Genomic DNA, 140211 nt, shown 5'->3' on the forward strand with positions numbered 1-140211 from the left:
GCTGCCGAGTCCCACGCCAGCCATGCCACCAAGGCATTTGCAGTGGACACCCCAGCCCTTCCCACCCCTTTGGCAAAGCCCCACGGGGCCAATGGGTGAGATCCCGGGCTGGGCCCCCGGGCGTCCTGAACACACGGTCACCTCTACCCGGAATGTGAGTCCCACTCCCAGGTGGAAAGCTGGGGCAGGGACGCCTGGGGGCTCAGGTCGTGGCCACACCCTCCCTGTGAGTTTGGATGTGCTGGCATCTGCGCCAGGCGGGGGGCAGAACCAGGACGGTCCCTACTTTGGGGGCACAGAAACACAGCTCGGAGGTGATGAAGCTGTTTATTGAAGCACTTGGACAGACCCGTGTCCTCATTAGGAGCAAAGGCATGGAGGCCTGGGGCCCCAGGGAGAGCCTGGAGAAGCAAGGGGCCCGGGGTCCAGGCAGCTGTGGGGTGGGCCCAGGTACCCCCACCCGCCCCCAGGGACTCTCCACCCCCCACCACGGGGCCCTGGCTTCACGGTGGAGACGGGCACGCGCTGCCCTGTGCAGAACGGGGTGGGGGCTCCGCTGCGCAGCCTGGCAGGGGTCTCAGGAGGAGGCTGAAGGCGCCTGGGAGTGGGCCGGGCGCCCCTCACACGATGGCCTGGTGCGGCAGCCCATACAGGACCGTGTTGAGGGTGATGGGGAGCCGCTCGGAGCCCTGCAGCTGCGGCCGGAGTGCCGCCGGCCGGTCCTTCCAGGCGTGCAGGGACTCGTCTGGGGAGAGCGGATGGGCGCGCGATGCAGGCTCATGGGGACATACACCTGGGGCCAGCCCGACGGAGGGGATGGTGCCAGGCCCTGCCTTCCAGCACCGCCCAGGTGTGGACGCCGCGGGCCACAGGCCACCCTCACCCGCTCGCCCGTGCGATTGCTCCCTCACTCACACACTCTCACACACTTGCTCCTACACGCTCACTCACACACCCACTCACACACTTGCTCATACACATACTCCCATACTTGCTCACTCACACACACATTCACTTATGCACACACACACTTGGCTCACTCATGCACTCACTCGCTCATTCAACAAGCATTTATTGTTTGGCCACGACCTCCCTGGCACTGTGGACCATGGGATTTTAAACTTTAGGCTCTTCTGCACTCTGTATTTGAAGACCTCATGAGCTAGGCTAACTCTTTCTTAGTTACAGCAGATTCTCGCGTCAGCGTGCTGCACTCGGGTTTTTCACACCAGAATCCACGTGGGCGCTGTCGCTACACGTGGACATTAGGGTTTCATTTGCACTAGAGGAGTGGGTGGGCTTCCTCCCCAAGAGCGCCCCGGGGGGCTTTTCAGGGTGTGAGGACCTGAGCCTTTTGAAGATAAAGATGTTCTAGTCATTTGCGTGTTTCTCCCTAAAAATACTGGATGCCAGATTTCGCACGGGCTATGGGCTGTCAGAGGCTGATGGTCCCCAGAAACAGGAAGAGTGAGAGTCCCCCAACCCCAGACCCGAGGGGCTGGAGGAGGAGAGGCCATTGCTAGTTACCGTGGTGGGCAGCTTCACTGGCTCCCACCTCCTGAAGCAGGCGGGTTGTTCTCCCGATCGGCCTGCCAACCGCCAACAGATCTAGAGAAGAAATCAGCCCTGAGATGGGCCATCCACCCCCCGCAGGCCCCAGGAGGCCGCATGGCTGCAGGACTGCACAGCAGGGCCGGAACCACTCACTTTCCCACAGGACCCGGGCCCGCATCGCGTTGTCCTGCAGGACCGTAGGCCACTGGCTCGCCACGATGCTCCCGACCCCCACCAGGCTCAGGAGGATGGCGGTCTCGACTGGCTCCTCCAAGGACAGCTGGAGTTCACTGCAGGGGACCAAGATGGTGGGCCGGCACGAGGGGCCCGGCCAGAGCCTCCCCGTCCACAGCCCAAAGAGTACCAAGTGTGGGACCCAGTAGATGGACTCACCATCCTTAAGCTTCTTGAAAAATCAAGATTCCACCCGCCCACCCACCGCCAGCCTCCCTACGCGAACAATTAAGTGCCATTTAGCAAGAAAAATCATTTCGGGGTACCGGCACACTCTGGATGGCTCCCTGCGTGGGGGGAGCTGAGAGGGGAAGCACCCCCCGCAGAGGTGGTCTGCAGCCCCGCTTCCCACAGCCCCTGAAACCCTGGGGGGGTGTGATGGGTGATGTGGGGTGCTGGAGCCAGGTGTCCTCCCCACTGCCCCCTGTCTCCCGTCCCAAGCCCAGCTGCCTGAGGCTCCGGCCAGGCCTGTGGTCTGGGGGCAGGTCACAGCGGCCCGGCTGCCGTGGGGGGCAGGGCCAGTGCCCCAGATGATCATCCACCGCTCACACGCCCCCTGGGTCTCCCATCAGCTTCCAGAGGGGACCCCTGGCACCTCCTGCTCTCCGAGGACTCTGCGTGGCGCCGCACACTCTCATAGGACTGGGCCAAGTCCAGCAGCACCATCATCTGGCACTCTGTGGTCACAGGTGGGACTCATCGGTGGGGTGCCCAGGGCAGGGGGCGGGAGGCGGGGGGAAACCCTGTGGGCAGGTGTCACCCAGGGTACAGGCAGCTGTGGAAACGCAGCCCCCTCTGCCCGAGGCTCGGACTTTGGTCCATTTTCTGGGCCACATGGGCAAGCTGGTCGTTCGCCCTAGGGGCTCCACACCTTCACAGTCTCCTTAGGCGGCCAGGCCGGGCAAGGAGTGAGGGGCAGGAAGTCCACCCGGGGGGCCTACTGCATCTCCCGACCTGCAGGAGGGGTCTCAGCTCCCAGCTGCCCCCACGAGGCGGTGGCCTCCTGTGCCCATTGAAACAGGGCCCGTGTTGGAGCACTTGAGTGTGGGTGTGAGAAAGCCCCATGGACGGAGGCCAACCCCCGCGCAACCTGACTGTGGGCCGGCCTCAGGGGCCATCCCCAGGGGAGCAGACAGCACAGGCTTGGCTGGGGGTGGGGGCAGAGTACCGGGGCACCTGGGTGGGGCGGGGTGATGAGGTGCCACTGGACAGCAAGGAGGAAATGGGAAAAGGGGCCAGAGCCTGCAGTTCAAGCAGAAGAGCTGGGAGCGGGGAGAGTCGTGACCAGAACCTTCCAGAAATGCTGGCCCAGGCCTCCTGGACTCTGCATGCTCAGTCCTAAAGGGTGAACTGCCCCAACTCCAGAGTCTTGGCTCTCAGAGAAATGGAGGAGGGGGACGGAGGGCAGGAGGGGCCTCAGCCCCACCCCCAGGCCCTGCTGTGCGGTCCTAAAGCCCCCAGCCCTTCGTCAGAGGACGGGAGACACCTGGTAAGACACAGGGGGCCTGCTCCGTCCCTGTGCGAATTCGACCTGTGGCCCGTGCCGGTGGGCTTAGCGGGAGAGGCGGGCCTCGGAGGTCTCACCTTCCAAGTTCATGGCGGCCAGCCTTTCCACTAATATGTGCGATAGGAAGTTCTCCATCCCGTAGAAGAAGAAGCCTGTGCAGCTGCCCAGAAGCTGCTCCCACTCGGCCTGGCTGCCAAGGCAAGAAGAGGGAGAGCGGGGTTGGGGAGGCGACGGGGCTCGGGCCGCCACCGTGAGCAGCCTGTGCCGCGGTCCGCTCCAGCCCTCCCCCGGGCGGTTACTCTGAGAAGCAGCAGAGGGACCTTCCTGCATCCCGGGAGCCCAGGTCCCTGAGGGCGTCGGCTGGGACGAGCCCGGCCCGCAGCTGGCCCAACTCTCGCAGGCCCCGCCCAGACCCCGCCACGGCCCCGCCCCGCTCAGGCCCCGCGCTCCACGGCCCCGCCCCAAGCCCCGCCCCGCCCAGGCCCCGCTCTCCACGGCCCCACCACAAGCCCCGCCCCGCCACAAGCCCCGCCCCGCCCAGGCCCCGCCCCGCCCAGGCCCCGCTCTCCACGGCCCCGCCACAAGCCCCGCCCCGCCCAGGCCCCGCCCCGCCCAGGCCCCGCTCTCCACGGCCCCGCCACAAGCCCCGCTCCGTCCCAGGCCCCGCCCTCCCAGGCTTCTCCCTCCAGGGCCCCGCCCCCGACACGCCCCTCGGCGAGGCGCTGCCTGGAGGCCCTTGAAGCCGAGCGGGTGGGCGCGCACCCGCCGGGCGCTGGGGCTCTAGGCGCCTCCGGGCAGTGAGGAAGGGACTGAAGAAACAAGGGGTCAGCGCGGGAGGGGAAGGGGTCTCCCGTGGGCGCAGCCCAGAGGCCAACCTGGGAAACTGCTTATTGCCCAGGTGTCCCGTCCATTTCGCAGTGAACGTGTCTCGGAATCTTTCCAAAATTTCCCGGGTCACGGAGACAGGAGTCAGCATTTCTGCAACCAGAATGGGATGGTGACAAAACGGGCGTCGAGGGTGCGGACACGGGGGGCCCTTGGTGTGGCGGGCGCCCGGGGCCTGGCTCCTCATGGGCAAGGGGGCCCGGGGAGTGGAGGGGTGGCGCTCCTTCCCTCCTCTGTGAAGATATGAAAACCAGCTCAGCCAAAGAGCCAAGGAATTGTCCCAGAGCCGCGGGCGCAGCCCTCTGCCATAGGCCCACACCCGGGGGCGGCACCTTGCCAATTCAGGGGTCCCTGCCAAATGCTGTTGACCTGCCCTGGCTGCAGACGAGAGTGAGGGCGGGTCCCGGAGCACACGGCCACCGCCCCCCTTCCCCGGGGCAGTGCAGCAAGAGCTGACCCAGGGCCACATGGAGGCAGGGCAGAGGCTGAGGTCAGCACCCAGGCCTGGATGTTCCCAGTGCTGTGGGTGGTCCCTGGCAGGGAGCGCTCACCTGGGCCTTGGGCCTCCTCGTAGGGGTCCACGACAACTGGGCCTTGGTTAAGGAGAACTAGGCCGCAGGATCCGTGTCTGGGGCGGGCGGGTGAAGCATCAAAGGATACACTTGAAGCTGTCCGAGTCGACGAGGACGCAGTGGGAGGGGACGATCCGGGGTATGCTGCCCTGTGAAGACAGGCAGGAGTCCCTGAGGGTGCAGCCTGCAGGCAGAGCTGACCCGCTCCATCCAGGGGCCGGGCCTTGGGCCCCCCAGGCCCGGGGCTCGGTGGGGCCTGGGCCACCTACCTTCCCAGCCTTCCGTGTTGTGCCTCTCTTCTTATGATCTTTGCCTCTGCTCTCCTTCTTCATGCTCCCCTCTGTTGAGACAGTAACGGGAAGTGGGGTCACGGAGCTAGACAGAGGCACAAGGACTGACTGCACCAGACGCCACTGCATCGTTCACTTGAAAGTGGTTAATTTTATATCACGTGACTCTCACCTCAGTGTAGAAACAAGTAGTGAGAAGAGCTGGTTTTAATTTTGGTAAATCCAAAATGGCAGTAATTTCTCCAGTGGAAAGGCTCCCAGGGCTGGGAAAGACCTGGGCCAGGAGGTCTCAAGAAGGAACAGTTGCCAGAGGCGCCAGGCCCGCACGCCTGACCATTCACACACCACGCTGGGCCCTGCCAGCGTGCCTGCCGCCTGGGGCACTCACCGCGGGCGGGGCACTGCTTGCTGGCTGCTCTGCCTCCTGAGAATGCACACCGTCTGCTCCCTGCCCGTCCCTCTTCTGGTGGAGGCCTCCAGCTGAGCGCAGACGGAAGTGCTGACGTGGGGGCTCTCAGCCGAGCCCCGACTTATGGGGCACACGGGAGGCAGCCTGCTCTAGATTCAGACCAATGCCTCCATCAAGATGAGGCGTTCACTCCGCTCCTGGCTTGCTAAGAATTTCTGTTGTGAATACCTGCATCATCTGAGATGTTTACAGGTTCATTTTCCCTTTACTCTCTTCACCTGTGACGTCTGTAGGTTTTAAGGTCACATGGGGTGATGAAATGTTGTATTTTTCTTTCCTATTCCTGAGCAGCTCGGGTGTCAGGTTCGCCACTGACCAGCAGAAGATAGCCTTTTTCCTTCTACCTGGGAGATATGTACAGACTGACAAGAATGGTTTCTTGGAATTTTGGTAGAATTCAACAGAAAAAGATGGTAAAACTGGTATTTTTGTGGGGGAATATAAATCTGTTGATCGTTCTTTCTTGGCTATAAGGCTGTCGGGGTTTTCTTTCCTTCTTGAGTCTCGAGTTCTTTCTCCCTAGGATGTTGTCCAAAATTTGCATAAATTTTTGAATATATTGCACAAAGTTGTTCACAATATTCTATTATCTTCAATCTCTGATGCTCTTTAGAACTTGTGTCTCTTTTATTTCTAATATTGTATATTTGTGCCTTTATTTTTTCTGGGTCATTCTCACAAGAATGTGTCTATTTTATGAGGTTTTTTTTATTTTCTCAAACAACCAATGTTTATCTTTGCTTCTAATTTTGTTGGTGTCTGTTCATGTATTTTTTGTAGGCTTCCCTTTGCTTTCTTCATTTTTTCTTTTGTTTTTTGTTTTTTGCTGTTCTTCTCTAACTTCCCGAATTAGATGCTCAGCATAAAGCCTCCAGCCCTTCTCCTAACATAAAGGTAAAAGATCCTTCTCGATTCTGCTATAATCCAGTCTTTTTGACATTTCTATGGTCACTTCTTCTGAGTCCCATGAGCTATTTAGAAGTCACTGTTATAAAATTTCTAAAAGTATGGGGATTTAAAAAAAATCCATCTTTTGGGAGTTGATATCTGACCCAGTCACACATGGCCTCAGCCTGTTTCTCTAATTTCTAGACACAAGGTCCACGTGTCCGCGAAGCTGAGTTTAACTGTGTTGCTCAAAGCCTGTCTGTGCTCTTTCTGCTCATCCAACTTGCAGTGGTGGATGCGGGCTGGATTCTCCCATCTCGAGCGTGGGCCCCACAGTCTTGCCCCAGGTTCTTGCTACTTGTGCTTCCCACGTGTGGGGCTCTTTGGTCACTGAGTGGTGGCCCTGCCCTGCGGGGGCCCGAGGCTACAAAGGTGGCTCCGCTGCACAGTGAGAAGGTGGCCCTTTCAGTGGCACCCGGCACTGCTCTTGTCTGTTGCTCTGCTTTCCTGCTGCCGTGGCTCGTCTCTGGTCAGGAGTCTCTCGCTCAGACAGCACCTGACTGGCATGCTCTGGCTCACTCTGCCCTTAGTGGCAGGTGGGGCCCACGCACCTTTTTGGCTCACGATCCACGGACGAGTCCCGGCACCTCGCCCCGCGTTCCGTGTGTGGGTCTCCGTCACTGGCCGCTCGTAACTTGACTGAGGTCTTGGGTCACCTGTTCTCTTACTCATTTCCCCTCTTTACTGGTTTGGAATTTATACACCAGTTGTCTTCTTTTCTGGTTAGCCTTAAAGGTTTGCCCTGAATAATTAACATTCAAAGAGCACTCCTGCAGCCTGAGGGCTCCAGGGTCTGGGGTTCCTCACTCTGGGGTGTGCAGAATCCTTCTTTCTATCCCCACTCGGCACTGCTTCGGAAGACAGCTCACACTCACGCGGTGTGCTCGCTACTTTACGGTGAGAGTTTGCACGAGTGTTGCCGCTGCTGCAACACAGGACCACAATGCAGGGGCTTCAACAACAGCTCCAGAGGCCAGAGCCCAAAAGGGGTCCCGCTGGGTTAAAACCGAGGTGTGGGCAGGGCCGGGTCCCCCTCAAGGCTCCAAGCGCAGTCGGTGACCCTGCCTTTTCCAGTCCCTCCATGCCCGCCCCCCGCCTGTTTTCAGGACCCTCGTGATGGCACGGGGCCACCCAGACAATCGGGACAATGTCCCCATCTCAGGGTCTGTCACTAATCACACCCCGAAGGCCCTTTTGTCTTGTCGGGCCGCATCCTCTTGGGGCCTGGGGATCAGGAGAGGGACATCTCTGGGACGTTGTCCTGCGTCACCGCCGGATGCCCGTAGGATGATCTGCTCTTCCAGACAACGCTGGCAATGCAGAGCAGAGCAGACAGGAAGGCCCTCCAATAATGGTGTGCAGACAGCTGGGGCCTCACGCAGAAAAAAGAAAACTAAACCTCACCTCACACTGTACACAAAAACCAGTGTCAGATGGAAGGTAGGCAAAAGAACGAAAGGTGAACGAAGGAGACAGAGGGCGTCACAGAGTATCTTCATGGTCTTCAGGTAAGAAAATAAATGTCTTATTTTAAGACCTCATAAGCATGAGGTGTTACGAGAAGATGGATACACTGGGCTATATTCAAATACTTTGTTCACAGAGAGGTACCAGGCACAGGAGTGAAGAGACCAGCTTGAGGGAGATCGGCAGTTTAGACAAGTGATCGGAAAATGTATGCAGACCTAACGAGCAAAACCTGGAAAACCCAAGGCAAACACTGGCGAAAAACTAGAACAGATTCTCACAAAGGCATCAAACAGCCCATAAAATGTGAAAGGGGCGGGACTCCCAGGAGCAGGGGTGCAAGTGGGCGGGGCTTGTTCCAGGCTCTGCCCGCCCACCCCACTCCTGCTCTTGCTCCGAGTGGGCCAGGAACCCGCACTCTCTTCCGTCCTTAATTTCTGGCCCATTAGTGTCCTTTGATTTGAGCTGATTGCCTTAAAGAAGCACGTTTGGGGCCAGGCCCTGCATCTCCATTCAGGGAGGGGACCCTCTCCTTTTGATCTGGGTGTTTTGACCTTGCACGGAGACTGATTATTGGTGTGTTCGGGTGCAAACACACCATCTTGCTGTTTTGTTTCTCTTTGTCCTGTCTGCTTTGCTCCATGTCCCCTCTTCCTGGCCTCTTCTGACCAGTCCTGCTGCTTCATGAGTCTATTTCATCTTCTCCATCGTTTACTAGCTGTGCGTTTCTGCCTCTGTGTGCAGTTGCTGCGCTGGTCGCTGGTCACTGGTCGGTCAGCACACGACCCTCACCCCCAGCCTTTGCTGCCCGACACGTTCCATTTATATAATGCTGTAAACCCCATCACACATTGCTATTAATTTTTAATGTCAACATCTCTTAAAGAGATTTTAAATTAAGAAAAAGTTTTAACGCCCACCCACCCCTTTCCAGCTTCTGGTGTTTATTCCTTTGTGTAGATGTGGACTCCCACCCTTTTTTCCCTGCCTGGAGAACATGCTCAGCTATTCTTGTGGGGTAAGCAGGCCTGGTGGGAATAATTCAGCTCATCTGTTTCTGAAAAAGAATTTTGCCACTGTTCTTGAGAGTTATTTTTGAAAATATCTACATTGATAGATATTTCTGTAATAATTTAGAGACGTCCTTCACTACTTGTGTCGTTTCAGTTGAGAAGCCTGCTGTGCCTCTTGTATTTGCTTCTTAATACACAAGGTATCTTTTCTCTTTCAGTTCAGTTCAGTCGCTTAGTCAGGTCTGACTCTTTGCGACCCCATGGACCGCAGCATGCCAGGCCTCCCTGTCCATCACCAGCTCCCAGAGTTTACTCAAACTCATGTCCATTGAGCTGGTGATGCCATCCAAACATCTCATCTTCTGTCATCCCCTTTTCCTCCCGCCTTCAATCTTTCCCAGCATCAGGGTCTTTTCCAATGAGTCAGCTCTTTGCATCAGGTGGCCAAAGTATTGGAGTTTCAGCTTCAGCATCAGTCCTTCCAATGAATATTCAGGACTGATTTCTTTTAGGATGGACTGGTTGGATCTCCTTGCAGTCCAAGGGATTCTCAAGAGTCTTCTCTAACACCACAGTTCAAAAGCATAAATTCTTCAGTGCTCAGCTTTCTTTATAGTCCCAACTCTCACATCCATACATGACTACTGGAAAAACCATAGCCTTGACTAAACAGACCTTTGTTGGCAAAGTAATGTCTCTGCTTTTCAATATGCTATCTAAGTTGGTCATAACTTTTCTTCCAAGGAGTAAGCGTCTTTTAATTTCATGGCTGCAGTCACCATCTGCAGTGATTTTGGAGCCCAGAAAAATAAAGTCTGTCACTGTTTCCCCATCTATTTGCCGTGAAGTGATGGGACCGGATGCCATGATCTTCGTTTTCTGAATGTTGAACTTTAAGCCAACTTTCTCACTCTCCTCTTTCACTCTCATCAAGAGGCTCTTTAGTTCTTTTTCACTTTCTGCCATAAGGGTGGTGTCATCTGCATATCTGAGGTTATTGATTTTCTCCTGGCAATCTTGATTCCAGCTTGTGCTTCATCCAGTCCAGCACTTCGCATGATGTACTCTGCATATAAGTTAAATAAGCAGGGTGACAATACACAGCCTTAACGTACTCCTTTTCCTATTTGGAACCAGTCTGGTGTCCCATGTCCAGTTGCTTCCTAACCTGCATACAGATTTCTCAAGAGGCAGGTCAGGTGGTCTGGTATTCCCATCTCTTTAACAATTTTCCAGAGTTTGTTGTGATCCACACAGTCAAAGGCTTTAGCATAGTCAATAAAGGAACTCTCTTGGTTTTTCAATGATCCAACAGATGTTGGCAATTTAATCTCTGGTTCCTCTGCCTTTTCTAAATCCAGCTTGAACATCTGGAAGTTCACATACTGTTGAAGGCTGGCTTGGAGAATTTTGAGCATTACTTTGCTAACATGTGAGATGAGTGCAGTTGTGCGGTAGTTTGAGCATTCTTTGGCATTGCCTTTCTTAGGGACTGGAATGAAAACTGACCTCTTCTAGTCCTGGGGCCACTGCTGAGTTTTCCAAATTTGCTGGCATATTGAGTGCAGCCCTTTCACAGCCTCATCTTTTAGGATTTGAAAGAGCTCAACTGGAATTCCATCACCTCCACTAGCTTTGTTCGTAGTGATGCTTCCTAAGGCCCACTTGACTTCGCATTCCAGGATGTGAAGGTCTGCCTCTAGGTGAGTGACCACACCATCACGATTATCTGGGTCGTGAAGATCTTTTTTGTATAGTTCTTCTGTGTATTCTTGCCACCTCTTCTTGGCTCTTTTCCCCTTGGCTGCTTGCAAAATACTCTACCACTGGTTTTAATCACTCACTACAATGGTCCCTTTGTAGCTTTCTTTGTTTCTTGTGTTTGAGATTCTCTGAACTTGGGTCTGCAAGACTGCAGTTTTCATGAAATCTGGGGGGAAAGCTGGTGATTATGCACTCACATAATCCCCAGAGCAAGCTCCTCTGCAGGCACATCCAGTTGCTGTACCTTGCCCGGCAGCTCACTGCTGCTCTGTTCTCCACAGTGTTTTCATCGTGTTTTTTCCCCAGTTTGCTTTTTCAATCTCTTCAAGCTCACTAGGCTTCCCTCCTGCCATGCCAGGCTGCAGTAACGCTGCCCAGGGCATGTCTCTCCTCATCAGAAGCTCAGTTCGGGTCCATTTCACGTCTTGCCCGTCTCTGCTCACCGCACTCCCCCTCCCACCACCTCCCGACACGCGGGCCGCAGGTCAGGGCCTGCCTAACGGTCTGCTGGCTGACTGCCACCTGTGTCATGTCTGCTTCTGCTTTTGACGGACTTTTCTTTAGGGGTCTTTGAAAGCAGGTACTTTTTGATTGGATGTCAGACATTTCAAATTTTACCTTGTTGGGTCCTGGATTTTTTTTAATTTGAAATTAAATTTAATTTTTACTTTTAAAAAAATTTTTGAAACCTTATTTTGAGATGCAGTTAAGCTACCTGGAAACAGTTTGATGCCTTGAGGCATATTTCAGCTCTGGCGGCAGGACTGAAGCCGGTTCCCCTGGCAGAGGCTTGGCCCCTGTACCTGAAGCCGGTTCCCCTGGCAGAGGCTTGGCCCCTGTGCCTGATGCCGAGAGCCATGAGCTCTTGTGTTTCCACACACACCTGGCTAACTGGCTTGCAGCTGGGGATGGAGGGGACCCTCTGCGTGTCTCTCCTCCCAGGATCGCATGTGTCCCCAGCCCCACTCTGCTCACCTTGGGGAGACCACTGGGCTCTGCCTGAGCCCCCCTCACCTGTGCAGCCTGAGACTCTTTCCAGGCGGAAAGCTGGGGCTCACCTGCCTGTTTCCCCCCTTGGGGGTTGCTAGGCCCACTGCCTGGTTGCCAGTATCTGAAAACTGGTGCTTCATGTATTTTCCTCTGGGTGTTCGTTGTTTCAGCTGGAAGGGCATATCTGGTCTCTTTCACTTTATCTTGGGTGAAAATAAAAGTCCAATCTCTTTGTTTTTAATGTTATGTGACATTTATCACAGTGAAACATACCTGGAAACCACAGGGCACGAATGGGCAGCCTGGAGAGTGTTCACACGCCCTGCACGCTCATGGAGCACAGTATGACCACACCCGGCTCCCCCTGCGCCCAGGCCAAGCCAGGCCTCCCGGTCGTCTCCCTTGCTGCCTCTCACCATCTAACTGATGACCAACTATATCGTTAGCTGGTGAACACCAGTCCCCTCCTTAGAGACAGAACTTTGTGAGGCCAGGAGGGAAGTTAGGGTCCTGCCTGGGGTACATTGGCAGCTGTCAGAGCACTGGCTCATGGACGTGCTCCCTAAACACTTCCAAATGCGCCAGGGTCTCGAAAAGCATGGCAACTTAGATAACTGCCTTTTCACAAGAGTTACACTCTCTTATCGTGAAAAGCCGTCTACGCATTTCAGGTGTCCGCCGGGCTCTCACCTGGCTCCTCTCTGCGGAGGCGATTGCACAGCATCTGGAGAGAAAACTCCCGTGACAGCGAGGAGACCAGCCCGTCGTCGAACACGGAGAGCCCTTCCAGCGGCAGCTCCAGCAGATCCCTGTCTGCGATCAGGATGACATCATCTGCGACCTCGGGTTGCACTGTGGCAGGGGGGACGCAGCTGCTACCGCCCACTGGAGGCACAGACCCCTGCCCCTCACACCCCCACCCCCACCCCCACCCCGCGAGGGACTTAGGGAGGAGGCTGAACTGGGCACAGTCAGGACCTGGACACAGCCCGGGTGGGGGGACAGCATGTCCTCTGTGGTGCCAAGGGCTGCCCACGCTCCGTGGGCACTCCTGAAGCAGGTGCTGGAGCCTCGGCTCCTCCCACCAGGGAGCCCCTTCAGGGACAGGCAGTTGCACTAGCCCCCCTCCCCGAGGACTGTCCGGAGGGGACCGTGGCCACTGGGGCAGCTCCGTTAGAGGAAGGGCAGTGCTGCTCCCGGGACCCCGCAGCCACTCCAGCCGTCGGCCCCCGAGGGTGACGGTGGCATCGCCATGGTCTCTGCCCCTTGGCCTGCCCAGGCGGGGCTCCTGAGGGCGGGGTGGGCAGCGGGGGGTTGCACGTGGCCCACCAGGGCACCGATCAGCGCCGTCCGGAGTGGTTTCTGCCGGCCTCCGTCCCACAGGCCAGGCCCCAGGCCCCGCTCACCCTGGGACAGGGACGCTTTCCTCTCCTTGTCTTTGCCCTTGGTTTTTCCAGAATCTGCAACGACCATGGGGATCGGTGCTCTGAAAGCAAAGGCACAGATTCAGGTTGAAAAAACCCATGAGCACCACTGAGAAGGGGCAGTGAGTCCTCGGGCGGCACATCTCCAGGGCAGCATCAGGGCATGAGGCTCCCCAGGCTCCCTGCTGGGGGCCTGTCTCCCGAGACCAGGGCATGGACATGAGCACATTGGAATCAGGACACTCTGACCTGCTGGCCAATCAGGGAGTCCATGCGCTGACCCCTCCAGCTTCCTTCCCCCCAAACCCAGATCCACGGGGCCGGGCCCTTTGCCAGGCTCTCCCCTCCCACCACACTCAGACTAGAGGACAGCGGGGCTCCGCGTGGCAGTGACGTCCCCCAGAAAAGGTCTGGGGTGGGGCCAGACTTCCCCCCCGACAGCAGGTGGGCAGAGCCCAGCTTCTGTCTCCGAGGGCCTGTGCTCTCTCCAGGTCAGTCCGCCGCCCAATTCCGCACAGAAAGAAGCCCGGGGCTGCGGCCTCAGAGTCCCCAAGAGGACACGGCTCTGCCTGCCCCCACGCCCACAGCCAGCCGCTCAGCTAGCCGCGGGGCTCAGGGGCGGAGGCTGAGCTGGCTTTCGCACGGAGCCCCCTGCCCGCCCACCCTCGCCCTGGGCGTCACACTGCTTGGGACCTGTGCACACCTGTGGGGACAGAGGGACGCCGTGCCCCTCCACCCCCAGGGTTCCAGCAGTCTGGCTGGAACTCGGTGCCTGAGCCCCTTGGGAGGCAGCCCTGGGCAGTACCTGGGCTCCGGGGGGCAGCTGAGCAGTGGGAACAACGGCTGCAGGTACTGCTCCATGGACTTCAAGACCGCCTCGAACCTCGGCAGCGCACGGTCCTCCCCCATCGGGTGCACGCCTTCCGACTCCTCCTCAACCCAAACAACCGCGGAGGTCAGAAGGTGTCAGAGGGGACCCCGCCCCAGGCGGCCAGAGGGAAGGGGCCAGACCCTGTAGGCGACCCCCAGGAAAGGCCCGCTCAGAGCCAGGGCACCCCAGCCCGCAGCACTGCTCTGGTCCCCGCCCTACCCATGGGCTCAGGTCTCACCAGGCCAGTGCTCAGGGCCATGTCCCCACTGTAGGCCTCGGCCTGGGCCTGGTCCCGGAACTGCTGGACCCTGGCCAGCAGGCGGGAGAAGTCGGCGGGGCTCACGGCCACCCGAGCCACCTTGCAGGAGCCTGCGGAGACAGAGGCACGTCCCACACTGGGCCTCGCAGACTGCCCTTCAGGCCGAGAGCACTGCGGATGGAGCCCTGTGCACCACCAGACTTGATGGGGGGTGGCAAGCTAAAGGCAAAGCTTTGGGACCTTCCCCAGGAGTCAGCGCCAGAACCCCGCTGAAGGGGGGATGGCCAGAGAGGTTGGGAAGGAAGGCGGACAGAAACTTGGCCTCTGCAGTGTGCCAAAACTGCTCTGCAGACACAGTGAGGGGCCAGCAGGGAACGGGGGGTCGGTCCCCCAGCAGGGGACAGGTGGGTGGTATCACTCCTGTTGACGTTCAGGAGCGGGGATAGGCCCTCGGGGCACCAGGAAGTAGCCAGGGGGTCCTGGGACAGAGCAAATGGCTCTCTATCTGTGCTTGTAAATGAATGGGCAGGTGGAATGAAGTGCTGAGGCTGAGGAAGGAGCTGGAGAGGGAATGTTGGGGGGGTATCCCCAGTGGGAGGCACACGGGCCAGGCTCGGCTGCTTCCACCTGATGCCCCCTCCCTACCTAGGAAAGATGCCTGGATGGGGGCTGGCAACCCGGGGAGGGGGGCGGTGGAGAAGTCTCGGGTCTCTGTGTGTCCCGCCCTCCCAGGGACGCCCCACTCCACAGAGGACGGCGCTGTGGCACGACTCACGCCCTGTCTGCAGTGTTCTGCCCTTGGCGGCAGGGATGGAGTTGGGTTTGTCGTAGGAGGCGCCGTACAGATGGGTCCTGTTGGCGGGACGGGTGGGGTCCCAGAGGAGCCCAGAAGAGGCGGACTCTGTGCCACCCCCCGGACATGAGGCCCTTCCTTGAACCTCAGACAAGTCAGGACACGGGGTCACACAGCACCCCACCCCCCGCCCTGCTACCCAAGGCCGGCAGACCAGGAGTTCTGCTGCACTTCAACCGTGCCCTTTAGGCCAGGGCTGTGTGCTGGCAGGACGCGGCACTGTGCCCGGCCCCCCGCCGTCATACCCGTCAGCCTGGGCACCCTGGCAGAGGGACGGTCCACCCACCCCATCCCAACGGGCGGCCCACCCTGGCCGGTGCCGTGTCCACAGCGACCGCCGGAGCAGGAGGCAGGGTCTTGGGGAGCAGCTGGGGGACAGGGGAGAAGGCCTCACCCGTCCCTGCTGTGGTGCAGAAAGACGATCCGCATCGTGGGGGGAATGTCATTCAAGAGGTTAAAGTGCTGTTCGGTGACCCAGAGGTTTTGCCAAGCCTGCGGGTGACACTCGGGGTCAGTCCGGGCCGGCGGCCGCCGCCAGGGGGCAGCAGAGGCACGCGGACCTCGCCGCGGGCACCGCCGGGAAGACACGGACCCAGCGCCGCGGAGGGTCCGGCGGCCCCGCCCCTCCGCTCCCCGCGGCGCCTCCCCCAACCCCCAGCAGACACAGGCCCGGAGGCCCGCAGTCTCCCAGCCGGTAGGTGGTGCGGTTCAGCCCCTCTCCTGCGGGTCTGCAGCAGGAGCCACAGGCAGCCCGCAGACCGCCCCCACAGAGGAGCCGCTCACACCCTCTCCCCACTTGCTGATGAAATGAGCTTCAGGTTTGCAGCGACTGACCAGTGTGCACACTCAGGTCCACGGCAAGGGGCGCGGGGAACGCCTGTTCCAGCGGAGCAGACGGATCGAAGCAGGGGGAGACCGTGCGCCCCAGTCTGGGGGATGGGTTACAGGGGCCAGACCGCCTCCGCTCCAGCGGCCACGCCCAGCGTCCGGGGCCCCTCCAGGCTGGCACCCGTGGCAGCTGACCCTGGTGCCCTTTTCGCCTGCAGTGTCCCACGGGGGAGCCACAGCCTCTCATCCGCCTGTGGCCAGTGGGCACTAATACTGCTGTGACGTCTGTCCTTGGGGACCACAGCCCGCAGGGAGAGTTGCTGAGTTGAACTCACTTCCCAAGGGGCTACGTGCGGACGGACCCTACCCCCACCCCCACCGGGGCCCCCTCCTCTTCAGCCCTGGGTGTTTTCCGCCCCTCTGGTGGACGTCCAGTAGCACTTGGGCAGGGTTTTAAGTTTTGCGTTTCTCTGATGACCAGTGAGACGCTTTAAAAGTTTACTGGGCATCGCTTTAAAAGTTTACTGGCCGTTTGGGTATCTTCTGTGACAGTTCAGCCTTGTGAATTTCCTCTATCGGAAGCTCAGTCTTTCTCTTCCCGAGAGCGGGCCACGTCTTTTCTCCACACAGGATTCCAGCTGCCGGTCACTCCGGGAGCGTGCTGGGCCTCTGAGCTCCGCCTTTGACTCCTGGGCTGTGGTTCTGATGAACAGAGGTTCTTCACGTCCGTGCAGTGCAGCGTGTAGAAAGTACCTCCTTCCTGGTGATGAGGAGGCTCGTCTCCGAAAGCGTCATCCTCGAGCTCCGCTGTGTCACCTTCTCAGGGGGCTGCACCGTCCCCTCCCGGCCCGAGTGTCGCCCTCGACGTGCGTCAGGCGTGTGCAGCGGGCCTGTTCCTGGCCTTTCTCTGTGGTCTCTTCCGCTGCTTCAAGCAGGTCCTGCTATTTTGTTTCGGAAGCTGGCACTTCCTTACATTCCCCAGACTCGGCTGCCTCTCTGCTTAGTCAGTTCTTTTTGAATTTGCCTTAGAGACGTTTGTGGTTTTGGGGGTAGAGACCATATGTCTTTTATTAGATTTTCCTTAGGTGTTTGATTGGCTTTGATGTCACTGAAAACGGTTATTCAGACACTGTCGCTGCTTGTAACTGGCGTGCGGAGACGCAGTCACGGCACAGCCGTCAGTCGTGGCCTCCCGCCGTCTGCATGTTGCGTCTCAGAGCTGCTGACTTTCGAGGCCCACGATCACGCTGACTGTGAGTACAGTTTTACTTCTCCCTTTTCAATGCTTCTGCCCTTTATTCCTTTTTCTAGTCTAACTGTTCCATTGAATAGAAGTGTGATAGCTTTCTTGTGTCATTTCAACTCTAGGAGAAAAGTTTTCAGAATTTTTCTGAAAATTAATGTATAGTATGATCTTTGCTGTGGAGTTTTAAAGATATTCTTTATCAAGTTAAGGAAATTATCTTCTCAGTAACATGGAAACATAGATTACCATATGTAAGCCAGAGAGCCAGTGGGAACTGCTGCGTGACTCAGCCAACTCACACCCGGCTTGGGTCAACACCCAGAGGGGTGGGTGGGGAGGGAGGGGGCGGGGCAGGGGTAAACCCCTGGCCGATTCATGTTGGTGTTTGGTAGAAACCAGCACAACGCCGTAAGGCAATCACCCTTCAATTAAAAATAAATAAAATGATCTCCTATCTTGATTTTTTGAAATCACGGGCTGGTGTTGAATTTTGACAGTTTTTCTGCATCTATCATCTTGATAGATTTTATGGGCCTTATGACTGTCTCCTTTTCCTCCTGTTAATACGGTGGACTATACTGAACGAGTTAAAATACTGGACTGCATGGTGCACAGCATCTGATCCTCCTGCGTTATCCCTTCACAGTCGCTGGGCCTTCGGGCTGATGCTTTGTGTCCACGGCGGTAGGAGATTTTCCCCGCATGTGAGGGCCTCGCTGGGCCTTCAGTACGGAGGCTCGTGGGGCCTGATGCTTTGTGTCCACGGCGGTAGGAGATTTTCCCCGCATGTGAGGGCCTCGCTGGGCCTTCAGTACGGAGGCTCGTGGGGCCTGATGCTTTGTGTCCACGGCGGTAGGAGATTTTCCCCGCATGTGAGGGCCTCGCTGGGCCTTCAGCACGGAGGCTCGTGGGGCCTGATGCTTTGTGTCCACGGCGGTAGGAGATTTTCCCCGCATGTGAGGGCCTCGCTGGGCCTTCAGTACAGAGGCTCGTGGGGCCTCTCTGGAGAGTCAGGGGGTGTCCCTCTTGCTCCTGATCCCTGAAGGATCATTTCTTCCTTCAGTGTTTGGGGGAATTTGTTGGTGAAGCCAACTGGGTCTGGGACTGTCTTTGTGATGGTGTTAAGGCTTCACTTCTTGAAGAGAGATTAAGTTATTCAGATTTTCTATTGTCAGCTTTGGTAGGTTATATTTTTTGAGGAATTTGTCCATTTCATTCAAATTGTCAAATTTACTAGAGTAAGGTTATAAAAACAGTCTTATTAGTTTTTCGATGTCTGAAGGATCTCATGATGTCATATCACCTATCCTGAAATTTCTGTCTTTTCTTCGTCAGGTCCTCCTAAGTGTCTATCAGTTTTACTATTGGCAGTCTGCCCCGGGAACCCATTCTTGCTGTTACTGATCCCCTCTGCCGGAGGCGTGATTTAATTTCATGGTTTCTGTTGTTCTGTCTCTCAGTTGTTTTCCTTTTTTCTTAAATGTTTTTATTCTAGCTTCTTGAAATCAAAGTTTAAATCAGTTTTTTAAGGCTTTCTTTTTGTACTCGAGGGTGTATTTTTCCCTAAACCCTGTTTTAGACAAGGCTCCTAGGTTTTCATATATAGTATTTTCATTCTTTAAGTCAATTTAAAGTATTTTGTAAATTCCATTGTCATTTCTTCTCTGACCGATTGATGATGATAGACATACTGTTTAATTTCAAGGAAATTGCGTTTATTTTTACGTGTATCTTTTAGTTATTGATTTATGTTTTAATTTCCTTGTGGTTAGAAAACAAACCCTGAGTGATTCAGCACTTGGCGTCTGCTGAGGCATCCAGCGGCCAGGGACGGTCCGCTTGGTAGAGGTTCCGCACACACCTGGGGGGGCAGGTGCACCTGCTCCTTCCTGGTTCCTCGTTCCATGAACGTTGGGCCACGTCTGTGCAGGCCTCCTGCACTCGGGGACCTTCCCGCACACTTCTGCAGGTTGCTGCCGATTCATCTTCTCTTTCTACCAGCAACTGCCAGGATGGGTCCAGCCTCCCCACGGAGCCGAGGATCTGTCTGCGGCTCCGTCTGAGTCGGTTCTGTTCACACATTTGAAGCTGTGCCACTGGTGCTCACGGGCTGGGGACGTGGATCCCCGCTGACTGGCCGCCGGGGCGTCCTCTCCAGTACCGTGTCTCAGCAGAAGACTGCCGGGCTTTCAACTGATGAGTTTTCCCAGGGTTTACAGACTGCCTCTCACCTCCTCCAGGCTGGCCCTGCCCTGCAGGAGGGGGGGTTCCTGTCCCTGGGTCACGGCAGGGCTCTTGGCCTGGAGACATTTCTGGGGTGTCACGCGGGAAGGCACTGGAGGCCAGGGCTGCCGTAACACCCCCGGCACACACAGGACGGCCGTGCGCAGAGAGCCATCCCATCCCTGCTGGTCAGAAGGAGAAAGGCAGCCTGGATCGAGGGGTGCGAAGTCTGCCCACACCAGCGGCCATGGAAGCCCCACAGAGGAGGAGGGTGGGCTTGACCAGAGTGTTCTGGCCTGTTCTCTGTATTCAATTTCATCAAGTTTAATTTCTTTAAGTCTCCAATTCATACTTGCTAGTCCAAATAAAAAGGAGGTTCTATTAGCTACCATGCTCTGCAAATTTCTTCCAAAATTAAATTCTAAGACTTGGCTGAATATAAAACATTTCCTCAAACACAGCATGAACTGAAATGGACCCCCCTAGAGCCCCATCCTCCCGATGGTCCTTCACGACCATCGCAGGCCTGGGTGTCTGTACTGTGAGTTTGCAGAGTCCAGCCAATGCTGCAGGTGAGCTGCTCTCCCCACTGGGCCCATGAGAAGCTGCAGCTCAGAGATGGGGAGTGGCTCTCCCAGAACCATACAGCAAGCGGGAGGCAGGGCTGGGATCTGCACCTGGTCCGAGGGCATCTGCAGAGCTGCGGGGCGGGGTAGGCTCAAGGGTGGCCTCGGCTGGTTTACCTTGGATATGGCGGCCAGTCTCTGCTCCACGCTGGCACACAGGTTGGTGGATGTCCTCTCCTGGCGTCTCAGCCTGTCCTGGAGCTGCAGCAGCGCAGCCAGCTGTGAGCTGCTGGTGTTGGCCGTGGCGGCGAGCAGGACATCGCGCATCCTCTCGGAGGCCGAGCAGCTCTGAAACAGACCACTGAGGCTGCCATGGGGGTCCGGGCAATGTCCGTGGCAGGTGGGCACCCAGGCGCTCCTCCAGGTGGCTGGCACAGCCTAGAGGCCGGGCGAGGCGGCCTTCACCGCTGAGCCCGCGGGCCTACCGGCTCAGGACGCAGGGAGGAGAGCGCTCTGCTCTCCCGAACCCCAGAAACACAAGCCTGGGGGCTTCCGCTGCTCGTGCGCCCACAGGAACTGCGATGGGGGGCCGGGTCCCCTTCTCCAGGTACCTGGGGTGCCTCCTCCAATGAGCACCGTCCTTAAAGCGGAGCCCAGTCGCATCCTGGTGGGTGGGGCCGCCAGCAGAGGGAGCACCGGGGTCTTGGGGGGCCTCCCTCTCCCCAGTGGCCAAGGGGGACCTTGCAGAAGGGGCCCAGAGCAGAGCACACCTGAGACAGCGCAAGGAACTGGCAGGCGGTCGCGGGCTCCAGGATGCCCATGCACTCCACCATCTCCAGGCTGGCGGCCGCGGCGATGTCCAGGAGGTTGCTGCCCAGGGCCCCTTGCAGGCACTGCAGCAGCACCTCGGACGCCTGGGCCAGGTACTGCTGGGCCAGCACCACCCTCCTCTGCGGGGGGAGCTCAGACTCAGGCGGGCTCTGCGGGCCGGGCGGCCTGGGGCTGGGAGGCCTGGGGCTGGGCAGGGGCTGGCGTACCCTCTGATCCCAGCCCTTCCTCTGCTCCTCTGGGGTGGCCCTGAAGGACAGCAGTTCACTGTAGGGCCCTTCATGTTCCAGGTCCTCCTGGTTGACCTCCAGACCCCTGAGGCTGCTCAGCTCAGCGGCTCCCTGCAGAGGACACCCCTCCAGTCAGTGCCTGGGGCAGTGTGGATACGCATCTCGGCAGGACTCCTGGGTGAGGGGCGTGGCAGGCCAGCTGCAGCCCATCCTTTGCTGATTTAGGTGACCGGTGGGGGCTGGCAGAGAAGCTGGCACCTAGCAGGTGCCACAGGGAGGAGCCTTGGCATGCCCGTGGGGTGGCCTTCTGTGCTGTGCCCCTTCAGGCTCCGCAAATCCCCTCCCTCGAGCACCAGGCCTGGGGGAGCTGGGTGCCCATCTGCCCCAGGGGCCCAGGGGCCAAGGCTCCTCTTGTCTCCTCTGCAGGACAAGGTACCCTGAAGGGGTCCTCGGGAGGCCAGAGGGACCTGCTTGGGGGGCAGCGGGCCCAGGAGACTCAGGTTGGGGGAGCCCTGGGTCTGCGGGGATAAGACAGAGGCGGGTAGCCCCTCTGAGTGGGCGTGTGGTGAGCGCAGCTTCCTTGACGGATGCCCGCTCACGAGGCGCCACATGTCTGGTCCGTATCTACCTGACTCAGAACTACCTTTTCAGGTGCTCAGTGCATACCGGTTGAATGCAGGGCCACAATGCCACCAATTCCCCCAAACGTGAGTCACGTCTCAGGACCTGGAGACCCGGACAGCTGCCACTGAGCCGACCCCAGGGCTGTGCACCGGGCCAGGTCCCTAGGGCTGGCCCGGCTGCACCTGGGCAGGTGCCTTCTGGCATCTACAGAGGCGTTTAGGATGACGACCAGGAGCTCCCATGGTGGCAGCTGTCACCAGAATCCCTTCCTAGGGGCAGGGGCTTCCTCAGGGGCACCAGGCCTGCAGGGCAACCTGGCAGGGGTGAGTACTGGAGAGAAGAGGGCAGTCCTGGGTGCATTGGCGCGGCTGTCGGGAGGAGGGCTTCCCTGGACCGTGTGGGTGGGTGGGGGCGGGGAGTGAGGGGTAGCAGCAAGAGTGGGCAGGACCGATCCCTGGGTAGGGCAGGGGCCCGGTCCTCAGGCACAGAGCTGCTGGGGTGGGGGAGGCGCCAGGAACCACCGCCCGGGGACACCCCCATTTGGAGCGGGGGTGGGATGCTCCACATAGGACAGCCTGTCCTGCTTGCCCCTTCTCCCCCTCGCATTCTTCCTCCGGGGGTCAGGCCTTTGGCCTGCCTTTTCCTCCCTCCACAGCCCACACCATGCTTCTTGACCCCAGAGAATTCAAGGCCTGTTTTCTACCCCAGTTATTACAAAGATCCAGTGAGCTCTGAATATATTTTTGTTTTTTGGGCCTAAGCGGTCAGTCTGGGAGCCAGCAGAACGCACCCAGAGGCTCTCCTCCCAGGAGCAGGCGGGCAGCAGGAGGTCCCAGTTCTCAGCCAGCAGGCGCAGCGCCTTCCCGGCCAGGCCCAGGAGCCGCGGGTGAGGCTCCTCGCACTCCGTGCTCAGCGACTGCAGGCTCCCCAGCTGCGCCAGCACCACGTGCGCCAGGCAGTGCTTCAGGTTGAACCACTTCTTCAGGGACACAAACCACCTCAGTCAACAAGGGCCACCACTGCTGCCCACCCAGGCCCCACCCTCCAACAGCCCTGCCATGTGGCGAGGGTCTCCAAGGCTCAGGTGCTGGGAGGTTCTAGAGTCTGCTGAGGAGCCTCAGTTTGGGGCAGGCTGACAAGAATGGGAGTGGGTGATGGGCAGGGAGGCCTGGTGTGCTGCAGTCCATAGAGTCGCAGAGAGCTGAATGTGACTGAGCTACTGAACTGAACTGAACTGACAAGGACATGAGTTTGTACTGAGTCCCATTTAGGACTATTTGGTTCATTTAGTTATGTCAAATTATTTGGGTCCACACTTAATGAAATCTCAAACAGTCTAAGAACAGAACACATTTTCCTCAGAATCGTTCTGCAGATGTAACTCATCTTTTTAACAGATGGCAGCTCACCTTTATGGACGGCTTCCTGTGGCGACACAGCGGTCAGAGCACCCGCCTTGGGAAGGGGCACCTCCCCCAGGCAGACCCTGATCTCATTAGCCAATCAGACGGGCCTTTTTGGGCTGCTGGGAGCTACCGGGGCAGAGAACCCCTCTGCTCAGAGATCTCGGGGGACGTTTATGAACCCCGACCTTCTGGGTTCCCAATGGCTGGTCAGGCACACGGTGGGGGGGCCCCCAGCGCGTGTCCGGGGACGTTACCAGGCCGACAGCGGTGTAGTCACTGGGGCTCTGCAGGAAGTCGGACAGCAGCTTGTCCGTGGAGCTCTGCTCCAGCTGCCGCTGCCGGGCGTCCTCCCAGGTGAGCTGCAGCGTGTCCAGACAGCCCTCCACGAGGCTGAGCCTGAGGTGCCGCAGTCTTCGCATCAAAGGGCTGCTGACATTCTGTAACTGAGGGGTGCGACCATCAGGGCGGGAGCCACCGCCGGACCAGCTCGCCCGCCAGGCCCCGCCCGCCGCCAGGCCCCGCCCGCCGCCAGGCCCCGCCCGCCGCCAGGCCCCGCCCGCCGCCAGGCCCCGCCCGCCGCCAGGCCCCGCCCGCCGCCAGGCCCCGCCCGCCGCCAGGCCCCGCCCGCCGCCAGGCCCCGCCCGCCTCTCCCTCCAGGGCGAGCCCAGCTCACCGCCACGCCCCGCGTCCGCCCACCGCCACGCCCACCAGGCCCCGCCCGCCGCCAGGCCCCGCCCGCCTCTCCCTCCGCTTCTCCTTCCTAGGCGAGCCTCTCTTCCGGCTCGGTCAGTCAGTGGCTCTTCCTGATTTTACGTAATGGAACCGCAGAGCACGTGCTCTCTGCAGGCTGTGTCCATCCTGGGAGTTGTTCCGTCGCTCAGCCATGTCAGACTCTCTGCGACCCCACGGACTGCAGCGCGGGGCGCGGTGAGTCCCTTCACACGGATGAGCTGCACTCTGCCGAGGCCATCTGCCCGCTTGCTCCCACACCCCCAGTTTGGGGCTGTGGCAAACAGCGCTGAAGTGAGCGTTCGCACACGCGTGTGTGGGGCACACGCCCCGGAGCGGGGTGGCTGGGCCACACGGGGGCGTGCCTTCACTCTTCACGAAACCGCCAAACCGTTCCCAAGTGGTCGCTCATGCTGTCCCCACCGGCAGCCTAGGGGGTTGTCCCAGTGTCTCACGTCCTGATAACATTTGGTGTAGTTGCTCCTTCAAGTTGTGGCCGTGTTAACAGTTGTGTGGCGGTTTTTCCCTGACTCACTAATAAACTTGCCGTCTTTTGTGATTATTTACCATCCACGTATTTTCTTTGAAGAAAGGTCTGTTCACATGTTTGGCCAGTTATTATTGGGTTGCTTATGTCTATTTTGAAAGTTCTTTACATTAATATAGTCTAGATACAAGACCTTTGTCAGATAAATGATTTGTAAATATTTTCTCCCAGTTGGCAACTTGTCTTTGCATTTTCTTACTGGTGTCTTTTGAAGAGCTGAGTCCAATTTATAAAATTTGTTTTGATGGATTATGATTTTGGTCTCATGGGTAAGAAAGACTTTGGTCTCATCTGCTAAACTTTAAGGCTGCAGAGACGTTTTCCTATGTTTTCTTCTAAAAGTGTCACAGTTTCAGCTCTTACATGTAGCCCTGTGACCAGTCTTGAGCTGGTTTTTACACGTGGTGTGAGGTATGAACGGAAGGGTAATTCTGGGGGATGGACGTCCAGTTGCTCCCGCAGCTTTGTTTTAAAGGTGAGCCCTTCTTACTGAACCCTCTTTGCGCCTTTGCTGAAAGTCAGTTTTCTTTCTGTATGCATGTGTCTATTTTTACATTCTCTATTATGTTCCACTGATGTGTAAGTTTACATTAAAGCCACACTATCTCGATTCCCATAGCTTTACGGTTTAGTTCAGCTGCTCAGACGTGTCTGACTCTTTGCGACCCCATGAATCGCAGCACGCCAGGCCTCCCTGTCCATCACCAACTCCCGGAGTTCACTCAGACTCACGTCCATCGAGTCGGTGATGCCATCCAGCCATCTCCTCCTCTGTCGTCCCCTTCTCCTCTTGCCCCCAATCCCTCCCAGCATCAGGGTCTTTTCCAATGAGTGAACTCTTCGCATGAGGTAGCCAAAGTACTGGAGTTTCAGCTTCAGCATCAGTCCTTCCAACGAATATTCAGAGTTGGTTTCCTTTAGGATGGACTGGTTGGATCTCCTTGCAGTCAAGGGACTCTCAGGAGTCTTCTCCAACACCACAGTTCAAAAGCATCAGTTCTTCGGCGCTCAGCCTTCTTCACAGTCCAACTCTCACATCCATACATAACCACAGGAAAAACCATAGCCTTGACTAGACGGACCTTTGTTAGCAAAGTAATGTCTCTGCTTTTGAATATGCTATCTAGGTTGGACATAACTTTCCTTCCAAGGAGTAAGCGTCTTTTAATTTCATGGCTGCAGTCACCATCTGCAGTGATTTTGGAGCCCAAAAAAGTAAAGTCTGACACTGTTTCCACTGTTTCCCCATCTATTTGCCATGAAGTGATGGGACCAGATGCCATGATCTTAGTTTTCTGAATGTTGAGCTTTAAGCCAACTCTTTCACCTTCCTCTTTCACTTTCATCAAGAGGTTCTTTAGTTCTTCTTCGCTTTGTGCCATAGGGTGGTGTCATCTGCATATGTGAAGTTATTGATATTTCTCCTGACAATCTTGATTCCAGCTTGTGCTTCATCCAGCCCAGCGTTTCTCATGATGTACTACTCTGCATATAAGTTAAATAAGCAGGGTGACAATATACAGCCTTGACAGTACTCCTTTCGCTATTTGGAACCAGTCTGGTATCCCATGTCCAGTTCTAACTGTTGCTTCCTGACCTGCATACAGGTTTCTCAAGAGCCAGATCAGGTGGTCTGTTATTCCCATCTCTTTCCGAATTTTCCATAGTTTGTTGTGATCCACATGGTCAAAGGCTTTGGCAGAGTCAATAAAGCAGAAGTAAACGTTTTTTCTGGAACTCTCTTGCTTTTTTAATGATGTTGGCAATTTGATCTCTGGTTCCTCTGCTTTTTCTAAATCCAGATTGAACATCTGGAAGTTCACGGTTCATGTATTGTTGAAACCTGGCTTGGAGAATTTTGAGCATTACTTTACTAGCGTGTGAGATGAGTGCAATTGTATGGTAGTTTGAGCATTCTTTGGTATTGCCTTTCTCTGGGATTGGAATGAAAACTGACCTTTTCCAGTCCTGTGGCCACTGCTGAGTTTTACAAATTTGCTGGCATATTGAGTGCAGCCCTTTCACAGCATCATCTTTTAGGATTTGAAATAGTTCAACTGGAATTCCATCACCTCCACTAGTTTTGTTTGTAGTGATGCTTCCTAAGGCCCACTAGACTTCACCTTCCAGCATGTCTGGCTCTAGGTGAGTGATCACACCATCGTGGTTATCTGGGTCATGAAGATCTTCTTTTGTACAGTTCTTCTGTGTATTCTTGCCACCTCTTCTTAATATCTTCTGCTTCTGTTAGGTCCATACCATTTCTGTCCTTTATTGTGCCCATGTTGGCATGAAATGTTCCCTTGGTATCTCTAATTTTCTTGAAAAGATCTCTAGTCTTTCCCATTCTACTGTTTTCCTCTATTTCTTTGCATTGATCACTGAGGAAGTCTTTCTTATCTCTCTCTATTCTTTGGAACTCTGCATTCAGATTAGTATATCTTTCCTTTTCTTCTTTGCCTTTCACTTCTCTTCTTTTGACAACTATTTTAACGTCTCCTCAGACAACCATTTTGCCTTTTTGCATTTCTTTTTCTTGGGGATGGTCTTGATCCCTGCCTCCTGTACAATGTCATGAACCTCCTCCGTCCATAGTTCTTCAGGCCCTCTATCAAGTCTAATCCCTTGAGTCTACTTGTCACTTGCACTGTATAATCGTAAGGGGTTTGATTTAGGTCATACCTGAATGGTCTAGTGGTTTTCCCTACTTTCTTCAACTTAACTCTGAATTTGGCAATAAGGAGCTCATGATCTGAGCCACAGTCAGCTCCCGGTCTTGTTTTTGCTGACTGTATAGAGCTTCACCATCTTTGGCTGCAAAGAATATAATCAATCTGATTTTGGTGTCGACCATCTGGTGATGTCCATGTGTAGAATCTTCTCTTGTGTTGTTGGAAGAGGTTGTTTGCTATGACCAGTGCATTTTCTTGGCAAAACTCTATTAGCCTTTGCCCTGCTTCATTCTGTACTCCAAGGCCAAATTTGCCTGTTACTCCAGATATTTCTTGCTTCCTACTTTACATTCCAATCCCCTATAATGAAAAGGACAACTTTTGGGGGTGTTAGTTCTAGAAGGTCTTGTAGGTCTTCATAGAACTGTTCAACTTCAGCTTCTTCAGCATTTCTGGTCGGGGCATAGACTTGGATTACTGTGATACTTGAATGGTTTGCCTTGGAAACGAATAGAGATTATTCTGTCATCTTTGAGATTCCATCCAAGTACTGCATTTCGGACACTTTTGTTGACTGTGAGGGCTATTCCATTTCTTCTAAGGGATTCTTGCCCACAGTAGTAGATATTATGGTCATCTGAGTTAAATTATTCACCCATAGCTTTACAGTAAGTCTTAAAATCAGGTAATGTTAGGCCTCCAACTTTGTTCTTTTTCAAAGTTGTGTTGGCTTTTGTTAGGCCTTTTAAATTCCACATAGATTTAAAAGTCACTTTGTCAATTTCTATTTTAAAAAACCCTGCAGAATCTTGATTAGTATTGTAGATAATTTAGGGGGAGAATTGACATCTTAATAACATCAAGTCTCCTGAGCCATGAACTTAATATACCTTTCCATTTATTTAGGTATTGTTTAATTTTTCTAGCAATGTTTTGTGGTTCTCAGGGTATGAGTTTTCACTTTCTGGGTCAAATTTCATATGAAAGTGAAAGTGAAGTCGCTCAGTCGTGTCCGACTCTTAGCGACCCCATGGACTGCAGCCTACCAGGCTCCTCCGTCCATGGGGTTTTCCAGGCAAGAGTACTGGAGTGGGGTGCCATCGCCTTCTCTGAATAACATAGATTAGGAGAACAATCGTATGACAATTTCATATGTATGCGGTTATATTTAATATACATTGATCGTTATTGGCGTATGGAGATGTACAATTAGTGTTTGTGTACTGTTCTTGCATCGTGCAACCTTATTAAGCTCACTCCTTAGCACTAGCAGCTGTACTTTTCTGTAGATTGCACAAGGTTTTCTACACAGACAACCACATTATCTGTGAACGAAGACAGTTTTGCATGTCCGTTTCTAATCTGAATGCTTTAGTTTCTTTGTCTTGCCTTGTTGAACTGGCTAGAACTCTAATAGCATTCTGGATCGAACTGGTGGAGGACACATTGCTATCTTAGTCCTCATCTTAAGGAAAAAGCATTCAGTCTGCCAACATGTGATGCCCTCAGTCAGACTAAGGAAGATCACTTCCGTTAACAGTTTGCTAAGAGGAATGGATGCTGGATCTTGTTACATGCTTTCTTCTTCTAACTGTTTTCTTTCTGGTTGCGCTGGGTCTTCTGTCGCTGCACACAGGCTTCCTCTAGTTGCGGCGAGCTGGGCTTGCTGCCTAGTTCTGTGGGCTTCTCTTACCGCAGAGGCTCTAGGCGCGCGAACATCGCAGCACGTGGGCCAGGAGCTGCGGCACGCGGGTTTAGCTGCTCCACGGCGGGTGGAGTCTTCCTAGACCAGGGATCAACCCCCTATCCCCTGCGTTGGTGGGTGGATTCTCATCTACTATACCACTAGGGAAGTCCAATAATGTTTAATTTTTAAAAATATCTGGTGAACCAAATTGATTGACTTTTGAATGTTACACAAGTCCTGGGATCAACCTGGAATATTATCCTTTTTACACACCGTTGGACTTAATTTCCCATATTTTGTTTAGATTTTTTACACCTATGATCATGAAGAACTGTCTATAGGGTTTTTCTTAGTATCTTTATCTTGTTTTGGTATCACACTGACACCAGCCCTACAGAAGAATTGGGATGTATTCCCTCCTTTCCAGTTTTCCCAAACAATCTATACAGAACTGGCATTGTTTTTTCCCTTAAATGCTTGCTGGTATTCTCTAGTAAATTCATATGGGTCTGACAGTTTCTTCATGGAAAAACTTTTAACTACAAATTCAATTTATTTAATAAATTGAGGGCTACTCACATTATCTATCTCTTTATGACTGAGCTGTGGTCGTTTGTGTCTTCCAAGGGATTTTCCATTTCATCTCCATTGTCAAACATACGGCGTAAAGTTGTTCATGATATTCCCTTATTATATTTTCAACATGTGGAGTCTACAGTGATGTTATATCTCTTATTTCTGATATTGGTAATTTATATTCTTTCTCTCTTTTTAATCAGTCTGACTAGAAGTTTGTCAATTTATTGATCTCCTTAAAGAAACAGCATTTGGCTTTGTTGGCTTTCCCAGTTTTCAGTTCTCTATCTCATTGGTTTCCACTGTGGTCTTCAATTTCTTTTCTTCTACTTATTTTGAGTTTGATTTGCTCTTTCTACTTTCATGTTGAGGTAAGTGATTTAGGGTTTTTTTCTCTTCTCACACAAGTATTTGGTGCTACAAAAGCTCCCCTAAGTGTTGCATTAGAGATCTCTTACACATTTTGATATGTGCCACCCCCCACCACACACATACTGTAGTTCAAAATAGTTTCCCTTCTGATTTTTTCTCTGGCCCACAGTTATTCTGGTGTATTCTATTTACTTTCCAAATATTTGGTCATCTCTCCCGTAGCTTTCTGGGATTTTTTTTTTTTAATCACAACACTTTTTTTTAACTGGGATTTTTTAAAATTGAGGTAAAATTCACATAATGTCCTTACGTCATGAAGGGACAGTAAGCTCTGGACACTGAGAAACAGGTCCACCGCTCCAGCCACAGCTCTCTGGGCCAGGTCATATGCTTCCAAGTACCGTGCAGTTCTCTGCTCTTCGTATTTCTCACTTTGGGCACACAACCTTTATCAGAAGAAGAGTGGCCTTTAGAACAAAACCGTCAAAGTGTCACATGGTCAGCACTAGACGTGTAGCATGCAATTTTCATGTAATTATGATGTATATTTCATTAGTACTCTAAATCTCATAATTAGGTGTTTTACCTGGAAGGATCCTCTCAGTCTATCTGGAAGAGAGATGGAGGACCGCGCATGCAGTCTGGAGCTGGTGTGCAGGCGCTGCGGCAGCGCTGCCGTGCGGGGGCCGGGCGGGCCCCTCCCTTCCCTGCCCGTGTCTGAGTGTCCCCAAGCCCTGCAAGGACCCCAGCGGCTTCGGCGACCACAGCTGCTAGCTGGGGGCTCCCAGGTGGCGCGTGGCTTTTCCCTCATAAAGGCTACTTGTAACGCCCGGCCTTTGGTTTGCTGGCTGTGTTTTGAACCCCTGCATGGACCCCTCGGTGGGGTGGCCCTGGGTAGGCGGGGGGTTGGGGATGGGCAGATGATGGGAGCGGTCAGGGGAGGTGACGGCACTGCTGGGGGTGGGCAGCTCCTGGCCTCTGAGGTGACACCTGTGCGGTTGAGTGTGAAAAGGTGTGCATGTCCACGCCTGAGCGAGGTGTGGAGCGACGCTCGCGTGCCCTGGGCTGGGCGGGAGGCTGCATCTGCCCGCTTCCCCGGGGCAGGGAGCACAGGGGTTCCCCCACCTCTTCATGCGGGCCCGCTCCAGCTGAATGTCCATGCACCTCTCCTCATGGCCGATGCTGGCAAACTTCTCCTCGACCTCCAGCAAGCGGTTCTCTATTTCCAGCATCAGAAACAAGCTCTCCAGGGGGTCTCTGTCCAGCTGCTCCCGGACAGCTCTGATCTGGAGGTGCACACACCTGCGAGGGCGGGGGCGGGGCATCGCTGCGACTGACGGGCAGGGCCGCCAGCCACCCACCACCAGCTTGGCTCTGGGAAACCGGAGGGGCACCTTCGTGACAGCACACTTCTCTCCACACCACAAGCCATGCCCTTTGGTGACAATGCCACAAAGTTAGAAACTAACCTCTCCCCACCCCAGGCACTCTACATCCCTCTGAAAATTCAAAATCCCTCTCTTAAAGAACTCTGGGGAAGAACAGAAAACCAGGTGGAAATGCAGCCTGTTCACAGGTCAAACCTGCAGCTGGGGGTCCAGGTGCATCTGCTGGGGCGGGACCGGGGCGCCCCCAGAGGTGGGGACAGAACAGCCATGAGGAGCCCTCTCCCAGCACAGGAAGAGGTCAACAGAGAGCAAGGGAGTAAAGAAAACCCCAATCAGGCGAAAGCTGCGACTCTCTGGTCGTGAAGCAGAAGCTGCTCTGTGAAGGCAGGACCTGCAAGTCTGACTTGACGGACAGACCTCGGCCGGCTCTGCACGTTCCCAGAAAGAGGCCCATGCAGCTGGAGCTGAGGCCATGGGAGGCTGCTTTCCAGAAGACCAGTGACCAACCAGGACGACGGCCCAGGGACAGACTGCTCGTCTGAGCGTGGACGTTCCTGCCTGGAGGCTGTCCTGCGGCCTCCTACCCCTTGGGCGTCTGCAGAGAGCTTGATGCTGTGTCCATGGGCCAGACGCTCGGGCCAAAAACTGGAGGGGAGAGCGGCAGGCAGACCGACAGACCCCGGGAGGAGGCTGACCACCTGGGGCGCCCCACACCAACTGTAGGGAGCGGAGTGGCCGGACCTTCCCCAGTCTTAGAGGCTTCCTGGACATCGAGCCACCTCTGAGGAGCTGAGAGTCCAGGGACAAACAAGCCACCAGCCCGCCTGGTCCCAAGAGAGAGGCTGGCTGCCAAGGAAGGGGTGCAGGAGGCAGCTGCGGACACAGGGCCTTGTCCTGAGAGTCTCTGAACTTCACAGGCTCGAAATATGACTTAGAGTTAATAGTGGAAAGAAGTACACCACAACTTCCATGGTGATTAACATTCTTCCTCACAGAAAGTTACCTGGCCTCCAGGTCTGTGGTCATGAATTCCAATACGGGCATTCGGTTTGGTCTTTCCTTCTTGAGCACGTTGAAGGTGTCTATGAGTTTCTGGAAGAGCTTGCAGACCTGGGGCAGGCCCGGCAGAGTCACCGTGGCCCTGCCACCCTCCACCCGCAGACCCCCGCCCCGCACACAGCAGCCCCTCACCAGCGTCTCTCTCCTCTCGCCCTCTGCAGACAGGAGCGTGTCCGCCAGGGTCAGGGTGGACTGGTACCAGAACTCCTCACTCCCTCCCAGGCGCTGGGCCTGCTCCACCATCCGCCGAGCCTGCCCGTGCTTCTTCTCCTTGTTGGCGAGCTGTGCCAGCAAGTGCAGGCATCTGGACTGTGCGAGAGGATCGCCTAGCTCCTGCAAAGGAGGTGCGTGTGGACGAAGGATGGGGTGGGGAAGTGGGCGAGAGAGACAGACAGAGACACATACAGAGACGGAGGCAGAGAGGCAAAGAGAGAGAGAGAGAGGCAGGAAATCGAGGTGGGAGAGAGACAGAGCCAGGGAGACGCAGAGACGGAGCGAAGGCACCATCCGGGTGCCTGCCCAGGGAGGAGCCTGCAGGACAAGGGCCCCAGCGCTGAGCTCAATGCCTGTGCGTGTTAAGACATGCTCCGCAGAGTCCAAGCAGCCCCTCCAGCAGCAGGAGGGCCGGGCGGCCGCCGGGTGGAGGTGTGGACAGTGCCTGGAGCACCCTTTCATGGGTCTGAGGGAGGCTGACTGGGAAGGTCCCGGATGCTCAGGCGCAGGCCAGGAGACGGGGTCGCGGTGCCCGGGGCCCGTGGGTGCCGGCTTGCAGCCCCGCCTCCTCGACCTCCTGCACCCCCTCCAGGTCCCCCCGCGTCCCCAGGGCCCGTCCTGGCTGCTCCCCTCCACCAGTTGCATGGCCGTCTCAGTCCCTCCCCCTGCCACACTGTCCCCCTGGCCTGAGACAGAGAGCTACAGATGTTTCTCTCTCGAGGGTTCTGTTCCAAAGCAAGGGCCAACTCGAACAGTTCTGCAACCTTGGCTCCCCCTCCCAGGGAACAATCCTGAATGCCGCACGGAGATGGAGCCGCCCGTCGGGGGCCCCGGGAGTCGCTGACGCTGCAGCCCAGCTGCCCCCTCGGGGAGGGAGGGACACATGGGGTGGCTCTGCTCTGTGCTGCGCCTTCCCAGGGCACCATCCTCATGGGGACGGAGCCCAGGAAGAGGGTCTCAGTCCGCCTGGGGAGAGGAGGCAGGAGCCGAGGCATCCAGGAGCCGACACAGGAGGTCCCTCCCGGGGGAGCGGCCGAGCTGCCTCAGGAAAGCCAGCGGACAGCAGGGGCCTGGGAGGCTGAGCCGAAGGCTGAGCGTCCACACTGCAGTGAGCCTTTCCGAGGGGACCTGGCGAAACCCAGGCTTCCAGGAGACCTCCGAGCGCCACAGACGCCTGCAGGGCCCACACAGAGGAGCAAGACAGAGCTCCGAAGCAGGCTGGGGCCCGGGACACCATCTGCCTCTGAGAGCAAACCGAAGCCCTCAGCCTCTCGAGGGCCCCATCGTCACACGCACCGTGAGGGGCCTGCTCAGAAAAACACGCGGCCCCGCAGCCCAGGAGAAAGAGAGCCCGCAGCACAAACCCGCCGCAGTTACAGGAAACGGGCCGTAATGAAGCCAGAGGAGCAGACAGAGCACGTGGACAGACCTCCACAGTCAGATGGAGGCTCCAGAACAGTCTTCAGCACAGAAGGTCCCTGCCTCCATCCTAGCAGGGGCCTGGGGGCTGCTTCTGGGGGAGGAGCCCCCACAGGTGCGGTGGGCCCGGCAGGTGTGGCCTCACCTGGAAGGCCAGGTACGCCTCTGACAGCAGCAGCCGCGCAGGCTGGTACAGGTCCATCGCCAGCAGGACTTCGGCCTTGAGGGTCCACAGCAGCGGGAAGGATGTTCCGTCCAGGCCCCTGCCAGTCTCTTCGTTTACCTTCAGGATCTGTAAGATGCTCAGGCCCAGAGGGGCCGCGTGGGTGCAGGGTGGGCACCGTTGGCGTGGCTGACCCCGGCCCCGCGCGCCCGAGCCCAGTCCCTGCTCTGGGGCCCGTGGCCAGGCTGTCCTCTCGGGACGCCTGTCCCTGCTCCTGGCCAGGCCACTGAGTAGCGCCAGGTGCAGGGGACTCTGCACACCCTGGGGTCCCGGCACTGCCCACCACAAAGGGAGCCCCAGGGACGGCACTGCCACGGTGACCAGTGCCCTTGGAGCACACGTGGGACGGTCACTTCCTTTCCAGGCAAGCCCACCGCGCGCAGGGAGGGCAGGGGGCGCTCAGACCTCCCAGCTGCTCTGCGCCTGCTGCGAGGGACCGCCCTTCCCTACCCGTTAATGTGGGAGCTCCCACCCCTCACCGGCCACCCCCAGCCTGTCCTCTCTGAACCACAGCTCAGACCCTGCCGTCTTCCCTGAGGGCCGGAGGGGCAGGGACACGCCCCGCCAGTCCCTGGATTTCCCAGGAGCCGGCACAAGGATCAGGAGGTCTCAGCCACTAGGATAGGTCCAAGCAGAGTGGCTGGAGCTGGGCCAGGGGCCAAGCAGCTTCTGCAGAGCGAGGCTACCTTATCCTTTGCTACGAGGGGCTTCGTCTCTGCCTGCGGGGCCGAAGTGGGGGGCTCATTCAGTGTTGGCAGATTTTCTTCTAATAGAGGTTCCTTATTCTTCTCCTTTTTCAAGGCAATTTCTTTTCTGCAGCTAATATAAGTAAAACGAGCGTCATTATGCCAAAGAAGAAACGCAACAGCCAGAGCACCTGAGAATGTTCAACTTCATTAGTAACCAAAGAAATACAAAATAAAAAGCCACAACAAGCAACTATCCACTCATGTGTTTACAAAGTTCTTTTTAAATTCCCCTCGTTTAGCAGCACAGACGACTCCCAGTTTTCCACATGTAGCCCATTCTCTCTCCGACACTGTAGGCTCATGAACCAGCTACTAATTTGACATCCCAACCTGGGTGTTTAACACGAATCTCAGGCTTTCTCCAGCCAGAACTCCAGCCCATCCACAAGGCAGGCCCTCCTTCCTTGCTGGGCACCAACCGTAGAGTCCCGCCAGCTCCTGCCTCCTGGGGGCCCTACCTTCCCCGTGTGCCCGGGACACCACCTCCCTCAGCTCTGCCCCACCCAGACCTGTGCACCTGCCCCTCGTCTACCGCACACAGCCCTGTACATGGACATGGGATGCAGGAGGGCCACTGAGTAATGACCTGCCCCTGGGCCCAGGATGCCCCCAACATCCTGCGGTGGGAGAGGGGTCCCCGGGCCCCAGGAGATGCAGCTGAGAGCAGGGCCGGCATTGAGCCCAGGCAGAGGGCGGGGGGGTCAGTGCTGCAGCAGGGGGGTCTGTGCCACATGGGGGGCCCGGGAGGAGGGCACCACAGCAGGGGTCCATGCCACAGTGGGGGGCACACACAGGGGGTGTCAGAGCAGGGGGCCCTGCCGCAGTGGAGAGGGGGTCCGCACAGCCGCAGCGTCTCACCTGGCCTGCTCCACGTCACAGATGTAGGCCTGCCCCACCACCTCCTCGTGGTACGTGGCTGCCTCCCTCAACCTCAAGTCGGAACAAGCCAAGGCAAGTCTGGGGGTGAGAGGAGCGTCAGCCCTGAGTCAGGCTGCCCTGGGCTCAGGAGGCTTGACACAGATTGGCAAACGGAAAAAGAACAGATAATTTGAGGATGTTTTCAATAATCTTTAAAGCTAAGCCAAGTTACTAGAGGAAAATAACAGATGCCGTCATCAGATTTCTCAACACATTTATAGTCTCGGGGTCTCAGGGTCACCTCCAGAGATGGAGACAAGGCCTGGTGGGGCTCTGACCCCATCACAACTGCAAGCCAACGAGCTCTGCTCTGACTTTTGTGCGAAACACTCTTATTTTGAAATGATTTGAAGCTTCCAGAAAAGTTACACAAACACTACAAAGAATTACTGAACACCCTTCATTGTCCAGGTTCTCTATCTACATATACAATAATATAAAAGTTATACTAATATATATACAAATTACTTTATATATAAATTTTATATATAGCTTAGGAGTGTGTGTAAATATATAAAATTGTGTGTAATTATATAAAATTTATATATATATGTAATTTTTTTCCTGACCTATTTGAGAGTGGACACAATGCTCCTTTATTCTGCTTCTCCTACTTCAGCGTGTATTTCCTTGAAATAATGATACTCTCTTAAAAACCAGGTAGAAACTTTAAAATTAAAAATGTTTTTATGTTTAAGTATTTCGATGTATTCCGCTTTACAAATCTTAGAGACTTTATTATTTATATAAATAGTCAACCACAGAATTAATGTTTTAAGATCTGATTTGTCTCTAGTTGCTTTGGGCAAATGTCCGCTTTAGCCATGTAAACGTCTCCCAGCTTCCCTGAAATACAGCAGGAGCACCCACCGCAGGTGGTAGAGATCCTTGAGGCTCTTGCTTTCAACCACGGAGGCTGCGATGAGCACCCCCAGCTGCAGGACCGGGACTGCGAGCTCGTGAAGGAACATCTTCTGCAGGGCCTGCACCAGGTGGTCCAGATAGTACAGACTGTACGTCTGCGTCAAAACAGCAACACGCGAGGTCAAAGGCTGCGGAGGATTAGGTCCCGGCTCACAGGGCCTCCCCTAGGAACTCTGTCCTTCGCGGGGCCACGCACACGGGCTGTTGGACTCCTGCCTGTTGAGGGAGCCACTGACTTGTTCTCTGCCGCCTCTGCTTCGTCGTTAGCTTTCATCTCCTCGTGTGCAATTTCCTAGACTTTTTAGCACAAGCACAGTTGAAGATCCTCACGAGAATAATCTACCTGCTTTCAGTCAAATTAGAGGCTTTGTTTTCTTTATGTACCCACCAACTGCTTTAAAACTTCTTATAACGTTGGACTAGGTTTGATAAAGCAATTATTCTTCAGTGGAAAATTAAAAAATATGGATGAACGATTTAAAAAATCCATTTAAAGCACTGAGGAGCGAACAACTCGGAAAAAATGCCAGGGCCACGACACGCAAGAAGGAGGGTGTCAGATGTGTGAACCCAGCGTGTCGGGGCTGTGACCCGGGGCGTCGGCTGACGCCGAGGCGGCGGAGAGCCTGCGCAGCACCTCTGACTTTCCTCTGTTGGGTGGAGTTGAGGGCCCACTGAAGCCTTAAGGGCAATGAAGTAAAACAGCCCTGTCACATTCAAGCCCAGTGGTGTTTGGGTGGCCTGGGAAGCACGTGGTTTTTTGAGGGGCCAATAATTGATATTCCTGATGAGGCCGCTCAAGAAAGGGGGTGGAGGGAGACAGAAATATTTATAGACTTAACAGACACTAGAAAGATAATAACAGGATATTAAGAACAACATTATACCAGTAAATCTTATATTTTATATTCACTGGAAGCCTCCTAGAAAAATACAACCCACCAAAATTACTACAAAAGAGAAATTTAAAAATCGAAAGTGTTCTGTAACTATTAAATAAAGTGGATCCATAATTTAATATCTTCACAAATAGGTCTAGGCCCGGAAGTCTTCACCAGGGAATTCTTCCAAACAATTAAGGAAGAAATAATAGCTAATTTTATACAAATTCTTCTCAAGAAGAGCTTAAAAAAGGAACACTTTGGAACTGACTGAAAGATCAGTGTGATGCTGTAAGAAAATATGACACGTGCATCTGGTCTTGCTCCTGGTTCCAGCACTGAGCACCCAGAACCCTCTCACCCCACCCGAGTTCACACCCACGAGGGGACTCCTGGCCGTCCCTGTAGACCTTCAGGAGGCAGGCTGGCGGCCAGAGGAACCAACCACACGGCAGGACAGTGAGACCCTCGGCCTGTCCCCCGATACCTGGGGAGGGGAGTGGCTGGAGGTCAAGTTAGGAAACAACGGCCCACGAGAGGACTGGTCGTGCCCTGTCCTGGAACCTACGTGATTCCCCTACGGGATGGGCTTGGAGAGCTTCTGGGCTGGTGAGCACGTCCACCTGCCAGGAGGGAGGGGCATGCTGGCCCCCAGCTCCTTGGGGACAGACACACTCCCGAGTTTGGGACCCTCCAGACCTGCCCTGCAGACCTCCTCATCAGGTTGTTTGTATCCATTACAACATTCTTTATAGCAGACCAGCGTATCTGCTAAGTAAAGTTTACCCAAGTCTGGGGGCCGGCGTAGCAAATATCAAACTTGGGGAGGAGCCCGGGACCCCAAATGGTGGCCACACTGGAGAGACATGTGGTGGCCTGGGGACCCGATGCTCATGACAGGGGTCTGCTGGGGCAGGCCTCGAGGGAGCCCTGATCCTTGGGGGCCACACTGACCCGGTGGTTAAGTGTCAGAGCCGAGTTCAGTGAGGTGGTCCCCTAGCTGGTGTCCCCGGGGGCGCTGGGCACTGGCTGCTGTGTGGAAACCCATGTGCCTCGGGTCAGAAGCATTGGGAGCAGAAAACAGTTTGGAGTCAGTGTAACTTCTCACCCCATCCTGACAAGCATGTGGTGTGAAAGGAAAACTGAACACCAACTTTTCTCATCAACATGGAGACAAACACCCCAAACAAAACATTAGCCTGTTGAACCTGATGATAAATGAAATGAGTAATACATCTCAACCAAGTTGAAGGAATGAAAGAGAAAAAAATTATCATTTGAATAGATGGAGAAAAATATTTGATAAGAATCTATAGCTGTTTGTGGGGCTTCCCTTGTGGCTCAGCTGGTGAAGAATCCGCCTGCAATGCAGGAGACCTGGATTAGATCCCTGGGTTGGGAAGATCCCCTGGAGAAGGGAAAGGCTACCCACTCCAGTATTCTGGCCTGCCTGGAGAATTCCATGGACTGTATAGACCATGGAGTCGCAAAGAATCGGACACAACTGAATGACTTTCACTTTCATAGCTGTTTAAGCTTAAAACTCTTAGCAAATAGAAATAAAGGAACTCGCTTAACCAGTGAAGAACATCTATGAACCTCCAACAGCATCAGTCACACGGAGTCTTGCTAAGACCAGGAGGCCTCGCCACCTGTGGTATTGAGCTGGAGGCAAGCAGGCAGGTAAGATGAGGCGAGGGAACAGTGTCACAATGCCAAATTAGGGAAGACACTTGCAAATGAAATGCAGGTTTTGCATACACACATAAAATCCAAAGAACCTATGGACAAATTACCAAAATTATCTGGGAGATGAGACAGACACAGAGGAGAAGCCGCGTGCGCACAGAGGCAGAGCGGGGGGCCTCAGGGCACACACTTGGGAGCCCAGCTGCTGGCGGAGGCAGGGAGGACCCTCCCGGGCGCCAGGGGGCAGTGCGGCCTGCAGAGCCCTTGACGGCAGCCCAAGTTTTGAACCCGTGCCTCCGGAGCTGTGGGGAAGACCCTTCCGCTGCTCGGAGCACTCAGCAGCACCAGACGCCCTGGTGTGCAGCTGGACCACAGGCGCAGGGGTGTGGTCTGCGCGGGGAGCATGCAGCACAGGTGCCCGCGGAGGGGCCTGGGGCCCGACACCCTCTGGGCCCACAGAAAGCCCAGCAAGCAGGATGCGGGGACGCGGGCCTGGGGGAGAGGCGCTGAGTCCACTCACCGGCTTCTGCATAGTTGACGAGTTGATGGTAAAGTCGCTCTGATCCTGTCTGAATACAGATATGACTTCTTCAGGGCAGGCATAGGAAGCCCACTCTTCTAGGCTTGAGGGCAAGTCTTCGAGGCATTTGCCAGGAGCAGGGCTCTGGAACTGCAAAGCAAGAAGCCAGGCTCTGCTTTGGGAGGTGGAGCTGGAGGCAGACATCCAGGGGGCCCCGTGGGAATAGAGGTCGTGAGCCCTGGGCAGGCAGCCCCTCTGGGGATGGGTGTGGTGGGGCTCCCTGGAGACACCCAAGCCACAGATGACAGCTGACACCACTTCCCACAGCCACTCGGAGCCTTGTGCCCTGGACATGACCCCCACCCACACATCCCAGCTCAGCAGGGCTGCGGGAAGGAGGCGGGGTGTCTCCTGAAGCCCCAGTCCGGCAGGATGGCCAGGGTTGGGGCAGTCCCTCCAGCTGATGAAGTGACATGCACAGGCCCCTAAGGGACGCAGAGAAAGTGCTGCCCTGCCCTGTACGGCCAGGGCTCCGGGAAAGCAGCTGATCACCAGGGCGAAGCCAGACCCTCCCGTGTCAGCCTCCTGACACCTGGGGCAGGGGCACTGAGGCCGCCCCACCTCCCAGGGCAGGAAAGCGGACAGAGGAACCAGGGCTCCTCGGCCTTCGAGGCCCAGCCTCTGGCACAAGGACCTGCAGGGGCGGCTGGGGTGCAGCCTGCCCGCCCGGAGGGTACGGTCACCTGCTTCGGGTCCCTCCCCTTGTCTTTGTCCTTCTCCTTGTCTCTGATCTTCTCCTTGTCTCTGTCTCTGCTTTTCTCCTTCTCTTTTTTAGGCAACAGCAAGTGTGAGCTTGCTACCGCTGAAATTCTACTTTCTGAAGTGGATTTTCCTGCTGTTGAGAAAGAAACCTGTGAAAAGAAATCCAAATTTGCAATGCTAATGTCCGACTGCAGCAGTGAAATGAAAAGACGCTTGCTCCTCGGAAGAAAAGCTATGACCAACCTAGACAGCGTATTAAAAAGCAGAGACATTACTTTGCTGACAAAGGTCCGTCTAGTCAAAACTATGGTTTTTCCAGTACTCATGTATGGATGTGAGAGTTGGACCGTAAAGAAAGCTGAGCACCGAAGAACTGATGCTTTTGAACTGTGGTGTTCAAGAAGACTCTTGAGAGTCCCTTGGACTGCAAGGAGATCCAATCAGTCCATCCTAAAGGAAGTCAGTCCTGAATATTCATTGGAAGGACTGATGCGAAAGCTGAAGCGTCAACACTTTGGCCACCTGATGCAAAGAACTGACTCCTTGGAAAAGACTCTGAAGTTGAGAAAGATTGAAGGCAGGAGAAGGGGATGACACAGGATGAGATGGTTGGATGGCATCACCGACTCGACGGACTGAGTTTGAGCAAGCTCCAGGAGGTGGTGAAGGGCAGTCTGTGGGGCAGCAAAGAGTCGGGCATGACTGAACGACAACAGTGACAGGGCTGGGTTTCCCTCCCCCCATGCAGATCTGAGGGCGGGTTGAGGACCCTACGGCTGGGCGTGGCCGGGCCGTGAGCACTCAGGGGACTTCCTCCAGGACTCGGCCTGCAGATACGCGTGGCTGACCCTTCAGAAGGGTTTGTCAGTTCCTAAAATAAATTAACGTCTTCAATGAAGAACACACTCGAGTGACTTTTAATGGTTCTCCTAAAAGAGCTGCAGGGGGTGGGGGTAGGGGCATCTTGCAGACAAGGATGGCCTTCCTCATCCTTCCCGCTGCCAAACGCCGATGGCCCTGCTGTCCCCATCACATGGCTGGGGGCGGGGGGCGAACTTGCCCCAAGAAGAGAGGCCTGTCCTGCTAACGCTGTCCTGCTGGGGGTCACAGCCCAGGGAGGTTCCTGAGAAGACAAGGCCACCAGGAGCTGCCCTGGGGACCCTGTAGACAGGCGGTAGAAAGGCGGCTATGTGAAGGGGCGCAGAGAAGGCTCTGGAAGCCCAGGGGCAGTGCGGTGGGAAGGAAGGTGTTGAGGGTGGTTAGGCAAAGGCGCTGGCCTGAGTCTTGCAGAGGAGGAAGCCCCCTCAAGTCTCCAGAGCCGGGGGCAGGGGGCGCTGGGTAGGAGAGGAGGGACATGGTCCCAGGAGAGACCAGGACCCCAGGGAGCATGGCAGGGGCCTCACCTGCCAGATGCGGTGCAGGAAGGCATAGGCCATGAGGCAGTAGTCCTGGTGGCCAGCGCCGCTTGGGGTCACCACCAGGGCCAGCAGCGTGTAGGCACGGGCCAGCGTCTCCAGCTGCCGCACGCTCTGCAGCTCCTGCAGGGAGGGGGGCCCCGGGTCCCCCGGGCCCTCCAGGGCCCCCAGAGTGGACGCCGGCTTGTCTGAAAGACAGGGCACTGCTGGCGTCCCCACTGACTGGCCCAGGGCCCGCTGGCCCCCAGCCCAGGGCTGGTTCTCTTCTGGAGGGGGCAGCGCCCCCCTCCCAGGGCTCAAGGTCAGCCTCAGGGACAGGCCTCCCAGGGCTCCCCTGGCCTGCCTGCAGGGACACTGGCCACATCCCAGGCTGGGGTAGGGGTCTGGGCTCTGGTGTGTACTTGGAGCCCCCCGCCCACCATGGTTCCCTCTAGCTGGCTGAGCTGGGCATGCAGACACACCCAGAAGGGGCTGGACACCAAGCGTACGAGCCCTTGAGCCTCTAGCTCCTGCAGACAGGAGGCGGCCCCTCTCCCACCCTGAACTCTGCAGGCCTAGGAAGCGGCCGCCTTGGGGCTGGGAATGCTGGCCAGCGGCCCTGGGGCCCTCTGCTGCCCGGAGCACCATCCTCCTGGGGGCGGGTTCCGCCCTCTGGTGACGGCGCTCACGCTGGCCCCCGAGTGGGCACCCAGAGCAGCTGCTGAGCGGCCACACCACACCCCCCACCACCTCCCTGAAGCAAGTTCTGCTCAGTCCGTCAGCCGCCAACCTCCCTCACAGCACTGGGCTGGGCGTGCCGGCTGCACGGGCCCTAGTGGACGCAAGGATGGGCACCCAGCGAGCGTGGCGGGGTCCTAACCTGGGCAAGCCCACAAGGAGCGTGCCTGGCAGGGGGATGTGGGGACGGCGGTGCCCAGGAGCCCCCAGTGGCGGGTGGCCCACCGCCAGCCAGAGGCACCCCTCACCTGTATCCTCCGCACCCACGGCCCCCACGCCGGCCGGCTCGGGGACGCCCCCCACGGGCCGCATCCTCAGCAGGATGTCGATCGCCCACTTGAGGTGGAAAATCACGTCTTCCAGAGGGAACTGCTTGTAGTACAGCCGCTCGCTGAACTCCATGATGTAGTCCACCTTCTGCCACTCACTCTCTGGCTTCTTCAGGATCCAACAGAAAAGGCTGGAACACGTGGCAGCCACGCAGCAGCCATGCGGCCGCCGCAGAACCCACCACGGGCATCATGTTCCTCCACTGTGAGAGTAGAGGGTGCCCACCAGGCTCGGCCAGACCGCCATGGGAGATGGGCAGCAGGGTAAAAGCCTGGCAATTGTCCCCGGCCTCCGCGCCCTGTGGACGCCCCACGGCCCGCCCGCCAGGCCCTCTGCAGGCCCCCGTGCCCCTTCCACCCACCCCTGGGGCAATGAAGGCCTCAGGGGCTCCCTGCCGGCCTTCTGACCTCGGCACGGGGGCTCCTCCAGCGCGTGGCCCACAGGGTGCGGAGGGCAGGGGAGGTACTGGGCCCAAGGCCTGCAGCTCAGACCCGACACTGGTGATCACTCACCGCTGCAGGATGGCAGGCGCTGCCCCCCGCCCCTACCCTGAGGAGCCTGCCCGCCCTTCACCTGCTGGGCCTCAGACTGGGCCCCACACCCTGCGCCTAGGAGGACGCGTGGCCGGAGGGGCAGGAGTCTGAGGGCAGGGGCAGGCGGCCAGGTGGAGGGGACGCAAGGGCAGGATGGACCTGCCTAGGACGCTGCCGGACACCACCGTGGGGGGTGCTGAATGGGGCATGGATGGACCCTGAGCAGGTCCCCCCTCATTATATGTGGGCAGACGGCACTAGAGGGCGGCCTGGAAGCCAGGTGACACATGACCATCAGCACAGAGAAGGGCTCAGATGGGGCCTCAGAATGGCCATGGTGGCCACTGGTGGCTTTGACAGGAGCTGTTCAAGACAGGTGATGGGGATAAGTGGCATGGAAGAGAGAATGGTCATCGTTTCAACAGTGGAGCTGGGAAGACTGGGAGCCACAGACCAACGAACAGAGCAGGACCTCACGTCACACCAGATACAAGACTCAACTCCAGATGGAGCAAGGACTTAAACATGAGAGCTGCAATCATGACTCCCTTGGAAGGAAACGTAGAAATCTTCATGGCTGTGGATTACACTTCGGTTTCTCAGGTACAAAGCTTAAAGCACAAGCTCCAGCAGCAGAAAAAATACATTAATTGGACTTCATCAAGATGATAAACTTCTGTGCTACAAATGACATCATCAAGAAAATGAGAAAGTAGCTGAAAAGACAAGCTACAGAATGACAGAAAATACTTACAAATCATGTATCTGATGAGGGACTTGTATCCAAAACACACAAAGAATATCTACAACCCAACGATAACTAAATGCTGGGCTGGATGAAGCTCAAGCTGGAATCAAGATTGCCGGGAGAAATATCAATAACCTCAGATATGCAGGTGATACCATCCTTATGACAGAAAGTGAAGAAGAACTAAAGAGCCTCTTGATGAAAGTGAAAGAGGAGAGTGAAAAAGCTGACTTAAAACTCAACATTCAAAAAACTAAAAAAACAGATCATGGCATCCAGTCCCATCACTTTGTGGCAAATAGATGAGGAAACAGTGGAAACAGTGGCTGACTTTATTTTGGGGGGCAGATGGTGATTGCAGCCATGAAATTAAAAGAAGCTTACTCCTTGGAAGCAAAGTTATGGCCAACCTAGACAGCATATTAAAAAGCAGAGACATTACTTTGTCAACAAAGGTCCATCTAGTCAAGGCTATGGTTTTTCCAGTAGTCATGTATGGATGTGAGAGTTGGACTATAAAGAAAGCTGAGCACTGAACAATTGATGCTTTTGAACTGTGGTGTTGGAGAAGACTCTTGAGAGTCCCCTGGAGTGCAAGGAGATCCAACCAGTCCATCCTAAAGGAGATCAGTCCTGAATATTCATTGGAAGGACTGATGTTGAAGCTGAAACTCCAATACTTTGGCCACCTGATGCAAAGAGCTGACTCATTGGAAAAGACCCTGATGCTGGGAAAGATTGAAGGCAGGAGGAGAAGGGGACAACAGAGGATGAGATGGTTGGATGGCATCACCTAGTTGATGGACATGAGTTTGAGTAAACTCTGGGAGTTGGTGACAGACAAGGAGGCCTGGTGTGCTGTGAGTCGCAAAGAGTCCAACATGACTGAGTGACTGAACTGAACTGAACTGAATAATAAGTGGACAGACGACCAAATTAAAAAATCTGCAAAGGATCTGACATTTCTCCAAAGACATGCAGATGGCCAACGAGGGCATGAGAGGATGCTTGCTATTAGTGACTAGGGAAATGCAAGTCATACCAGTATTCAAGTAGTTAGACAGTCATCACGTGGCCTGGCAGTTCACTCCCAGGTATGTGCCCAAGAGAATAACTGCACACGCATCTGTGCAAACTCCTGCACACGTATGTCACAGAGCTAGTAAGTGGAAGCAACACACAGGCTGGGGACACAACGTCCACCCACAGGACGGAAGGCTGTCCAGCCGCTGGGAGTGAAGCCCTGATGCGGGCCTCCACAGACAAGGCCCCAGGAGGGCGGCCAGATCCAGAAGACCTGCCTGCCTGCTCCCATCCTTGTGACTCCGGCTCCCTGGGGCTGGTGGGGAGGTGGGGAAGGACAGGATGCCAACCGACCTGGGGGTTGGGGGTGCCAAAGTGTTCTGAAACGGACTGAGACGGGGGCTGCACAGCCCTGCAAATTTACGAAAAGCTTGGCCAGTGGCCCCCCAACCTGGCCTTGGGAGCCCTGGCCTGGCTTCAGGAGCGAGGTGCAGGGACGCCCATGGCCACTTGTCGGGGAGCCAGGCCTCTGCTTGACCACAGGAGCCTGTGCTTGGACCCTTTCCTGGGGGACACCCCAACCTGACAGAGCTCAAATCGAGGGGCCTGCCCCCCCCAGATCTCCAAGTGCATCGAGGGGAACCTGTGTCTTAGCTTCTGGGGGTGCGGGCTGTCCCCAAGGACCCCCAAACTCTGCAGAGCCCTGTGTCCTCCCTGACCCACTGGCCACCGCCGCCCCCCCCCCCACCACAGCCTCTCAAGGACCACGTCCCTTGGGCAGGAGGACGGCGTCTCAGGCCTGGCTCTGCCCCCTGCCCCACTCTCCTCCCAAGGCACCGGGCGCCTCCCCAGCCCGAGCGCGGGCCCCCAGCAGCGCCCCGCCAACCTGCAGGGCCTGGATGGCGTTGTGGTAGCAGGCCAGCTCGCCGTGCACGCTCTTGGAGTTGAGGGCCAGGCGCTGCCACATGAGGGCCAGGTACTCCTCGCTCTGGTCCCTGAACTTCTGGATCTCCATCAGGAAGCTCTGGCCGAGCTTGGCCTTCACGATGACCATGTGTTTGAAGATCAGGCTGAAGAAACGTCAGGGAGAAATTAATGCCTGAACGATAAAAGCCGCAAACATATAGAATGCACCTGAATGGGTGTGTTTGTCCATGTTCCCACTTACAAAGAGAAAACAAAACAAAAGCTGAGTGTCTTGGAGATGGTGTGTTGCGCTGTGTCTTGTTAATTTATCATTTGTGTGTGTTGAGTGTTAAATCCCTTCTCTTCTTGTGCTGAGTCCTTAGAAGGGAAATAAAACCACCAGAGGAAAGGGGAGAGTGAAGGCTGTGGGGGAGGCACCCTGGAGGCTGGGGGGGAACCCTGGGGGCTGTGGGGTGGGCACCCTGGTGAGGGCTGTGGGGTGGGCACTCTGGGGGCCTGGGGGGCTGGGGGGCACCCTGGGAGGCTGGGGGGCACCCTTGGGGGCCTGGGGGGCACCCTTGGGGGGCTGTGGGGTGGGCACTCTGGGGGCCTGGGGGGCACCCTTGGGAGGCTGGGGGGCACTCTGGGGGCCTGGGGGGCACCATTGGGGGCTGGGGCACACCCTGGGGGGCTGGGGGGCACCCTGGGGGGCTGGGCACTCACAGGCGGTGCGCCGTCCGTGGCAGCACCTGCATGGCCTCGTCCAGCACCTTGAGGCCCCCCTCCCAGTCATCCTGGTCGGCGTGGGTATGGAAGAGCAGCCCGTAGAGCGCGGCCCGAAGTGTTAGGTCATCCTCAGTCCCTGCAGCGGGAGAGGGGGCTCAGGGGGGCCTGGGAACACCAGGGCGTCGGGTGAGGGTCCTGGGAGTGGGGTGTGAGCAGCTTGAGGCGACCCCACCCAGGCGTCTGCAGGACCAGGAGCCCCAGGAAGCACCGGGGACATGGCCGCCAAGGCCACCTGCCTCAGAGCTGGGCAGCGGGCAGGACCACGTGTGCATCCAGCCACCACACACTTGCGGTCTGCGAGCCTCAGACACGCACAGGGCTGCCCTGCAGGGTCAGCCTCGGGGCAAATGCCTCAGTCCTTTTGGGGGCGATGGCTCAGGGGTCCCCGCTGTCCCTAACCCCCCACAGCCTCATCTCCTCCAGGTGCCCCGCTGCCCCCGCTCCCCAGGCTTCCCCAGCCTTGCAGGCCCAGGGTGGAGGCCGAATCCGGATCTCATGCTCCACTCACGCCACACAGCATGGCGCTCGCTGCCTGGGCCTCAGCCCCAGCCAGCCAGTCAGCCAGTCAGTGAGTTCAGTCAGCCAGCCAGCCAGCCAGCCAGCCATCCAGTCAGTCAGTGAGTTCAGCCAGTCAGTCAGCCAGCCAGTCAGTCAGTGAGTCAGTCAGTGAGTCAGTCAGCCAGTCAGTCAGTCAGTCAGTGAGTTCAGTCAGTCAGTCAGCCAGTCAGCCAGCCAGCCAGTCAGTCAGCCAGCCAGTCAGTGAGTTCAGTCCCTTGGTCATGTCCAACTCTTTGCGACCCCATGAATCCCAGCACGCCAGGCCTCCCTGTCCATCACCAACTCCCGGAGCTTCTTCAAACTCAAGTCCATCGAGTTGGTGATGCCATCCAGCCATCTCATCCTCTTCTCCTCCTGCCCCCAATCCCTCCCAGCATCAGAGTGTTTTCCAATGTCAGCTCTTCGCATCAGGTGGCCAAAGTACTGGAGTTTCAGCTTCAACATCAGTCCTTCCGATGAACACCCAGGACTGGTCTCCTTTAGGATGGACTGGTTGGATCTCCTTACAGTCCAAGGGACTCTCAAGAGTCTTCTCCAACACCACAGTTCAAAAGCATCAATTTTTCTGCGCTCAGCTTTCTTTATAGTCCAACTCTCACATCCATACATGACCACTGGAAAAACCATAGTTTTGACTAGAAGGACCTTTGTTGGCAAAGTAATGTCTCTGCTTTTTAATATGCTGTCTAGGTTGGTCATAGCTTTTCTTCCAAAGAGCAAGCGTCTTTTAATTTCATGATTACAGTCACCATCTGCAGTGATTTTGGAGCCCCCCAAAATTAAGTCTGTCAGTGTTTCCATTGTTTCCCCATCTATTTGCTGTGAACTGATAGGACCGGATGCCATGATCTTTGTTTTCTGAATGTTGAGTTTTCAGCCAACTTTTTCACTCTCCTCTTTCACTTTCATCAAGAGGCTCTTTGGTTCTTCTTTGCTTTCTGCCATAAGGGCGGTGTCATCTGCATATGTGAGGTTACTGATATTTGTCCTGGCACTCTTGATTCCAGCTTGTGCTTCCTCCAGCCCAGCGTTTCTCATGACGTACTGTGCAAAGAAGGTGACAGTATACAGCCTTGACGTACTTGACGTACTCCTCTCCCAACTTTGTGCCAGTCTGCTACTCCATGTCCGGTTCTAACTGTCGCTTCCTGACCTGCACACAGGCTTCTCAGGAGGCGGGTCAGGGGGTCTGGTGTCCCATCTCTTTAAGAAGCATCCACGGTTTGTTGTGATCCACACAGTCAAAGGCTTTGGTGTGGTCAATAAAGCAATAAAGTGGCCTCAGCCCCACTGTCCCTCGAAGCAGAGGCCCCTCAGCTGGTCCCAGATGCTCAGGCTGTCCTCTTTTACATCAGTGAGCATGGAGCTCTCTTTCCTGTGTTTGAATCACTATAGTGAAGGGGTGAACGTGCCCAGGATCCTGCCGGCACGTCATCCGGCTACCAGCTAAGAGGAGCAGCAACTCCCACCCCCCAGGCCCCAGGGGCTGCCTGAGCTCCCCTTCCCCTCTCCCCCTCCTGTCACTGCTGGGACGGAATTCACAGGGGCAGGTGGATTTAGGTCACGACCAGATAAACTGGCCAACAGCTGACACGCAGGAACCGTGTGGGTTCTCCCCAGACCTCAGCCAGTGCAACATGGAGCCACACGCCCGGGCCGAGAGGGCGCCTCGCAGTCAGGGCTGTTTGTTACTGCAGCTCGGCGTCTCCTAACCTGACTGGTGCAACTGCTCAGGCATCACAGAAGTGTACCATTTAGGGGCCAAACTGGTGCAAATACCTTTCCAGTGTTCACTTTTTAATCTCCTGCATTTCTCATTATTCTCTCGTCATTTAAATTCTCATGTATCTGAAAGTGTGCCTTTTTGACCACTCTAAACTTCAGGAAGTAATCTTTCCTCAAAACACTGCTTTGCTCAGTTCTAGTTTCTCATTTTCCCTATAATTTGAATGTTTACAGCTGCTAACACTGTAGCCATCTGATGTATATTTCAGCACGTGGAGTAAAGTGTAGCCGGGGCGCCGGGTGCGCCAGGGGGTACAGGTTCCCCCGCAGCCCAGCTCCTCGCAGGTCCTGAGCGTCTGGGCTGCCGTCTTCATCTCCCCCGGCCGCACCAGCAAACAGCCTGAATGGCTGGGTCTAGAGCTCAGCTTAATAATTACACACAGTCACATTCTTGTTCACTATTTTAAATCAGAGTTTCTCTCTCACAGGCTCCGCAGTGCCTGAGGGAGCGGCTGCTGCTCGAATCCACGTGTTCAGCCTTCCCAGTGTACACCTCGGCCCCTACGCTAACAAGGATGGGCTACTCTATTTTTTAGCAGATAGTCATCTTATCTTAGAAGTAAATTATAAAGTATTTACTGTCTTAAGATCACTTTTTCCCGCAGAAATGTACCTCCACGTTTCTATGGCTATAGAAGTGTGAGGTACCTGCCAGAACAACCCAGAGAGTAGACCCCAGGGCTTGGTTTCCTCGTGAGCACAGCGAGGGTCCCTGGTTGTTCGCAAAGGGCCCGCTCCGTGCCCACCCTGTGTTCCGCGCTGAACGGGCACTACCTGTGCTTATGGCCATGACTGTACCAGCTCTACAGAGACTCTAAAAGCACAGGCACTTCCCAGCCTACAAACCTGGGAGGAAATTCCCTTCCGTCATCCCTCCACTTTGGAAGTCGGCCGTGGGCCACTGGTGCAGAAGCAGTGTCCCCCCTTTCTCCTGAAGTAAAAACAGAGTAACAACACAGACGTCAAAGCTGCAATTATTTCATCAGTTTGCTTTTCATTTGGCTCCATATCGAATTATGGAAATCACAGCTAAATTTCTGAAATACCAAGTCCCAAGAAGTGGAATCACATTTTGTTCCAGTTCAAGGTTCAGTGACTTAGAACCAATGCCTGTGTGTGACTTAGAACACACAGGCACACACACATATGCACAGACCAGCCCCTCAACATAGCTTATGGCTTTTAATGACACAAAGCATCCGAGGCAGCTTTCCAGCTTTAAATCAACGGGATCAAGAGCACATTAGGAAAACTTACGGGACACGACAAAAGCAGGGCTCAGGGGAAGACCACTGCTGCAAATGCCAGCGTTGAGAAAGAAGACGGACCTCACCAACAATCTAACTTTACACCTTAAGGAATGTGGGGGAAAAAAGCTAAATCCAAAGTTGGGGGTGGTTACTAAATATAGAGCACAGAAAATAACAGGAAAAAAATGCAAGATCAACAAAATGGACAGACCTTTAGCTAGACTGACAAAGAGAGAAGACACAGGTTACTAAAAGCAGAAACGAGAGTGGAAACGACAGCACCAGCCCTGCAGTGACAGAAGGAACTGCCGCATCCACAGACTATCAGTCAATTAGCAACTCTATTCCAACAAACTAGATAACACAAAAGAAACAGAGAAATCCCTCCAAACACTCAAATCGCCTAAGCTGACTCAAGAAGAAATAAAAAATTTCAACAAACTTCTAACAGTAAAGTCTGAATCAGTAATCAGAAACCTCCCAATAAAGAAAATTGACAAGATGGCTTCATGGGTGAATTCTACCAAACATTTAAAAAAAGAACCACACAGATCCTTCTCAATTCTTCAAAAAACTGAAGAGGAAGGAATAGCTCTTAACGCATTCTATGAGGCCAGCATTACTTTGACAGGGGGTCCCGGTAAAGACATCACAAGAAGAGAAAATGATACATGAATATCCTTTATGCATATAGAGGCAGGAATTCTCAACAAAATACGCTGCCGAACTCAAATTGAATCCAAAAATATGGTAAAACATTATTCACCATGACCAAGTGAGCTCTATCCCAGGAACACAGGGTAGTCCCACATAAAGAATGCATTAATACAAGGAATAAAGGAGAAAACCACACGGTCATCTCAACTGATGGAGAAAAGGCCGTTGACAAAATCCGAAATAATTTCATCACATCTCCCAGAAAACTAGGAGTGGGGGGAAACCCCTCAACGCAATAAAGCTATGAGAAGCTCACAGCTGTGCGGCGCTGAGTGCGGGCCACTGAGCCGCTCCCTGGGCCACGACCGCCCTGCCACATGATGACGGGGCAGCGGGGAGGCTGCGCCCCAGGGGCCCCAGACGCCTTCCGTCCCCCGGGGGGCCTCCCTGGGCCAGGGTGGGCTGTGCCCCCGGCCTGCCTCCTCTCCGCTCTCATACTGGAGCTTTCCGTGAGGGGGCGGGAGGCCGTGCAGCCCCCTGCCTGCCCCGCTGCGGCCTCGGCGATGTCACGCCCCCGCCCCAGGCGGCCGCCGGGTTCCTCGCCCTCCTGGCTCCGCGGCGCCTGCCTCTCCCCAGGAGGCGGCAGGACGAGCGGCGCCCCAGCACCTGCTTCCTGGCCTCCGTCTTGTTGATGATGCTGATGATCCTCTGGGTGGCGCTCTTGCACTTCTTCCGGCTGCCGGCGGAGGACAGCAGCGGGAGCCAGGTGTTCCAGTAGTGCCGGGCGGCCAGCATCACCAGGGCGCTGCTCCCTGCGACGCCTGCAAACCTGCGGGGAAGGCCTGGCCTAGACCGGCGCTGGCGGTGGGAGCCCAGGTCAGCTCCGCAGGGCCTGGACGGGATCCTCCGCAGCCTTGCTGTGACCGCTCACCACCCTCCGCTCCCGGTTTCTTGGGCCCATCCCAGCTCAGCCGTTCATGCCGCCTGGGATCCTGGGGGTGGACTGGGGATCGCTGCACGGGGCAGGAGATGACCCTGGCCACAGGGCCCCCGGGGAGGGGAGGGCCTCGGGGACAGTCCCACGGAACACCACGCGCCGTGGTCCCCAGCATCTCCACCCACGGCAAGTGGCCCTCGAGAGCCGAGGCGCACCTGGCGCTTTCGATGAAGGCCTTGGCGGCTGCCAGGCGCAGCTGCTTCCGCCCCTTGAGGTTCTCCATGATGCTCCTGCCCTGGATGCAGGCCACCGAGCTCAGCATCTCCGCCAGCAGCTGAACTTCCACCCTGGAGACAGACAAGCGCCTCGCTCACAGGAGGCTCCCGGGAAGGTGCTGCAGAAGGGGAGAGCCCCAGGAGCCGCCTGGTGGGGGAGGGTGCTGGGGGCATCCAGAGTAAGCCCGTGAACGTCCCGGAACCAGAACTAACCGCTGAGTCCAGCCAACCCGCAGAGTCATGAGACAGAATCATAAACTGATGTCTGAATGGCTACTTTGTAGGGTGTCTTGCCCGGCAATGTGAGTGGAAGGAGGCCCCGCCCCAGGCGAGGTCCGGCCCTGCGGGAGCAAGGGGGCCCTGTCCCCAGGCCGCAGAGCAGGCCTTGTTCAGCGGCCTTGGCTCTGCGCTGAGAACTGAGAGCCTACAGTTCACACTCCGCAACATCAGGTGCCACGAGCCCTCTCCTCTCAGCGGCTCGTGCACTCACAAGACATGCATTCCTGCAGCTTGGCCTGGGGGCACCAGACTCACTCCAGGAGAAAAGCACTGGTTCCTGGGGAGACCCACCTCCCCATGGCCGGGACACCCTGAAGCCAGGGACCTGAATGCAGGAGCCGCCAGCTACTCGGCCACCCTGTCCATCAGGAGTCCAGGGGAGAAGGAGGCTGCTCCTCAGCCTGCAAGGATCAGGGTCTGCAGGGCCCGGTCAAGTCCACTCTAGGGATGAATGGCAAGCTGGCTCCATCCCCCGGGAGGTGGGGGAGAGCCCACCCGAGTGGGCCTTGGCATCCTGGAGACCTGAAGACCAGGACAGGGTCCTTGGGGAGAGTCTGTCAAGGACAGCTGGGTGATCTGCTGAGTGTTCTTTTCTTCTGTCCGCCACTGGAGAAGAATGTTGACATCTACAGCTGTAATTGTCATGTGTCTAATTATTTGATTTCTGAAGCTCTGCCGTTATATACACACTTAGGATTTTACATTTTCTTGCTGATTGAACCTTGTCTCTGATCACACTTCCTACAGCCCCACCAGTGCTCCTTACACCCGAGGCCGGCAGAGTCCACCTTCTGCCCCCTTAAACTGTTCCTCTATGTCTCTGTATTTGGAGCGTCTCTCTTGAAAACGGCTTCCAGATGGGTCTTGCTTTTTGCGTCCACTGGGGTAACCTCTGCCTTGTACCTGAGTGTTGGTCTGTTGACTTTAATACCTTCTTTGACGTGCTCAGGTTCAACCTTCCACTTCACTGCTTTCCTTTTGTCTCGTATGTTCTGTGTCTTTCCACCCCCTTTTGGGTTAATCGAATATTTGTTAGTATCCGACTTTATCTTCTCCACTGGGTTTTCCATTATAAGCTTTTCTTTTCTTGTGTTTGTAGTACTTGCTCTAGTGATCACAGCACACCCTTCACGAATCACAGTCTGGTTAACTGATGTCACGTCCCTGCACCGATGACAGGAGACCACCACACGCGTGTGTCTCTCAAGCCCACTCTCTGTGTAGGCACCGTCACACACTTTACTTCCACATTTGTCAACAATCTCATAGCACAACATATATTTGTTTTAAAACAGCATGTGCCTTTTAAGGGCTTCCCAGGCGGTGCTAGTAGTAAAGAACCTGCCTGCTAATGCAGGAGACGTAAGAGATGCGCGGTTGATCCCTGGGTCAGGAAGGTCCCCTGGAGAAGGGAATGGCAACCCACTCCAGTCTTCTTGCCTGGAGAATCCCCATGGGCAGAGGAGCCTGGTGGGCTACAGTCCACGGGGTCGCAACGAGTCAGACATGACTGAAGCGACTTAGCACAGCACACAGTTGAGTGTCTTTTAAGGAACTGAAGAGGGGAACAACCGTGCACCCTCAGCCGCTCATCCACCCCTCAGGCGTTTGTCGCTGCTTCCCGAGCGGAGTCTCCATCAGGGACCACCCTCCTTCGTGCAGGACAACCTCCTTAGCACACTGTGTTCCGCGCTGGCTCTTCTGGGGATGGAGTCCCTCAGTTTTAATGAATCTAAAATGTCTTGATTTTGCCTTCATTCACTGAAGACTATTGTTGGTGTACACAGAGTTCTAGATTAACCAGGCTTTTGCTTTTTACCACTTAAAATGGGCTACATTGCTCCCGATGAGAACTCGGACCTCATCCCTGTGTGCCATGTGTCTATTTCCCTTCCACCTTCCTTTCTGGGTTTTCTGTCACCTTTGGGTGTGTAGTCCAGCGATTTGACTACAATAAATACAGGTGCGGTTTCCTTTATATGTTTATCCTGCGTGGGGTTCACTGAAAATCCTGGATCTCCATGTTGATATCTTTAATTCAATTTGAGACAATTTCCACCTTGCCCTCTGACCTTCCAAGACCCCACCTGCACTGGTGCGGCTGCAGCCCCCTCCCCCGAAGGCGCTGCTCCTGTTTTTCAGCCTTTCTTCCTGTACTTCGGTTTCCATGTCTGCTGACCAGTGTCCAGGCCCTCCCAGTGATGTGTCCATGCTAGAGATCATACTTGTCACTTCTAGAGTTTTCCCTAGTTCTTTATTGTAGTTCCCATTTCTTTGTTGAAATTCCCCACCTATACACTAATTTGTTTATTAAAATCCTTTCTTGTATTTATAATCACTGTTTTAAGTCCACCGTCTGCTGACTCCACCACCTGAGTCACGTCTGAGCCTGCTGACCGCCTTTCCTCCTGGGCCACACACGTTTTCATGTTTCCATGTGTCTAGCGGCTTTTGCTGCCATGCTGGGCACTAGGGGTGGGGGGCTGTGTTGTTCAGAGCGTGGCTGAGATAGCCTTCTTTAAAGGGAGATTGGGTTTCACCCTGGCAGCCGGCAGCCAGTGAATTTCCTTGTGGCTCATCCTTATCCGACTGAGCTCTGGGTCAGGCTTCAGGGTATGTCTCGCAGAGCCCTTACAGCCCTGCCCCTAAGGCCTGCTCTTCCTAACAGGGGAGGTTCAGTGGGCACTCCCTGACTCCTGGGTCGGCCCAGGAACTCCCTCATCTCTGTCACTGGCTTCTGCCAGGCATGCATTGCGCCTTCTCCCCCAGGAGCCTCCTCCCGCCCCGCGTCCTGTGGGGTCCAGCCGCCCCGGCAGCCCCCGGCTTTGATCTCCAGCCCCCTCGCTGTTTCTTCTGTCCGGGCTCCTCCACCTCCCTACCCCAGGCAGAGGCTGCACGTGCAGTTCATGTCTGATGGACTCTTCCTGCAGGAAGTGCTGCCCTGGGCCATCTGCTGGCCAGTGTCTGGAAACAGATGTTTCATGTATTTTCTCAAGTTTTACAATTTTAATAGCAGAAGCATATGAGATCCATTATGTGTCATGGCTAGAACTGGCAGAAAAAGTGACTTAAATTCATATAAAGACCCAACAGTGATGATGATTATGTTAAATAAAGACGCTAACAAAGTAGAAAGGTAAGCTATGTTGGTTTACTTTAGGGGTCCATGTGAAGTTTGTATGTTACATTAATAGGATAAACATGAAACTGATTCGGGTGATTACACACTTGCCCTGGAGGAGGGCATGGCAACGCACCCCAGTATTCTCGCCTCGAGAATCCCATGCACAAAGGAGCCTGGCGGGCTGCTGTCCACGGGTCGCAAGAGCACAACCGTGTGAGCCCCACTGTGTGCCATGTGTCCATGTGAGAACACTGGCTGACTAGTGACTGCACTACTTTTCACCAAGATCTGAAAACTATTTGCACTACTGTTGTGAAATGCCATCATAAAAATTACTCTGTGACCAATTCCACAGTTTATATAACTTGCAAAATAGAAAAAAACAGCATAAAATTTTGAAATGTGTATGTGTGTGTGTGTGTGAGTGTATATATATACACACACATTTTTTTTAAGGTGAATCATTTGCAGCACATGCCACAGGGCTGAAGTTGATTGAGGATCTTGCTGACTAGGGCCAGGGCCAAGGCCAGGGCCTTGAGCGGCCAGTAGGGTCATGTGAAGTGTGGCACCCCCTTCCAGCAGGGCCATGTGAAGTGTGGCACCCCCTTTAGAGACCGCTGGTCTCTGCCTCTTCAGCCTCCCAGCGCCCAGCTCCAGGCCTGCACGCAGCCGGTGCTCACTGTGGGTGAGGGAACGGTCTAGTCCACGGTCAAGCCCCAGGAGGGGTGGCCCCACTGAGTGCAGTGACACAGGCCACCACGAGAGGGCAGCAGTAGTCTACAAATGAGTTCTCACAGGTCTTTAGTGAAAACCAAACTTTCAGTCTCATATAACCTGCCCTTTATTGCCATATGTAAACATTTATATTTATAGCCTAGTTTATTACGCTAGGAGTTGCTGTTTTAAAATGAAACTCAATTTAAGAATCTCTGATGAAACAAAGATGGATGGGCGCCCTGCCACCGTGGGCCTTGAGAAGCCCTGCCGTGCCTGCAACAAGCACTGACGTCAGCCTCATCAGTCGCTGAAGACAATGCAGCACTGACTCTCCTCGTAGCTTTTTCTTTCTTTTAAAATCAGCTTCTGAATTTTTATCACGTGGCACCTACTACGTGGTTAAGAACTTTCCACCCAGCACCCAGTCTGCTTCCCAGCCAGAGCTGACCCCACTCTTCAGCTCTCCAAAGCGGGAGGTTTATGAATTTTACACATAAGCGACAGAAGTCTCACCGTGGAGAACACAGAGTATGGCCTCCTCAGACCGTCCTCTGCCCTTTTCCCGACTTACTAACACACTGGCCCTGGCGTTGCTTTGATTTCCCCTTTATTATCTCTGTACCTCGGAGTGACCCGCAGACCTCCAGGACGTCCCGCTTCCAGCTCCCCGACGCGGCCTCACCCCGTCCTCTCCCCACTGCTGAAGTATGTTAGCTGTGCTTTCCCTGTGTTTTTGTGCTGTTAAAACTGGTAGCCCTTACATTTTATTGGGTAGCCATGGATAAATCTTGTCAAAATGCTAGTCCTAACACAGAAGTATCAATAAACACCATGATGATGTCAATGTGTTTCACTGAAGAGTCAAGCAGTATATTACTTTCCTGTTTCCTGGCGTTTCCAATTGCCTTTTCTCCCTTCTTGCTCCTCTGGTCCTGCCCCTACATCCTGGCAGAGGTGGCCCTCAGCCAGCAGCACAGCTCGGCAACTTTTCTGGATTGAATCTCTTATCTGCAGCCCCCGACATCTCTTCCTTTCTTGGTTTACTCCCTCATTTTTCCAGAGTGTTTTCTCAAGTAACTTTCTAGAAACAGATGTATGGCAAATACGTTTTCTGTTTGAAAGTAACTTTCTTTACCCGGATGCCTGAAAGTTTGGGTGAGTTAGAATTACATGTAGAAATCTACTTCCACTTAGACCACTCTATTTTCTTTTAGCTTCAACTGATGGTTCCTGAGAAGACGGTTGCATTTCTATTTCCTACTTCTTTGCAGATAAGCTTCCTTCTAAAAGCTATAGGATATCCTTCTTATGACCTGACTATCCTGTGATGCATTTGGACGTATCTCTTCAACCTTCTCACTGGCCATAGTGTTGGAGAGTCAGTCGTGAGAGTCAGCCCCCTGCTCAGGGAGCTCTCCTGCGCCACTCTTTCCTTAATTCCTCTTAGGAACTTCTTCCTCCCTCTTCCTGTAATCCCGACAGCTGGGTGCTGGGTCTCCAGTACAGTCCCCACACATCCTCCGGCTTTTTTGACACGTTTTCCATCTGTCCTTCTTTATATATTTTCTGAGAGATTTCCTCACACTTCATCCTCTAGTTCTTCACTGACTTTACTTTCACTTTCAGAAATTACCTTTCTAATTCTCAAGAGCTCTTTAATCCGTTTCCTTCTTATTCCTTCTCCATAATAAGTAAGTGTTAGTCATTCAGTCGTGCCTGACTCTTTGCGACCCCATGGACTGCAGCACACCAGGCTCTTCTGTTCGTGAGATTTTCCAGGCAAGGATACTGGAGTGAGTTGCCATTTCCCTCTCCAGGGGATCTTCCCAACCCAGGGACTGAACCTGGGTCTCCTGCACTGCAGGCAGAATCTTTACCAACTGAGCTACAAGGGATGTCCTTTTCCATAATACCATATTTTAATCTTTAAATGTTACATCTTCTCAAGATATTGGAAACTATTTACTTTTTTAATGTTCATTCAGATCATCAGATGATCTGTGGAATGAATCAGAGGCCTCAGCCACAGTTGAGTTGGGCCAGGCCTGTGGGGGAGGTCCCATGCCCCCATGCACCTCAGTTACCCCAGACAGGAAGGCGCCACCACCACACGCCCAAGATAGGAAGGCACCCCCACGACACACTGGGGATAGGAGGGTGCCCCGCCCACACGCCCCAGACAGGAGGGCGCCCCGCCCACACGCCCCAGACAGGTGCCTCTACTTACTGTCCAGATGGAGGCAGAGAAAGTGCCTCCGCCCCTCCCACTCTGTGACAGCCCAGCCAGTAGAGACGGTCACAGCCAGCCAAAAGGAAGCCTTCTGCGCTTCAGACCCCCAGCTCCTCCAATGACTCCGGTCACTGCAGGCCCTCCCGACACCCCTTTTCCATATAAACGCAAGCGCCCCTCCTTGTTTTCTGGATTTTCTGTCATCCATCAAAGTTTGCATTTACCGAAGTGCAATTCTTCTGCTGTTCCCTGAATGAACCTGCCTTTCCTGGGATATAGCTGGCCATTATATTATTATGGCACTCTCATCCTAAGCAATTTTCCTTATTTCTTCCTGTTGGTGTTCTCTTTAAAGCTGAAACCTTTTAAAACTCTGAGAAACCTCAGTTCACGCGTGATGAATGCGGCTTATTTGCTGATGGGTACAGCTTTACAGTGGTCAGGGGACGCCAGTGTCTGGGGGGAACCCCAGCAAGACTTCCGAGAACTCCAAGTCCCTGCCTGGTGTCAGGCGTCCCGCCGGGCAACCAGGTACTCTGTGTTACCCCCGCGCCTTCTCTGTCTCCCCACGCTGGGCACCTGGGCTGGCCGCCCCCTCATCTTCCCTGAACCCATGGCCCCATCTGATACACCTCACCCTGCAGTGAGGCCAGGGTGCGGCGTCTGGAAATCTTTCACAAGCAGAGACTTGGATCCGGGCCTGCGCCGCCAGCCTAGCCCTGCCGCCACAGTGGGTGGCTTCCTGACTGGGGGTCCAGGACCCCCTCTTTTAGGAAATAAACTCAGGGGATAACTTGAAGAGAAGAGCCTCAAGGAAAACAGTCTTTACAGCAGAAATACTCACGATAGCAAAGAAGGAAGACTTGAGTGCCCTGACTACCTGTGAGCTGAAGGGAGCCTGGGGCACAGGGCCACAGACGGGGCTTTGAGGAAGCGTCCGGACGGCACGGGGGTCCTGGAGAGCCGGCTGCCGGCAGCACTCAGGTAGAGAGGAGCCAGGTTAGGGGCGGGGGACATTTTCCTTTCACTGTAATCACCGTTTAATTACTTCTGAATTTACTTGGCCTCCTAAGTCACCGGCTCAAAACCACTTTAAACGAAGCTTCCTCTCTGGAGCCATGGGTTGAGCTGTGAGACCCTTTCCACCTCTCTGCCCCCAGGATGCTGCTGAGCACGGCTTCCCAGGGCCCCCGGATGAGGTATCGCCCTGGCAGACATGGGGCTGGGAGGCGTGGGGCGGCTGTGGGGCCTGTCTGGTGGGGGGTGAGCCCCGGTGGAGGTGCCTCATCACGGGGCACAGGTCAGGCCCAGGGTGACTCACGGATTGAAGGTCCGGAGGTACTTGATGCCCATCTGGATGGCCTTCTGTGAGCAGGCCATGGTGGCCTCGTGGTCCCGGGCCATGTAGGTGAAGTGGGTTAGCCGCATCAGGGTCTGCAACTCCACCAGGAGGTCGGACCAGGCGCACTCTGAGGCCATCTTCACCAGCTGCCCGCGTAGAGGAGGGCGTGTCTCTGAGTGGGGGATGTCTCTGCTGCCAGCATGCAAGCTGGCCTCCCCCGGGTCCACTGGTCACTTGGTCTTGGCTGAGCCACCCATGAAGGTGAAGCACTAGCTGCCAACCTCGGCCAAGCCCGGGTGGGTTGGCAGGTCGGGGACAAATGTCCCAGGGTCCACACTGCTTTCCTGCCACACAGGCAGCCCTGCCCTGGGCAGAGTGTGGAGAAGCACAGACATAGCCCTCAGGAAACCAGACTCGGAGGCCCCGACGGAACCTCGGCGCTGCTGGAGGCGGGTGAGTGCTGTGCTGAAGACGTGGGTGGGACTCCAGCACGGGGCTCGGCCCTCTACCACGTTCCTTGTCTCAACTACAGGGTTCAAATAAGCACCCGAGTCGGGTAGGCTTGTCAGGGCACAGCCCCTGGGTATGCCCACCAGACGCCTAGTGACACCACCCTGGGCTGGGGGAGGGAGGGGACACCTGTGGGGAGGGGACACCTGTAGGGGAGGTGACAGCTGGGCTGTGAGGTGACACCTGTGAGAGGAAGTGATACCTGGGGGTGGGGTGACACCTGTGGGGAGAGGGGACACCTGTGGGGAGGGAACACCTGTGGGGGAGGGGACACCTGTGGGATATGAGCTGACACATCTGTGGGAGCAGGGGACACCTCTAGGGTGGGGGGACACCTACCTGGGCTAAGGGGGGCACAGTGAAGTCCATGAGGCCCAGCCCGTTGCAGGAGTACATCTCCAGAGCGACAAGAACTCTGGTTGTGCAGTTGATGTCCTCATTGGTGCTCTGATGGGAGGAAGGCACCGAGGCCGTGAGGCCCGGGGGCTGGAGAGCCTGGAATACTTGGGACGTGAGCCCTGTGACAGCGGCTCTTCAGCGACAATAGCAGCAATTAGTGGGAAAGTCTGTCTCCGAGATGGTTTAGTCACTAAGTTGTGCCAGACTCTTGTGACCCCGAGCCTGCCAGGCTCCTCTGTCCACGGGATTCTCCAGGCCAGAATCCTGGAGTGGGTTGCCATTTCCTTCTCCAGGGGATCTTCCCAGCCCAGGAATCAAACCCAGGTCTCCTGCATTGCAGGCAGATTCTTTACCGACTGAGCTACGAGGAAAGCAAAAGACTTGGCAACGAGGGAAGCTACAAGGACTTCCCTCGTGGCTCAGCCGATAAAGAATCCGCCTGCAGTGCAGGAGACCTGGGTTCCATCTCTGGGTAGGGAAGATACCCTGGAGAAGGGAAAGGCTACCCACTCCAGTATTCTGGCCTGGAGAATTCCATGGACTGTATAGTCCCTGGGGTCACAAAGAGTCAGATATGACTGAGCAACTTTCCCTTCCCTTCCTTCCTTCCTTCCTGTTTCCAAGTTATCTTTTCATGAGATAAACGGGAGCAGGCACTACAGCCCCTAAGGTGATTGGGCAGCTAGCTGACCCAGCCAGACATGGGGGGCAACTGGCAGGCACAGCGGGTGGCCCTATGCCTGCGGGCCACCTCCTTGAACCGGCTCCAATGCATGCTCGCTCCTGCCAAGCTTAGATGCCCCTCCCTGAGGGCCACACTCTCGCCAGCCTCACTTCCCACCTGAACCAGCGTGTCTTGGTCCAGCTGGGCCGACGGAGCCTCCCGTGGGCTCCGTCCGTGTCCCGGCCCCGCCTGCTGGGTCCCCAGATGCTCCCCACCCCTCACTCCCGTGGTCTTCTGCTCACAGCTCAAGGGCTGCAGGGCCCTGCCAAGGCCCCTCTGGCCTGGTGCCTCCAGATAAGCCCAAGTGAGGTATCACAGCAGGTGGACAGTGCCCGAGAAGCCCAACACTCTTGGTGGACAGTTAGAACCACGGCCATCGGCTGGAGGAAGGAGGGGAGGCTGTGGCCAGGCAGCTCGAGAAAGCCTTCTGTCCCATCCCTAGGGGTGGCAGCCACAGCCAGGACAGAGCCTCCAGCGGGAAGCCTCCCAGCACGGCCCCGCCCCCAGAACGGCCCCGCCTCCAACATGGCCCCGCCCCCAGCAGGCCCCGCCCCCAGGCCGCTCGTAGCACCTGTTCCTCCACGCCCAGCCGTGGCCCGATCTGCTGCTGCAGGAGCTGCTTGCCCTTCACCCACGTTGCAATGAGCTGCTGCCGGGCACTCACGGGCACCACCTCCTCGGGCTCCATCCCGTTGGTCAGGTTCAGGGCAAACTCGCAGATCTGAAATGGAGGGGCTCTTGTTCACAATACCTGAATCCAAACAGGGAACCCGGGCCAAGACCCCATCTGCAAAAACAAGTGGACCTGGCTCTCGGTCCAGCCGGCAAAGTGGTCCACACAGGCCCAGCCCCGAGGCGATGAGGCGCGGCGGCTGCGGCCGCGTCCTCTCGTGCCCTCACCCCCTCGTGCCCTCACCCCCTCGTGCCCTCACCCCGTGGCGAGCCCAGCCCCTGGTGTTGCCATCAGGTCCCCACAGCACCGCCGGTCCCCACGGACCGCGACCCAGTGGCTGATGCTGCCTCTGCGCTCCTGCCCCGCCTGCCGTGACTGAGGCCATGGCTCCCTATCTGTCACTGGGGGTGGAACCCCATCACCGGCCACAGGCTTGGCCCCTGCAGCCACCATGCCGTGCACTAACCACGGGCCCCATTTTGCTCCATGTTTGCTGAGGTTTCATTTTTCCCCAAAAGTGTAACATGAACACCTGTCTTTCGTGAACTGCTCAGGACCCTGCAGCTCAGAAACCCAGGGGGCTGACAGGTCTGCCCCTGCTGTTCCTCTGCACAGCCTGGCCAATGACACCCCCTTCCTGGGCTAGCCTGGGAAGACCCCTTCCCATCAGACCCCACAGCAGAGGGCATGGTGGATCCCAGATCCAGTCACCTGCCCTCCATGGGCACGCTGGCCTGGCTCTTCCTGCCAGATACCCAGCCATAGAACAGTCGTGCCTCATGGCCTGCTCTCCTGGATGGTCTGGAAGCCATCGGACAGGCACCAGCAAGGGCGGCCCAGGCTCACCCCTCCCTGTCTGGTGGGATCCCTGGGAGCCTCACAAGTCGCTGCCTTCTGCCCTCTGCCCGAGCCCTCACCCACTCCACCCAGCTCTGCCATCCCTCCCAGATACTGCAGCCGGCCCAGTTTGCCTGGGGCCCAGGCGCCCCTGCAGCCTGACACGGCAGCTCCTTTGACCTTTCTCCCCATCCTGTGTCACAGCCGGGCCTACAGCACGGGGCAGAGGTGGTCTTTGTACCCCCCCGCAGGAGGTGCTGCTCTGGGCCCAGACTCAGGGCAGCTGCGGGAACTCACTCTCCTTCATGTGGACTCGTGTGGGGTGGTGGTCACCAGGTGTTGGTCAGCACCATCAACTCCCATCCTTCTTGGCTGGGATGGCTACCCCAGTCCACGCCACCGGGTGGTAAAGTCAGGGGATAAGCATCCCCCCACCTTGGTCACTGTGGAACTGACGTTGTCCGGGGTCCGCGTTTTGTGTTCGATTCTGCAGTGTCCTGCTCTGAACGGACACTGGCCCTGTTCTCCAGCCTCACATCGTATTTTTCTGCAGGCTGGGCCGTGCAGGGATGTCTCTGACCCTACAGAGTCCTCATTTTTAGAGAAAGCATGGCCCACCCACCCCCCGCCCCCAGCCCCATTTGCGGGCAGTTGAGAAGCCCCCAGCCTCACTTCCTCAGCTGCCCTCCCCGCACCGCCCTGTCTGCTGGGCGTAGGTACCTCCACGGCGGCCCTGACTTCAGAGGCAGCCTCGGGGTCCAGCGGCGTGTGGAGCGGGTTGGAGCGCGCCTGCTTCCTGGCCTTCTCTGGCGCCAGGGCAGGGATCCAGTGGATGATCAGGCCTCGCGCGAGTGCGCTGCACAGCATTGCCAGCAGCAGCGAGTCCCTGCAAGACAAGCACGTCCAGGCCAGGCCGCCCCAAGGGGAGCCGCGGTGGCGCTGTGAAAGGCCGGCCGCAGGGCGACCTCTGTGCTGCATGGGCGGGACCCCCAGGGAGTCTGTGGGGCCTGGGCGCATGCCCACCACTGGGCCGTCTAGCAGGCCCTCCATCGGGTGCCAGGTAAGCGGGCTTGGGCCAGAATCTCCCTGCTTCTCTTTGAAAAGTTTCAGTGCCAGAACCGCCAGAACCGGCAAACACGTCTGATCTGTATGAGCACAGACGCAGACGACAGCCTGAGGAGGAGAGGCACGCCCCCCCACCAGCACCCACGGTCCCGGGGACCCTGCTGGGTCTGGTGCCCAGAGGAGAGCCGAGGGCACCAGGCAGGCCCCTGCCCCATGGCCCACTCTGGCTGTGTGCTCGTGTGTAGACATCTCTGGGTCCTGATTCACTCCAGCCTTCCTACTTCAGGATCCATCGAAAACCTTTAAATCTGAGTGTTTAGGCTAAAAGCCAAACCAACAAAAAACACAAAGAAGGCTTCAAAAGCTCATCATGAGGGAAAGCCTTGACCTTTGACCTGACTTGATGCTTTGGCGTTTCTCCCCGGATAAGGAAACACAGGCACCCAGGTCAGTTTCCAGCCCTGTCTCTGTGAGACTCTGGCCTCTGCCAACCTTTCCCAGAATCCCTCTGCTTGGAACAGATTGGGACAGGCTGGGAATCCGCGTGCGGGCATGAGGGCGCCCGAACGATGCCCCCATGCTGCCCTGTGGCTCAGAGGGGGTGCGTGTCTTGTCTGGGGTGCACGGCCAGTAAGACAGAAGCCCCATCCCTGCCGGGTGCCAGTGGCCCCGCACGCCCCTCCCCCGAGGGGACACATGTCTGCCCCCCGGCTCGCAGCCTGAAGCCCAGGGTCTCTGGCAGCAGCAGGACGGAGCCTGGGCAGCCTCACGCACCCGCTGTGGCCCACGGCCTTCATGATGCCCAGCAGGTGGTACAAGGCGTCCAGGAGCTCCCGCTGCCGCCCGGCCTTGATGAGGTGGTGGTTGTGGTTCAGCACATAGACCACGGCATTCTGCACGATCCACGGCTCCTGGATCTCCTGCCCGATGTCGGCGGAGCGCAGCCAGCAGTTCATGGCGTACTGCGAGAGGCCCTCGACCCAGCTCCTGTGGGAGGCGTGCGTCAGGCTCTCCGGGAGCCAGACTCTGCCCAAGCTGGCACTCAGACACCAGCCAGAAGCCGTCCCTGGAGCCGGGGCTCAGAAGGCTGCCCTGTCGGGGCTGCCCGTCATTCTTGTTGAAGGACAGGACCTGCCTGGCTCCCCCCGCCCTCCCAGCTCCCTGCCCATCCCTGTCTGAGGCTGGACCCCCAGCCAGGCCTGCAAGCTGCCTGCCCACCTTTGCACCTGCCTGTGGCTGGCTCCCCCGGCCCATCACTCACAGGCTGCCCTCCTCGGTCCACACAGACACGGGACCTGCTTGCCTCAGACCGAGGCTTGGGGAACCTTAATCGTAAAGGGCCAGACGGCCCGCACCTGGGGTTTGACGGCTACACAGTCTCTTCTCTGTTGTGTCTTTTTGCTATTGAGCTTCACAAACTAAAACATGTCAAGACCACTGTGAGTTGGCAGGCTACACAAAAGCTGTGGGCAGATGCGGCCTGGCCCTCTTCCAGGCATGGGGAGCCCGGCCCTAGCCCCAGGCTGTGCCCTGAAACCTCCAGACAAACGCGGTCTGCACAAAGTCGGGGTCCTTCCCTGAGCCCTTCCCGGGCAAAGGGCACGCAGGCCCCCCACAGCGAGCACGTATGAGGGCATGGCCACCGGGGCAGCCAGTGGAGCAGGCCCATCTCTGAGGTCAGTGGGCAGCTAGGGCCTCGGCTCCCGCGACGGCCCTACGGACGGTCACTCACGGCCACATTCACTGTGGGGGCACGCTTCACTTCAGATGAAAACAGCAAAACACTGTTACTACGACAGCAGCTCGCTCTCCTGATTGAACGGCACTTGCCTCTCACGTGGATGAGGCTTCTGCGGGTTTCCTGAGGACCCTCGTCCCGATCACAGACTTCCGGGACAGATTCCCCCGTGACCACCACCCCCCTCACATCCTGTTTCCACTAGTAACAGGAAAGACTGGCCACACGGGCACCGGTGTGAGCCATGAGACACGCCGGGCAGTGGCCCCTGCCTCACAGCGCTGAGCTCAGCCCAGCCCCCACCTCGCGCCCCCAGCCCTGCGGACAGCGCCCCCAGCTCCCGCCTCGTGTCCCCAGCCCCCGCCTTGCGCCCCCAGCCCCGCAGGCAGCACCGCCAGCCCCACGGGCAGTGCCCCACCGGTACATGATCCACTCAGCGTTGTCCTCTGGGCACTCAGGTATGTAGCCCATCGGGTGCTGGCTCACATCCTCAGGCGGCGTGGGCCGGTTGTTCAGCTGCACGCCTTCCGACTGCAGCAGGTGGACGGTGGCCTGCGGAGGGAGGAGTGGCCAGAGGCCCCTGAGCAGGGACTGGCACGGTGCCTGCAGGCCTTTAACCCCAGGCCCTCCCTGCCCCAGGTGATGTCTCTTCCCCCCACACACCTGCGTCTCAGAGACGCAGCCTCTCAAGACAAACGTGCCCCTCACGCCGCAGGGGCCACCAAGCCCGGGCCCTGTCCTCCGCGGCCGCGCACGGACGCCCCGGAGGCAGCCGAGGCCACTGGGCAGGGTGACGGGACTGAGACGGGACGGAGGATGGGGGCAGGCGCCTTGCCTGACACCCTGGGCCCACTCACTTGCCCCCCTCACAGCACTGGCCCAGCCCTCAGGAGGTGCCCGGCAGACGCTCACTGAACAAGCCCGGGAGCGTCTGTCTGGGTTATGCCGGGTTGCTCCCTCGACCCCCAAACAAACCACCCCAAGCGGCCTCACCGCTGTGTGCACTCGCAGGCCCCCCGCTGCACCACCCGGCTGGCCTGGGGTCTCTGCACGCTCACGGAGGGGGCCGGCTTGCTGTGGGGGCTGGTCCCCAGCAGCCTCAACAGCCTCCGAGATGACAGCAGAGGCCAGGTTTCTCTCTCATACCTGGCTCAAAGTGCTACTGAAGCTACTCTCGGGCCAGGACACGCCCAGGTCCAGGACCAACCAGCCCCCGGGACCCACATCGCTGGGGACTCACAGTTCAGACTCCTTCCAACGACAATGAACATCAACACCCCTCACAATACATTTTGACATATTTTTCTTCCAGAAAACCTCCCAGGAATGGAGGAAAACTTTCGTAAGCGACAGGCCACTTGGGGAGCAGGGCTGGATGCTGACGGTCACGTCTGCGCACATATGGGGACGCACCTCAGCGCTGATGAAGCCCACCTCCGCGAATTTGCGCAGGAGGGTGGGGGATGCCTGCTTCTGCAGGGCAGCTTCCGAGTGGCCCCAGGAGTCCTGCCCCGGGCCATCCCAGCCCTTCTTCTTCTTGCCTGAAACACCAGAGTGCCACCCATCAAAGCCTGAAGTGCTTCTCAGGGCTAGCACGGTTCCTGAGGGGGGGGGGAGGCGGGGCGAGGGGCGGGGTCTGTGGGAGGCTGACCTCCCAAGTGCAGGGCCCTGGGGGTGGCGAGGGCTCCCCAAGCCAGCTTGGCCGCAGCGAACCTCCAGCTGGTTCCCCGACAGACAGGTCAGCTCTTGGTTTTGCGTGTGCTGTTCTGCCCCTCAAGAAGCCCCCATCGCTCCCGCAACACCCACGTCTCCGCCCCCTGGGGCTCCTGGCATGCCCCCGTGTCCTCACCATCCCCAAGACCACCGCTTCCAGAGACCTGCAGGCTGGACTCAGCCGGACCCAGGGCTCACAGTGGAGGGGCGCCCCCGCCCAGCCTCTGCCTGCGGGCTCCGGCCCCATGACCCCTTCCTGAGCTCTGGTGAACCCCACAGTGACCCCCCAGTGCCTGGGAAGAGCCCGCCGGCGCAGGTGCCCATGTGTGGCTGGAGGGACCCACCTCGCTTGAACTTGGCCAGCTTCTTCACCTTGACACTGTCGTACAGGAGGCAGAAGCGGCTGGCCGTCCGGCACACGTCCCACACGTTCTGCTTCCGGGCCACCTTGGCCAGCTCTGCCCAGATGTGTATCCTGCACAGACGTGCGGGCCATACCTCGCTCGGGGAAGCAGCCAGGGGCCGCCTGGGCGGGGCAGGAGGGTGGGCCGGCGCTTCGCCCCTCCCCCTCGACCCGAGGCCCTGCACCCCCAGGCTGCTCACCGCTCCTTGTCGTTCTGGCCCCCCAGGCGCCGCAGGTGGCCCACGGCCTTGTCCACGCTGAGCGTGTGGTGCCGCGCCTTGGCGAACAGGTAAGCGAAGCGGCCCCGGGTTTTCCCGGTGGAAACTGCAGGGGCCGGCAGGACGGGGTGCTGATGCAGCAAGCCAGGGAACACGTCGAAACCAGCCCACGCAGGACTAGGGACAGGCTGGGGCAGAGCCTCCCACCGGCGTTTTTTGATCTTTTCATGAAAGTTAGGTCTCCCTAAATGTGCCTTGTCCGGGAAGGGACTCCAGGCGCCAAGAGCAGCTGGTGGGCAGACTTACTGTCATCTACAGCCGCCAGGCTGGCCCCCAACGCCCGCCACCCATGCCCAGGTCTTCAGGAGCTGGCTGGCGGAGACCCCGCTGAAGCCCCTCGCCCGTCAGCCCGCTTCTCCTGCCTAAGCCCTCGCTGGGTGCAGTGCACCAAGCCCCGTGTGTCTGGGGCACCTTCCCTTCAGGGCCCGAGCCCCTCACACCTGGCAGGACAGGAAGGAAGGAGGTGGGACTGCCTCCCGCTGGGCGGGCCCTGCAGGCCCAGGAGACAGGCTCCCCTGCCCTGCTCCGAGAGTCAGGTTAGGAAGGTGGGGCAGGCGGCTGCACATGGGCACAGAGGCCCATACAGGCGGAGGTCCGGGTGGGCCGGGGGCTGCCCCGGGCACTCCCACTGAGAGCACCCGCGTACCTTTGGCCTCGTTCTCGCCGTCAAGCACGATCTGGAAGGTGTCGGGGGCCAGGGCCAGCCCCGCATTCACCAGCAGCGCCCGCTTTTTGCGCACGCTGTCCTTGGGCATCGCTTTCTTCGCCTGCAGAGGGGAGGAGGCGTGATGAGCGGCACCTGCCCGCCCCTCGGGGCCTGCCGGGCCGCCACCCCAGGAGTGGCGCCTGCGGCACCTGCTCGATGGCCATGGTGGCCCTGTCCTCGTCGCGGGCGGGCACCTGATACAGCAAGGTGCACAGCTGCAAGCGGTTGAGGGCCCTTGTGATCTTGTCCTGGTAGAGGCCCAGGCCGTCCAGCAGCGCGGCCTTCCTCAGGTGCTCCGTGGCGGGCTCCAGCCGGTCCGCGTCCTCCTCGATGTGCGCCAGCTCCACATGGACCTGGCAGCGCAGCTGTGCCGCGAGGCTGGGGGGCAGACGTGGTCACGGGCATGGCGGCACCGCGGGTGCCCGGCGCCTGGCTTTCTGGCCCTGCCTTCTGCCTGCCTTGCTGCCAGGACCCACAGGAGGGATGAAGAGGAGGGCCCTGCGGACCCCGGGAGGTCTCAGAGACCACTGGTGAGCCACGATGCTGGGGGGCAGACGGCGTCACAGGTGGGGCGGCACCGCGAGGGCTCCTAGCATCACCAGAAAGTGAGCTAGTGCAGCCCGAGGCCAAGGCTGCGTATTATCACCCTGCTTATTTAACTTCTATGCAGAGTACATCATGAGAAACGCTGGGCTGGATGAAGCACAAGCTGGAATCAAGATTGCCAGGAGGAATATCAATAACCTCAGATATGCGGATGACACCACCCTTATGGCAGAAAGTGAAGAGGAACTCAAAAGCCTCTTGATGAAAGTGAAAGAGGAGAGTGAAAAAGTTGGCTTAAAACTCAACATTCAGAAAACTAAGATCATGGCATCTGGTCCCACCACTTCATGGCAAATAGATGGGGAAACAGTGGCAGACTTTATTTGAGGGGACTCCAAAATCACTGCAGATGGTGAGTGCAGCCATGAAATTAAAAGACGCTTACTCCTTGGAAGGAAAGTTATGACCAACCTAAACAGCATGTTAAAAAGCAGAGACATTACTTTGCCAACGAATGTCCGTCTAGTCAAAGCTATGGTTTTTCCACTGGTCATGTATGGATGTGAGTTCGACTGTGAAGAAAGCTGAGCGCTGAAGAATTGATGCTTTTGAACTGTGGTGTTGGAGAAGACTCTTGAGAGTCCCTTGGACTGCAAGGAGATCCAACCAGTCCATTCTGAAGGAGATCAGTCCTGGGTGTTCATTGGAAGGACTGATGCTGAAGCTGAAAGTCTAATACTTTGGCCACCTGATGAGAAAAACTGACTCATTGGAAAAGACCCTGATGCTGGGAAAGATTGAAGGCAGGAGGAGAAGGGGTCGACAGAGGATGAGATGGTTGGATGGCATCACCAACTCAATGGACAGAAGTTTGAGCAAGCTCTGGGAGTTGGTGATGGACAGGGAAGCCTGGCGTGCTGCAGTCCATGCGGTTGCAAAGAGTCAGACATGACTGAGCGAGTGAACTGTCCTGAGGCCCAGTCTTTGCCTCGGGGGGTGGGCCCTCTCTGCTCTGCTCTGAGTCTCTCCATCTCATCAGCTGTGGCACACACATCCCGGCTCAGAGCAGCCGTGTGTCCGCAGGCTGTGGGCCCTGCCTGGCCTCTGTTCCGGCTGCGTCCCTGCTGGAGCCACCCGCGTCTAAACGATAACCACAGTCTCCCCAAAGCCTTTGCATCAACAGCACCTGCAGCCTCCGGCACGGCCTCTGTGCTGCACAGGAGCATCAACAAGGCCGATAACTTGGGTCTAGTTAAAGTTCGATGGGACCCACGTGCCGACCCTCCTCCAAAACGAGGTGAGAGCATCACAGGCTAGGCCTGTAGCCTCGGGGATGAGGAGGCAGAGGTCAGGGCACCTGGGAGTCGTGGGCAGGAGAGGGCACCCGGTTGAGGCCAAGGGTGAGGTCTGCGCTCCCGTCAGGGAACTGGCTCCACAGTCTCTGCCTGGAAGCCTGGATGGTAGCCAGCGACGGGTCCCTTCCCTCTGGGGCAGGGAGAGAAGAGGCCCACAGAAGGAAGCTGGCCCAGGGCCACGGGGTGTGCTCAGGGCAGCCTGACCCTGAATCCACAATGTGAGACTCGTCCTGGGCTGAACCACCGGAGGAGCCAGCTGAGGCAAGCCGATTGAGAGTCCCCTGGACAGCAAGGAGATCAAGCCCGTCAATCCTAAAGGAAATCAACTCTGATATTCACTGGAAGGACTGATGCTGAAGCTGAAACTCCAGTACTTTGGCCAGCTGATGTGAAGAGCCAACTCATTGGAAAAGACCCTGATGCTGGCAAAGACTGAGGACAGGAGGAGAAGGGGACAACACAGGATGAGATGGTGGGATGGCATCATCGACTCAATGGACATGCGTTTGAGCAAGCTGCGGGAGATAGTGAAGGACAGGGAAGCCTGGTGTGCTGCAGTTCATGGCGTCACAAGGAATCTGACAAGACAGTGACTGAACACCATCACAGCAGGACAGTCCCTCCAGGAACACACTAGCCAGCCACGGGCTCAAGGAGGCCACGGAGATGAGGGTGAGCAGACAACAGACTCAGACGAGACAACCCGCCCCTGCAAAACAGGATGACCGGGATCAGATGAAGACGGCTTGAAAGGAGTAATTTTCAGTTACTCTGCTTCCAGCGGTGATCAGGTCTCTGCCACGCATAAAGTTGGACCGAACAGCCCCAGGTCTGGGCAGTGCAAGCCCGGGGCCCTGAAGCAGGAAACTCAGGAAGGAGCCCATGCTTGGGGCCTCCTGGAGACACTGTTCTGAGGCACCGCGGGCAGAATGGACCCATGCAGCCGGGGCAGAGGAGCCCAGAGAGGGGGGCCTCCGCTCGGGGCTGGAGAAGTGGAACTGGACCTGGAACCGGACCAGCCGCTGCCGGGCTGCCCGCCAGAGGAGAGAGCTGGGTGTTGCTCTCTCACCCGACGTCAGCTGAGACTGCACGGGGCTGCCCACCAGAGGAGAGGGCTGGGTGTTGCTCTCTCACCCGACGTCAGCTGAGACTGCACGGGGCTGCCCGCCAGAGGAGAGAGCTGGGTGTTGCTCTCTCACCCGACGTCAGCTGAGACTGCACGGGGCTTCTCCCCAGGAGTGCAGGCCCAGGAAGAGCGCTCTTGACCCACCCAAGGAGAACGTACCATCAGAGCCTGCAGAGAACACGGTGCAGGCTGGAAAGTACCATGACCTTCCAGAGACACAGCCAAGGAAACACGGAGCCACCTCTCAGCCAGAAACTGAAGTGCCAACAAAAGCAAGTAAAAATCAACACTTTCCTAAAAAGATCACAGAGTCCACAGACTCCACAGTGCAGCAACCACAGTTGAACCAACGTTCAGTACACAATATGCCAGGAAACAGGAAAAGGTGACCCACAGTCAGGATGCAAGATGGGCCAGATGCTGGGTTTAGCAGATAAATCCTTAATGCAGATATTACAATACAAAAATAAATATGTACAAAAAGTTGAAGGAAAACATTGCTAATGAGAGGACAGACAGGGAATCTCAGTAGAGGAAGAAAAGGAAACACTGCAGCACAAGATCTGTAATAACTGAAAGGAAAAAATTCTTGGTTGAGCCTAACAGCAGATCGGAGAGCAGAAAAAGAGTCAGTGAACCTGAACTCAGATCAATAGAAACTATCCCACCAGAAGAACGTACTGAAAAGATTTTTTAAAAGTGAACAGAGCCAGGGCTTCCCACGTAGTCCGGTGGCTGAGGCTTCACCTTCCAAAGCGGGAGGTGTGGGTTTCATCCCTGGTTGAGGAGCTGAGAATCCAACACGCCTGGCAGCCGAAAAGCCACAACATCAAACAGAAACAAGACTGTAACAAATTCACAAGGTTTCTAAAAATGGTCCACATAAGCAAAATTCCCAGAAGAAAATGAACAGAGCCTTAGAGACCAGTTAAGACAGTATTCAGTGTTGTAGCTCATGCTCCCCCAAAAGAGCAAATGAGGCAGAACTATACTTAAAAAAATAATAGCCAGTAATTTCCCAAATTTGATGAAAATATCATCTTACATATTTGAGTATATCAGCAAACCCCGAAAAAGACTTTTTTTTTTTTAAAGGCTCTAAGGAATCAGTTTCATTCAGTCACTCAGACACATGGACTGCAGCATGCCAGGCCTCCCTGTCCATCACCAACTCCCGGAGCTTGCTCAAATTCATGTCCATCGAGTCAGTGATACCATCCAAGCATCGCATCCTCTGTCGTCCCCTTCTCCTCCTGCCTTCAATCTTTCCCAGCATCAGGGTCTTTTCCAATGAGTCAGTTTTTCACATCAGGTGGCCAAAGTATTAGAGTTTCAGCATCAGTCCTTCCAATGAATATTCAGGACTGATTTCCTTTAGGATGGACTGGTTGGGTCTCCTTGCAGTCCAGTGGACTCTCAAGAGTCTTCTCCAGCACCACAGTTCAAAAGCATCAGTTCTTTGGCTCAGCTTTCTTCACAGTCCAACTCTCACATCCATACATGCTGCTGCTGCTGCTAAGTCGCTTCAGTCGTGTCCAACTCTGTGCAACCCCATAGACAGCAGCCCACCAGGCTCCTCCACCCATGGGATTTTCCAGGCAAGAGTACTGGAGTGGGTTGCCATTGCCTTCTCCACATCCATACATGACTACTGGAAAAACCATAGCTTTGACTAGCACACCTTTGTCGGCAAAGTAATATGCAAAATGCAGAAAGCAAAAGATAAGAGATACAAATCTGAAAACAGCAGGGAGGGGGAGACACCTTCCACACAGGAGAGCCACGCTTAAAGTAACTCCTGGGTTTTTATCAGAAACTATGAAGGCCAGAAGAAAACAAAACAGCCTCTTCAAAGTATTTAAAGAGAAAAAGTCTGCAAACCCAGAATCCAGTAACTGGTGAAAATAACCTTCAGAGGTGATGCTAAGAGAAAGCCATTTTCAGGTCAACGAAAGCCAAGAGAATTCCTCACCAAGAGAATTCCTCACCAGCAGTCATGCGTTACAAGAGGAAATAAAGGAAGTTGCTCGGGCTGAAATACCCGCAGGCAGAAACCTGGATCTGAGCGTAAGCAGGAAGGGAGAGACTGCAAAATCGCCGAGGAAGTGGCAAATGTAAGAGAAGATTGTTTTTTTCTGTAATTTTCTTTAAAAACAACACCATCAGCTGCTAAGAGCAATACGGCACTGTGAGATGAACTTATAACACACTTAGAAGTAAAAGACAAGACAGCAACCACACGGTGGGGTGGACGGGGGCAGGCAGAGAGGCAGGCAGGGAAGCACTGACCCCCACTGACCCGGCTCCCTCCAGCGACGCCCCTCCCGCCCAGGGGTACTGGGGACAAACGAGCCAACCAGAGAAACAAACACAGCGGCAGAAACTCAGGTAGCCTCAAAGAAGGCGGGAGAGAGCAGTGGCAGGGCACGAGGCAGAGACAAGCGGTGGGACTGGAGACGAGCCGGACATTACCCTGAACCCAGAGACTGAACAGCCCAGTCACAAGGCGGAGACCAGTGTGCTCAGTTTTAGAAAAAGACCGAGCTGCACGCCGTTGACAAGACAGGGTGGTAGGAGTTGTGTTCTACACTTTAAATCGAAAGGTCCACAGCACAAGAGTCGAAAGGATGGAAAGAGAAGCACTCAGACGGGCCCAGACAGTGTCACTGCATTCTGTCCACCACTTAAGCAAGAAAACGCCAACACTGCACAAACCCCTTCAGAAAGCAAAGCAGAAAGAGTCCTCCCACCGTCCCAAACCATTTAATGAAGTCGGCATGACCTTCATGTCAAATCCTGGGAAAGGCGTTAGAAAACAAGAAAGCCACAGGCCAACATCCTCATCATGAACATACACGCAAAAACCCTTAAGCACACTAAAGGACATCAAACCCAGCAACACAGAAAAAGCACGTGTCGAGACCACGCGGAGAAGGCAAGGCTGGTTCATGACTCAAAACCCCATCAGCATAATTCACCACGTTAAAGAACAAAGGAGAAAAGTCAGAGCTCCTTTCAACGGTTACAGAAGCGTTCAGCAGCACTCAACACCCATCCGTGGTTAAGAAGCAATACAGCAAGCGGACATTGACAGTGTGTTCATTCTGTTGTATGCAGTTATATCGCAATAAAGTTAATCAGAAAAAGAGCTGTCAGAGGAAAAGAAGGAGGGCAACTAGATGTTATTTAAAAAAACCAAACAAATATGAAAATAAAAAGATATTTTGAAAGACGACATCATTAAAATTTAAAAATACAGGCTAAAGAGAGGAAGAAAAATTAGAGAATTTGCAAAATAAAAGAGAACTAACGGGCTGCGTGAAATCTTCAGAATTTGGTGTGCGTCACGAGGGGTTGGGGCTGTGAACACAGAAGTTTCGCAGGGAGACTGGGAGTATGGGCTAGGAGCTGTCATACAGCCCCGTGGGATCCCAGAAGGAGAAACTGTTTTTAAATGAGTAAAAATCCCAGATTTGAAGAGATGTAACTCTTCACAGACGAGATCCCCAAGTGCCCGCAGGAAATGAACGGTGCTGGTTCTGAGGCCACCGGCCCCAACCTCGCCAGACCACAGGCTGCAACCGGTCCTTGGTGCCCTTGCTGGGAACCCTGCTCCAAGGGAGGGCTCACCATGGTGACAAAATTCACCCCTGATTAATCTCAGGGCTTCCCTGGTGCTCAGACGGTAAAGAATCCACCTGCAATGCGGGAGACCTGAGTTTGATCCCTGGGTTGGGAAGATCCCCTGGAGGAGGGCATGGCAACCCACTCCAGTATTCTTGCCTAGAGAATCCCCACGAACAAAGGAGCCTGGCGGGCTGCAGTCCATGGGGTCGCAAAGAGTCGGACACAACTGAGTGACTCAGCACACAGCACAGTTAATCTCCTAAGCAGACGGGGGCGGGGCAGGCCCCCACGGCCCCTCTCTGCGGCTGGACACCCTCCCAGGTGGCCCTCCACGCCTCTGCCCTGCCGAGTCCCCATCGTGCAGCCCCGTGTCCGCCAGGGACTGTCCTGCAGCACAGCCGCCCTCGGGGCTCCCGCCCAGGGCAGGAGAGGAGAAACACCAAGGCCCTCCCTGCTCACCCATCCCACCCCTCCCCTCCCGCGCCTGCGCCCACAGCCCCTGTGCCCACCGCTGTCACCCGCCCCGCAGCCCAGAACCCTCCTGATGAAGCCCTTTCCCCTTGGCCCCTCTCAAGCTCAGGTGGGTGCCACCTGGGCGTCCCCGTCTGCCCCGCAGGGCCCTGCCCCTGAGCCCCAGGGCACCTCCCAAACGGCCTGCGGCCTCTCGAGCCGCCACCTCTGGGGGACGCCGTGGGCTCCTGCCCTCTTTCTGGGAAGATGAGCTGGATTTCATCCCTGCCCTGAGCCTCTGCTCCCCTGGCCCCCCCGGGGACAGCCCAGGCCGCCACCTGTCCGCCTTCTCCAGGACGTCTGCGAGGCTGGTCAGCGGCTTCCGCAGGTGGTGGCGGAGGTTGTGCTGCAGCAGCGGGAGGCACGTGTTCCACTGGGTGGCACACACCGTGTGGACGAGCCGGGGCTCGCCCAGGCGCACAGCCCGCTGCAGCGTGGCGTCCAGTCTCCGCACTATGTCCAGCTGGGCCTGCACACAGCACAGCGGCCCGGGTGAGGCTGGGGGTGAGCCCCAGCCCGCCCCCGAGCCCCGGATGACGCAGGTGGGCCGGGCCCCCGGTCTAAGTCTGCCGGTGGAAGCGGCCCGCGTGATCTCTCGGAGAGGGCCCTGGCTCCATTGGATCTGCCCTCGGACAGGCACCGCGTGCCGTGGCAGCGTCTCTGTGAGCCCCTCTGGGTGAGGCTGCCTGCCTTCCAGCCCCGTGTATTCATGGAGCTCGTGGCCCTGCCAAGCAGACAGGGGCCGGCCGGCCTCAGCCTGTGCACCGGCCTCAGCAGCTCCAGGCCTCCCTCAGTGCCCACCGGGGCTGCCCGGCTCCTGAACTCAGCCATGTCCGGGGGCCTGGCTTCTGGCTCCAGGGGGCCTGCCCTAGCGCTACTCCTGGGTCATGGGGTTTAGAGCAGGCATGGCGTTCAGACTGTGGGCCTCCTGGCTGCCAAGAAGCGTCCATCAAAGCCTCGTGAACCGGTAGGTGCCCCTGAAGAGCCCTCGGCCAGCAGAGGCAGAAGACACAGCCCTGCAGTCCCACCACACCGCCTGCCAGCACCTGCAGGCAGCCAGCGGGCAGCCACGACCTCCCTTGAGAAGGGCAGCGCTGGCGGGGCAGCCCAGGCCCAAAGAGAGCACGTGAACCGGCCCGGAGCCCCCGCTGGGCTGCTCGTCTGCTGGCAGAGCTCCTCCCGGGCTGGGGCAGGCAGGGCCGGGGCAGGGGTCAGGGGAGCCAGTCCAGGGAGTGGGTACTGGGGCCCCAGAGCAACACCAGCCGCCCTCATCCTGTTTCAAGGCATTTTGGTTCCCTTTCTCGAGGGCAGGATTCTATCAAAGACACAGGATTGCTGGGTTCCTTCTCTGCGGCGGCGGCCGGAGCACACCCCACTGCACGGGGCAGACAGGCTGCAGGGCTCAGACTGTCACTTTGCTATCGTGCTCACCAGCCCCCTGCCTCACAACCCCCAGTGGAACACTCTAGACAAGCCCACGGTCTCCAAGGTGGGCACCAAGGGGGCAACGCTCACCAGGGCCCTCTGAACCCACCGCTGCCAGGCCTCGGGGCCCCCTCTTCTCCTCCCTTCCCACCCTCCCCTCACCCTCCCAGGGGTTTCCCCTTACCCCCCACAGAGGTCCCCACCTCCCCACGCCTGAGATGACCTCAGCGCTTCCCCAGAGCCCCTCAGGCCCTGCACTAGGGCAGGGGCACGCCTGTTTGCCTGGACCTGAGTCAGGATGGCCAAAGCCCTCGGGGACTCGGTGTTCACCAAGGGCACGTGTTCTCAGTGTGCTGGGGCAGACTGCTCCACACAGGCCACACGAGGGCCTGGCTGGAGGCCCGTCTCATCCCAGCCCCCAGCCCGAGCCCCAGGAACAGGCTGCATGAACCCACAGGCCCGCCAGACAGGGTGAGCCCGGCAGCCGCGGGGCCGGAGCCAGGCGGGAGGGCGTCAGCTGGCCTCGGCAGGTGGGGCCACGGGCCCCTGGACTTCCTCCCAGAGAGGCCATGCTCAGAGGGGAGACCGGGGCACAGGAGGCTGGCTTGTGCCCATCAGGGCCCCTCCTCCAACCTGTCCCCTCCTCCAAACCAGGTCCACACACAAGGTCCAGGGACCTGCACAAGGGCTCAGCTTCTGCTCCGGCTCCTGGTCCACAACTTACCTCCACAGCCTCTCGAGTGTAGGTTTTAATTTTATTTTCCAGTCTTACAGCTTCCAATTCATACTCCAGGCACTCGACTTCCATCAGCCTCGCAGGGTCCTGTGGGCACAGTAGTTGTTGTATAGGTGGAGAGTTTTAATGAAAGCAATCACATTCACTAATGTCAGAAAACATTTCAAAATATAATTCACGGACTCGGTAGAAATTCAACAAAAAAAATAGGTAATATAAATATATATATATATGAAAAACTTAAAATGTTTCTAAAAGATGCAAAGATTTAAATGAGAAAGCTAGAAAAAAATTTTTTGTTTTTATTTTTCAGTTAATTTCACTGGACATAGAACTTTTAAATAGCGACACCGACTTCAGACAAATGCTCTGTTATGAAATCTGGACAATCCTTTCACTTAACCCCCGCTGGGGTCAGGACGGCTGCAGGAGAGGGGCGGCATGGGCCTGGGGTTTCCTGGGTGGGTGGGCAGACAGGTACATGTAACTTTCACAAAACTGCTAACCTGTTTTCAAAGGGGTCCCTTTCCCACCCCTCCCCGGCCAGTGTGGGCTGGTCGGCCTCCGGGTGAGCCGCCTGCCGGGTGAGTGGTTGAGAGGTAACAGGTCACAGGGATTCCTCTTGTTTTTCTTCTGGTTTTTCCCCAGAAGTTTTCTCATTTGAGCTCTCACATTCTTGGTTTAGGGTGCGTGTTGAGTTGATCCTGTCCATGGGATGAAGGGCGGCCGGTGTTCACTTTTCCGCACGTGGTTGCTCCCCTGTCCAGCGCTGTTTTCTGGACGAGACGCTCTGTCCCCAGCAGAAGGCTCTGCACCTGGTCCAGGCCGAGGCCCCGAGCGTGTGGGTCTCTTTCTGGACCCCGTCCTGGCCCTCCGTCTGTCTGCGTCTCCACGTACAGGCCGCCCATTCTGAACCCCGGTGCCCCTCCACCAGGCCTGCACGCGAGGTCGTGCACGCCTGCTGACGCTGCTCCGCTTTTCCAGAGCTGCTCTGGGTTATTCTAGGGCCCCTGCATTTCCCTAACAATTTTATGCTCAGTTCGTCAATTTCTGAAAGACTCCTGTCAAGACTTTGATTGAATCACACTGAATCCACTGCTCCGTCTGGGGAGAACTGACATCATAATAATGCTGCGTCTTCTGATCCGTGTTATCATCTCTGCTTTAAACAGCAGGTGCCTTTTAAAGCGCTTCACGGATTCTTCAGTCTCTCTCTGACTCACGTGGCCCCTTACTGGTCCTCTTCACTGTTTGTGCGGATCCAGATTTCTGCTGCTATCATCATCCTTCTGCTTGAAAAAGCTCTTGAAACTTTCTTGCAGTGAAAGTCAGACTCTTTCAGATTTTGTATATTTTAATAAATATTTACTTTGCTTCTGATTTTCAAAGAATGCAATTTTTTAGGTTGACATGTTTTTTTTTTTGGCCGCACCATGAGGCATGTGGGATCTTAGTTCCCAGCCAAGGACTGAATCTGCGCCCTCTGCACTGCAAGTGCAGCCGTAATCTCTGAACTGCCAGGGACGTCCCAACAGTTACACCTTTTTCATTTTATTATTTGGATGTTGATCTGTCTTTTAGTTCATACTGTTTCCAACAAAAAGTCTGCTGCCATTCTTTTGACAAGTTTTATTTTTATTTGTTTGACTTCGCTCTGAGCCGCCACGTGTGAACTCTTAGCTGTGGCGTGCGGGCTCTAGTTCCCAGTCAGGCATCGGACCTGCCCCTGCTTTTGGAGTGGGAAGTGGGAAGGATTAACCCCTGGGCCACCAGGGCAGTCCTCGCTGTCATTCTCTGTTCCTCAGTACATAATCTCTCCCTGTTCACAGACCACCAAATTTAGAATTTTGAGCCATTTTTCCTTCACATTTTTTCTGCTCCCCACTTGATCTCTGCTCCTTCAGGGACCCCGATTACACGCACATCGGTTTGCTTGAACGCTCATGGCTAAATAATACTGCATCACACACACACACACACATTTTCTTTATCCATTCACCCAAAGGCAGACACTTAGGCAGCTCCCACATCTTGGCTTTTGTGAATGCTGCTGCAGTGAACACGGGTACAGACATCTCTTCAAGATCTGATTTCAGTCCCTTTGGATACACAGGAGTGGGATTGCTGGATCACATGGCAGCTTTTTAAAAAAAGTTTAAGGAACTTTCTTACTGTTTTCCATAGAAGCTGAACCAGTTTCCATTTCCACCAACAGAGCACCAGGGTTTCCTTTTCTTCACATCTTTACCAACACATGCTGTCTCTTGTCTTCTGGACACCAGCCACCCCAGCAGGTGTGGGGTGATGCTCACTGAGGTTCTGACTTTACCTCCTTGATGATTAGTGGTGCTGAACACCTCTTCATGCAGCACTTGAATACTTTCTTTAGAAAAATGTCTATTAGGCCCTTAGCCCATTGTTTCCCTTTGGAGAATGGTGACGATGGTGATAAGGTGATTTCCTACTGAGGTACGAGCTCCTACATAGATATTAAATCCTTACCCGATATATGGTTTGCAGATACTTTTCTTCTAGGTCACAGGTCGCCTTTTCGCTGTGTTATTGCTTTCTTTCTATGCAGACGGTTTTTAGATTGACGTAATCCTCCTTGTTTACTTTTGCTTTCGTTGTCGTATTCAAACAATCATTGCCCAGACCAAAGTCAATAGTTTTTTTCCCCTATGTGTTCTTAAAGGAGTTTTACAGTTTCAGGTCTTAAAATCTGTAATCCATTTCAAGTTAACTTTTGTGAGAGGCGTAAGGCAGGAGTCCAGTTTCATTCGTCTCCGTGTGGCCATTTCCGTTTTCCCAGCATCGTTAATTGAAGAGGCTGTACTCCCCCACGGCGTTTTGGTGCCCTTGTCAAACGTGAGTTGACATCGTGTGCAGCCTTACTTCTGGGCTCGCGATTCTGCTCCTTTGGTCTGTGCATCTATTTTCATACCAGGGCCGCACTGTTTCGGTCACTGTAGCTTTGACTACAGCTCATGGTGCCTCCAGGTTTGTCCTTCCTCGACAGTGCTTTGGCTCTTCTGTGATTCCATACAGATCGCCTTTGTTTTCTATTCCTGTGAGACACGCCACTGGAACTGATGTGGATGTCAGTTTGGGGTAGTACAGACATTTTAATAATGTTCACTCTTCCAGGAACATGGGATATGCTTCTGTTCTTCACGTCTTCATTCATTCATTTCATTACTGTCTCCTGGTTTTCCGTGTACAGGTCTTTCAACTCTTTGGTTAAATTTATTAAGTATTGTATTGTTTTTGATGGTACTGTAAACTGTTTAATTTTCTCTTTCAGATATTTCATTTTCAGTGTACAGAAACACAACTGATTTTTTGATGATGATTTTGAATCCTTCAGCTTTACTGAATTTGCTCATTAGTCCTAACAGTATTTGATGGAGTCTTCAGAGTTTTCTCTGTATAAACAGGTCATGTCACATGTAACCAGAGGCAGACGTATTTCCTCCTTTGTGGTTTGGATGCCTTTTATTTCTTTTTCTTGTCTGATTCTTGTGGCTAGAACTTCTAGTACTGTGTTAAATAGAAGTGGCGAGAGGAGGCACCATCATATTGTTCTTGACCTTAGAAGATAAGCTTTTAACCTTTCACCATTGAGTATAATGTTAGCTGTGGGCTTGTCACATGTGCTGTTTATTACGTGGAGGTATTTTCCTTCCACACTTTTTGCTGAAAGTTTTTAACCTAACAGGATGTTGAATTTTTTTTCAAATGCTTTTCTTGCATCTATTGAGATGATCGTATATTTACCCTTCATTCTTTTAATGTTATGCCAAAGCCTTTGACTGTGTGGATCACAATAAACTGTGGAAAATTCTGAAAGAGATGGGAATACCAGACCACCTGACCTGCCTCTTGAGAAATTTGTATGCAGGTCAGGCAGCAACAGTTAGAACTGGACATGGAACAACAGACTGGTTCCAAACAGGAAAAGGAGTACATCAAGGCTGTATACTGTCACCGTGTTTATTTAACTTATATGCAGAGTACATCATGAGAAACGCTGGACTGGAAGAAACACAAGCTGGAATCAAGATTGCCAGGAGAAAATCAATAACCTCAGATATGCAGATGACACCACCCTTTTGGCAGAAAGTGAAGAGGAACTCAAAAGCCTCTTGATGAAAGTGAAAGTGGAGACTGAAAAAGTTGGCTTAAAGCTCAACATTCAGAAAACGAAGATCATGGCATCCAGTCCCATCACTTCATGGGAAATAGATGGGGAACCAGTGGAAACAGTGTCAGACTTTATTTTTATGGGCTCCAAAATCACTGCAGATGGTGACTGCGGCCATGAAATTAAAAGGTGCTTACTCCTTGGAAGGAAAGTTATGACCAACCTAGATAGCATATTTAAAAGCAGAGACATTACTTTGCCAACAAAGGTTCGTCTAGTCAAGGCTATGGTTTTTCCCGTGGTCATGTATGGATGTGAGAGTTGGACTGTGAAGAAGGCTGAGCACTGAAGAATTGATGCTTTTGACCTGTGGTGTTGGAGAAGACTCTTGAGAGTCCCTTGGACTGCAAGGAGATCCAACCAGTCCATTCTGAAGGAGATCAGCCCTGGGATTTCTTTGGAAGGAATGATGCTAAAGCTGAAACTCCAGTACTTTGGCCACCTCATGCGAAGAGTTGACTCATTGGAAAAGACTCTGATGCTGGGAGGGATTGGGGGCAAGAGGAGAAGGGGACGACAGAGGATGAGATGGCTAGATGGCATCACTGACGTGATGGACGTGAGTCTGAGTGAACTCCGGGAGTTGGTGATGGACAGGGAGGCCTGGCATGCTGCGATTCATGGGGTTGCAAAGAGTCGGACACGACTGAGCGACTGATCTGATCTGATCACATTTATTGATCTGACTATGTTAAACCACCCTTGTGACCTCAGGATAAATCCCACTGATTATGGAGTTTGATCTTCACGATACGAGGCTGAGTTCAGTTTGCTGGCATTTTGTTGAGGATTTTTGCATCTGTGTATTTTTGGATTGTTTTCTTTTCTGTATTTCCTTCCTGTATTTTATTTTCTTGTAGTTACTTTGTCTGGTTTGGTATCAGGGTAATGCTTGCTTTGTAAACCGAGTTGGAGTATTCCTTTTTCTTCAACTTTTTGGAAGAATTTTTGAAGGATTAGCATTAATTCCTCTTTAAATGTTTGGTAGAATTCACCAGTGAAGTCATCTTGTCCTGAGTGTGTGTTTCTTTTTTTTTTCTTGATTTCTATTGGGGTACAGTTCTTCACGCTGTCGGGTTAGTTTCTACTGCACAGCAAAGTGAATCAGCTGTGTACACGCATCTTCTCTTTGTTGGACTTCCTCACAGAGCACCGAGTTCCCTGTGCTGAACCGCAGATTCTCATTCGTTACCTATTTTACAATAATATCAAGGGTGTATGTACATCAATTGCAGTCTCCCAATTCATCCCACACCACCTGTCCCCCTTGGGATCCACGTTTGTTCTCTATGTCTATGCTTCTATTTCTGTTTCCCAAATAAGTTTAATATACCATTTTTCTAGATTCCACATATATGCACTGCTGCTGCTGCTAAGTCGCTTCAGTCATGTCCGACTCTGTGCAACCCCACAGACGGCAGCCCACCAGGCTCCCCCGTCCCTGGGATTCTCCAGGCAAGAACACTGGAGTGGGTTGCCATTTCCTTCTCCAATGCAGGAAAGTGAAAAGCGAAAGTGAAGTCGCTCAGTCGTGTCCCGTGTCTGACTCTTAGCAACCCCATGGACTGCAGCCTACCAGGCTTCTCTGTCCATGGGAGTTTCCAGGCAAGAGTACTGGAGTGGGGTGCCATTGCCTTCTCCAATATATGCACTAATATATTTATTTTTCTCTTTCTGACTTATTTTACTCCATATGACTGTCTCTTGGTCCATCCATATCTCTAAAAATGACCCAATTTCATTCTTTTTTATGGCCGAGTAATATTCCATTGTGAGAGTTGGACTATCAAGAAAGCTGAGCACCAAAGAATTGATGCTTTTGAACTGTAGTGTTGGACAAGACTCTTGAGAGTCCCTTGGACTGCAAGGAGATCCAACCAGTCCATCCTAAAGGAGATCAGTCCTGAATATTCATTGGAAGGACTGATGCTGAAGCTGAAACTCCAATACTTTGGCTACCTGATTCGAAGAGCTGACTCATTTGAAAAGACCCTGATGCTGGGGAAGATTGAAGGCAGGAGGAGAAGGGTATGACAGAGGATGAGACAGTTGGATGGCATCACCGACTCAATGGACATGGATTTGGTGGACTCCAGGAGTTGGTGATGAACAGGGAGGCCTGGCGTGCTGAGGTTCATGGGGTCACAAAGAGTCAGACATGACTGAGCGACTGAACTGAACTGAATATTCCATTGTATATATGTACCCCACATCTTCTTTATCCATTTCTCTGTTGACATTCAGGTTGCTTTCGTGTCCTGGCTATTGTAAATCATGCTGCAGTGAACACTGGGACACATGTGTCTTTTTAAGCTGCATTTTCTCTGGGCACATGCCCAGAAGTGGGGTTGTTGGGTCATGGGGTGTTTCTTCATTCGGAGATTTTTCGATCACTAATACAACCTTCTCACTCATTGGTCTATTCAGACTTTCTGTTTCCCCACGAGTCAGTCTCGGTAGGTTGTATGTTTCCAGGAACTTATCAGTTTCATACAGGTTACCCGTCTTCCTGGCATGTAAGTCATATTGATCTCTTAAGATCCTTTTTATTTCTGTGTTATCAGTTGTAAGGCCCCTCTTTTGTTTCTGATTTTGATCTTCTATTTTTCCTTGTCTAGCTAATGTTTGTCAGTTTTGTTTATTTTTTCAAAACACCAACTGTTAGTTTCATTGATCTTTTCTATTGGTTTTCTGGTCTCTATTTCATTTGTTTTTGCTCTGATCTTCATTATTTCCTTCCTTCCACTGACTTCGGGCTTTGTTCTATTTTTTGTTTTTTTTGTTTTTGTTTTTTTTTCCGTTTCTTGAGGCATGAATCGAAGGCAGGAGGAGAAGGGGATGACAGAGGATGAGATGGTTGGATGGCATCACCAACTCGATAGACATGATATTGAGCAAGCTCCAGGAGTTCGTGATGGACGGGGAAGCCTGATGTGCTGCAGTCCATGGGGTCACAAAGGGTCTGACACAACTGAGCCATTGAACTGAACTGAACTGAGGCATAAATATGGTGGTTTATGTTAAATCTTCCTTTTTCCATATCACAGGTGTTTTGGCTGCCAGCGCCCCTCTGAGGACTGCTCTTGCTGTAGCCCACAGGTATTGGTGTGTTGTGTTTCCACTGTCCTATGTTTCAAAATCTTTTTTCCCTTTTGATTTCTTTTTTGACCCATTGGTTGTTCAGGAGTATGCTATTTGATTTCCACATTTCTGTGAAATTCTAGCTTAGCTCCTGTTGCTGATTTCTAGTTTCACACCATTTCAGTCCAAAAAGATACTTAACATGATTTCCGTCATCTTAAATTTGTTAAGACTTGTTTTGTGATCTAACATGATCTGTCCTGAAGAACATGCCTTTTCCTCCTTCTGAGGCGTCGATTAGGCTCATTTTGCTCAGTCGCAATATACCCATATTGATCTTCTGTCTGGGTGACCTATCCACGCTGGAAGCGGGTTATTACAGACCCTACTGCTGTTGCGTCTGTTTCTGCTCTCAGGTTCGTTGGTATTTGCTTGATGTGGGCAGGTGCTCCAGTACTGGGTCCACACGTGTGCACAACGGTTATGTTCTCTTTAACGCACTGATCATCACTAATGACCTACTGGTGCAAAACCCACATCATTTCAACCACGTGAAATGCACTTAAAAAGACTAGCAGGGAATTCAGCAACAACGAACAGCTCAGGCGCCCTGGCGAGGGGCTTCTGAACTCCGTGCCTGCTTTCGGTCCTTTAAGTCTCGATCACAGTGAGCAGGAGCAGGGCTTCCGGCCGCGACTACTTACTTTGCTGTCCATCTTCTTCAGGTCTGAGAGGCAATCGGAGGCAATCTCCCAGCATTTCAAGATCAGAGAAAGATGGGCTAATTCAAAAAGCAAAATCATTCTGGAAACAGAAACGAAACAGCATTAGGTCAACAGGAGCCAACAACACACCCGCCTGCGGCTGGAATAAGCCTTCAGCCATCGCTCTGGGGGCACGAACAAAATGGGAGCCAAAAGGAATCCTATGGCGAGGGTTCCCAAGCCCAGCCGCCTCGGCCCTGGCAGGATTTGGAGAGACCTCCGCTGTCTCCGGGCAGGTGCAGGCGCAGCTGTGAGCCCCGGGGCAGGGGAGCAGCCAGGGAGCACATGTCCTGGAGGCGGACGCCTCCTACGCCTTGACCAGGCGACCAGAGCGGTCGTAGTGGCCAGTCAGGTCTCTGCAGAAACCAACAGGCTGGTGCTAACGTGTGGACAGAGATGCAAAGAACCTGGAGGACCACAAGCAACTCCAAAAAAGAACAAAGCGGGGGAATGAGCCCCCTGAATTTAAGGCTTAACAAAGAGCTACCGGAATCAGGGCAGTGTTCTGGGTGGGGGAGACAGGCCAGGCTTCCCAGCCTAACCCCCTCACGTCTGGACGCGGTGGTTCTCTGCTGGGTGGGGACCTGTCCTGCACGGGGTGGTTGGTGCGCGGTGTCCCCAGACACGCCAGCATCCCCTGGGGACAAGCTGGCGCCCCTGCTCTTCCTGAGGCAGCATCGGTGCCTGACGGTGGCCAGGACTCTCTGCCCTTGGGCAGCTCCTCCCAGGTGGGCAGGCCCACGCCCCGCCCTCTTCCAGTGACGGTGACCCAGCTTCCACCCACTCCCGAGGGGCGGGACCACGCCAGAGGAGCCCATCAACACTACCCCTCGCCTTCACCTGACATGCAAGGGCAAGAATGCCCTTTGCTGATGCAGAAGGTGAGTGGTCACGGGGGTCCGGGGGAGGAAAACCCTCAGCTCCAGCTGGCAGGCAGGTGCCACTGTAGCTCTGGCCCCCGAGTCCCCGTGCCTCTCTGGCAGCTCTGAGCTCTGCGGACACCTCTGGGTCATCATCACAGGCCTTCCTCTGTGTGCAGCCCCCACAGTGAGTTCCTAACTGTGTGTCATGGAGCTAGGTCTTTGCTTTCAGTCTCAAAGACCCTTCTGAGCTCAGAGGATATTATCCTGTATCTCCCTCCCCTCCCCTCGTCCTTTGCAGGAGAAGGCACCTCCCTTCCCTGTATGGACAGGCGGGCCCTCTGCCCAGCCCCACCCAGTCTGGACCACCAAGGGCCCTGGCGGGGCCTCGACCCAAGCCCCTCTGGCCTTCCCAAGCCCCGCCACACTCAGCTAAGAAGAGAACCCGCCAAGGTACCCATGACTGGTTTTCAGGCCTTTTTTGGCTTTAAACTCATAGACCTTTTTTTCCCACCCAGAGTTCCAGACACTGATGCCCAGGTGGGGAGGGGTCAGAGCGAGGGCCCCTCGATGACGCCGGGGGCTGAGGGAGGGCCTGACCCCACAGACGGCCGCTGCGAGTGGCTGAGCCCGGGACCTGGGCCAGCAGGGAACACGCGCCTTCCAAGTTCGGGAGCAGCGACAGAGCTGAACACACTGGAACCGCAGCAGAAGACGCTGCGTCCTCTCGGCCACAACACAGAAACTGGCACCAGGGGTGCCACAGACGCATGGGGGTGGGTGGGCGGGCACAGAGTCCCGGGCAGGTGCAGAGGGTCAGGACCGGGTCGGGGGACCCGGGTCAGTGCCCACCGAGCTGGCTGCTGGGCTGGGACCTCAGGGACTCCCTGAGGGCCTTAAACGTGTCTGGCCCAGCACTGGTGGGGGGTGAACATCAGCTCAAACAATTCTTATCTTAAATAAAATCCATCTGGACATCAAAAGTTATCTTAAAAGACCTAAAAGGTAAAACAAAGTGAAACAGCTGATAAACGCACTGGAGCAGGAGCGCTCAAATCCTGCGAGTCTACAGTAAAAGCATTTACAAACTACTCTATAAAAGCTGGGGAGAGAAAATGATTGGAAAATTAACAGAAGGAAAAAAGTGTTTGCAGATACGTGAATAGCCGTTCCACTCGGTCAGCAGCAGCAGGCCTGCCTGGAGGGGCAGGCATCCTGGTCGCTGGGTCCGCTCTGTCCCCAGAGCTCCCACCCCCCGAAACCTCAGGGAGGCCGTGTCCAGGGCCCAGCTGGACCTGCTCTGAGTTAGAGCTCGAACCTGGGTGCATCCAGACCTCTCTTTCAGCCTTCCGCTCAGCCAGCAGCTCCGGGAACTCCGCCCGGGACAGAGCTCTGAGCAGCCCCCCAGCACTGGAGCAGAGAACTGATGACAGAAACCCTGGGCAGGGGCGGGGGGTGGTTCTTCCGCCAGCGGGACGACTCTTCAGAAGGTGTGCGATGGTGTGATAACTGGAAAAGCACTTGTGATTGGAAGTCAGTTGGACTTTTGAAAGCACAATACGAGACTTCATATCCCAAGGGCTGCCAAACAGTGCAAACTTCAGGACAGAAGGACCACAGAGAGGCAGCCCAGAGCCTCCACGCGGCGGAGGCCTGCCTGGGGTCACGGTTACGGTTTATTTTCGCTTTTCTTTCATGTTTTCCTGGAGCTGCCAAATGCTGGACACACATGGGAAACCGGAAGGACGCACTTACTTTTCCTCTCTGACTGAAGGAAAGCGCTGGTGGTTGTACTGACTTAAACGTCTGTAGGTGTCCTTCAGAATTTTGTTGACATTTTCAGGTAAATCATTTTGATCCAGTTTTCTAGAATGTAGATTAATTTAATCAAATATTAAGTAACAAAAAGATCCTGTCATATTTCTTTAAAATAAATTATTCTAAAACTAATTTAGTCTATGAACTTGTGTCCTCCACGAACAGAAGGCCTAGGTAACACCCCCTGCTTTCTCTCCGCTGGCCTGCTGGCGACCTCTCACAGCTCCTCCGCCAGCCTCTGTCTTCCTCTGTCACTAAGAAAGGGCCCTGAGGAAGCGTGCACAAGCCACCCACCCAGATCCAGCCCCACACCAACAGCCCGCCCGGGAGGCGGGGTCCTTCCCATCGGCTGGGTCCAACCCAGACCAGCTGCTGCCCCCCTCTGGACAGCTGTCCTGCCCACTCACACACCGGGACCTCCCCACTCACACGGACCCGGACCTCCCCACTCACTCACATGCACCAGGACCTCCCCACTCACTCACACACTGGGACCTCCCCACTCACACACACCGGGACCTCCCCACTCACATGCACCCGGACCTCCCCACTCACACGCACACCGGGACCTCCCCACTCACACGCACACCGGGACCTCCCCACTCACACGCACACAGGGACCTCCCCACTCACTCGCACACCGGGACCTCCCCACTCACACACTGGGACCTCTCCACTCACACACACACCCGGACCTCCCCACTCACATGCACCCAGACCTCCCCACTCACACACCGGGACCTCCCCACCGACACACCCGGACCTCACCACTCACACACACCCAGACGTCCCAACTCACACACCGGGACCTCCCCACTCACACACCCGGACCACCCCACTCACACACACTGGGACCTCCCCACTCACACAACCCGGGACCTCCCCACTCACACACCCGGGACCTCCCCACTCACACACACTGGGACCTCCCCACTCACACTCTCGGATCTCCTCACTCACACACCGAGTCTCCACCGCCCCATTTCCCGAGTGTCCCAGCAGCAGGCCTCTGCCAGGCACAGTCCCTCCCTTGCACTCTCTCCCGTCCCATCGGGGTTTCACGCACAGATGCCCATCATTCTGTCAGCCTCATGGCAAGTCTCAGGCGTCCTCCGGCAGGGCTGTCAGAGGCACCTGACGTGACTGCTGTCCCCGCTTCCTAAAAGCCGCCCACCTCACTGCCTGAGGAGCACACCCACTCTGGCCGCCTCTCCGGAGCCTCTCAGCAGATGGAGGCAAGGTCGGGCCTGCCCTCCAGCCTGGCCGCCACTGCACACACACCTCGGCCTGGGGCACGGAGCCTCCTGAGCATCTGTCCCCACCCCAGAACACCTACGCTTTCAGCATATTAATGTGGAAAGTGACAGACAGGCTGGTAGAACTTCTCCTTTCTTCCTTTAACTGAAGCTCATCCATTAGCTCATGTCGGACCTGTTATAAGATGGAACAGAATATCAAGATTTAAACAGTTATGAAGAGGCCAGATATTGTGCTTAGCTATTATTTTGAAAATATCGCTCCTTTAAAAATGGTATTTGTAACTGACAAGTATTTTCTAATTTCATATGCTTTATGCTTAGTTTTGCACATATAATTTCAGTTGAATTTTATACATAAAATGAATAGGTGATGAACACTCTTTACGTACCCTGTCTCAGTAATTATTTTATGAAGTTTCTGCTAATTAAAAAAAAAAAAACTCAGTGTGGTTAAAAAGGAAACGTTCAGTCACGAGGAAAGGAAAGTCTGTGCTTGTCCTGTCTACGCCTGTGCGCCTGTGTGTGTTTCTATATCCCAACGGACGGTCTTGGCTGTTTTCAGACAAAATGACTTCTTTCTGTGTATGTGAATATCCCGACTCACCATCAGGGCAAACATCTGCCGGTATTTCTGCGGCACGTGAGCCTTGATGAACGGCGCTGCGGTGGCGCAGAGCTTGGCGGCCTCCTCGCTTTCCCCGGCCTGCAGGTAGCACTGCAGGAGCTCCCTGGGTGAGACAAGAACAGTGCGTGTCAGGCCTGGACAGCCACGGGTTCTGCCGCGGAGGTCTAATAACCAGACTGCATACATGCGGGCTAAGTCACTTCAGTCGTGTCCAACTCTTTGAGACTCCATGGACTAAACCCCGCCAGCCTCCTCTGTCCAGGGGATTCTCCAGGCAAGAACACTGGAGTGGGTTGCCATGCCCTCCTCCAGGGAAGCTTCCTGACCCAGGAATCGAACCCATGTCTCTTAAGTCTCCTGCACTGGCAGACGGGTTCTTTACCACTAGCATAACCTGGGTTATCATATTTTTATCAACTTTATGTTTTACAAACTTCAGAAAGACACAGAAATTGGACAGCTCCTCACCCCATGCATGGTCTGGGGCTCACCTGACCGGTCCAGACCTAGAGTGCTGGCCCCCACTCACAAAGGGGCCGGGGCCTGTCTAGCTGTGATTCCGAGCACCTCAAACAACAGCCTTCAGAGAAAAGACATGGCTTTACTAATTTTCTGTTAAAGCTTCCCCAAACTGCCATAAGAGGTGAGAAACACCTGCAGACTCTGGGTTCCAACTTCAGGGCTGGCCCTCTGGGCCCTCTTAGTACCTGTGCAGTTGCTGGCTGCACACAGCGCCCCCCAGATACAGGAGAGCGTCACCAAGGCCTTTCAGCCCACCCGCCTGGCCAGGACCAGCTGCTGACACGGCTCGCTGTGGCCCCGCAGGGCCATCCGTCCCGGGGCTGGCATGCTGGGGGCAAGCCTCCCGAGGCAGGGCGCGCATCCCGGCTGGGCTGTCTGTTGCTGGAATGTCTACTTTCACAGTTTCTTCAGTTCTTGGGTTTTGAGTAGAAGCGCGCTTCCTGTGGTAACGCCTGTCTGCTCGGGGCACCGTGGTGCCTTCCGCAGAGTTCAGAAACTTCTGCACACAAGACGCCCCAAACCTGGTTCCCAATTCAGCCCAGAGAGTGGAGGGGCCAGCGGGGGCGGGGGACTCACAGCATCAGCTCTGCCTGCCACTCCTTGTCCTCCTCCTCCGTCTGGCTGAGCGCGCTCACCATCTGGGCCAGGCTGGGGACCAGGTGGTGGCGGTAGCCAGGCTTGAGAAACGGCCTCACCATCTGCCAGTAGAGGACCGACGCGTTGTACACCAGGAAGTAGTACCTGCGGGGCCAGGAGGGGACGATGAGGCCCCCAGAGCCGCCCAGGCCTGCCTGAGGGAACCGGCTCGTGCTCAGCAGAGCAGCAGCCCCGCCCGGAGCAGCTGTGCTCCCCGCTCCAGCTCAGACCCTGCCGTGACCGAGGGGCACAGCACTGACCAGACCCCTTCCCGAGGGCACCCACCCCTCGGGCTCCGGGGCTCCAGGGCACAGTCACCCTGAAACACCCACTGTCCTCAGAGCTTCAGCTCGGGGTCAGGCCTCGCCCCCCCCCAGACATCCCTGCCGAGGAAGGCTCTGTGGGGCTGGGCCCTGTACCCCCAGCGCGGAGGAGGCTGTGAGACGCAGGGAGGAGGGACAAATAATCCCAGGGCTGACACACGACTCCTAGGGCTGAGTGAGTCCTCCTCACATACGTTGTGTCAACACCAGTTTGTATGCACATTTAACAATTTCAGTAATACTTCTTTTTGATGACGGATTAACTGTGCCGGAGTTTCAGGAGAATCACCCCTCCAGATGCAAGGCTCTGGGCCAGGGAGAGTACAGGACTGTCGGGGGAGGGCAGGGAGGGGGCCCAGTACCAGTCCCCCAGAGAGGACCGAAAAGGAGACTCCTAGGGACTGGCCAAGGGTGAGGCTCCCACAGGGACAGCAGACAAAGGTCGTCTGCAGGTCACAGACTTGGCACAGGAAAGAGGATGCAGCCAGGGCAGACGTGGGTGCACGTGGCCCAGCTCCAGCGTTAGGAGACGTGAGCGCACGGCCAGAGCTGCAGTAAAGCATGAACAAAAGAAGACAGAACCCCGTCACCTACACAGACAGAGCCACCTGGCAGATTCTGGCTCAAACCTTCCAATTAGAAATGGCCGATCCATCGTGCCCACCTTGGTTCTCCTTTTGCAAAGTTGATTGCCTTCATATACTGAGTCACACAATTTTCAAATTCCTCCTAAAACAACATAAAGAATGCAGTTAGGTTGAACGGCCCGCCCCCTCCTGGAAAGCCCACCCCCCTGCTCCCCCCACACCCCCTCTGTGAGCAGGCATGACCATGCACCAGGACGCAAAGGTCAGAGGTCAAAAGGACACAAGCCAGACCCCAGCGCTTAGGGAAAAGCACAGATGGAAATGCAGCATCGCATTTTACTGACGATGAACCCGGTCACCCAACTCCCGACAAAACCACCCTGGAGGTGGGGGAACTGCTGCGGGGCGAGACGTGGAACTCTGAGGAGAATCCAAGGAACTCAGGGGAAATACAGCAGCGCCAGCAATAAAGTATTCAGCTCAGGACAGCAAACGAGCTATGGTGCCAGCAGACTCAAGGTCGTGTACTCCAAGGCTTCATCACTTAGAAGGAAGAGAATCAGGAGGACCCAGCACGCCGGGCTCAGGACCGCCTCTCACCATGTTTTCCGTGGACTTGGGGGCACACAGCTGGGCCCTGCACAGGTGCGCCCGGCCCAGAAACTGGGTGACTGGCCCCTTCACCTTGAAGTACATCTGGATGCAGTCTTCACTCACCTCCCGCTGCCCCATCTGCGTGAGAACAAAGCCCCGGGAGAGGCTGGGAGATGGAGCAGCCCTTGGACCACCCACCAGGGGCCCCCCACCCCGCTTCCCAATCCCAGTGTAAACTAGGAGATCGGGGTCCCCTGAAGCTGCCGCCCTAGGAGCCCTGGGACTGATCACCTTCAGGGCCTGCTCCGCACATACAACAAACAGGTCGGGGCTGAAGCTCTCTGTGGGGTCGAACTCGGACTTGCCCAGGTTGGCGGACTTAATCAACTGGTAAGCCCTCCTCAGAGAGTCAGCGTCTACCAGGACAGGAGTGAGGAAGAGGCGGTCATCAAGCAGCCACCGCCCCGCAGAGCAGCAGTGGGGACGGTCAGGAGGCCCCGGGGCTGGACTCGGGGCAGGCTGGGCCCCGCTGGTGCGCTCCTCTCCCGGGAGGAGCCCAGGGGCAAGGGGCCCCGAGCCCAGCCCCGAGAACCCCGCGGCAGCCCTGCGGCTCAGGCTTCGGGAGCCGCGCGAGGTGAGTGATTCTGAGGAACAGTTAGGAAAAACGAAAGCTTTCCTTTAAAAGGGCGCCTCAGTTTGCCCAGGTCAGACACATCCTCGAAGTGCTGGCTTCAAGGGGTCACTGGATCAGTAGGGCGGGGGTCATCAAGGTGGGGAGAAGGTCCTGGTAGGCCCCGGAGTCTCCCCAGGGGCTGGGATTCAGCGAGTCCCCGGGCCTCCCCGGGGGCAGGGATCCCTCGGTCCCGGGGTGTCCCCAGGGGCTGGGATCCAGCAGGTCCCGGAGTCCTCCCGGGGGTGGGGGTCAGGGGGTCTCGACCTCCCCCGCCCACCCTGCTGGCTCTCGGCGCGGGCCAGCTCCTGCGTTATGACCAGGTCCATGGCGCCGGCGTCCGAGGTGCCCACTGCCCGAGGTCTGTTCGTTTTCTCTGTGCCGGGGCCTCGAGGTTGCCTAGCGACGGGGATGGACGCAGACTACGGGTCGGCGGCGGGACCAGACTTGTCGCGAGGCGCACGCGCCGGCGCCCACCAGCCCCGCGGAGAGGGCCTGGGGAGGGGCCTGGGGAGGGGCCTGGGGAGGGGCCGGGCCCGGGCCGGTCGGGGGGAGCCGGGCGGAGCCGGGGCCGCACCCTCGCAGGCGGGTCCGCAGCCCTGCCCCCGCCCCCGCCGCTGCCTGCGCACCTGGCCCGGCTGCAGACCGCAGCTGCCCCCGGTCCGCGCTGGATTCTGGGGGTCCCGGTTGGGTGTCGCTGGTCCAAGATGCCTCAGCTTCCGGCCCTGGCCGTCGCCTGAGCCCCTCCCAGCCCCCCAGAAAGCCGCCCTGTTCCTCAGCGTGTTCACTCACGTACCCTGCAAATAGTTGTGTGCCCCGGCGGGGCTGATCTGGGCCTGCGGGAGGGCAGGCCGCCCGCGTGGGGGAGGACACACACCTCACCGAGCATCTGTGCGCCCCGCCCCACAGGGGAAGCGGGGAGCCTGGCCCTTGGTGGAGAAGGCCCGTCCCTGGAAGGGCGTTGGGGGAATGCCCCAAGCTCAGGGCGGTTGAGCTGAGGTCTGAAAGAGTGGACAGTGCTGGACAGAGGAGGGGTGAGGACGCCAAGGGAGTAGCCTCTGCCGAGGTCTGGAGGGCGGGTTCCCCTTCCTACAGCTTGAACCGGGGTGCTGGCGCCAGCGGGAGACTGAAGAGAGGGCGCGGGTGAGGATTGTCGTCCACCGGCAGCCGCGCAGGGTGAGGGCAGGAACGGAGAGCGGTCGATGGCTGTGGGGCTGGGGAGGGCCGGGGGCCCACAGCACGGACACTGCACACCCAGGAGGCGGACAGGGCACGGGGTCACCCTGGGACGCTCTGGGAAAGGGTGGGTGTTGGAGGACTCAGGGGCGTGGCAGGCCTTCTGTCTGGGACAGGTGGATCAGGGCGGACGTTTGTGGGAGGAGAGGTCAGGGCTGGAGGTGCAGGGCTGTAGGGAGGTGCACAGAGGGGATGGGGTGCGGGTGAGATTGCAAAGGGGGAGCGGGGTCCGGAGGTAGCCCTGGAGACCCCTGGGCCTCAGGCAGCAGGAAGAGCTTCAGGGACACAGAAGGGAGACTGGAGAGCTGGTCAGGATGCCGGGCAGGGCTGGGTCCCAGAGCCAGGGGAAGGGGCAGGGAGGGGTCAGCCAGTCACATGAGGCCCAGACAGCGGTGAGGTCAGCTCTGAGAAGTCCTGTCGGCTTTAACAGCACCCAGGAGGAGGCTCAGGAATGGTGTGTCTCTAATAGGGCGGTGGGGGAGGGCGGGTGGGAGTGAGTATGGAGAGGAGCAGGAAGTAAAGACTTGGATCCATAATTCTGTCCAGAAGTCCGGCTCCTAATGGGGAAGAGAGAGACTGGGGTGGGGAGGTGCTGTGGGGCCTTTGGGGTCTGGAGAGGGGTCTTTTAAAGGTTTATAAGACAACTGAGCACTTTTCAGGTTGATGGGCTTTTATCCATACACAAAGTGATCATGGAAGTTAAATATCCTGAGGCATCTACCAAACACTGCACCTACAGGATCAGCACCACGGGACAGCAACTGTGTATCCTGACAGCCAACAGAGAAGGGCAGAAATGGAGCCTTTAAAACAGCATCAACTACCGTGGAATAAATTTAACAAAAGATGCGTTAGTACTGATCCACGGAAAACTAGAAGCCCCCCGTGAGCCCCGAGCTCGTGAACCAAGACTGACCTGTGACCCATCCTTCTTTCCAGCCTGATCTTTCCTCTTGGCACAATCTCAGAGTCCCAGCAGCGCCTTTTGAAAATCGACAGTGATTCTGAAGTTTACATGGGAACACAAAGGGCCTGGAAAGAACAAAGGTGGGGGACGCACACTCCTGGATTTGGAGACTTACTCTAAAGCCGGGTGTTTCAAACAGTGTCATGTTGGTGAAAGACGAACAGACGACAGGACAGAACGGTTCAGAACCGAGCCGCACGCGCTTGCCAGATGCGCCATTTCAAGAGGGAAAGGCAAGTCTTGGCAACAAGGATGCCAGGACAGCTGGGCAGGGAGTGGCCAGGGACCCGCATCATGCCGTGGACAGAGCTAGTTTGAGCTGGGCCACAGATAGACTTTGAAAGAAAAGTTTGAGTGGGTACAGCTCCTTGAGGAAAACAAAGTACTTCGCCAGGAGAAGGGAGAGGGCGGCAGACAGGAGCAGTGGTCAGCCAGTGGGCGCCTTGCCTGGGAAGCTGAGGGAGACCAGGTGGTCTGGGGAGGGGTGCGCAGTGTGGAGGAGGGTGGGGGGGTTGAAAAGAGGCTCCTGTGCGACCTGGGTTGGGGGCTGTGAACCCCAAGTGGTACTGTCTCCCCTTGAGTCTCCCACAGGGCCCAGGCGATCACAACCAGGGCTAGAGAAGATCTCCTGGGGCCCAGGGGGTGGGAGGCTGAAGGGGCAGGTGAGGGGCTGTGAGTGCTGGGCCAACGTGAGCAGGAGGGAGGGCCGGCAGGCAGTAGCGGAGCGGGGTCTTGGGGCCCCGCACGGGGCTGGGCCCTGGGGACATGGCCAGAGGAGCCCGGCAGGCCCACCTGGGAGGAGGAAGTGTCGTGGGCCCTTTGACAGTGGCCAAGGGGCACCAGAGCGGCTCTCCCACACTCATCCTCCTGCCTTCAGGGAGGTCTTCTCTCTCCTCCCCTCGTCCTCAGGAATCAACCCTGGTTTGGGCAGGCACAGGATGGTCCCGCTACCCACCTCCCTGATGAGCAGTGTTCTGGTCACTGTGATGTGGCCTCAGGGGAGTGTCCTCACAGGGAGAGTGCCTTTCTTTGGCCCTTCCTTTGGTGTGCTGCTGGGGGAGTGGCTGTGAAGACCAGGGCTTGAGCAGCCGTTTTGTGCCATGAGGAGGAGACCTTGGCTGGGTGATGGAGCCCAGTGTCCTCATGCCGGCGGCTGCGCAGGCAGGGCCCTCACGGGAGGGAGCAGCAGACTGCCCCCTTGCCGACACTGCGGCCCCTGTGTTTCCTGAGACGCCCAACTGACATCATCACCAGGGCTTCAGCTATGCCTGTGGGTGAAGGGTAGGGCCCAAACGCAGACCCCAGGGCAGCGGTCCACTGGTCCACTGGAGAAGGGAATGGCAAACCACTTCAGTGTTCTTGCCTTGAGAACCCCATGAACAGTATGAAAAGGCAAAATGATAGGGCACTGAAAGAGGAACTCCCCAGGTCAGTAGGTGCCCAATATGCTACTGGAGATCAGTGGAGAACTAACCCCAGAAAGAATGAAGGGATGCAGCCAAAGCAAAACCAACACCCAGTTGTGGATGTGACAGGTGATGGAAGTAAAGTCCGATGCTGTAATGAGCAATATTGCACAGGAGCCTGGAATGTTCGGTCCATGAATCAAGGCAAATTGTAAGTGGTCAAACCAGATGGCAAGAGTGAACGTCAACATATTAGGAATCAGCAAACTAAAATGGACTGGAATGGGTAGTGGTTTTCCCTACTTTCTTCAACTTAAGTCTGAATTTGGCAATAAGGAGTTCATGATCTGAGCCACAGTCAGCTCCTGGTCTTGTTTTTGCTGACTGTATAGAGCTTCTCCATCTTTGGCTGCAAAGGATATCATCAATCTGATTTCGGTGTTGCCAGGCTTCAACAGTACATGAACCATGAAATTCCAGATGTTCAAGTTGGATTTAGAAAAGGCAGAGGAACCAGAGATGAAATTGCCAACATCTGTTGGATCATCAAAAAAGCAAGAGAGTTCCAGAAAAACATCTACTTCTGCTTTATTGACTCCGCCAAAGCCTTTGACTGTGTGGATCACAATAAATTGTGGAAAATTCTTCAAGAGATGGGAATACCAGACCACCTGACCTCCCTCTTGAGAAATCTGTATGCAGGTTAAGAAGCAACAGTTAGAACTGGACATGGAACAACAGACTGGTTCCAAATAGGAAAAGGAGTACGTCAAGGCTGTATATTGTCACCCTGCTTATTTAACCTTTATGCAGAGTACATCATGAGAAACGCTAGGCTGGAAGAAGCACAAGCTGGAATCAAGATTGCTGGGAGAAATATCAATAACCTCAGATATGCAAATGACACCACACTTACAGCAGAAAGTAAAGAAGAACTAAAGAGCCTCTTGATGAAAGTGAAAGAGGAGAGTAAATAAGCTGGCTTAAAGCTCAACATTCAGAAAACTAAGATCACAGCATCTGGTCCCATCACTTTATGACAAATAGATGGGGAAACAATGGAAACAGTGACAGACTTTACTTTTCTGGGCTCCAAAATCTCCGCAGATGGTGACTGCAGCCACAAAATTAAAAGACGCTTGCTCCTTGGAAGAAAATTTATGAATAACCTAGATGGCATATTAAAAAGCAAAGACATTATTTTGCCAAAAAAGGTCTGTCTAGTCATAGCTTTGGTTTTTCCAGTAGTCATGTATCATGTGAGAGTTGGACCATAAAGAAAGCTGAGCACTGAAGAATTTATGCTTTTGAACTGTGGTGTTGGAGAAGACTCTTGAGAGTCCCTTGGACTGCAAGGAGATCCAACCAGTCCATCCTAAAGATCAGTCCTGAAGATTCATTAGAAGGATTGATGCTGAAGCTCAAGCTCAAGCTCCAATACTTTGGCCACCTGATGCGAAGACCTGACTCATTTGAAAAGACCCTGATGCTGGGAAAGATTAAAGGTGGGAGGAGAAGGGGATGACAGAGGATGAGATGGTTGGATGGCATCACCAACTCAATGGACATGAGTTTGAGCAAGCTCTGGGAGTTGGTGATGGACAGGGAGGCCTGGAGTGCTGCAGCCCATGGGGTCGCAAAGAGTCGGACACGACCGAGCAACTGAACTGAACTGAAGGGCAGTGGGAGGAAGGGGCAGACATCTGACATGCTTTCTGACACAGTTTTCTTAGGAAAAGTGTAGAGCCCAGTGCTTGATAAAATATGGATACACAGGTCCATGCATGACGAATGCTCCCTCTGGATTTCACTTTGAACCTAAATACCATTCTTCCTTGGGTGCAGAGCAGTGCGCCACCTTGAAGGGAGAAGGCTCAAGTCCCCGCCAAATTAGCCAGCGATTAGTCCTCACACATGGTTCTCAAACGAGTCTTTGTTTATTCATAAAGACATCAGGCACCGTGTGCACAGTAGTTATAAAATATTTATTGCCACCAAGGAAGTGTCTCACAGACATTGTGTAGTAAGAGACTTTCCAGAGTCCTGGAGTATTAAATATTAAAACTTGTGTTTCCAGGTTTATAGCTGCCTTAAACATTAAGAAGACTGGAAAGCAAAGTTATCTTTGCGGGATGGTGTCATTTAGCAAAGGCATTTCAGGTCAGCCTTGCTCTTTGCTTTATTTGCCCAAAAATCAAGTTGGAAATTGTGGGACGCCAGGCGTCCACCCCTGTAATTCTCATCCCCTCCCTCCAAACGCAGGCGCCTGGAGGAGCCCGGACAGAACGGCCCAGCGTCTGCCCAGGGGGGGTCCCGCGGGCCTCTCCTCACCTCAGACTCACCTGCACGCCTGTGCCCACCAGGAGCAGGACTCCCCTGGGCACCTGATGGTACATTAGAGTGGCATCAGGTCACCGCGGGTGGTGCAGAGGTCCTCTGTGTCGTTGACAAGGGTGGGCGAGGGTAACACAGGGCCCGGGGGTGCCTTTCACGGGGCGGGGGTTGGGGGAGGAGGGGAGGGAGGTGGGGGGGTGGAGGGGGAGGAGGGGGAGGGGAGGGGATGAGGGAGGAGGGGGAGAGGTGGAGGAGGGTGGGGAGAGAAGGACCTGGTCACAGCCGGAGCTCCAGCTGCTGAGGGAGGGAAGGCCCTGCTCCTGCAAACATCTGACCTGCCCTCTGTGCCTCACCCTGGAGCATAAGGTTGTTCTGCGCTTTCTTCCCAAACACATAATTTAGAAACTTCTCTTTTTCCCTTCTCCCCACCCCCCCACTCTGGTTTCATAACATTGTAATTATGTGTTCCTTAAAGGTTCTCCAGAGCCTGTGGAACAGAACTTTTTCTTTCTTGTTTTGAGCTGCTGAGTGATGTGTGCATGTGTTTCTGTGTGTGTATGGTTGGTGTGGATACATACGTGTGCACATATGTTCAGGCATCTGGGTGTGTGTGCGTGCGTACACGGGTGCACACGTGAGGGTGTGCTGGGGCTCTGACAAACGCGTACACAGGTGCACGCGTGAGGGTGTGCTGGGGCTCTGACACACGCGTACACGGGTGCACGCGTGAGGGTGTGCTGGGGCTCTGACACACGCGTACACGGGTGCTCGCGTGAGGGTGTGCTGGGGCTCTGACACACGCGTACACGGGTGCACGCGTGAGGCTGTGCTGGGGCTCTGACACACGCGTACACGGGTGCACGCGTGAGGCTGTGCTGGGGCTCTGACACACGCGTACACGGGTGCACGCGTGAGGCTGTGCTGGGGCTCTGACACACGCGTACACGGGTGCACGCGTGAGGGTGTGCTGGGGCTCTGACACACGCGTACACGGGTGCACGCGTGAGGGTGTGCTGGGGCTCTGACACATGCGTACACGGGTGCACGCGTGAGGGTGTGCTGGGGCTCTGACAACGCTCTCACTTGTGGCACCTGGCTGCTCCTGACTCACTTTGTTTGCTTCTGATTTCCTAATTTCCTGTGTCTCTCTTTTTCCTGGTTGTTAGCTAACTTATTTTTTATTTTATTCTTTTCCTTCTGTAAAGGACCAACTTTTGGATTTATTTATTGGTCTGATCATTTTCTATTTTTTAAGTCATTTCTTCTTTAGTTCTTATCCTTCTGTCTGCTTAACTTAGCTGTATTTTTAGTTTTTGAATTCAGTGCAAGATTGATTATTTTCACCTTTTCTTATTCAGATCAGATCAGTTGCTCAGTTGTGTCCGACTCTTTGCAACCCCATGAATTGCAGCACGCCAGGCCTCCCTGTCCATCACCAACTCCCGGAGTTCACTCAGACTCACGCCCCTCGAGTCAGTGATGCCATCTCATCCTGTCATCCCCTTCTCCTCTTGCCCCCAATCCCTCCCAGCATCAGAGTCTTTTCCAATGAGTCAACTCTTCGCATGAGGTGGCCAAAGTACTGGAGTTTCAGCTTTAGCATCATTCCTTCCAAAGAAATCCCAGGGCTGATCTCCTTCAGAATGGACTGGTTGGATCTCCTTGTGGTCCAAGGGACTCTCAAGAGTCTTGTCCAACACCGCAGTTCAAAAGCATCAATTCTTCGGCGCTCAGCCTTCTTCACAGTCCAACTCTCACATCCATACATGACCACAGGAAAAACCATAGCCTTGACTAGATGAACCTTGTTGGCAAAGTAATGTCTCTGCTTTTGAAAATGCTATCTAGGTTGGTCATAACTTTCCTTCCAAGGAGTAAGCACCTTTTAATTTCATGGCCGCAGTCACCATCTGCAGTGATTTTGGAGCCCATAAAATAAAGTCTGACACTGTTTCCACTGGTTCCCCATCTATTTCCCATGAAGTGATGGGACTGGATGCCATGATCTTCGTTTTCTGAATGTTGAGCTTTAAGCCAACTTTTTCACTCTCCTCTTTCACTTTCATCAAGAGGCTTTTGAGTTCCTCTTCACTTTCTGCCATAAGGGTGGTGTCATCTGCATATCTGAGGTCATTGATATTTCCCCCGGCAATCTTGATTCCAGCTTGTGTGTCTTCCAGTCCAGCGTTTCTCATGATGTACTCTCCATATAAGTTAAATAAACAGGGTGACAATATACAGCCTTGACGTACTCCCTTTCCTATTTGGAACCAGTCTGTTGTTCCATGTCCAGTTCTAACTGTTGCTTCCTGACCTGCATACAAATTTCTCAAGAGGCAGATCAGGTGGTCTGGTATTCCCATCTCTTTCAGAATTTTCCACAGTTTATTGTGATCCACATAGTCAAAGGCTTTGGCATAGTCAATAAAGCAGAAATAGATGTTTTTCTGGAACTCTCTTGCTTTTTCCATGATCCAGCAGATGTTGGCAATTTGATCTCTGGTTCCTCTGCCTTTTCTAAAACCAGCTTGAACATCAGGAAGTTCACAGTTCACATATTGCTGAAGCCTGGCTTGGAGAATTTTGAGCATTACTTTACTAGCGTGTGAGATGAGTGCAATTGTGCAGTAGTTTGAGCATTCTTTGACATTGCCTTTCTTTGGGATTGGAAAGAACACTGACCTTTTCCAGTCCTGTGGTCACTGCTGAGTTTTCCAAATTTGCTGGCATATTGAGTACAGCACTTTCACAGCATCATCTTTCAGGATTTGGAATAGCTCAACTGGAATTCCATCATCTCCACTAGCTTTGTTCATAGTGATGCTTTCTAAGGCCCACTTGACTTCACATTCCAGGATGTCTGGCTGTAGGTCAGTGATTACACCATTGTGATTATCTGGGTCGTGAAGATCTTTTTGGTACAGTTCTTCTGTGTATTCTTGCCATCTCTTCTTAATATCTTCTGCTTATGTTAGGTCCATACCATTTCTGTCCTTTATCGAGCCCATCTTTGCATGAAATGTTCCTTTGGTATCTCTGATTTTCTTGAAGACATCTCTAGTCTTTCCCATTCTGTTGTTTTCCTCTATTTCTTTGCATTGATCACTGAAGAAGGCTTTCTTATCTCTTCTTGCTATTCTTTGGAACTCTGCATTCAGATGTTTATATCTTTCCTTTTGTCCTTTGCTTTTCGCTTCTCTTCTTTTCACAGCTATTTGTAAGGCCTCCCCAGACAGCCATTTTGCTTTTTTGCATTTCTTTTCCATGGGGATGGTCTTGATCCCTGTCTCCTGTACAATGTCACGAACCTCATTCCATAGTTCATCAGGCACTCTATCTATCAGATCTAGGCCCTTAAATCGATTTCTCACTTCCACTGTATAATCATAAGGGATTTGATTTAGGTCATACCTGAATGGTCTAGTGGTTTTCCCTACTTTCTTCAATTTCAGTCTGAATTTGGCAATAAGGAGTTCGTGGTCTGAGCCACAGTCAGCTCCTGGTCTTGTTCTTGCTGACTGTATAGAGCTTCTCCATCTTTGGCTGCAAAGAATATAATCAATCTGATTTTGGTGGTGACCATCTGGTGATGTCCATGTATAGAGTCTTCTCTTGTGTTGTTGGAAGAGGGTGTTTGTTATAACCAGTGCATTTTCTTGGCAAAACTCTATTAGTCTTTGCCCTGCTTCATTCTATATTCCAAGGCCAAATTTGCCTGTTACTCCAGGTGTTTCTTGACTTCCTATTTTTGCATACCAGTCCCCTATAATGAAAAGGACATCTTTTTGGGGTGTTAGTTCTAAAAGGTCTTGGAGGTCTTCATAGAACCATTCAACTTCGGCTTCTTCAGCGTTACTGTTTGGGGCATAGACTTGGATTACCGTGATATTGAATGGTTTGCCTTGGAAACGAACAGAGATCATTCTGTCGTTTTTGAGATTGCATCCAAGTACTGCATTTCGGACTCTTTTGTTGACCATGATGGCTACTCCATTTCTTCTGAGGGATTCCTGCCCGCAGTAGTAGATATAATGGTTATTTGAGTTAAATTCTCCCATTCCAGTCCATTTTAGTTCGCTGATTCCTAGAATGTGGGCACTCTGTTAGCTCTATCCCATGATTTCTGACATGTCATGTAGAAGCTTGATTCTCTAATAGCTGGTGGGGGGTAGGGTACCCGTTGGCCCATTGCTGAGGAGACTGGTGGATTTCCATGAGGCCTGAGGCTGGAGGACCTGGGATCCACTGACGGGCAGAGAAGTGAATCAGGTTCCGTGTCAGATCTGCAGCTGGTGGGCGTCACACGGGATGATGACAGCATCACCTGAGGTCGCTTCTCTGCCCGCCCGCCTTCGCCTTTCCACAGGGGGAGCCCTGACCTCCCAGCTCTGAGCCCCCGGAGCTGCGCCTGCCGCCCCGCAGGCGAGGGCAGAGCCGGGTGTTGAGTCAGAGCCGTCAGCTGCCTCCTCTCACAAGTCGGGCGCATTTTCTCGAGCGATGAGGTCTCCCAGGATTGCCTCCGAGACCTTCTGTCCTGAAGGAGTCTTTCTTCTCCGGCTCAGTAGTTCCTTATGAAGTTGGAAGCTGCCTCCTGCTGCTTTAGCTCCTCTGTAAGCAGAGAGCGCGGGCCGGCGGCGCCTGCCCTACGTTCCCGAGGCTCCTCCTGGCGCAGGTGCGCGCCGTCGGAGCACCGCCGCGCGGCGCCCGTCAGCCTGAGCACGTGTCGGTTAGCCTAGCAGCGTCGCTGCAGCCTCCGCTCTGAGAACACGGCGCCCCCCGGCCCGGCCTCCCTGCCTTCGCTGCCGCTGGTCCTGCGCCGCGTGCGCATGGGTGTCGGTGGCCTGCCCTCTGCACCGTGGGTCGTCACCTCTCGTCTGGCTCCGTCTTTCCGTGGGGTCCAGCCTCCTTGACGCGGCCTCGAGGTGCTCACTTGAGCACGCGCGGTTGCGCCGCTGCTGCCGGACTCTGTGGTATAGGCCCGGGTGTTACAAACAAGGTCACCACGAGCTCACTGCCGGTGCCCTTGGACGAGTGTTTCCATCTCTTTGGTGTAAAAGCTGAGCAGCGGAGGCCGAGGTCCAGGGCGGGTGCACACGTGCTTCACAGAAACTGCAAACTCTTCCCCCAAAGACTGCACCACTTTTCATGTCCACCAAGGCTGGAGGATGCCTGGTCCCCGGAATGCCCTGGATATTGGGCGACCCTTGGGTGACCCCTGGTGCTACTGTCTGTGGTTTTAACTGTTCTCGCAGGTGTGAAATGGCATCTCATCGTGGTTTGAGCTTGCGTTTCCTTAGTGACGAATGACGTGGACCACGCTGCCTGTGCTTTTGGCCTTTGTATGTCTGACTGTGTGAAGTGTCCGGTCACCTTGGCTTCCTCGAGAACTGCTCCTTGCGTCCGGGGTTTCAGGTCATTAGCACAGAACTGCTGACACAGTTGAGGAGCTGTAATTTTCTGCATCTGCGGTTAGTCTCCCCTTCCCAGAGCTGATTTTGTATGTTGACTTTTCCTTTGATTTTTTTCTTGATTCAATTATCAGTTGGTTTAGAGATCTCATTGTTGTTATTATTTTGCTTTTTTTTTTTTTTAAAAAAAAAAGAAAGGTACAACCACAGTGACCCAGCAGGCTCCGTGGGCCCTGTGCAGACCCCAGCCCGCCAGGAGGTTCATCGGAGGGAAGAGGTGCTCCCTGCTGTCCAGGTGGGGGACAGGGCCAGGCCCTCTACACGCTGCTCTGGCCATCTGTGCTTACACCACTCACACCCGTGCCCACTTGTGCCCCCGAGAGTGGTCACTCCGGCCTGGGCAGCCGGGGGTGGGGAGGGACAGGCTGCCTGCCCCCCCTATCGCCAGCCAGTGGGGCCCAGGCAGGCTCAGCCCAGGAACCAGGGGGGCACAGGCGCCTCCTTTCTCTGCGCCTCTAGACGAGGGTGCTGCCAGAGACCCCAGGCGGGCACAGAGGGCGGATCCCCAGGTGCTCTGGAGCGGGGTTCAGGTCACCAGGGTTTGGTGGAAACCTAAAGTCAATCCCAGGGGTGAAAGGCCTCCCAGTGGGAGGGGCTCGGGGGCCCCGAGAGGCTGCGTCCTCGAGATGAGTTGGGGAGCCCGTGACCTTCCTGGTGGGTTAGAGCTGGGTGGGGGAAGGTGACAGTCCTGGCAGGTTTGGTCTGGACACTGAGGTTGTGGGTCAGAGTTGAGCTTCAGGTGTGATCTGACCGAGGTTTATTATAAATCTGGTCCCAAAGAGTTTCTGGGCCCCCGTGGAGATTCCTGTCCTTAGATCGGTGGGGCCTGGGGCTCCTGTTCACGTGCTCGGCACCCTGATCCGGCAGCACCTCCAGGAGATCACACGTCCTTTTCTTCTGGCTGAGCCTGGCCCTCAATGGTCCCACAGGGCCATCCTCACCCCTGACCTGACCCCTGGCCAGCCAGCTGCTTGCAGTCTTGGGCCAGGGCCCTTGGCTGCATCTTCTCCCAAGAACAAACCATGTGGCCAGGCCGAGCATGGAGCCCCACTGCTCAGGGGGGACTCTGGTGCCCGTGAGGCCTGACCTCCCCTTTCCAGAGCCTGGCCCTCCCCCTCTGCCCCTCCCCACTACCCCCTCCCCCTCCCCCCTATCCCTTGCCCCTCCCCCCACCCCCTCTGTGCCCCCCTACCCCTCCCCCTCTGCTCCTCCCCCTCTGTCCCCCATGTCCCCCGTCCCCCCGTGCCCCCTCCCCCCTGTGCCCTCCCCCCTCAGTCCCTCATGTCCCCCTCCCCCTGCCCCTCCCCCTCTGTCCCTCATGTCCCCCTCCCCCCTGCCCCTCCCCCTCCCCCAGTGCCCCCTTACCCCGGGGCCCCTCCCCCCTCTACCCCTCCCCCCGTCCCTCCCCCCCTCCTCCCTCCCCCCTCTGCCCCTCCCCCATCTCTCTCCTCTCCCCCTGCCCCTCCCCCCTCTCTCCTCCCTCCCTCCTCTGTCCCCCATGTCCCCTGTCCCCCCTGTGCCCGCTCCCCCCATGCCCTCCCACCTCTGTCCCTCATGTCCCCCTCCACTCTGCCGCCTCCGCCCTCCCCCAGTGCCCCCTCCCCCCTCTCTGCCCCTCCCCCCGCCCCCTCTGCCCCCCTCCCCCTCTGTCCCCCTCCCCCTCTGCCCCCTTCTGTCCCCCCCCCTCTGCCCCCCTCCCCCTCTGTCCCCCTCCCCCTCTGCCCCCTTCTGCCCCCCCTCTGCCCCCCCTCCCCCTCTGCCCCCCTCCCCCTTCTGTCCCCCTCCCCGCTCCCCCTCTGCCCCCTCTGCCCCCTCCCCTGCTGCACGTGCTCTGTCCTCGGGGGCTTCACCTTCACTGCCCACCCCAGGCAGTGCCACCTGTGCAGACTTAAGAGAGGGAGGGCTTGTGTCTCCAGTCCTCTATCTTGATCTAGAACTGCGTTGGCAGACTTAACAAAAATCAGACATACACCGGAGGACACCCAACTACATTGGAATTTCATATAAAGAGTTCATTTTTGTATAAATATGTCTCATAAAATACTTCACCGACCCACTAGTGCATGACTTAGTTATGTACTGAAAAACAGTATTTGTTGTTTTACTAAAATTCACAATTAATGAGACCTCTTGTGTTTTACCTGGCAACCCTACCCAGAAGCTCCAAGCTGAGAATTTTACATTCAGCCAAACTACCGCCCAAATTACTGCAAAAACTCAGGAAATGTGGCCCTAAGAGCACTTCCTGAAGACCCCAGGAGAAGTCTCCAGTCATGGGAGAGTGACGGGGGCAGGAGCGTCTCGCCCAGAGCAAGGGGCCTGGGCTGCTCTGCAGGCGCCTCTGGGGGTTAGGGCCGCGGGACAGAGGTGAGTGCCAAGGAGTCACAGAGAAGTCATCTCAGAGGACAGTTGTGAAGGGAGGGGAGGGAACGAAGGTACAAAACAGCTTTTAAAAAATCATTAAAATTGATGTATCTAGAAGGATATCTAAATGTGTAGACTAGACCCCTGGTAAATCAAGATGTTACCCGTGAAGTTTGACTGGTGGACAGGAAGGCCCGGGGTCGATGGAGTGGAATACACCCTGAGCGCCGTGGTCACGCAGAAACCAGGACACCTTCCCCTGCAGGCATGTCCTCCTCGGTGTCCGGGGAGCCCGCGGCACCAAGGTGGGGCCGTCATGGTGATGTGCTAAAACAAGAAGACGAGAAACAGTAAAGACAGAAAGCTCCGCATAAAACTTTAGAATATAAATAAAGATATGCATGAAATAAAACAGAAGCAAAGATAAATATGTAATAAGACCAATTTAATATCAAGAGAAATAAAGAGACCAAACCCTCCGATTGGATGAAAAAGACTCAAATCGGAGCTTGCTGTTGAAAGAAGCTCACGATTAAGGGACATGGAAGCTCGAACAGAAAAGAGGAGACGGAGGCCGGAGAGAACATACAGGAGACGGAGGCTGGAGAGAACATACAGGAGACGGAAGCCGGGGACAACATACAGGAGACGGAGGCCGGGGAGAACATACAGGAGACGGAGGCCAGAGAAGGAGGAGGAAGGAGGAAACTGGGACAGCATCCGGGATCAGGCAAGCTCAGCACCAAACCTGAAAAGACCAATCAAGAAAGAAGAGAAACGTTCATATGGGAGACTTTAATTCTGCCTCAGTTAAGGACAGATCCAGCAGACAAATGTAAGGTTTTATACATTAATGAGTCCTCAGATTCAGATATCTAGCTATAGTATATATATCTTGCTGAAAATAGAGGATAAACTTTTTTTTCAAGTACCCAGGGAACATTCGATTATTTGATCCTGATGGGTTACCAAAAATCCCTCAGTATAGTCTCCCAAAGTAGAAACAGTGGAGACAGCTGTCTGATCGTAAGACAAAGCGCATCTACAGCTCAGCCATTCTAGGGGCTTCCCAGGCGGCGCTAGTGGTAAAGAACCCGCCCGCCAAAGCAGGAGACGAGAGATGCAGCTTCCATCCTGGGTCAGGAAGATCCCCTGGAGAAGAAAATGGCCACCTACTCCCGTGTTCTTGCCTGGAGAATCCCATGGACAGAGGAGCCTGGGGGTCCATGGGGTCTCAAAAAGTCGGACATGACTGAAGCAACTTAGCGTGCACGAATATTTCAAACAACTCTCAGATTCAAGAAGAAATCAAAACTTAAATCTATTAAATAGAGTATTGCGAAATAACCAGAGGGGAGGTCGTGCTCCTTCTTACCAAAGACAGTGCTTGAAGGTAAAATAAATGCTTGTGATTATAAACCAAGCATAATATTAGCCTTCCAACCCGAGTTTTAGAATAGAATGACCTTAACCTAAGAAAAATGCAAGGAAATAATTAAGATAATAATAGACAATAATTAGAAAACAGAAGAACCAAAGCGTGATAAGTAAATTCAACACATGGTTAGCCTGTCGCTAATTAAGAAAAATTGAGAAAGCACAAATACACGAAATAATAGATGGTGGCAAAACCACATAGAGACTTAAAATTTAAAATCCTAAGAGAGTACTTTGCTTTATGGATGCTTTCTAGAAAAATGGAAAGTGACAATCTACCGCAGAAGAGAGAAGATGTCTCAATGGACAAGTTGCTGTAGAGGAAATAGTGGAGGATGTTGAAGAACTGCCCACCCCTAAAATTAGCCAATTTCACAGGGACAGTGTGCAAAGTCTTCTAGGAAAACGTAACTCTGTCACTGCTTCCAGAAGACTGGAAAAAAAGAGAAGGAACTGCCATATTCCTGGATAGAAAGATTCAATATTACAAAGATGCTAACTCCTTTAAACAGAATCAATAATTAATGCTAGTTAAACAGTTTCAGAGTATAGAAGAAGGAAAGCTTACAGACAATGTTTATGAAGGCAGAACAATGTTGATATTCAGTTTCGACAAAGGAGAACAAACGTAAGAACTGCAAACGAGTCTTGCTTATGAATGTCAGTGTAAAAATCTTACATAAAATATTAGTAGAATGCAGTAACACATACAGAATGCTGGATGGTGAGCTGGTAGGATCATCCTAGGAATTCAGTGATGGTTTACCACTGGGAAATCTATTTTTCTCAATCAGCATATTACCAGCTCAAACAGAAAAAAATACAAGTATTTCCATAGATGTGTAAAAGGCATCCCTAAATAAATTATGTAGAAATGAGCATCTTCCAAGATCCTGCTTGATATGTGAATGAAAGTCACTCAGCCGTGTCCAACTCTTTGCGACCCCAAGGGCTGTACAGTCCATGGAATTCTCCAGGCCAGAATACTGGAGTGGGTAGCCTTTCCCTTCTCCAGGGGATCTTCCCAACCCAGGGATCAAACCCAAATCTCCCACATTGCAGGTGGATTCTTTACCAGCTGAACCATCAGGGAAGCATCCCGTTTAATGGGGGCTATTACAGTCATTCGGAGAAGGCAATGGCACCCCACTCCAGTACTCTTGCCTGGAAAATCCCATGGATGGAGGAGCCTGTTAGGCTGCAATCCACGGGGTTGCTAAGAGTTGGACACGACTGAGCGACTTCACTTTCACTTTTCACTTTCATGCATTGGAGAAGGAAATGGCAGCCCACTCCAGTGTTCTTGCCTGGAGAATCCCAGGGACGGGGGAGCCTGGTGGGCTGCCGTCTATGGGGTCGCACAGAGTCGGACACAACTGAAGTGACTTAGCATTACAGTCATTAAGTCAGAACACCACAGAGTTCCTCACCACCTTCACGTCATTTGGCAAAAGGAAGGAATAAGAGGTCAAAATGAGAAAAAAGGTAAAAATCACTGCTATTTCAGAGTTGTGTGGTTCCATACCTGCACACTCCAGGGACACTGTTACAAATAAAAGGATTCCACAAGGCCAGCTGCAGAGTGGATTGTAACAATCCACAGACTTCCTACTGGAAAAGACCAGTTAGGAGAAAACAGGGAAGTAGCCCGGTTTACAGTGAGCACAACAGCAGCGATAACAGAGGTCGGATGTCATGCACATTACATTTTATGCGTTCACATCTATGTTGCATTAGACAGATGAAAGAGGGGAGAAATCCCCAAAGAAAACTTTAAATGCTATGCGTGCTCAGACCCTCAGTCATGTCTGACTCTTGGTGACCCCGTGGCCTGTGGCCCGCCAGGCTCCTCTGTCCGTGGGGATTCTCCAGGCAGGAAGACTGTCATTCCTTCCTCCAGGGGATTTCCCGACTCAGGGATCAAACCCGCATCTCTTTACTTCAATGTCTCCTGCATTGGCAGACAGATTCCTTACCCCCTGGGTCAGGAAGGGAATGGGCTTCCACCCGGGGAAGGGAACGGCCACCCACTCCAGTGTTCTTGCCTGGAGAATTCTAAGGACAGAGGAGCCTGGTGGGCTACAGTCTATGCGGTCGCAAAGAGTCAGACATGACTGGGCAACCAAAACTTGCTTACCTAGGTCCCCCGAGGAAGCCTTTAAACGCCACTGAAGATCCAAAAAGAAGGCTGGAAAAAAACAAAGAACTGCTGTATTCTTGGATGGAAAGACCCAGTATTACAAAGATATCAATCCTCCTTGAAGTAACTGAAGGGCTTCCAGGTGGCTTAGACTGTAAGGAATCCACCTGTCAACGCAAGAGACTCGGGTTCCATCCCTGGGTTGGGAGGATCCCCTGGAGTAGGAAATGGCAACCCACTCCAGTGTTCTTGCCTGGGAAATGCTACGGACAGAGGAGCCTGGCGGGCCATGGGGTCACGAAGAGTTGGACATGACTGAGTGACTGAACAGCAACGGCAAACTGGTAAACTAGGTTGTAAGTCACAGGTAACTCCAGCAATGATACCAATGGGAGGGGGTGTATGTGTGTTTAGGAGCTGGCCAAGTGCACTCAGTTTTACTTTGGAAACACGGTTGACTCTTGACAGCAGGGCTGGGGCGGTGTATGGACCCACGTGCAAGACGGGGGCCCACCCAGGGGAGGCGGGAGGTGCCGGCTTCCACCAGGCCCCTCTGAGCACTCGGGCGACGGAAGCTGTGGCCCAGCCCCGCAGCGGCCGCAGCCCGAGGCCGCCTCGCCACCCTCTGCTGAGCACGGCCGATGGCTCATGACAGACGGCTCTCCGGTGTCACCTTCACCAATGTCTGTCTTCAGTGAATTGGGGGTGAAACCAGCTCTGGCCTTAGTTTTAAACAAACAGCATCAGGAGGGTCAGGGAGAGGGAGGCCCGGCCCCGATGGCCCGGGCACGGCCATCTGAGGGTCTCTCATTATTCATGGAAATACTCACGGAAGCTTGAAAAATTCAGCCTCAGTGGTTTGCCTGCATTCCATTATTGATGAAGAGCATGGCTTTTCTCTTGGTGAGGCACTCCCAATCTTCTCCAAGAACAAAAGTAGAGCAGCAGCCCTCTGTCCTGGGACTGAAATTAAAATTTAAATGACCTTCCTCTCGAAGTGCAGACGAATGAAGTGCTTGTGAATGCCGGCGACTGAAAGTGAAAAATATGGAAGCTCTTTGTTACCCGTTTTGTGTGTGTCGGTTTTGCTCAGGCCACTCCCCCAAGGGACTCTGAGCCCCACTGGCTTCTGTGGATGCCTGTTCAAGGGGTCTGTCCTTCCCTCTGCCCTGTGGGGGGTGTCCTGAGTCCTCACGGGGTTGGGGGCGGGGAGGAGGCTGGGTTTCACTTCCTGGGCACAAAGTCGCCTCTGAATGGACGTGGCCCCAAGGTCCCCCCCTCACGCCTCCCCAGGCTCCGTGACTCCAGGAACACCCCCAGAGCTTCAGGTCAGAAGGGAGGTGGGCCGGGGGGATGGGTGTCCACGCGTTGGCCTCCTAGGGCCACCCCGCAGACCAGCACAAGCTGACAGCCTCCCGGGGCAAAGTGCACACGAGGCCCTGACCCCACTGAGGCTCCAGGAGGCTCCTTCCCGCCTCCCCCAGCTCCCGGGGCCCCGAGCATCCCTGGCCAGTGACCACATCCCTCCTGCCTCTGCCCAGTTGTCATGGGACGCCCGCCTCGTTGCATCTCTGTCTCAGATCCTCCTCCCCTTCCTCTCAGGAGGACGCCAGTGGCTGGATTTAGGGTCCACCCTAAACCCAGGACCATCTTACCTCCAGGCCCTGAATCACATTTGTCACGTCCACAAAGTCACGTCCACGGGGACCAGAGGCCAGGATGCGGACAGTCCTTCTTTGGGACGACATTCAACCAACTGCACAGCGATCCCACATTCGGGGAAAGGAGAGCTTTGGAGTGGCTGAAGTCCTAGTTCAAGTTTATTTCAAGATTTTAGTAATAATGATCGCAAACCTGCACGATTCACTGTGTGAGGAGTGGGGCTTGCACGCCCACCAGGCAGCCCTGTGGCACCGTGGGGGTCCTCATATCCATCTCCGCTCCTGGTGGGTTCCCTGGAAACCGGCCTCCAGCCTCAGGGACCTTCCCAGAGTCAGCTCATCACATAGAGTCAGCATCAACTCCCAGAAGTGGGGCTGCTGGGTCGCATGCACCCTCCTTTCAGTTTGTTGAGGGATTTCCGCACTGTTTCCACAGAGGCTGCACCAGTTTACTTTCCGTGTTTCCACGTTAAGGTGGCTCAGATGGTGAAGAGTCTTCCCGCAATGTAGGAGACCCAGGTTCGATTCCTGGGTCGGGAAGACCCCCTGGAGGAGGAAATGGCAACCCACTTCAGTATTCTTGCCTGGAAAATTCCATGGACAGAGGGGCCTGGAGGGCTACAGTCCATAAGTCGCAAAGAGTTGGACGAGTGAGCAACTAACATTTTAACAAACTTCCCCAAATCAAGTTCTAAATGGAGTCTCTTTGGCCTTAAATTATCTTTGGGATTTTCCAGAGTGTGGGAAATCTCAGGAGATTTGTTGTCTCCCCTTATAGAGAGGATGTTGAACTAATCAGGCTGATTTGATCTGTTAAACGACAAGGAGAACATTGTCCAGTAGAAACAATGATTAATAACCTTCTTTAGGTTATATTGGCGTGGAGTGAAAAGGTGAAAAAAAGTGTTGGTCACTCAGTCGTGGCCGACTCTGTGCGACCCCATGGACTGTAGCCTGCCAGGCTCCTCTGTCCCTGGGATTCTCCAGGATACTGGACTATCCTGGAGTGGTCCTCACCACCTTGACGTCATTTGACAAGGGGAAGGAATAAGAGGTGTCAGAATGAGGAAAGAGGTAAAGACCACTGCTGTTTCAGGGTGATGTGGTCCCACACCTGCGCACTCCTGGGACACTGTTACAAACAAGAGGATCCCAGAAGGCCAGCTGCAGAGTGGATTGTAGCAATCCTCAGACTGCCCATTGGAAGACGGCCAGTTAGGAGAAAAGGGGGTAACCACAGCAACAGCGATAAGAGAGATCGGATGCCCAGGAATAAACCTCACATGAAACTCCCAAAGAAAACTTTAAGTGATGTGTGTGCTCAGCCCTCAGCTGTGTCCGACTCTTTTGCAACCCCACGGACTGTAGCCCGCCAGGCTCCTCTCTCCATGGGATTTTCCAGGCAGGAAAACTGGAGTGGGTTGTTATTTCCTTCTCTAGGGGATCTTGCTGACCCAGTGATGGAACCTGGGTCTCCTGCATTGCAGGCAGGTTATTTACCATCTGAGTCACTGTTCCTAATATTCCGAAAGAACATATAGAATTCCTAAAAGTTTGTTAATGTCCTTATTGTCCATATAATCAGTCGTGTTTCCAATTATTATTTTAAAATAGTAAGTATGTCACAGAAATAACCGAATTTACTCGCCAGTCACATCGTTTTCTTTTCTAGATTCTTGGCTGTTTCTACAGCTTTTGTTGCTCAAGTTACTATTTCACTCTTGTTTTGTTTTGTTTTTTTTCTGAAAATGTTTCTAATCAGCAACGGGAAACAGTGCTTCATCCGCAAGGCTCTTCACAGAAAGAACTCTGGCAAGTACTGCAGAATATAGGCTTCTGGTAACTTTACAGGTTATACCATTGAACTTAGAAAGAATTGCTAAAACTCTTAAGGGGAAACTGATTCATGAAACTTCCAAGTGAGCGAAACAACAATGTATTACCTGGAACTTCCCTGGTGGTGCAGCGGCTGAGACTCCGTGCTCCCACAGGGCAGGGGTGGGGGGCGGGGGGCAGTGTCCGATCCCTGGTCAGGGAGCTAGATTGTCCACGTCGTAGCTAGGAGTACACGCGCTGCAACTAAAGCCTGGTGCAGCCCCGTAAATAAATACTTTTAAAAAAGAATTAGTTGAATGAGCTGATGAGGACGATTATAATTTTTATAACTTTTTTTTGACATGTTGTTGGGTCTTTGACGTTTAGTCCTCCAGATCTGCAGAATCTCTTTTCTCTCTCTTTTTTTTCATCTGTAACTTACAGCAATTTGGTAAAGCATGCTTCTGTATAAAAAGAAACGAAACATTTCCCTGTCTCCCTGCCTGCATGCGCAGTCTCTCAGTTGTGTCTGAGTCTTTGCTGCCCCATGGGGGCCGTAGATCGCCAGGCTCCAATGTCCACGGGGTTCTCCAGCAATAATACTGGGGCGGGTTGTCATTTCCTCCTCCAGGGATCTTCCCAACCCAGGGATGGATCCTGCATTGGCAGGCAGATTCTCTACCACCGAGCCACCAGGAGAACCCCTCCCGGCCTGTCCCTCCAGAATTCAGAAACTCTTACTGAATATTCTTATGTTCATGGCAATATAGAGATTTATATAAATTAAACAAAAAATTGTTCTACTTATAATAGGACACAACTGGGTGAGTCCTTGGCTTGGCTTCCTAACCTGGACAGGTTTTGATTTTTCTGGCTGCACCGCACGACATGAAGGATCTTAAGTTCCCCAACCGGGGCTGGAGCCTGTACCACCCGCAGTGGAAGCGAGGAGTCTCAATCCCTGGACCTCCAGGGAAGTCCCTGGAGAGGCTTTTAACTGTCTGATCTGAGATTTCTCATCACTGCCTTCACAGACCCAGTAAAGCTCCTTGATGCTGCTAAAGCTCATGTCGAGTTGAGGTTGTGCAAAGAACCACTGTTCTTCTGCACTTGTGTCAATAATTGGGCCAAGTTCAACGAGACGAGACTTATTTTGCAAACAAATTAGTCTCACTGTGATTATCCTTGGTGCAGATGGGTTCTGGTTTTACTGAAAACTGTGTTTCAGTAGAAAACAATTGTATGCCTGTGTCTGCGAGGTTTCGTCATCTCCCTGCAAACTGGACCGACCCCCAAATCCCAAATCTTTCCCCAAATGTCTGCCCATGGCTCTCCAAACCAGTGTTCGCAGCTTCCCTTCCACGTTTCTGGCTTGCAGTCGCTGAGAACCTGACCGCCCCTCTCCACACACGGGAGCTGACGCGTGGTAAGCCTCCCACCTGCTCTGGGCGGGCCTCTCAGGGCGCGAGGACCCCGTGATGCTGTCGGAGACAGTGCGCTGCAGCAGAAGAACCTGCCAGGGGGCTGCGTCCGCCCCGCCTCGAGCGGGGCTCCGAGCCACCACCGCTCGCAGACCCGGAAACCGGGTTTGTGGTCTTTGCTCCAGTGGCCGAGCTTTGCCCGTCTGTTTCCACAGAACTCTCGTCACTCCCTGAGCCCTGACGCCGGACAGAGGCGCCGCTTCTCAGGAGCCCGGCTGCCTCCCTGTCTCCCGAGAGGGACGCCCCGTCAGGACTCAGTCTGGCTGTCAGGCACGGATGCAGGGTTCAAAGCCTCTTCCCCTCAGGCCCCCAAACCTCTGTGCCTCTGCACCCTCCAGAAGACCAGGTGCCCATAGAGCAGAAGCTGGAGACTCCCTTTCCTGGGGGAAACATCAAGAAAAACTGTTCTTGAACTTTGTTGGAAGGGACCTGACCACTGCAAACTCTACAATTACAGTGAAAATCTATAAACTCTGCAGCCAGAGGTATTAGCCAAGGGGGCAGCCTCGGACGGTTCACTAGCCAAACAGGAAAGAGTGTATGTTACTTCATCACGTACCTGTGTCAGCAGCTCAGAAAAAATAGAACTCCAGTTACTTGGCTTGGAAAAGTCAAACCTGAATCCTACCATAATTTAAACAATTAGCATAATTAATTATTCGGTTGATTGAGTACAATAATTGGTTAATCTGGGGCCTATGGAGCATGGCCTTGGTATTACCCTGCCAGGTTTCTTGGGTTTGTAAATTTATGTTTTTCATCAAGTTTAAGAAATTTGGCCTTTGTGTCTTCACATTTTTTCCGCCCCAGTGTCTTTCTGCTCGACTTCTGAGGCTCCAATAAGCTGTATGTTAAGCCACTTGATACTGTTTTGCTCTGTTCATTTATGAAAGTCATTTTCTCTTTATTTTTAGGTTGAGTGATTTCTTTTGCTCCAGTGGCGTGTGTTTTGGGGGAGCTGGGTACACAAGGCTGTGGGCTGGGCTGGACTCGGGGCACCACGTCTCGGTGGTGACCAAGCCCATCCCGTGGAGGGTCGTGGCCTGTTTCAGCTGCCATCTGGGGCCAAGACTCCGGCTGAAGCACTAGGGTGCAAGCCCTGCCCATCCGTCCTGGCCTTGAAGGGGCGCTGACCGAGACCTGGGGGTCTGCTGCCTGTGACACCTTCAGGCACAACCCCTCACTGGGCCCCAGCCCACCAGATGTCCAGCTCCTCCGTCAGGGACAAAGGCCCAGCCACCTGCAGGCCGTCGCCTCAGAAGGGCCGCACCAGCTTGGCTACCGATGACCAGAAGCCCACTGGGTGCCAGAGGCTTTCCCCAACTTCAGACAGAGAAGCGGCCCCACCAGGAATTGCCCAGCTCCACTCACAGGCTCCCCCCACCCCAGGAGCAGCAGGGTGAGCCCAGCTGGCTGGGACAGAGCTCTCCCCGAGAGTCAGGGGCGTCACAGGCAGAGGTGACCCCACCCCCGGGGGACCCTGACTGTCACCAGCAGGGTGACCCCACCCCTGGGGGACACTGTTGACAGGTGGCCAAGGGCCTGTGCAGGCCCAGCCCTGGAGGCGCCTCCCTCGCTCCCTGTCTCTCCCTGTCTCTCCCCTCCCCGCCTCCCTCTCCTCTCTAAGGTTCACCTAATTTAGTAAGCACACCAGCCTGGGTTACATAAGGCCCTTTTGCAGCCTGAGTGGACACATTAAAAAATAAGACTTGTCAGGTGTTGTTACGCTCCATGAGTTGTCTAGTCTTGGCCTCTCCAGGAAAGACAGGACCCCCGGCCGCTGGCTTCCCCCCACCTCCCTCTGTCCTCGGACTCTGAGGAAGGGGAGGCGGTGGGAGCACTGGCCACAGACGAAACCTCCTGATGAAACCACAGTGAGTTGGGACATCGGGGGAGCGGGGGGCGGGGTGTGGGCACAAGACCCGGGCCAGAAAGGTCAGGGAGCCGGCGGGGTCCAGCAGGGCCCCGGATGCAGGTGAGGCCGCTGCTCTAAGACGGGTCTCAGGGGTGGGGGGACTTGCAGAGCCCACGTGTGCAGCAAGACGGGGCCCTCACCCCGGCCCCCGCTGCCCCACCCACAGCGTGAGCGGTACCCTGTGGTCCAGAGGCACTGAGGCTCTGTGGGTGGAGCCCAGCCTGACCCTGCGGCAGGGAAGGCCCCCGCACCCCAGGGCGGCGCTGGTCCTGTGCAGATGGCCCTCAGGTGGAAGGGTCCCCTGAGTTCAGCTGGCCTCCCCAAGCACCCCCCGGGCCCTGAGCAAGGCTGGGCCGCCTGAAGAAGGAAACTATTGGCCTTTGTAAATGACTGGAATGTTCCTGAGCTCCACTCAAGACAGGCCTCTGGCCACGACTCTGTCCTCACGGTCCCTAGGGTCCCGTGGCCAGGCGATTCTCCCACGGGACCTGCTGCAGGTCTATGCGTCAGGCTCTGCCCGACGGGGAGCCTGGGCCCTTCCCTCCGCTGGGCGCCCGTGCCAGCAGCTCTGGCTGCTGGCACCCCATGGAGGTGCCCCTGCCCTGCCCGCCCTGCCCTGGGGAAGAGATGTGAACACCCAGCCTGTCTGCAGATCTCAGGACCTGTGACCTCAGGTGGAAGCTCCTCAAATGCCCTCATTCCTCAGGCCTCCAAGGGTACCAGGCACGTTCCTCATCGGGCGTAGGCTCAGGGAGGAGCAGCTGTCACAGCCACAGCCGGCCCCGGGGTCTGAGGGCCCAGGCGGGGTTCCTGACCCCTGGGTCCTGATCCCGCAGGATGGAGCATTCCCCTCCCTGGGGGAGCATTCCGCAGGGGGGCCGGGCTCACGCCAAGGGTGGCTGGTGAGCTGGGGGCAGCTGGAGGCCCAGCGCGGGGGGCTTAGGGCTGCACTGGTGGCTCTGGGAGACTTGGATCTCCGTGGTGGGTCCCATGTGGTGGGAGCGCGTAACCCCGGTGACGCCACGGGCACCGGATGCCCTGGGAACTCCAGACGGCTCTGCACGTGCCGGGACTTCACGAGGGCAGGAGCCGACTTTCTACGGATTTCAGGGGTCGCTGTGTTTGAGCCGCTGGGCCGTGCGGATGCCCAGCTCTGGCGGGCACCATCCTGGCTGCCTGCCAGCGTCCTCAGGCAGCCCCGGGACCGACACCCCACAGGCCCTGGGGCACGGTCTCCACAGCACTGCCTTCGGGCACAGTGCCATCCTTCATCTCGCTGGCTCGCAACCTAATAAAAAGCTGTGCATGAATATTTTATTCTGCATGTGGAATTCATTTTATTTCTGCAGGAAGGAGACATTCGGAAAAAGTAAGTCCATTACCGGTGGGTGTCAGTTCTGCGAAGTCTGTGAGGGGGCGTTGCTTTTGGACACCCCCTCAGACAGAAAACCAGCCCCTGCAAACCGGACGTCAGCTGCACGGGGGACCCGGAGCTGCACGGGATCAGGCCCCATTCCCAGACTCAGGGGAGCTTGGCAGGGCCAGGAGGCCTGGGGGTGGCCACTGGGAGGAGGAAGGGTCGGAGGTCACGCAGGTTCTTCTCTGAGCCTCTCCCCCAGGCATGGGACGGGGTGTCACCTGCTCCAGGAGGGAGCCTTCCCGGCCCCCCCTCTTCAGAAAGACCCCCGGGGGCCGAGCCTGCCGAGCAGGGCTGGGTGAGGGGTCCTGGCTCAGGGAGGCCATGAGTGGGCACTGGCTGAGCGGGGAGGGTGGGCGTCATGGGCCAGGATGCCGTGGGGGCAGGGCTGGAAGGGCCAGTCCTTGGCCTCTGAACGCGGCCTCACCCAAGTGCCCGTGGGCAGGGCAGTGCCACGCAGGACCATGTGGCCGTGAGCGAGGGTCCCGGCCGTGAGCGAGGGTCCCGGCTGTGAGCAAGGGTCCCGGCCGTGAGCCCCGTGCTACCTGGCAGGCCCCGGGGCCGCCGTGGGGGGCAGTGCTGCAGGACCCCCGCATCTCCACCCAGGCCAGGGCCGGCAGGTCAAACGCACCTTCTCAGGAGGCTGTAGTAACAGGTTCTGAAGAAGAAGCCGCCACGTCGCCCGCTGGCCAGTGAGCCTCTGCAGAGCGCCCGTGGCCTCTGTAACTCGTCCACGGGCACTTCGGGCTCAAAGGGCACAGTTCCTGCCAAGCTGGGGAGGAACAGGGAGGAGCGGGGGCCCGGCGCCGGGTCACGGGGTCGGTTTGGTCGACCGGAGGGGCCGGGACTGAGCTCCGGGCTAGACCCCGGCTTCCTCTTCCTCTCCTTCCGCGGAGGTCGAGGCTCGCTTTGCCGTCTCTGCAACCGCTCACGGCGGCCGGGCCAAGGCGGTGAGGAACCAGCGGCCGGTGCCTTGCGGGGCGCCACAGGGACCCCGAGACCAGGGAGGCCAGCGGGCCTGGGGGCCACACGGACGGGAGGTTCTGTCTGTGCGTGTGCCCATGCTCACACGTTACACACACACCTCACTTCACACTCACACACCATGCTCACAGCTTACACACTCAACCGTACACACTCATGCCTCACACACTCGTGTCACACCCACACCTTACACACTCATGCCTTACACACACACCACGATTCACACACACACCACGTTCACACTTTACACACTAAACCATACGCACATACCTTACACACTCACACCCCCCACACACCATACTTCATACACCACGCTCACATCTTACACACTCATGCACCACATTCACACCTTACACACTCATGCACCTCACTTCACATTCACACGCCACACTCACAGCTTACACACTCAATCTTACACACAGCTTATACACTCACACTGCACTCACACATAATACACCCATATACCAAGCACACACCTCACACACTCACGCCTTACACACTCACACTACACCCACACCTCACACACCCAAACCCCACACACTCACACCTTACACACACACCACAGTCACACTGTACACACCCAAACCTTACAAGTCAACCTTACATGCTCACACCTCACACACTCACACGTCACACACACCACACATTCATGCACCATACTCATGCCTTACACATTCACACGCCATGCTTCACACTCACATAACATGCTCACACATTACACACACTTTACACACTCATGCCTTACACATGCCTTGCACACTCATACCTTACATACCACACTCACACCATACACACCCATACCTTACACACTCACACTTCACATTCACATTACACACTCATGCCTCACACACACACCACACTCACTCCCAAATCTTACACACTCACACACCTTGTTTCACACTCACACACCATGCTCACACCTTACACAGGCATGCCCTACACATACCACACTCACGCCTTGCACCTCGTGCCTTGCACACTCACGCCTTGCACTCACACACCACACTCCACATTCACACATTACACAGTCACACCTTACACATTCACACACCACACTCACACCTTACACACTCACACCACACTCACACCTTACACACCCATATCTTACACACTCACACACCACATGTCATGCTGTACACATCCATACCTTTCACACACACACCACACTTCTCACACCATGCTCACACCTTACACACACAATACACCCACACCTTACACGCCATACCTTACACACTCACACATCACACCCATGCCCTACACACTCACACACCACACAGTTCACACTCACACACCACACTCACACTTTGCACACTCATACACCACACATCACACACATACCACACTCACACCCTACACAGTCATACACCACACATCACACTCACATACCGCACTCACAGCTTACACACCACACACAGAGCCTCACTGTCTAAATTCCTCCAAAGGTACTTAAGCCCCCCAGTGTTGTGGTGGGAATGGGAGGGGCACAGGCGTGGCCCGGGGCAGAGGGTATGGGGGTCTGAGTGCAGCAGGAGCTCCCCGAGGCTGAGGGCGGGTTGGGGTGGCTGGCGCCAGCGACGGTCAAAGGAAACAGGACGGTGCCCAGCGCGGCGGCTTCAGACCCCCGACCTGTGCATCACGTGGGGGCTGCAGCCACGTGTGCATGTGGCCGGAGCTGAGGCGCCAGCTGGTGCCCCTCGCGGTGACGGGTGGTCTGTACCAGCTCCTGCAGAGGCAGCCGCTGACTCATGACTTTCAGGCAGAGCCCTGCAGTAAAGAACCCCGAGAAGTCGGCATCAGCCAAAGTTGCCCCACGTCCTGGGTTCACAGGTTCAGAGCCTCTCCCCGCGTCCCAAGCAATCTGGGCACAATTCAGCCCCGACTGTATAGAACAACCTCCCTCTTCCCACATCTGCTCCACGTGGGGCTGGAGACAGGGCTCCCCAGACACCTCCTCCCCACCCGACTGCGAGCAGCGCAGACCAGGATCCGGGTGGACCTGGGGTGGACCAGGTAGAGCAGACCAGGATCCGGGTGGACCTGGGTGGATGAGGCAGAGCAGACCAGGATCCAGGTGGACCTGGGGTGGATGAGACAGAGCAGACCAGGATCCGCGTGGAGCTGGGGTGGATGAGGCAGTGTAGACCAGGATCCGGGTGGACCTGGGTGGACCAGGCAGAGCAGACCAGGATCCGCGTGGAGCTGGGGTGGATGAGGCAGAGCAGACCAGGATCCAGGTGGACCTGGGTGGATGAGGCAGAGCAGACCAGGATCCGGGTGGACCTGGGTGGATGAGGCAGTGTAGACCAGGATCCTGGTGGACCTGGGTGGATGAGGCAGAGCAGACCAGGATCCGGGTGGACCTGGGTGGATGAGGCAGTGTAGACCAGGATCCTGGTGGACCTGGGTGGATGAGGCAGAGCAGACCAGGATCCGGGTGGACCTGGGTGGATGAGGCAGTGTAGACCAGGATCCTGGTGGACCTGGGTGGATGAGGCAGAGCAGACCAGGATCCGGGTGGACCTGGGTGGATGAGGCAGTGTAGACCAGGATCCTGGTGGACCTGGGTGGATGAGGCAGAGCAGACCAGGATCTGGGTGGACCTGGGGTGGATGAGGCAGAGCAGACCAGGATGAGGCAGTGTAGACCAGGATCCTGGTGGACCTGGGTGGATGAGGCAGAGCAGACCAGGATCTGGGTGGACCTGGGGTGGATGAGGCAGAGCAGACCAGGATCCGGGTGGACCTGGGTGGATGAGGCAGTGTAGACCAGGATCCGGTGGAGCTGGGGTGGATGAGGCAGAGCAGACCAGGATCCGGGTGGACCTGGGTGGATGAGGCAGAGCAGACCAGGATCCGGGTGGACCTGGGTGGATGAGGCAGAGCAGACCAGGATCCGGGTGGACTGGGTGGATGGGGCAGTGTAGACCAGGATCCGGGTGGACCGGGGTGGATGAGGCAGTGTAGACCAGGATCCGCGTGGACTGGGTGGACCAGGCAGAGCAGACCAGGATCCGGGTGGACTTGGGTGGATGAGGCAGTGTAGACCAGGATCCGGGTGGACTTGGGTGGATGAGGCAGTGTAGACCAGGATCCGGGTGGACTGGGTGGATGGGGCAGTGTAGACCAGGATCCGGGTGGACCTGGGTGGATGAGGCAGTGTAGACCAGGATCCGCATGGACTGGGTGGACCAGGCAGAGCAGACCAGGATCCGGGTGGACCTGGGTGGATGAGGCAGTGTAGACCAGGATCCGGGTGGACTTGGGTGGATGAGGCAGTGTAGACCAGGATCCGGGTGGACTGGGTGGATGGGGCAGTGTAGACCAGGATCCGGGTGGACCTGGGTGGATGAGGCAGAGCAGACCAGGATCCGGGTGGACTGGGTGGATGGGGCAGTGTAGACCAGGATCCGGGTGGACCTGGGTGGATGAGGCAGTGTAGACCAGGATCCGGGTGGACTTGGGTGGATGAGGCAGTGTAGACCAGGATCCGGGTGGACTGGGTGGATGGGGCAGTGTAGACCAGGATCCGGGTGGACCTGGGTGGATGAGGCAGAGCAGACCAGGATCTGGGTGGACTGGGTGGATGGGGCAGTGTAGACCAGGATCCGGGTGGACCTGGGTGGATGAGGCAGTGTAGAGCAGGATCCGGGTGGACTTGGGTGGATGAGGCAGAGCAGACCAGGATCCTGGTGGACCTAGGTGGATGAGGCAGAGCAGACCAGGATCCGGGTGGACTGGGTGGATGAGGCAGTGTAGACCAGGATCCGGGTGGACCTGGGTGGATGAGGCAGTGTAGACCAGGATCCGGGTGGACCGGGGTGGATGAGGCAGTGTAGACCAGGATCTGGGTGGACTGGGTGGATGAGGCAGAGCAGACCAGGATCCGGGTGGACTGGGTGGATGAGGCAGTGTAGACCAGGATCTGGGTGGACCGGGGTGGATGAGGCAGTGTAGACCAGGATCTGGGTGGACTGGGTGGATGAGGCAGAGCAGACCAGGATCCGGGTGGACTGGGTGGATGAGGCAGTGTAGACCAGGATCCGGGTGGACCGGGGTGGATGAGGCAGTGTAGACCAGGATCTGGGTGGACTGGGTGGATGAGGCAGAGCAGACCAGGATCCGGGTGGACTGGGTGGATGAGGCAGTGTAGACCAGGATCCGGGTGGACTGGGTGGATGAGGCAGAGCAGACCAGGATCCGGGTGGACTGGGTGGATGGGGCAGTGTAGACCAGGATCTGGGTGGACTGGGTGGATGAGGCAGTGTAGACCAGGATCCGGGTGGACCTGGGTGGATGAGGCAGTGTAGACCAGGATCCGGGTGGACTGGGTGGATGAGGCAGTGTAGACCAGGATCCGGGTGGACTGGGTGGATGGGGCAGTGGCAGGATGAGGGACGAGCGCTGCTGTGGTTCGGGGCGCCGCTGGCACATCGATCAGATGATGTGAATCCACGTGTCAGCAGCTGTGGTCCCCAGGGGCCCAGCCTTCCAAAACCAAAATCCGAAAAGGCTTCGTGACAATCAAAAGTCACTTTAAATCAGCCTTTGCCCGCTTCAGGGCTCCTCTGTGGAAGGCTTCCCACACCTCGGGGAGCCAGGCTCGGTCTCCAAGCAGCTGGTCCTCCCCGTGGCGCGGAGAGGAGAAGATGAAGCTGGTTCCACAGACGTCCCCTGGGAAGGTCTCTTCCCTCGTCTTGTCGCTGTCGTCCTGCCGTCGACATCTAAGGCCTCAGCACTTCAGTGAGGAGCTGAAAACGAGGCGGCTGGGGGCGCGGGGGCAGGGGCTCCCTGAGCAGCCCTGGAGCAGCCCCAGGTCAGGTCCTCCTGGCTGCCTGCCGCCGGGAGCCGGTTCCCTCCACCTGAGAGGCCCAGGTGCTCTGACGGGCTAAAGGGCTAAAAGCCGTGGGAGCCTCACTGTCGTCTCTTGGGATCAGACTGTCCCCCACCCTCGCCCAGCCGGGCCCAGGTTCTCTTCAACAGCTCGATCGTCTCCAGATCATCCAGTCCTTCTTGCAGCATTCTGAAAAGCTGTTGCAGGACTGGGTTTGGGGGTGTAGGCCTTTCTTCCTGATGGTGCCAGTCACCCCTGTCAGGAGCAACTCCAGGGGGTTTCGGGAGGCCCTCACTCCTGTTGGACGCTGTGACTATTTAAGATTTCTGGAAATAGCGGTCCATTGCTGGTCTCTGGCCAAGGGCGTGTGGGCTCGGCCGGCTCCCTGTGCCCGGCAGGGAGCTGGGGGGACAGAAGGGGCATCGGGACCTCAGAGAACCAGCAGGAAGAGCGCCGAGCTGTGACCGCTGAGGAGCAGGCCCCGGGCGTCCTGTGAGTCTGGGGTCCCCCGCCAAGGACCCTGGGCCGGGGAGCCCTGCTGGGAGGGCAGGTGGGGGAAGCAGGACTGCCCATCCCCAGCACCACCTGGACCCCCATGCCCGTAGGTGAGCGTACCCCTGTTCTGAGCTGCCCCGCAGGCTGCAGAGGGCGCCAGGCTGACTGCCTCCTTCCCGCAAACGTCCGTGTGTCCCCTGGGGGGTGAGTGTGGCCGTGAGCTGATTCTGGACCTGCCTCCCATCACCTGCCCTGCTGGTGCTGTCAGGCCAGGGGGGTCGTCCAGGGGACCCCAGGGAGGGCAGGCAGCTGGGGACTCTCAGGGACCAGCCCAACCTCCTGAGGAAGCCACTCCAGCACTGGCCGACCCTGCTCAGCACGAGTGCCCACAGACCCCAAGGCCCGCGAGACCCCTCCCCGGGCCCTGGAGGTTGGATCCAGGTGCTGGAGTGCACTCGGGGCTACAGGAGTGTCTGAGTAATGGCGTGTGGTTAAAGTGAGCCCCCCACAGACAGCGGGTCCCAGGAATGCTTGGTGCGTCCAGCCCGAGGTGTGAGAACCTGGCCCCTTCCTGTGACGGACGCCTCGTAAAGGTTACTGTGTAGCTGGTAACAAACCCAACCGGCCAGCCAGCTTCTGAAGAGTTCTAACCCAGAAAGCTATAAATATATAATCTACCAAAGCTTTATTACTGAGTTTTATTAGATTTTTGAAGACAGATTTCACCATTAGTGGCAGAAACCATGGAGCAAGAGAAGAGTCAACCCCTGTTCCTTCTATAGAAAGTACCTGCCATTCAGTTTAAAATAGCTGTGAACACGCCCTGCAGTGACCCCAGCCCTCGGGCCACGTTTCCTCCGTTCCAAGCAGCCTGTGAAGGGTTCCTGGCCCCTGGAGGCCACGGCGCAGGGCGACTCAGAGAAGGTCCCCGTGGCTGAGACCGCGGCGGGGGTGGCGGTGGGGGAGGGTCTCTCATCGGGAGCCTCCCTGCTGTGGAGGGCAGAAGTGGGGGCACGCCTCATCAAAGGAAGGGATTTCTTCCCAGTTCAGAATCCACCCTCATGGAAGCGGGCTGGCCGTCTGTGTGGCTCTCGAGGGTCTGCAGGGGAGCTGTGTGGCTCTCGTGAGGGATGCCTGGGCCAGTCTGGGGCCGGAAGCCCGTCCTGTTGACTGGAGGACCACTCCCTGGGCGCGGGGCCCCTGGCCTGGCTGGGCTGGGTTTGGCCGCAGCTCTGGGTGGAGGTGGGGGGTGGGACCCCAGGAAGCCGGGGTTGTGCTAGCGGCCGGCTCATGCCCAGGCTCCCGAGGCCCGGCTGGGACTCCCGGGCAGGTGATCTCCTGGGTCCCGTGGGCGCCCAGGCTCCCGAGGCCCGGCTGGGACTCCCAGGCAGGTGATCTCCTGGGTCCCGTGGGCGCCCAGGCTGTCCAGGGGGCCCTTCACTGCTTCTGGGGTGATGACACGGGTCGGACTGCTCAGTGAAGCTGGTCTGCAGGCGAGGCTGCTGGAGTCTGGTGAGGGAGGCTCTCGGGAACCTTCTTCGTCCACTGGGCAGTGACGGGGGTTGAGCTTGCAGAGCAGAGAGTGGACAGCACAGGCCCCTCTGGAACAGTCCAGGTGGAGACAGTGCTGCAGGCCGGCTGGCTCCTCTGGATCCCGGGATCGCCCCCGCCCACCGGGTCCCTCACTCAGTTCTGGGGCCCAGGCCTGCTCTTCCCCTGACTTTGGGGAAAGCGCAGCTCCTGTGGTGGGGCCTGGTGACCCCAGAGGATCTGGACAGGGTGCTAGTGTTTAGGTGTGGAGGGCCAAGTCCCCTGGGGTCTCAGCCGCCCCCGCCCTCCTCCTCAGACTTGGAGCTGGGACACTTTTACAGCCTGCCCCTCTGATGCTCCAAAGGTCACGCATGGAGCTGGAAGGGCTCAGTTCCAGGAGACGCATCTGGGCAGGGGAAACCCACACCAGCTTCACGTCCCGAGGAGCTGGCCGGGCCGGCCCTGCAGAGGCTGGACAGGTCTTCAGCTTTGGGAGGAGCCGACAGGCAGAAAACGGGCTTCTCACGGGTCCACAGGGAGCTCCAAGGCCCTGTTCAGAGTCGGCTGCATCTCTGGACACAGTACTGGGGAGGGTCCCGCCAGCCCCAGGGGCGCCAGGAGGACCAGGGTGGAACAGGGTGGGGAGCTCGGAGGGGAGATCCAGGGGCGCATTGGGGGCTGCCCAAGGCCTCCCAGGGGCTGGGCACACAGGGCTGGAGACAGCCGGGTGGGGGTGCGGGTGCCCAGGCAGGTGGGGGTGCGTCCCGGGCAGGGCTCAGGTCCTTGGGATCCCTGTGCCCTGCCGACTGCCGCCAGGCTCCGCCCCCTTAACTACCGCACCCCTGGGCTCACAGGACCCCCGTCCTCACCCACGAAGCTCACGCATCCTTACCAGGGGCGTCGTGTAGCCCAGCTCTTGGAACCAGCGGCCTGAAAAACCCAAGACCCTCGTCAGGGCCTAAAACCAGAGGACTCGGGCCGTGTGGCCGGCGTCTCCCTTCGCCCCGGGCGGTCACTGGGCACAGAGAGCCCCCGGTGGCCTTGGGCTCTGGGACCCTCCCCCGGGCGCTCGGCCCCCACAGTGCCCGTGGCCTGAGTCGACGGGAAGGACTCTGCCTGGGGTCCCTGGGGTCTGCTGGTCCACAGTCCCTGCTCCCTCCAGGTCCCCCCTCAGCCCAGCGCCAGCTCTCGAGGACCTCAGAGGGGGAGGGTCTCCCCTGGGGGCCTCACCTGGCTCTGGGCGAGGGGCTGCCTGAGCCCCAGCCCTTGGTGCTCCTGCCTGTCCAAGTCAGGGCTGAGCCACGGCGGCTTCGAGCGGAAGAGCCGCAGCGTCATTACCGGGTCGGTGCGTCCCTTGGGGAACAAGGCCGAGAGGTGGGCCCGGCCTGGCAGGGCCGCCTGCTTCCCCCCCGGGCGGCATGCCCGCTGCCCATGGCCATCGCATCTACCTCTCTTTCCCTCAGAATCCAGGCACCCTTAAGGTAACCTCTGCAGTGAAATACCTGGGCTTCTCAAGGAGAGATTCTGGGGACTCCCAGCTGAAAGGGTCGGAGCGTTCCTGGTCCTCCTGTCTCAGCCTCAGTGTGATGCGCTGATTACAGGCAACCCTTGAAAGGAAGATGAGACAGGAAGCTCTCTGTGATGTCCCTCATGGTGAGGAAGGGCCCAGTCAGCGCCTTGGTCGGAGGGAAGCGGCCTCCCCACCTTCCCCACCCCTTCAACAGGCCGCCCTGAAGGGGGCTTGTCCCCAGGTCCTGGCGGGAGGACTTGGCTGGGGTGTCCCAGGGCTCACGGCCGCCCTGGAGGGGGCTTGTCCCTGGGTCCTGGCGGGAGGAGTTGGCTGGGGTGTCCCAGGGCTCACGCATGCCTGCTTTCCTGGCCTGCTCGGGCAAGCCTCCCTCTGGGTCTGCCCTGAAGACACTCCCCTCCCCTCTGACCGGATTTCTGATCCAGCTCTCCCAGCCCTTGCTGGCGGGTTCCGGGGGGCATCTGGGCATTAGTGCGTGTCCACTGTGTGCACCCCCTTCCGTGAGGTTCCAGGGGCAGCTCCGGTCAGCACTGCATGTCAGTGTGTGCGCTCTGCCTCCTGGATCCTCTGATCCCTGGAGGTGGCCCCGGCCAGCGGCAGCTCCCCTCCCTGATCCTCCAGCCCGACAACAGGAATCTGCTTTCTGTCTCTCTGGATTTACCTCTTCTGGACACTCTGTGTAGCAAGGACTCACATAATACATTGCCCCGGTTGGTCTCTTCCACGGGCACAGTGTTTCCAGCGTCCGTCGGTGTCATATGAGGCTCAGGGCTTCACTGCGCCTCACGGCTGAGTTGCATCCCGGGGTGGATGGACCGCATCTCGCCTGTTCCTTCTCATCCGTTAACGAGCATCAGTGCTCTTCCTGACTCTTGGCCCCTGTGGATCAAGCGGCGCAGGCTTGTCTGAACTCCTCTCTTCGCTTCTCTGATGTGTGTGTGCTCAGGATTGGCATTGCTGGGCCGCATGGTAATTCTAGGTTTAACTTTTTGAGGGACTCTCTCTTGTAATGGAGAGTGACTGTGCACACCAAGCTGTCGACACGAGGCACAGAGCTTATAAACCTGCTGCCGACACAAGTTGGGTCATGTGCTGCCTTGAGTTTAAAATGAGCTTCTGCAGAGCTCAGCATCAAACAGCCTGTGTTATCTGTTTATTAACTGTCCTTCTGATGTGAAAATTCACAGCATTTGAAACTTTCTAAGCCATGCTGAATTATGAGGCCAATCAGGGACGCTGATTCTTTTTCATTTAAATACATCTGGGGCTTGAGTGGTTTTGTATTTATAAAATAAATGAGTTGCATGGCTTTTTAAATTAAAAACCTTAAGAAACGTTATCACTGAGATGAACACAATTAGGTGAGATCTTCAAAACAATAAAATGTCCTCTTTCAGAGCACTTTTGGGTATAAAAATAAACCAGCACATCTTGGGGGAAGAGTGTCATCTTTGCAGCAGGGGCTGTTGGAGTGGAAGCCGTGTGGAACCGAGGCTGCAGGTCCGGTCACGGCTGCTTCCAGCTGGATGTGGCTCCTGGGGGTCCTAATTAATAACAGCTTTGGAGAACGGAATTATACACTGTGCTTCTTCCAGAGCTGGTTGAGCTTTTTCTGTGTGTATCTCCTCGGGAGAACAAAGAACTCAGACCCCACAGAAACGTGCTCTCTGACTGTGGCCTTGGACCCGAGCCCCGTGGGCAGCGTGTCCGTCTGCCTGGTGCCCGGGGCCCGGGGCAGAAGAGAACAGTCCCGGGAGACCAGGGCGGAGCGTGTGGCCCGTCCAGCCGGCAGCACCTGGTGTCTGCCCACAGCTCCCACGGCGGGTGAGCCTCCAGTCCCCACGGGGGTCTCGCACAGCCAGAGGGCGGCCTTTGGGGATCAATCCCTAAACTGGCCAGATGTGAGCTCGTGTCAGGAGGGGGCCTCCGGGCCTAGAATGCCAGTGGAGGAACGCCGTGTCCAGACTCGTGGACGGACCAGGGTGGGGTGGGGCTGGCTCCTCTTTTCTTGGGACCCTCCCTCTCCACACAGTGAGGAGGAGGAGGGGGTGGTGGAGGAGGAGCAGGCGCCGGAGGAGGGGTGGCAGTGATTTTGCACTTTTGACCTGAGGCTGGGTCCACACGCTGTGGCCATGCTGGTGGCCGTGCTAGGTTATGTTAGGTTTCTGTATAATGAGCCACTTTTAAGAGTGTGTGTACAGAAGCGCTGTCAGTATTCCTGATTTTCCCAGGGATGGAAAGAAACCCCTGAGGCCTGGGAGAGGCCGGGCTCCAGCCTGTGCCCAAGGAGCTGGCTCCCCCTCGCCCGCCTGCGGCCAGCTATGCAGGGAGGCATCCGACTCCGTGACCTGTGGGGCTTCTCCCACCATCCCAGCCTTGTCGGCCTGTCTCTGCAGGAAATTAGTCCAGGGTAACGTCTTTGCTGCCGAAAGAATAAAACAAATGTGAATGACCATGACAGCTCATTACTTGGAACACGTTTCCAGAAGTCCTGGCCCAGCTCCTAGCTGAGCCGTGCTCTGCGCAATGATGTGACTTGTCCATCAAAATTGATGAAACCCGAGTAGCTGACCACCAGGCCTCCAGCTTCATCACGCAGACGAGAAATCAAGGATCGTGTCTGTCAAAATGCTGATGGATGCCCACTGCGCACATCCAGGTTCTTTTCACCCCAGCCCTGCCCAGTGCCCACCTAGGCTGGACGGGAGGTGAGGGTCAGTGGACAGTGGAGGGGACAAGTTCACACGAGCCAGTTTCCATCCTCATGAGGAGTGACCACCTGCCCCCAGCCCCAGGGGCCTAGCCCTGCCCTCTGTCTATGCGGGAGCACCATGGACACTTCTCTGGGACCTGCTCTGCAGGGCAGGTTCCCTCGGTACCACTGATGAGCCAGGCTAGGCCCACCCCCTGCTTCCCCAGGAAGGCCCCCACCCCTGGAGAAGCCCAGCCCGCATCAGGCCAGGGTCAGGAGTGGGCTGTGGCCTCTGCGCACTGACACTTCGGTGCTGGTGCTGGCCTGGCTTGCAGGGCTCGCTCTGTCGCTGCATGTCTCACTCTCGGATTTTAAACAGCACCCCCCAGCTTTCCTCGAAAACCCTGGCCCTGTCCTTCCCACTCTGCTCGCGGCTGGCTGAGCCACGGTCCCCTGGATGCTGTTGCCAGCTGTCTCGTCAGTGTCAGCCCAGGGCCAGCTGGACCCCGGCAACCGGGAGATGCCCTCCCCCAGCTCAGGGCCCCCGTGGGCTGTCCCAGCCCCGCTTTCCCTGCAGGGGAGGTAGGTGTTGTGGGATGTGGCTCCTGGCCCGTGTGGACACCGAGTGGACTCGGCACTGGGCACGGCCCCACTCAGAGCTCACCTCGGACAACAGCATTATGGGTGTTGCTACCGACAGGAACCCCCAAGGCCACCCCAGGGACCCTCTGTGTGAAGACCTGCTGGGTCTTCTTTGCCTGGGTTGGCGTGAGTTAGCCCTCTGATCATGAAAGATGTGTCTCCACTGGTTTTCAGAAGCATGAAAGGGAGACTCGAGACAGTCCCGTTCTGACATGGCGGGCGATGCCATCCTTCCTACGTCCTCATTTCCAGAACGCAAGTGGCAGCTTGTCCAGCAGACTTGGGGGCGGGGAGACTGGCTGTTTGAGCTGGTGACCGTGGGCTCTGCTCGGCTGATTGCTGTTGTTCTGACAAGTTGTACAAAACACAATTTTCAGTTAATCAAGGTATATTCTAAATACAGTGCACAGAAGAGTCCTCTATTTAAAAAACACATGCTGACCCTTGATGCAGGAGCTGATGCAGGAGCAGATGTAGGAGCTGATGCAGGAACAGATGCAGAAGCAGATGCAGGAGCTGATGCAGGAGCAGATGCAGGAGCTGATGCAGGAACAGATGCAGGAGCTGATGCAGGAGCAGATGCAGGAGCTGATGCAGGAGCAGATGCAGGAGCTGATGCAGGAGCTGATGCAGGAGCAGATGCAGGAGCTGATGCAGGAGCTGATGTAGGAGCTGATGCAGGAACAGATGCAGGAGCTGATGCAGGAACAGATGCAGGAGCTGATGCAGGAGCAGATGCAGGAGCAGATGTAGGAGCTGATGCAGGAACAGATGCAGGAGCTGATGCAGGAGCAGATGCAGGAGCTGATGCAGGAGCTGATGTAGGAGCTGATGTAGGAACAGATGCAGGAGCTGATGCAGGAGCAGATGCAGGAGCTGATGCAGGAGCTGATGTAGGAGCTGATGCAGGAACAGATGCAGGAGCTGATGCAGGAACAGATGCAGGAGCTGATGCAGGAGCAGATGCAGGAGCTGATGCAGGAGCAGATGCAGGAGCTGATGCAGGAGCTGATGCAGGAGCAGATGCAGGAGCTGATGCAGGAGCAGATGCAGGAGCTGATGCAGGAGCTGATGCAGGAGCAGATGCAGGAGCTGATGCAGGAGCTGATGCAGGAGCAGATGCAGGAGCTGATGCAGGAGCTGATGCAGGAGCAGATGCAGGAGCTGATGCAGGAGCAGATGCAGGAGCTGATGCAGGAGCTGATGCAGGAACAGATGCAGGAGCTGATGCAGGAGCAGATGCAGGAGCTGATGTAGGAGCTGATGCAGGAGCTGATGTAGGAACAGATGTAGGAGCTGATGCAGGAGCAGATGCAGGAGCTGATGCAGGAGCAGATGCAGGAACAGATGCAGGAGCTGATGCAGGAGCTGATGCAGGAGCAGATGCAGGAGCTGATGCAGGAGCTGATGCAGGAGCTGATGCAGGAGCTGATGCAAGTGTTGATGTAGGTGGTGATGCAGGAGTTGAAGCAGGAGACGCGAGCTCACTTTACTTTTCCTTAAATCCAAGAACAGGCTTCCACAAGTGACTGACAAAGACAGTCTCTACAGAGATGCTGTATAAAGTGAACACTCTCCAAGTTGAGTCCACCACCCCATTCCCAGAGCCATTTCAAACATGGATTTTACCAGAAAGCACTTGGCTCCAGGAAACAGAGAAGTCACCCACCTTGGGCCAGGCACCAGGAGTGGGGTAGACCGGTGGCCCAGGGGTGAATATCTGTGCCATTCTGTATACACACAGTGCATGCACACTCACACCTGGGCACACCTGTGTGCACACACATGCACTCAGACACCCCCACACAGACAACTGTGCACACCTGTGCACATAAGGCACACTCAGCTGCACACCTACCACATGCAGACGTGTGCCCTCACTCCACACCTCCCAACCCTGGGAAACTCTAATCTCTTGTCCATTTCTGCAAGTTCCCCATTTCTGGAAGGTCACGCCATGTGCAGCCCTGGGACTGGCTTTTTCACTGAGCTAAGGCCCCTGGATGCCTACCAGGCGGTCCCCTCACTGCTGGGGCTGAGCAGTGGTCTGTGGTCTGGGCGTGTCTCAGCTGCCTTATTGTTGAAGAACATCTGGGGCTGCTCCTGCACTTTGGTTCTTATAGATAAATCTGTTATGCCATTCATGCACAGGTTTCTGTGTGAAACAAACTGCTCATTTCTCTGGGATAAATGCCCAGGAGTGCAGTTGCTGGGTCATACAGTAACTGCGTGTTTAGCTGCTGTTTTTCTGGCTGCCAAGTGGGGTCCGGAGGGCTCTCTGTTTTTCTTTTCCCAGCTGCCACATCTGCAAATCCAATCTCTCTGCCTCCTGCTGGATTGGGGCGTTTTTTATTTTAGCCATTCTAAATAACGTGTAGTGATACCTCATTGTGGTTTTAATTTGCATTTTCCTAATGGCTAATGATGTTGAACATCTTTTCATGTGCTAATTTGCCATCTGTAGATCCTCTTGGTGGAATGCCCTTGGTGACTTTTGCTCATTTCATAATTGGATTATTTGTTCTGCTTTTAATGTATAACTGTTGAGTTTCGAGAGTTCTATGTTTTAGATACCAGTCCCTTGTCAGATACAGGACTGGTAGATTTTTTCTACTGGGGTTTGTAGATTTTTTCCTCCGAGTTCTTAGCTTATCTTCTCATGCTCTCAACTAGGTCTTACATAGAACAAAAGTTTTTTATTTTGATAAAGTCCAATCTATCTGTTTATCCATTTATGAGCTGTACCTTTGATGTCAGGCTGAGAACTCTGCTTGCATGTTTGCATGCCAAGTCACTCAGTTGTATCCAACTCTTTATGACCCCGTGGACTATAGCCCGCCAGGCTCCTCTGTCCGTGGGATTCTCCAGGCAAGAGCACTGGAGTGGATTGCAGCGCCCTCCTCCAGGAAATCGTCCTGACTCAGGATCTAACCCATGTCTCTTACGTCTACCCGCACGGACAGGCGGGATCTTTACCACTAGGGCCGCCTGGGAAGCCCAAGAGCTCTGCTTGGCCCTAGATATTAAAGGCAGTGAGCGCTTGCTCATACGCTTTTTCTGAAAGCTTCCTCTTTTGTCTTTCACGTTGAAGTCCATGGTCCGTTTTGAGCTAATTTTCATACACGGTGTGAGGTTTCAATCCAGGTTTATTTTTCTGTTTATTTTTCTTCCTCTAGTGCCATTTGTGAAACAATCTGCGCTTCCTCCTCTGAATTGCTTCTGTGTCTTTGTTGTGAGTCAGTTGAGCACATTCGTGTGGGTTTGTCTGGGCTCCCTTTCTGCTCCACTGATCCGTGTGTCTACCCCTCTGCAGACCCCACCCAGTCTCCCTAAGAAGTCTTGAGCTGAGACAGATCCCTCCATTTTCTCTTTTCTTTTCTCTTCTTTTCTTCGCTTTTCCATATAAATGTTAGAATAGCCTTGGCTATGTGTATAAAACAAGCATAATCTTTGAATGTTGATGAGTGGTCTTGAGCCTGCGTATCAGTTTAGAGAGAATTAGTGCGTTTCGCTGGGGAAGGCAGTGGCACCCCACTCCAGCACTCTTGCCTGGAGAATCCCATGGACGGAGGAGCCTGGTAGGCTGCAGTCCATGGGGTTGCAAAGAGTCGGACACAACTGAGCAAATCCACTTTCACTTTCATGGACTGGAGAAGGAAATGGCAACCCGCTCCAGTGTTCTTGCCTGGAGAATCCCAGGGACGGGGGAGCCTAGTGGGCTGCCGTCTATGGGGCCGCACAGAGTCGGACACGACTGAAGCGACGTAGCAGCAGCAGCAGTGCCTTTCATTACCATTTTGTAGTTTTTACGTAAAAGTTCTCTACATGTTTTGGTAGATTTATTACAAGTTAACCTTTCTCCCCTTTCCCTTCTTCATTTCTCCCTTCATTCTGTGATTTGCAAGTCATTTTACCTTTGATTTTTGTTTCCACGTGTTTATTGCCACTGTATGGAGGCACACCTGGTCTTTGTTGACCTTGTATCTGAAACCTTGCTGTTAGTTCTAGGAGGTTTTGTGTTTGTTTTTTGTTTCCTTGCTTTTCTTTTTCTTTTTGTTTTGTGTAGTTTTGGGGGGTTTTTTTAGTCATTGGAATTTTTCTACATAGACAGTCATGCCATCTGTTAACATGGGCAGTTTCATTTCTTCCTTTCTGGACTGTATGCCTTTTAATTCCTCTTCTTGTTTTTTAACATTGAGTGGAACTCCCAGCACAATAAGAATAAGTTAGGGAGTGGACATCCTTACCTTGTGCCTCTTTTGAGGAGGAAAATATTTAGCTTTTCTCCATTAAGTACAAAGTTAGAGTGGGTTCTTTTTATATATTCTTCATCAAGTTGAGAGTTTTTCTCTATTCTGATATTTCTGAGAATTTTTATCATGAATGTTTTTGACTTTTTCAAACACTTTTTCTGCATCAGTCAATATGAACACCTGATTTTTTTCTTCTTTAACTCCTTCGTATGGTAGGTTACACTGATACATTTTCAAAAATTGAACTAGCCTTTCATCCCTGGAAACTGTACTTTCATTCTTTCTGGGTGTTGCTGAACTCTATTTACTGATACTCTGTAAGAGTTTGTCCATGTTTATGAGGGATGGGGGTCTGTGGTCCTCATTACGCACCAATTTGGTATCAGGGTAATACTAGCTTCATAGAAGGAATTAGGAAGTCTCCCCTCCTCTTACTTTCTGGAAGAGTTTGTATACAATTGGTGTTCATTTATCTTTAAATGTTTAAATGGTCTCCAAGGAAACCATCAGGGCCTGGAGATTAATTTGGGGAGAATCTTTTAATTATAAATTCAACTTTATTCATAGTTACAGGGCTATTCAAATGACGTTCACATTCAGTGTGTTCGTGGTAGTTTATGCCATGTAAAACACTGGGCCATGTCACCTAAGCTGTCAGACTTATGTGTTTAATGTTATTTGTAGTATCTCTCCCTTTCAGTTCAGTTCAGTTCAGTTCAGTTGCTCAGTCATGTACGACTCTTTGTGACCCCATGGACTGCAGCATGCCAGGCCTCCCTGTCCATCACCAACTGCCAGAGTTTACTCAAATTCAGACCATTGAGTCAGTGATGCCATCCAACCATCTCATCCTCTCTTATCCCCTTCTCCTCCTGCCCTCAATCTTTCCCAGCATCAGGGTCTTTTCAAATGAATTCGTTCTTCACATCAGGTGGCCAAAGTATTAGAGTTCCAGCTTCAGCATCAGTCCTTCCAGTGAATATGCAGGACTGATTTCCTTTAGGATTGACTGGTTTGATCTCCTTGCTGTCCAAGGGACTCTCAAGAGTCTTCTCCAACACCACAGTTCCAAAGCGTCAATTCTTCAGTGCTCAGCTTTCTTTATAGGCCAACTCTCACATCCATACATGACTACTGGAAAACCATAGCTTTGACTAGACGGACCTTTGTTGGCAAAGTAATGTCTCTGCTTTTGAATATGCTATCTAGGTTGGTCATAATTTTCTTTCAAGGAGCAAGCATTTTTTAATTTCATGGCTGTAGTCACCATCTACACTGATTTTGGAGCCACCCAAAATAGTCTGTCGCTGTTTCCACTGTTTCCCCATCTATTTGCCGTGAAGTGATGGGACCAGATGCCATGATCTTAATTTGCTGAATGCTGAGTTTTAAGCCAACTTTTTCACTCTCCTCTTTCACTTTCATCAAAAGGCTCTTGCTTCCTGCCATAAGTGTGGTGTCATCTGCTTGTCTGAGGTTATTGATATTTCTCCCGACAATCTTGATTCCAGCTTGTGCTTCACCCACTCCAGCATTTTGCATGATGTACTTTGCATATAAGTTAAATAAGCAGTGACAGTGTACAGCCTTGACGGACTCCTTTCCCGATTTGGAAGCAGTCTGTTGTTCCATGTCCAGTTCTCACTGTCGCTTCTTGATCTGCATAGATTTCTCCCCTTATTATTTTTTTAATAAGACATAAGCCTGCCTTATGTCTGCAAGTCATTTGAGTTTTCTCTTTTTAATCATTCTTCATAGAGATATGTCAATTTTATTTCTATTTTCCAAGAACCATCTCTCTTTCACTGATTTACTCCATTGTGTGTGTGTGTGTGTGTGTGTGTGTTAGCCACTCACTCGTGTCTGACTCTTTGCAACCCCGTGGACTGTAGCCCGCCAGGGTCCTCTGTCCATGGCATTCTCCAGGCAAGAGTGCTAGAGTGAGTTGCTGTTTCCTTCTCCAGGGGATCTTCTCAGACCCAGGGCTCAAACCCAGGTTCCTGCATGGCAGGCAGATTCTTTACCAGCTGAGCTACCGGAGAAGCCCTTCACTCTCTGTGCTTCTGGTTCCACTGTATTTCCAGTGTTACGACTTCTGCTGTTCAGTGTTTCCTTCTCTTTGCTTTAGATTTACTCTTTCTTCCACGTGTGTCTGCTGGGGAGTCCAGGGGAGGTGATGCCCGTGCAGTCTCCGAGGAGGCTGAGCCCCCCGGGGAGCGGCTGGCAGGCCAGCCTGGGGAGCCAGGGGCCTCCTGCTGCCCCAGGTGAGTGCCTGCCGGGGCCTGAGGTCGCTCACCGAGCCCTGCGTTCAGGGCGGGAAACAGGCTGAGAAAGACGGCTCCCCCAGCAGCAGACCACGCTCCACTCTCACCTCGAGCAGAGAAATAAAGGCTCTTGCACGCCTGCAGGTTAAGCCAGAGCGGCTGCAGGAAGATGGGTCCAGCCCTGCCCTCAGTCTGTGGCGACCTCGGCTCTGGGAGGCGCAAGAGGGGCAAGCAATGGCTGTGAGCACAGGGAAGGGTCCGAGGTCAGAGCGGTTGTGCTGGGAGTCTGGAGGGTGAGGGCCCCCAGGGTCTTCCAGCCGCTGCTGCAGGCCCAGGCCTGTCCGCCCTCCCACCTCCTTCCCTCAGGGGAGCAGATGGAACAGGTGGGGTGAACGGGCCCTCCCACAGGGGCTAGCAGGGCCCTCTCAAGGGGATGGGGCTCCTTCCAGGCCCCGAGGTCAGTGGTTACGTCCTCAAAAGTCAGCTGACATCCTAGGGGTCATTGTTTATGTCCTTAAAGGTCAGTGGTTATGTTCAAAGGTCAGCCTGATGCCATGAAGGTCTCAAAGGTCAGCTGACATCCTAGGGGTCATTGTTTATGTCCTTAAAGGTCAGTGGTTATGTTCAAAGGTCAGCCTGATGCCATGAAGGTCAGCGGTTCTGTCGACGGCCTTGGTGCCGGCTGGAAGAGGCAGGGACTTGCCACGAGGCCCCAGGAACTGCACCCCTGGAGAGGTCGTCTGCCCAGGCAGGAATCAATGCCTCTCACCCTGCAGGGGGCACAGCCGGGGACTCCCCCAGGACCTCACTCTCGGGACAGAACCGCAGCCCAGCACACAGGCTTCGGGGACCTGACTGGGCTTTACCTGGGGTCCGGATCTGTGGGCTGACAGGAGGTGGGACATGCAGCCTCTCATCCGGGCCCCGGGGAGGGTCTGGCCTGGCCTCGCTGGGGAAGGGTGGGCAGCAGGGGGCTGTCTGTGTAGGGCTGCCCCAGAGAGCGGGTCTGAGCGAGGGGGCCATGGGCTTGGGGTGGCGGGGGCC

General features: G+C 55.4%; 1 protein-coding gene and 2 long non-coding RNA genes across 22 annotated transcripts; 1 reads left to right on the plus strand and 2 right to left on the minus strand.

Annotated features, from left to right (window-relative positions):
- Positions 1 to 310: 310 nt before the first annotated feature.
- Positions 311 to 94816, minus strand: CFAP46 (cilia and flagella associated protein 46). Of its 18 annotated transcripts, none has more exons than XM_086378274.1 (59): positions 94589 to 94816; positions 93930 to 94054; positions 93645 to 93776; positions 93122 to 93186; positions 92075 to 92239; positions 90956 to 91079; positions 90429 to 90523; positions 89030 to 89140; positions 86355 to 86454; positions 78354 to 78452; positions 76483 to 76673; positions 69190 to 69418; positions 68981 to 69101; positions 68257 to 68380; positions 67998 to 68128; positions 67354 to 67481; positions 66359 to 66492; positions 64977 to 65189; positions 63858 to 64023; positions 62199 to 62348; positions 60844 to 60951; positions 59974 to 60140; positions 52240 to 52371; positions 51754 to 51916; positions 50027 to 50111; positions 46775 to 46913; positions 46032 to 46215; positions 42760 to 42949; positions 41783 to 41982; positions 40361 to 40528; positions 39618 to 39767; positions 36474 to 36622; positions 35544 to 35642; positions 34623 to 34755; positions 33859 to 34005; positions 32214 to 32414; positions 32026 to 32132; positions 30760 to 30936; positions 29945 to 30080; positions 23306 to 23494; positions 22436 to 22624; positions 21001 to 21132; positions 20734 to 20913; positions 20141 to 20311; positions 15495 to 15592; positions 15023 to 15099; positions 14227 to 14357; positions 13923 to 14047; positions 13100 to 13179; positions 12384 to 12545; positions 5022 to 5092; positions 4841 to 4901; positions 4732 to 4767; positions 4171 to 4273; positions 3373 to 3485; positions 2384 to 2465; positions 1708 to 1844; positions 1528 to 1608; positions 311 to 745 (listed from the first exon to the last, which is right to left on the minus strand). In XM_086378274.1, the coding sequence occupies exons 1-59, from the start codon at positions 94635 to 94637 to the stop codon at positions 621 to 623; spliced, it is 7830 nt and encodes a 2609-aa protein (XP_086234400.1). In that variant the 5' UTR covers positions 94638 to 94816; the 3' UTR covers positions 311 to 620. The 18 variants fall into 18 exon arrangements, 12 of the variants coding, with proteins under 12 accessions (XP_086234400.1, XP_086234398.1, XP_086234399.1 ...); XM_086378272.1 differs by having other exon boundaries at positions 1528 to 1626; XM_086378273.1 differs by having other exon boundaries at positions 13923 to 14050.
- Positions 23706 to 34878, plus strand: LOC147344576 (uncharacterized). 3 transcript variants are annotated; one of them, XR_015155485.1, is made up of 3 exons: positions 23706 to 23978; positions 32243 to 32425; positions 34738 to 34878. It is a non-coding gene; the product is annotated as an uncharacterized LOC147344576 (long non-coding RNA). The 3 variants fall into 3 exon arrangements; XR_015155486.1 differs by having other exon boundaries at positions 23763 to 23978; positions 33077 to 34878; XR_015155487.1 differs by having other exon boundaries at positions 23763 to 23978; positions 34756 to 34878.
- A 32126-nt stretch (positions 94817 to 126942) lies between the features above and the next one.
- On the minus strand, positions 126943 to 129141 carry LOC147344577 (uncharacterized). The gene is made up of 3 exons (XR_015155488.1): positions 129019 to 129141; positions 128681 to 128718; positions 126943 to 127859 (listed from the first exon to the last, which is right to left on the minus strand). It is a non-coding gene; the product is annotated as an uncharacterized LOC147344577 (long non-coding RNA).
- Between the last annotated feature and the right edge of the window lie 11070 nt (positions 129142 to 140211).

Source organism: Bos grunniens, chromosome 26 (genome assembly GCF_055505025.1).
Source record: "Bos grunniens cultivar Pamir isolate PY7600 chromosome 26, Bosgru_T2T1.0, whole genome shotgun sequence".
In the NCBI taxonomy this organism is placed as follows: Eukaryota; Metazoa; Chordata; class Mammalia; order Artiodactyla; family Bovidae; genus Bos; species Bos grunniens.

Excerpts from the sequence above, each read along its gene's own strand:
- CFAP46 (XM_086378265.1), bottom strand. The coding sequence starts at position 94,637 with ATGGACCTGGTCATAACGCAGGAGCTGGCCCGCGCCGAGAGCCAGCAG. Across the intron at positions 93,777-93,929 it reads GTGCGGAGCAGGCCCTGAAG|ATGGGGCAGCGGGAGGTGAG; the intron begins GTGATCAGTCCC and ends GTTCTCACGCAG. Across the intron at positions 3,486-4,170 it reads GGCAATAAGCAGTTTCCCAG|CCAGGCCGAGTGGGAGCAGC; the intron begins GTTGGCCTCTGG and ends TTGCCTTGGCAG.